General features: G+C 42.8%; 2 protein-coding genes across 2 annotated transcripts in view; both read right to left on the bottom strand.

The window, feature by feature from the left end:
• dhx36 (DEAH (Asp-Glu-Ala-His) box polypeptide 36) overlaps positions 1-308 on the bottom strand; it is a 132,091-nt gene extending 131,783 nt beyond the window's left edge. The window contains exon 1 of the mRNA XM_072256930.1: positions 63-308. Within this exon, the coding sequence (XP_072113031.1) occupies positions 63-266 (204 nt within the window). The 5' untranslated portion in view covers positions 267-308. The remainder of the gene's footprint in view (positions 1-62) is intronic.
• A 38,963-nt stretch (positions 309-39,271) lies between these two features.
• Positions 39,272-124,261, bottom strand: LOC140196998 (probable G-protein coupled receptor 149). Its single transcript, XM_072256929.1, has 4 exons — positions 123,338-124,261; positions 118,944-119,136; positions 66,797-67,197; positions 39,272-39,844 (listed from the first exon to the last, which is right to left on the bottom strand). Exons 1-4 carry the CDS (start codon positions 124,259-124,261, stop codon positions 39,272-39,274), a joined length of 2,091 nt encoding a protein of 696 aa, XP_072113030.1.
• Between the last annotated feature and the right edge of the window lie 19,918 nt (positions 124,262-144,179).

Genomic DNA, 144,179 nt, shown 5'->3' with positions numbered 1-144,179 from the left:
CCCTACCACACACCTCACCTCCGCCAATGATTCCCCTCCCCTATATCCCCGCTGCCCCTCACCTCCTTTCGCTCCATCTCCTTGCTCTTCTGGCCCTGCCGCTTCGCGTACCACAGCCCGATGTCTTTGCCCTTCAGATGGCCCGGGTGCCGGCCGCGACCACCACCACCACCACCTCCTCCGCCTCCCCTCGAGCTGTTGTCCCATCCTCCGGCGGCCGAAGAGCCGCCACCGGCCCGCCAGTCCCTGTGGACACCCGAACTCATGGCTCTACTATCCGGAACCGTTTGCTGACCAACACCGACCGGCGCCGCCCGATGGCGTCACAGGCTGCCGTCCACCGCTGATTACGTCACAGACAGTCCCGCCCCAGCCGCCTGACGTCACCAACACTGAGGAACTTCCCAGTTCAGACCAGCTGATGTGGAACTTAACAACGATTGCGGCACAGAGCAGTAGGGGATGTCGGACACAACAGTCCCATCACAAACCAGTAGCGGGTGTAAAAAATAACAATAAATCCTTCACGGACCAGCAGGTGCTGCTGGATATGACAGCCCCAACACAAACCTGCGCTGAGCATCAGGGGATGTGGGATATAACAGTCCCAATCCGGGCCATTAAGGATTGTAGAATATAACAACAATCCCAGCAGATACCATCAGGCTTCAGAATAGAAGGCAGACATCCCACCTCTCCTGGAAGTTCTCGGAGTCTCCTGCATATTAATAGTGGCTCCCTGATGCCCGCAAATTATATGCAATATCACGGAAATCAAATTTTTTGAGAACGAGCGAGAGAGAAAAAGCAAGAGAGAGCACGAGAGCGACCATGAAAGAGAGGGAGAAAGAGAGCACGCGCACCATGGCAGAGTGTTCCAAAAAAAAAGAAAATATAAAACGTATGTCACCCCAGACTACCCTAAAGTGTACCCCTGCCTAATAGGGGTCAAAATAATGACCTATGTAGTGTTGCTTGCTGTGCTGTTTGCAACAGTGACTTTTCTATTGCCCATGGTGGGTTAAGACTGTAAAAGACAACTTCTTCTTCTTCTATTTCCGGCTGTTTAGACACATCTAGATGTATTACAGCCCTCCGCAGGATGTACAATTAATTGTAGAACTTCAAGGAACTCAAATTCTCGAACACAACCTAGTCTCAGGTATAAACTGAATAATAGACTCTTCAATCAGATGTTGATTCTCTTGTTGGCCAAACAAAGATTTAATAGAAAACCAAAATAAATTTAAGCCAGATAGCCTCTTGACCAACATGCTTCTTTCAATTTTGTATCGATTACAGCTCAGCAAAACATGGACTGTTTCTGGACTACCACAGTCACATAATCCAGTGGGATGTTTTCCTATTATCTTTAAATAATAATTTAGCCCACAATGCCCCAACCTAGGTCTTGTAAATTTCACCATATCTCTACGACTTAAAAGGTAACAGTCTGAGACCTTTGTAACTAGTGGCTGACTAGAAGAATAATGGCTGCCCTTTAATTCATTTTTCCAATCCTCCTGCCACTTCTTCTCTATGCCTTTTTTAATCCTACTTCTCAATTCTGCTCTGCCTAGGGGAACTCTAATTTCTACTTGCCTGCTCTGTAAGGAAGACTTTGCAATGCCATCCACAATTTCATTTCCCTCCAACCCAGCATGCCCAGGTATCCATGACAATCTAACTGCACAACCCATCTTCCCTACTCTAAACAACACTAAGAGAATCTCAATAACTATGTCAGGACGAGCTTTTGATTTACTCCCTTTTATAGACTCTAAGGCAGCAGCAGAATCCGAACAGATGATAACCCTACGTGGTCGAGAGTCTTCTATCCACCATAAGGCCCAGAGGATCGCTAATAATTCTGTTGCAAAGACAGAAATGCCATCTGAAACCCGGTGACCAATCTTAACTCCAAGTTGAGACATATACATCCCAAATCCTGCCCTACTGCTCTCTGGGTCCACTGAGCCATCAGTAAAAATCTTCAGATAAGATCCCCATTTATTATTTAAATATTCATTTGTGATCAACGCTGATGAATAAAAAACATGTTGAGGTGAGTTTAACAGGTGTCATTCGTTCATTAGCATAGCTAAGGTTATTTAAACTAGCTGGCTAACTGCTAAGGAGCAACTCTATTACAGACATCCCACCTCTCCTGGAAGTTCCGGGAGTCTCCCGCAAATTGATGGTGCTACCTCCCTGAAATGAGCTTTTGCAGGGTGGGATGTCTGAGAAGGATATCCTTCTAAACAGAAATAAGGAGGAAGTCCTTTAGCTAAAAGGCGATAAATCTGGGAATTGATTGCCACAGAGGGCTATGGAGGCCAAGGCATTGAGTATTGTCAAAAGTTTTGGGCCCCATATCCCAGAAAGGATGTGTTATCAATGCAGAGAGTCCAGAGGAGACTGACGAGGATGATTCTGGGAATGAAGGGGATATGAGAAGCGTACGGCAGCTTTGGGCTTGTACTCACTGGAACTTAGAAGAATGCAGTGGGGGAGGTGGAAACCTATCGAATGTTGAACGGACTAGATAGGGTGGATGTGGAGAGGATGTTTCCTGTAGTGGGGATATCCAGAACTAGAGAGCACAGCTTCAAAATTGAGGGGGAGGGTTAGGTTTGGCTTTTTAGAATGGAGGTAAGGAGGAATTTTTTTTAGCCAGAGAGTACTGAATCTGTGGAATGCTCTGCCACAGACTACAGTGGAGGTCAAGTCCATATGTATATTTAAGGCAGAAGTCGTTAGCCTCCTGATCGGTCAGGGCATCAAAGGATATGGGATTGAGTGCGATCCAAGATCAGCCATGATAGGATGACGGAACAGACTCAATGGTCTTGATTCCAAAAACAAAGAAATACACAAATGGCAAAATAGTACAGCCGTGGCTGACAATAGACGTTAAAACTAATGTAAAATAAAAGAGAGGGTAGCAGACACCAACAGAATCAACAAACTCATTCGTAAGGCCAGTGATGTTGTGGGGATGGAACTGGACTCTCTGACGGTGGTGTCTGAAAAGAGGATGCTGTCCAAGTTGCATGCCATCTTGGACAATGTCTCCCATCCACTACATAATGTACTGGTTGGGCACAGGAGTACATTCAGCCAGAGACTCATTCCACCGAGATGCAGCACAGAGCGTCATAGGAAGTCATTCCTGCCTGTGGCCATCAAACTTTACAACTCCTCCCTTGGAGGGTCAGACACCCTGAGCCGATGGGCTGGTCCTGGACTTATTTCCTGGCAAATTACATATTATTATTTAATTATTTATGGTTCAATATTGCTATATTTATACTCTATTCTTGGTTGGGGCAACTGTAACAAAAATCAATTTCCCTCGGGATCAATAAAGTATGACTATGACTATACAACAAAGCAAAAATTAGCTGGAAGATTGAGGACTGAGAAGCTTTTAAAAACCTACAGAGAGTAACTAAAAGAATCAATAGGAGGGAAAAGATGAAATATGAAAGCAAGCTAGCAAACAATATCAAAGTGGATAGTAAAAGCTTTTTCAAGTATGTAAAACATAGAGATAAGGGTGGATATAGGACCACTAGAAAATGAGGCTGGAGAAGTAATAACTGGGGACAAGGAGATGGCAGATGAACTAAGTATTTTGCATCAGTTTTCACTATGGAAACACTAGCAGTGTGCCAGATGTTGAAAGGTGTGAGGAAAGAGGAGTGAGTGCAGTTATTACAAGGGAGAAGATGCTCCAAAAGCTGGAAGACCTAAGGGTACATAGTCACCCAGACCAGATCAACTACACCCTAGGGTTCTGAAAGAGGTAGTGGTAGAGACTGTGGAGGCATTAGTAATGAACTTTCACAAATCATTGGTCTCTGGCATGGTGTCAGAGGATTGGAAAATTGCTCATGTCACTCCACTCTTTAAGAAAGGAGGAAGGCAGCAGAAAGGAAATTGTAGACCAGTTAACCTGACCTCAGTGGTTGGGAAGATATTAGAGTCCATTGTTAAGGATGAGGTGATGGAGTAGTTGGTGACACAGAACAAGATAGGACAAAGTCAGCGTTATTTCCTTAAGGGAAAATCTTTCCTGTTGGAATTCCTTGAGGAGATTACACCTAGGATAGTTAAAGGAGCTGTAGTGGATGTTGTATACGTGGACTTTCAGAAGGCCTTTGACAAGGTGCCACACATGCAGCTGCTTACCAATTTAAGAGCCCATGGTATTACAGGAAAGTAAGTGGCATGGTTACATCATTGACTGATTGGTAGGAGGTAGCGAGTGGGAAAAAAAGGATTCTTGTCTGGTTGGCTGCCAGTGACTAATGGTGTTCCGCAGGGGCCAGTGTTGGGACCGCTTCTTTTTATGCTGTATATCAATGACTTAGATGATGGAGTAGATGGCTTTGTTGCCAAGTCTGCAGATGATACAAAGATTTGTGGTGGAGGGCAGGTAGGGTTGTGGAAACTGGTAGGATGCAGAATGACTTAGACTGATTAGGAGAATGAGCAAGAGACTGGCAATGAATTTCAATGTTGGAAAATGCATGGTCATGCACTTTGGCAGTAGAAATAAATGTGCAGACTATTCTCTAAAAGGGGAAAAAATACAAAAATCTGAGATGCAAAGGAACTTGGGAGTCTTTGTGCAGAACATCCTAAAGGTTAACTTGCAGGTAGAGTTGGTGATGAGGAGTGCAAATGCACGGTTAACATTCATTTCAATACAAGAGCAGGGATGTGATGCTGAGTCTTTAAAAGGCACTGGTGAGGCCTCTCCTTGAGTATTGTGAACAGTTTTGGGTTCCTCATCTCAGAAAAGATGTGCTGGCATTGGAGAGGGTTCAGAGGATTCCGGGAACCATACAAGGAACATTCGGTTGCTCTGGGTCTGTACTCGCTGGAAATTAGAAAGGTGAGGGAAGATCCCATTGAAACTTTTCGAATGCTGAAAGGGCTAGACAGTGGAGATGCTGAAAGGACATTTCCGATGGTGAGAGAGCCCAGAACAAGAGGGCACAGCATCAGGATAGAGGGGTATGCATTTGAAACAGAGATACAGAGAAACTTCTTTAGCCAAAGGGTGGTAATTTTGTGAAGGCAGGTTGTTGGGTGCATTTAAGGCAGAGATTGATTCGGTTTTTGATTAGACACGACATCAAAGGTTATGGGGAGAAAGCTGGGGAGAGCGGCTGAGGAGGAAAAAAAGGATCAGCCATGATTGAATGGGCCAAATGGCCTAATTCTGCTCCTATGTCTTATGGTCTATGGTCATATAGATTAGAGAACATGTCTAATGAGGAGAGATTGAGTGAGTTCGGGCTTTGCTCTTTTTCTCTTTGGAACAAAGGAGGTGGGAGGTGACTTGCTAGAGATGTATCAGATGATAAAAGGCACAGAAGGTTGTCCCTTTGAACAGAGATGAGGAGGAAGGTGGTGAATCTGTGGAATTCATTATCACAGACAGCAATGGTGGCCAAGTCATTGGGTGTATTTAAATCAGCGGTTAATAAGCATACGGGGAGAAGGCAGGAAAATGGAGTTGAGAGAGATAATAAATTAGCCATGATGGAATGCCAGAGCAGACTTGATGGGCCAAGATTTTCACATTCAAGTTTATTGCCAGGGTACAAATGCCATAAAAATTCTCTTTTCTAGGGAGTCCTTGAAGTCATCTGCCAATTACACAATGCTCAAAATGAAGGGAATATTATTCTACCAAAGAACTGCCTTGGTATTGTGTCACAGAACAACAATTTTTTAATCCTTTTTCATAGTTAACATGAAAACCTAGCAACAATAATACATCTGACAATTAAGTCCACATTCTTTTGGTCTGTAATGTGATTTGCTGTCAAAACACTCAACTAGAAAGAATTTCCTAAGAATTGCGTGCATGCCTTTTATTCAAGGCCATGTACAGACTCTCTCTAAATCTGTCTCTTGGCTCCTGTTGCATTTAAGTCTGCTGTGTTCTCATACACTTCATTAACTGGGCAAACGTGTATTAATGGATGTAGTGAGAGTCAGAGCTCGTCCACCTAAATCAAAAGCGGGGTTTGATTGATCTAAGTGCCAGGAAGATTTGGAAAGATCAGGTACGGGCCAGAACGTGGCCGCAGGGTCCAAGCTCTGAGCATATAGATGCGGCAGGACCCGGATCCTAGTGCGAGTGACGGCCCAATGTTTGGATGATTTAAACACCAGGCTGGGTGGACTGAAAAGGCAGTGTGTCGGGACCGGAGGCGAGGGTCAGGCCAGTTCTGCTCGCTGCTCCACCGCTTTTACCCGGCTCTCTGCGACGCTGAGTCTGAGGCTGTGAGCCTGCACTGGCTGCTCCGGGCTTCGTGTCCATCAACTCACTCTCATTCTGAATGCCATTGCTTGTTTTTATTGTTTGCATGATTTGTATTTTTTTCTCTCTCTTGCACATTGGGTGTTTGTGCGTCTTTCTTTAATAGATTCTTTCAAGTTTTTTTGTTTTGTGGCTGCCTGTAAGGTGACAAATCTCAAGATTGTATAATTTATATGTACTTTGATAATAAATGTGCTTAGATCTTTGGCACAAGTGACTGCAGATGTTGGAATATGGAGTAATAAAAAACTACTGGAGAAACTTAGCAGGTCCAGCAGCAAATGTGGAGGGAGATAGACAGTCAACGTTTTAGGCTAGGTGAGGAACACAGTCTCGACCTGAAGCGTCAACCATCCATTTCCCTCCACAGACGCTCTTGGTACATTGGCCTTCAATAAATCAGGAGTTGGAATGTTAAGTTCAAGACCCAGGTGAAGCCAGATTTGGAGTATTTTGTGCAGTTATGATCACCTACCCGCAAGACAGATATCGATAAGTTTGAAAGAGTGCAGAGCAATTTACAAGGATGTTTCCAGGGCATAAGGACCCCAAGGGCCCCAGTTATAGGGAAAGGTTGAATAGGTAGGACTTTATTCCCTGGACTGTAGGAGAACAAGGGGAGATTAGGTATATAAAGATATGACGGGAATAGATAGGGTGAATGCATGCAAGCTTTATCCCCTCAGGTTAGGTGAGATCAGAGCTAGTGGTCATAGGATTAGTGTGAAAGATGAAATACTTAAGAGGAATCTGAGGGAGAATGTCTTCACTCAGAGGATGGTGCAAGTGCGGAACTAGCTACAAGTCCTATATACATCTTCTGTTGTAACATTTAAGAGAAATTTAGTTAAGTACGTGGGTGGGAGGGCTATGGTTCAGGTGCAGATATGTGGAACTAGGCAGGCCAGGTCAGCACAGGATAGATGGGCTGAAGGACCTGTTTCTGTACAGTGGTGCTTTATGGCTCTATGATGCTGTCTGACCCTCCGAGTTCCTCCAGCACTTTGTTTAACGGGTACAGTGCTGTTCCTGATTGCATCTTCAGCAGGACTGGAAATGGAAAGCTGAAGAGTAGATTTAAAAGGTGGGAGGACGGGAGGGAGAAACATAAGGTGACAGGTGAAACCTGAAGGGGGAGGGATGAAGTAAAGAGCTGGGAAGTTGATTGGTGAAAGAGATACAGGGCTGGAGAAAGGGGAGTCAGATAGAAGAGGACCGAAGGCCATGGAGCACCAGAGAGAGGTGGTGGGCGGGCAAGGAGATAAGGTGAGAAATTGGGAAAGAGGCTGGGGAATGGTGAAGGAGAGGGGTGGGGCATGGCCGGAAGTTCGAGAAATCGGTGTTCAGGTTGGTGGCTAAGGTGCTGTTCCTCCATCCTAGGTGTGGCCTCATCCCGACAGTGGAGGAGGGCATGGATGGACATATTGGAATAGGAATGGGAAGTGCTTTGTGCTCGGTGAAGCGGTCTCCCAATCTATTGCCCTCAACCGCATCTCTTCCATTTCACGCACGTCTGCTGTCACTGCATTCTCCCACCACCCTATCAGGAATAGGGTTCCTTTTCTCATCACCTACCATCCCACCAGCCTTCATGTCCAGCACATACTTCCCTGCAACTTCCGCCATCTCCAATGAGATCCTACCACCAAGCACATCTTTCCCTACCCCCCAATTTCTGCTTTCCACAAGAATCACTCTCTATGCGACTCCTCATTCATTCGCCCTCCCCCACTGATCTCCCTCCTGGCACTTATTCTTGCAAGCAGAACAAGTGTTACACCTGCCCCTACACCTCCTCCCTCACTACCATCCAGGGCCCCAAACAGTCCTTCCAGATGAACTGACTCTTCACCTGTGAGTATTTTGGGGTCATATACTGTGTCTAGTGTGGCCTCTGTATATCAGTGAGACCATTGTAGATTGGGAGACCGCTTCGCCGAGCACCTACGCTCCATCCACCAAAAAAAGTGGGATCTCCCAGTGGCCGCCCATTTTTTATCCACTTCCCATTCCCATTCCAATATGTTCATCCCTGGCCTCCTCCACTGTCGTGATGAGGCCACACTCTGGTTGGAGGAACAACACTTTATATTCTATCTGTGTAGCTAACCTCCAAACTGATGGCATGAGTATCGATTTCTCAAATTTACGGTAATGCCCCTCACTTCACCATCCCCCATCCCCTTTTCCCTTTCTCACCTTATCCCCCTTCCTGACCATCACCTCCCTCTGGTGCTCCTGCCTTCTTTTCTTTCTTCCATGGCCTTCTGTCCTTTTCTGTCAGACTCCCCCTTCTCCAGCCCTGTATCTCTTTCACCAATCAACTTCTAAGCTCTTTACTTCATCCCTCCCCCTTCAGGTTTCACCTGTCACCTTGTGTTTCTCCCTCCCCTCCCCCTACCTTTCAAAACTACTCCTCAGCTTTTTTATCTCCAGCCCTGCCAAAGGGGCTCTGCCCAACTGTACTCTTCTCCATAGATGCTGCCTGACCTGAGCTCCTAGATGAACAAATTGTGTTACCATTGTGGCTGGGGCTCACATGCACCAGACCAATGCAGGATTAAAGGCAAAACTTGCAGAAAATGCAATGACGTATGACACCTACAAAGGGCATGTTGGGAAGACAAAAATGAATGGACTACACAGGGAAGAGAAAAAGATACAAAATCAAGTTTCAGTTTCAAAAAGATCACTAATCTGAATGCTATTGATGAAAAATCTGGTAAGGATGAGAATGGCACAAAGCTGTGTAGCCTAGGTACTTACAGTGTGAAAACTAACACAAGACAAGCAATATGGCTTATACCAGAAGTGAACCATAAATTAGTCAAAATAAAATTGGACGATGGCTCGGATGGTTCTGTCATTCCACTAAATGAGTTTGAACAGCATTTCAAAGATACTGGACTGAAATCTGCAGATATCCAACCAAGGACTTGTATCAGAAAAAATATAATCCCTGTTGTGATGCCTCACCGTATGTTATACGTACAGTCATGTCACATTATTAGTTGATTGAAGAAAATGGCCCGTAGACTTTGCATCATTTTCCCTTACTACTGCAGAGAAAAATTACACATAGATTAGCAAAGAGACCTTGAGTCTGGTTCGGGGTGTAAAACATTTCAGCCAGTATTTGTATGTTTACTCTCATTACTGACCATCATCCATGAGCTCCATTAAGAACCCACAAAGGGTGCCCCACTAACAGCAGCAGCATGCATGCAGAGATGGGCTCCGTTTCTTGGTGGCTACAATTAGACTGAATTCAAGAGGAATAATCAGGGAAACGCTGATGGATTGTCCCATTTACTGTTGGAAAAGGATCTACCTGAAACATTTACAAAAGAGGACATTTCTTTTGATGTATTCTAATGCAAATTGAAAGTCTCTCTATTACGGCAGAGATGATCGTTGACTGGAGCACTACGCAGATGCAACAGGAGCGTTCCCACTCAGGTCCGACAAAGATTTTCGATGGGAAACCCAGTCTCTATAAAAGAAAGGTACCACCTAGCAGAGCTGCCATTGTGGGAGCGGTCGTCGTCGGTGTAGCCTGAGGTAAAGTAGGAAGGCTTTGGCTCAAACGAGGCTTCAATGCGAACAGGAGGAGGCAAGGTAAGTTCATTCTTTATTTTTTATTCAACTCTAGAGAGAATAGGGGGTATGGCTCCTGATGGCCACATTGGCACCGGGTGCATCAAGATGCAGCTCCTTAGAGACTGTGTTAGGGAACTGGAGCTGCAGCTCGATGACCTTCGGCTTGTTAGGGGAAGTGAGACTGTGATAGACAGGAACTACAGGGAGATAGTCACCCCAAGGCTATAGGAGACAGATAAACTGTCAGGAGAGGAAAGGGGGAACATCAGATAGTGGAGAGAACCCTGTGGCTATTCTCCTCAACATTAAGTACTCATTTTGAGTACTGTTGGGGGAGCAGGGGGTGAGGGGATGACCTACCTGGGGAAAGCAATAGCAGCCGTTCCTCTGGCACTGAATCTGGCCCTGTGACTCAGATGGGTGGGGAACTGGAGAGGATGGCAGCAGTAATAGTCACGGAGCAGATAGGCGATTCTGTGGACATAAGAAGAAAAGGGAGGGGAGCATCAGAATTTGTGGTGCATATTGGTACCAATGGCATAGGAAGAAAGAGGGAGGAGGTCCTGAAAAAAAAGAATATGGGGAGTTAGGAAGGAAACTGAAAAGCAGGACCACAATGGTAGTAATCTTGGGATTACTGCCTGTGCCATGTGGCAGTGATGATAGGGATAGAATGAGGTGCCAGATAAATATGTGGCTGAAGAATTGGAACAGGGAGCGGGGATTCAGATTTCTGGATAATTGGGACTTCTTCTGGGGCAGGTGGGACCCGTACAAAAGGGTTGATTTGCACTTGAATCTGAGGCAAACCAATATTCTTGCAGTCAGATTTACTAGAGCTGTTGGACTGGTTTAAACTAATATGGCAGGGGGATGGGAACAAGTATGATAGAGCTGAGGATGAGCCAGCAGGTTTACAAACAGATGATGGATGTAACATGAATGTAAGGAAGGAAGAGCTAATGATTGGGTACAAATACAGACAGAACAAAGAGTTAAATTGTACCACAGAGGCAAAATTCAAAAGGGCGAAGAATGCAGGACTGAAGGTGTTGTATTTAAATGCATGTAGTATTCGGAAAAAGGTGGAATGACTTGTGGTGCAATTAGGGATTGATCGATATGGCATTGTGGGCATCACTGAGTCATGGGTGAAAGAATGCCATAGTTGGGAGCTTAAAATTAAAGGATATAGACAAAAGGGCATCTGGTGTGGCTCTGTTGGTTTAGAGATGGAATTACATCTTTAGAAAGAGGTGCCATAGGGCTAGATAATGTTGAATCTTTCTGGATGGAATTAAGAAACTGCAAGGATAAACAAAAATCATTATGGGAATCATATATTGTCCACCAAATAGTAGCCAAGATGTGGGGTTGAGATTGCAAAAGGAGCTGGAAAAGGCATGTAATAAGGGTAATGACACAATTGTAATGGGGGACTTCAATATGCAAGGGGATTGGGAAAATCAGGTTGGTGTCGGATTGCAAGACAGGGAATTTGTCGAATGCATACGAAAAGGCTTTTTAGAGCAGCTTGTGCTTGAGCCTACTCGGGGAAAGGCGATCTTAGATTGGGTGTTGTGTAATAACCCAGATCATGTTAGGGAGCTTAACGTAAAGGAACCTTTAGGAGGCAGTGATCATAATATGATTGAATTCATACTGCAATATGAGAGGGAGAAGCATAAGTCACATAGATCTGTATCACAATGAAATAAAAGGAATTACAGAACTTGTCCAGGTGGATTGGAAGAGGATACTGGTGGGGATGACGGCAGAGTAGAAATGGCTGAAGTTTCTGGGAATAGTTCACAAGGCGCAGGATAGCTATGTCCCACAGAAGAAGTTGTTCTCAAATGGCAGGGTTAGGCAACTGTGACTCACAAAGGAAGTTAAGGACTGCATAAAAGCCAAGGAAAGGGCATATAGGGCAGCAATAGTGAGTGGGGTTGGATGATTGGGAAGCTTTTAAAATCCAACAAAAGGCAACTAAAAAAAGCTATAAGAAGGGAAAAGGTGAAATATGAGGCCAGAATATCTAATAATATAAAGCAGGATACCATAAGTCTTTCAGATATATAAAGAGTAAAAGGCAGGCGAGAGTTGATACTGGACCACTGGAAAATTATGCTGGTGAGGTAGTAATGGGGGACAAGAAATAGCAAAAGAACCTAATGGGTACTTTACATCCGTCTTCACTGTGGAAGACACTAGCAGTGTGCCAGAGGTCCATGAGTGTCAGGGAGCAGGAGTGAGTGCCATTGCTATTACAAAGGAAAAGGCGCTAGGCAAACTGAAAGTCGTAAGGTGGACAAGTCACCTGGACCAGATGGACTACATCCCAGAGTCCTGCTAGAGGTTGCTGAAGAGATAGCTGATGCATTGGTCATGACCTTTCAAGAATCATTTGATTGCGGCATGCTCCCGGATGACTGGAAGATTGCAAATGTGACTCCACTCTTTAAGAAGGGAGGAAGGCAAAAGAAAGTTATAGACCAGTTAGCCTAACCTCAGTGGTTGGCAGTGGATGTCATTTACCTGGATCTTCAGAAGGCGTTTGATAAGGTGCTACACATGAGGCTGCTTAACAAGATAAAATCCTATGGCTTACAGAAAAGATACTGGCATGGATAGTGGAATGGCTGACAGGCAGGAGGCAGCAAGTGGGAATAAAAGAGGCCTTTTCTGGTTGGCTGACGGTGCCTAGTCGTGTTCCTTTGGGGTCAGTATTGGGACTGCTGCTTTTCACATTGTTTGTCATTGATTTGGATAATGGAATTGATGGCTTTGTGGTAAAGTTCGCTGATGATACAAAGATAGGTGGAGGGGTAAATAGCGCTGAGGAAACAGTGTGATTGCAGCAGGATTTGGACAAATTGGAAGAATGGGCAAAATGGTGGCAGATGGAATACAGTGTTGGGAAATATATGAAAAAAGCATTTTGAGAAACGAAACAATAGTGCGGACTATTATCTAAATGGGGAGAAGGTTCAAACATCAGAGATACAGAGGGACTTAGGAGTCCTCGTGCAAGACCCCAGAAGGTTGAGTCGGTGGTAAAGAAGCAAATGCAATGTTGGCATTTATCTCAAGGGGAGTACAATATAAAAGCAAGGAGATAATGTTGAAGCTTTATAAGAAACTAGTCAGGCCGCACTTGGAGTATTGTCAAAAGTTTTGGGCCCCATATCTCAGAAAGGATGTGAGTCATTGGAGGGAATCCAGAGGAGGTTCACGAGGATGATTCCAGGAATGAAAGGATTAATGTACAAGGAGCATTTGGCAGCTTTGAGCCTGTATTCACTGGAATTTAGAAGAATGTAGGGGGATCCCATTGAAACCTATCGAATGTTGAAAGGACTATTTAAGGTGGATGTGGAGAGGGTGTTTCCTCTGGAATGGGTATCCACAACTAGAGGGCACAGTCTCAAAGTTGAGTGCCGACCCTTTAGAACAGAGGTAAGGGGGAATTTTTTTAGCCAGAGATTACTAAATCTGTGGACTGCTCTGCCACAGACTGCGTTGGAGGCCAAGTTCGTATGTATATTTGAGGCGGAAGTTGATCATTTCCTGATTGGTCAGGGCATCAAAGGACACGGCGAGAAGTCATGTGTATGGGGTTGAGTGGAATCTGGGATCAGCCATGATGGAATGGTGGAGCTGACTTGATGGACTGAATGGCCTAATTCTGCTCCTATGTCTATTGGTCTTAAAGGGAGACCACACTGTCTCAGGTCAACATTGCAACCCAAAATGGCTGGAGGCTGGAATATGCAGCAGAAATTTCAGTTCCCCCATTTTTATCAGTGCCGGGATGAACTTGCCCTTGACAGGGGTTCTCTTATGTGGGGATTGAGAATTGTTGTACCATCCAAGCTGAGAGCTAAAGTGTTGAAGGGGCTACAGATCAAATGAAAGCATTGGCTCAAAGCTTTGTCTGGTGGCCACGAATAGATCAGCAGATCGAGGAGTTTGCCATGCGCTGTCCGGGATGACAACCCATCCAGAAATGCCTTACCATTAACCCTGTATGTTCTACCTTGGTTTGTCCTTCCAACGTGCAATACCTTACACTTGTCTGCATTAAACTTGATCTGCCATTTTTCAGCCCATTTTTCCAGCTGGTCCAAGTCCCTCTGTAGACTCTGAAAATCTTCCTCGCTGTCTACTACACCTCCAATCTTTGTATCATCAGCAAATTTGCTGATCCAATTAACCACATTATCATCCAGATCATTGATATAGATGACAAATAACAATGGACCCAGCACTGATCCCTGTGGCACACCACTAGTCACAGGCCTCCACTCGGAGAAGCAATTCTCTACTACCACTCTTTGGCTTCTTCCATTGAGCCAATGTCTGATCCAATTTACCACCTCTCCATATATACCTAGTGACTGAATTTTCCTAACTAACCTCCCATGCGGGACCTTGTCAAAGGCCTTACTGAAGGCCATGTAGACAATATCCACTGCCTTCCCTTCAATCACTCTCCTGGTAACCTCCTCGAAAAACTCCAATAGATTGGTCAAATATGACCTGCCACGCACAAAGCCATGTTGACTCTCCCTAATAAGTCCCTGTCTATCCAAATGCTTGTAAATTCTGTCTCTTAGTACTCCTTCCAATAATTTACCTACTACCGACGTTAAACTTACCGGCCTATAATTTCCCAGATTATTTTTCGATCCTTTTTTAAGCAACGGAACAACATGAGCCACTCTCCAATCCTCCGGCACCCTACCTGTAGACAGCGACATTTTAAATATTTCAGCCAGGGCCCCTGCAATTTCAACACTAGTCTCCTTCAAGGTCCGAGGGAACACCCTGTCAGGTCCCGGGGAATTATCCACTTTAATTTTCCTCAAGACAGCAAGGACCTCCTCCTTTTCGATCTGTACAGTTCCATGATCTCACTACTTGTTTCCCCTAATTCCATAGACTTCATGCCAGTTTCCTTAGTAAATACAGACGCAAAAAACCTATTTAAGATCTCCCCCATTTCCTTTGGTTCCGCACATAGGCGACCACTCTGATCTTCAAGAGGACCAATTTTATCCCTTACAATCCTTTTGCTCTTAACATACCTGTAAAAGCTCTTTGGATTATCCTTCACTTTGACTGCCAATGCAACCTCATGTCTTCTTTTAGCACTCCTGATTTCTTTCTTAAGTATTTTCTTGCACTTCTTATACTCCTCAAGCACCTTATTTACTCCCTGCTTCCTATACATGTCATACAACTCCCTCTTCTTCTTTATCAGAGTTGCAATATCCGTTGAGAACCAAGGTTCCTTATTCCTATTCACTTTGCCTTTAATCCTGACAGGAACATACAAATTCTGCACTCTCAAAATTTCTCCTTTGAAGGCTTCCCACCTACGGATCACATCCTTGCCAGAGAATAACCTGTCCCAATCCACGCTTTTTAGATCCTTTCTCATTTCTTCAAATTTGGCCTTCTTCCAGTTAAGAACCTCAACCCTAGGACCAGATCTATCCTTGTCCATGATCAAGTTGAAACTAATGGTGTTATGATCACTGGAACCAAAGTGCTCCCCTACACAGACTTCTGTCACTTGTCCTAACTCGTTTCCTAACAGGAGATCCAATATTGCATCCCCTCTAGTTGGTCCCTCTATATATTGATTTAGAAAACTTTCCTGAACACATTTTACAAACTCTAAACCATCTAGACCCCTAAGAGTATGGGAGTCCCAATCAATATATGGAAAATTAAAATCCCCTACCACCACAACTTTATGTTTCCTGCAGTTGCTTGCTATTTCCCTGCAGATTTGCTCTTCCAATTCTCGTTGACTATTGGGTGGTCTGTAATACAATCCCACTAATGTGGCCATACCTTTCCTGTTTCTCAGCTCCACCCATAAGGACTCAGTAGACAAGCCCTCTAATCTGTCCTGCCTGAGCACTGCTGTAATATTTTCCCTAACAAGCAATGCTACTCCCCCACCTTTCATTCCTCTGCCTTGATCACATCAGAAACATCGGAACCCTGGAATATTAAGCTGCCAGTCCTGCCCCTCCTGTAGCCAAGTTTCACTAATTGCTATAACATCATCATTCCACGTGTCAATCCACGCCCTCAACTCATCCGCCTTCGCCGCAATACTCCTAGCATTGAAATATTGAAATATATTTGAGTTTAGATGCATTCTATATTGAGTTGGAGTTTATAGTGGAGCTGGGGGGAGTGTTATGTATTTAATATTTCAGTAATATTTGAGTAATATTGTAAACATATTGTTGGATTAAGCATTCTTTGTTGTTTACATAATACATTGTGGGTTATATGTAAAAGTATTTGAATGGCATACATTATTACCTCACTACATCATATGTACGTATATCACTGAAATAAAACAAAGTGGACACGTTTTATCCTGGGCTCCCATGTTTTTTTTCTGATTACTTCTATGTACATTTGTTATCGGAGTATGTATACAATATACAATCCTGAGATTCAACTTCCCACAGACAGCCACAAAACAAAGAAACACCATATAACCCATTCAGAGAAAAACATCGAACACCCCACATAAAAAAATAAAGCAACAAATCATGCAAATGGCAAAAAACAAACAAATAACACACAGAATATTAAACACCAAACTGCAGAGTCATTGAAACAGTCTAGGAATGTTCAGTTCAATCCGTAGCTGCATCATTCATTGATTACAGGTTGCAGAGCCAGCCTGCCCTGATCAAAATCAAGGAAAATAGCAATAAAGAAGGAGTAACCAGAAAACAGAAACACATATAGCATGAACTGCAGAGTCCTCTAAAAATGAGTCCAATCCACAAACCATGCCATTCAAACCTTACCCAAGGCTGAAGACTCCTGTGCCTTCCTCTGGCTGCAGCAAGCAAGAGGAAGGGGGAGGGAGGGAACGTCGACTCAGACCATTGAGAGGCCTGCGTCGGGCATTTTCATGCCTTACAAGGCGCAGATTGGAAGTCTGTGTGGGGCGCCACTCCTCGCACAGACTAGAGCAATGTGTGATTAAGTGTCTTGCTCAAGGGCACAAACAAGCTGCCACAGCTGAGGTTCGAACTAGTAACCTTGAGATAACTAGACAAACGCCTTAACCACTTGGCCACGTGCCCAACACGAGAGGAAGAGAGAGACCGGTCAAACATAGGTAGACAGTGCTGAACACTCGCTCCCCTTCCGTTCTCATCCTCGTTGATTTCAACCCTGCTCGATGCTTTAATCGGCGAGTTGGTCGAGAATTTGTGCCGATCATGGGTTCGTGTTTTGCCATGAAGCCGCACACTCTGTTCTCAACCAGGCGGAGACAGGAAAAGCACCAGATCACTCTGTTTGCCTGGAGAACAGGTTATCAAAATGTAACTTTCAGGCTCCAATCACACACAGATTAGTAGTAAAAGTATATTTAAAAGAAAAGGAGAAGAAGTAGTTTTGTGAACTGTCTGATGGTCGCATTGCTCACTAGCACCACCTTGCCCATGTAGTTGCCCTTGGAGTTACAAAACTTAACCAAAGAGCAGCAGGATAAACCAAGCTTTCAGGTAAACGACACAACATGTTAAATACAGTCCTGTACAAAATGGTAGGTTAAAACCCAGCAAGAGCAATCTGTAACTCACGGCAGGACACCGAAATTCACTGAATGGTCAAGATTGAACACACAGCTCTAATTATGAAAAGAATACAATTAAAAAAAAAGCCCTTCCTTTCTAGTTTGGACGAAGGGTCTCATCCCAAAATGTTGACTGTTTATTGCTCTTCATAGATGCTGCCTGTTCTGCTGAGTTCCCCCAGCATTATGTGAGTGTTACTCAAGATTTCCATTATCTACAGAATCTCTTGTGTTTAAGTGTGGTGGTATGATTGCACACCAAATTGGCATCAAAATCTGAGACAAAGTTACTTATCAAATGTCAGTTTAGAGCAGGGATTCTCAACCAGGGATTCACGGACCCCTTAGTTAATGTTAGGGGTCCAGTGCATAGAAAAGCTTAGGAACCCCTGATTTAGATTTCTACAACAATATTTCATGGGTACAAGCCCTTCTGCCCAACCAGCTAGTCCCAATTTCCTGCTTCCAGTTTATATCCCACTAAGCCCTGCTTCTCCATGCACCTATCCAAGTGGTTTGTAAAAGACACTATTGTACCAGCCTCAACCACTTCATTTGGCAACTTGTTCCAAACACTCACCACCCTATGTGCAGAATAGTTACCCTCTACAGGTTTCTGTTATATCTTTCCCCTTTCACCCTAAACATACACGCCCAAGTTTTGTACTCCCCTCCCCTGGGGTTAACTAGTCCTCCTTGTCATCTTTCTGGAACTAGTCATCCTCCATGCCCTCTTCCCAATTACCAGCTGGACTTGCGTGGTTATTGATTAATGAGCAAAGTAAACTGTTACCGATTGTACTGCACTCAGAAAGTGCTCTGAAAAATTCCTAGTGTAGCCCCCTGGTAAGCCTCAGGCTGGCTCAGCTCGCTTTCGTCTTGGGGGAGCAGCCTTCGGCCCCGCCAAACTGGGTAATAAAGTTTGTGTGGATGCTGTGTGATGTACCCCACCACGCCCAAATAACAGACAGTACACCATATGCAATTTACAGAATACAATTTATAGATCTTACTGGAACTATGTACTGTAATTTAATGGAGATACAATACAAAAGGAAAAGTAAAAGGCGCCAAACTTATCAGAGTTCAACCACTTCGTGCACAACCATTGGAGCTCAATTAACGGGGTCTTCTTTCCACCTTGCGATCTCCTCCGACCTCCTTGACCCGCCGCCTGGGACCAACCACAGTGGTCGACCAGACGCTCCACATGACTCTGTCCTCGTCTCCCCTCCTTGCTGAAGACCTTGGGCCACAGATTCCAGCACGGCGTCCGTTCCGTCGCCCAGCTTACAGCATCGCGTTTCCTCTCCCTGTCCCCATCGCGCCTTCTGCTCCAAAGCCTGAGAAAACAATGGCTTACAGACACACAAGAAAGAGTAACATCTATCCCAATCGGTTAGCAAATGAATATAATTCTCGTTATCAGTAATTATAACCCAAAACAAGGTGCTAGAGACAGAACCACTGTCTCAGCAGTTAACATCACAGAGAAGCCATTTTATTTTAACATAACAAAGAAGCCATTTTGTTCACCTTAGTAGTAACATAAAAGAAGAAACCCCTTATGCTAATAAGTTTGGGCCCCTTACATAAGAAAAAATGTTCTGGCTTTGGAGAGGGTCCAAAAGTAGTTCAGAAGAATGATTGTGGGGACAGGGTTAACGTAAGAGGAGCATTTGATGGCTCTGGGCCTGTACTCAGTGGACTTCAGAATGATGAAGAGGGATCTCATTGAAATCTATTACATATTGAAAGGCCTTGATAGAGTGGAGGTGGAGAAGATGTTTTCTATAGTGGGGAGCCTAGAACCAGAGGTTATGTCCTCGAAATAGAGGACATCCTTTATAACAGGGATTAGAATCAGAATTAGAATCAGGTTTATGTCATGAAATTAGTTAACTTTGCAGCAGCAGCAGCGCTATGCAATACATGATAATTACAGAAAAAAACGAATAAACGATAGTAAGTATATATATGTATATTAAAGAGTTAAATTAAAATAAATAAATGAAATAAATAAATTAAAATAAATGGGGCAAAAACAGAAATAATTTTTAAAGTATATGTGTATTAAATTGTTATAAAATAAATGGTGCAAAAAAGCAAAAATAAATTTTAAGAAATAGTGAGGTAGTATTCATGGGTTCAATGTCCATTGAGGAATCAGAGAGCAGAGGGGATGAAGCTGTTTCTGAATTGCTGAGTGTGTACCCTCAGGCCTCTGTACCTCCTACCTGATGGTAACAATGAGAAGAGGGCAGGCATGTAATGGGTGACAGGATCCTTAAGAATAGATGCCTCCCTCCTGAGGCACCATTCCTTGAAGATGTCTTCGATACTATGAATGAGGAGAAATCATGGTGGAATTCTTTGACACAGGCAGCCAAGTCATTGGATATATGAAAAGTGGAGGTTGAAAGTTTCTTGATTAGTCAGGGTGTCAAAGGTTACATGGAGAAGGCAGGGGAATGGCTTTGAGAGAAATAAAACTGAGCCATGATGAAATGGCAGAGCAGACTCAATAGGACAAATGGCCTAATTCTGCTCTTATGTCTTGAGGCCCTCTCTATGCTAATCAGCTCACTGTTCCCCCTCCATTAATTTGCAGCAGCTTAGCTTTCTCTTACACCCACCTTTCTTGTTTTTGGGCACTAAATTCCTACAGTAAGCTCCCAAAACAAAACAAGATAAGATCCAGGTGACTGCAGGGAAGTCTGGGTTCCCACACCACCAGGACGAGGAACAACTACTGTCCTACAACCATCCATTCTTCAACCGACCTGCACAACTTAAACCTACCTCAGCAATGGGACACAACAGACCATCTCTTGCACGATTGACTTGTCTCTGATTGAGGTTTTTTTTCACTAATGTTCAGTTTGACACAGTCTTTTTTCTTCGCTACTCTGTATAATTGATGCCTTAGCATTGTCAATGATCCTTCCCATCCATCCAACAATCTCTTTGATCCCCTACCATCAGGCAGGAGGTACTGTAGCATTAGAACTAGAACCATTAGGAAGAGAAACAGCTTTCTCCCCCAGGTAGTGAGACTATTGAAATCTCTGCCACTAGCCAGGTCTCATTATGTATGGAGCGCTAGTAGATCATAGAGTCATAGAACACTACAGCACAGAAGCAGGCCCTTTGGCCCATCTAGTCTATACTGAACTATTAACCTGCCTAGTCCCCTTGACCTGCACCCAGACCATAGCCTCTGTACCCTTCCCATCCAAGTATCCAAATTTCTCTTAAGTGGTGAGATCAAACCCACATCCACCACTTCTTCTGGCAGCTGTTTCCACACTCTCACCACCCTGTGGGTGAAGAAGTTTCCCTTCATGCTCCCCTTAAATGTTTCAACTTTCACCCTTAAACTATGACCTCTAGTTCCAGTCTCATCCAACCTCACTGGAAAACACCTCCTTGAATTTAACCCATCTATACCTCTCATAATTTTGTATACCTCAATCAAATCTCCCCTCATTCTCCTATTCTCTGGGGAATAATGTCCTAATTTTTTTAATCTTTCCATATCACTCAGGTCTTCAAGTCCTGGCAACATCCTTGTAAATTTTCTCTGCACTCTTTCAATCTTATTGACATCTTTCCAGTAGGCAGGTGACCAAATCTGCACTCAATACTCCATATTAGGCCTCACCACATCTTATTGCATTTCAACCTAACATTCCAACTCCTGTACTCTAATTTGAATTATGAAGGTCGATGTGCCAAAAGCTTTCTTTATCTAACTGTGACACCACTTTCAAGGAATTGTGGATATTTATTCCCATATTCCTTAGTTCTACTACACTCCTCAGTGCCCTACTCCACAACATGTAGGTCCTATCCTGACTTGTCCTCCCAAGGTGCAATTCCTCACTGCATTGAATTCCATCTGCCATCTTTCATCCCATTTTTCCATCAGATACAGATCCCTCTGCAAGCTTTGATAGTCTTCCTTGTTCTCCACTATACCCATAATCTCAGTGTCATCCACAAAGTTACTGATCCAGCTTACTACATTAACAACCAGGTTGTTGATCTAGGTGGCAAATAACAACGGACCAGCGTCATTCCCTATGGCCTCCACAAGTCACAGGCCTCCAGTGAGAGAGGCAATCCTTTACTACCACTCTCTGGCTTCTCACACAAATCCAATGTCTAATCCAGTTTACTGCCTCATCTTGAATGCTGAGTCACTGCACTTTCTTGTCCAACCTCCCATGCAGGACCTTGTCAAAGGCCTTGTTATAGTACATCTAGACCATATCCTCTACCTTACCTTCATCAACTTTCCCGCTAACTTCCTCAAAAAACTCTACAAAATTGGTTAGACATAACCTACCACACGCAAAGCCATGCTAACTATTCTAAATCAGTCTCTGTCTATCCAAATACTTAAACATCCAGACCATTAGATTACCTTTCAATAATTTACCCATTGCTGATGTCAGGCTCACTGGCCTATAACCTCCATGTTTATTCTTGGAGCATTTCTTAAACAATGGAACAACATTAGCTATCTTCCAGTCCTCCAGCACCCCACCCATGGCTAAGCACATTTTAATTACCTTTGCTAGGGCCCATGCATTTTCTGCACTTGCCTCCCACGGGGTCCGAGAAATCAAATTGTCAGGTCATGGGGATTTATCCGTGCTAATTTGCCTCAAGACGGTAAGCAGCTCTTCTTCTGTAATCTGTACACGGTCCACGACATATCTACTGCTTTGCCTCACCTCTACAGATCCCGCGTCCATCTCCTGAGTAAATACTGACGCAAAATATCCCGCAGCATTATATGTTAAGTATAGCATTTGCTCTTTAACTGGTGTCATAAATGCACCTTATTATTTGTAAACATATTTGTGGAAAATTAGTTTATGTGCTAAGTATGTACTGTGTTGTGCATCTTGATCTGGAGGAACATTGTCTCGTTTGGCCATATATATAAATGTACACATAAAATAATCTGCAGATGCTGGGGTCAAAGCAACACCCACAACATGCTGGAGGAACTCAGCAGGTGTCCTGACAAAGGGTTCCGGCCTGAAACGTCAATTGATCTTTTCCACTGATGCTGCCCGACCTGCTGAGTTCCTCCAGCAGGTTGTGAGTGTTGCATATAAATGTACAATATTGAATGACAATAAAATTGAACTTGAACATATAGGACATAGAACATAGGACCTTTGGCCCACAATGTTGTGCTGACCTTTAACCTAGTCCAATTTCAATCAAACCTTCCCTCTTTCATTGCCCTCTATTTTTCTATCATCCATGTGCTTATCTAAGAGTCTCCTAAGTGATCCTTAATCCACCTACCTCTACCACCCCCCCCGTCAGTGTGTTCCACACCCCTACTACTCTCTGTGTAAAAAAACTTACCTCTGCCACACCTCCCCATACTTTCTTCCAATCACCGTAAAATGATGCCCCCTCATATCAATCATTTCCGCCCTGGGAAAATTCATGTGTGCTGTTTGTGTCCACGTGCCTGTGATGGTACAGCAAGTATTTAATTGCACCTGTATCTCACTGACTGCAGACTTGTCTTGCTCTTTACCTGTTCACATTTATTTTTTGTCTCAACTTGCTCCTAAATGGAAAGACTTGCAAGAACATTTCAGCAGATATTTCGGAGTCACATTAAAGCCTGTCTGTTTAAGGATGATAGACTTCCTTGTTGATGACAAAGATTTTACCACAGCATGACAGTACCCCAGCACCCTTATAGAATTCTGATTTTATTTAATTACTTGAATTTATATTCACCAGGAACCACGCAAAGATTCAAACAAGTCTCAAGATCAGTACTGTGTATCTAACCCAGCAACTTATTCCCTTTTGATGTTATATATCCGCTGGAAGATAACTAATGGGTTAACATATGGGAGTGTTTGGCAGCTTTGGGCCTGTACTCACTGGAATTTAGAAGAATGTGGAGGAATCTACCGAACATTGAAAGGACTAGATAGGGCGGATGTGGAGAAGATATTTCCTATGGTGGGGGTATCCAGAACTTTAGGGCACAGCCTCAAAATTGAGGGGCAACCCTTAAGGACAGAGGTAAGGAGGAACTTTTTTTAGCCTGAGAGTAGTAAATCTGTGGAATGCTCTGCCACAGACTGTGGTGGAGGCCAAGTCTGCGTGTAGATTTGAGTCAGAAGTTGATCATTGATAAGACTTTGGCACAGTACTCTATTTGTCAACGTGGTTCAGACAGCGTTTGTAAATCTGGCGGGAACAAAAGTTGTTGGGAACGGCGAGGGTGGAGTGCCGCAGGAGGGGTGTGGGACAGGTGGCAGAGGAGGAGTTCCAGGACCATGCGGTAGCACTGGTGCAGACACACCGAGCATGGAGACACCGGGCAAGGTTGATAGATTCCAAACAATTGGTTTATTGATCATTACAGGTGCTTCCCACTCTCTTCCCCTTCTCCCAACAATGATTCTGTTCTCCCTGACCCCCTCCCACTCTCTGTCCACAAAAGAGACTCATATCAGAATCGGGTTAATAATCACTCACAGGTGTTATGGAATTTGCTTTCTTTTGCAGCTGTGAAGATCCCTGCTGCACCTGATAACCCTGTGATCTCTGACTCAGAGGCCAATGTTAAGCTGTCTTTAAAGAGGATGAACCCTCGTAAGGCAGAAGGTCCCGATGGAGTACCTGGTAAGGCTCTGAAAACCTGTGCCAACCAACTGGCGGGAGTAATCAAGGACATTTTCAACCTCTCACTGCTATGGGCGGAAGTTCCCACTTGCTTCAAAAAGGCAACAATTATACCAGTGCCAAAGAAGAATAATGTGAGCTGCCTCAATGATTACTGCCTGGTAGCACTCACATCTACAGTGATGAAATGCTTTGAGAGGTTGGTCATGACTAGACTGAACTCCTGCCTCAGCAAGGACCTGGACCCATTGCAATTTGCCTATCACCACCACAATAGGTCAATGGCAGGTGCAACCTCAATGGCTCTTCACATGACTTTACACCACCTGGACAACACAAACACCTATGTCAGGATGCTGTTTGTCAACTATAGCTCAGCATTTAATACCATCATTCCCACAATCCTGATTGAGAAGTTGCAGAGCCTGGGCCTCTGTATCTCCCTCTGTAATTGGATCCTTGACTTTCTAACCAGAAGACCACAACCTGAGCAGATTGGTGATAACATCTTCTCATCACTGACGATCAACACCAATGCACCTCAGGGGTGTGTGCTTAGCCCACTGCTCTACTCTCTCTATACACATGACTGCGAGGCCAGGCATGGCTCAAATACCATCTATAAATTTGCTGATGATACAACCATCGTTGGTAGAATTTCAGATGGTGACGAGAGGGTGTACAGGAGCGAGCTATGCCAACTAGTGGAGTGGGGTCACAGCAACAACTTTGCACTCAGCATCAGTAAGATGAAAGAGCTGAGTCTGGACTTCAGGAAGGGTAAGACGAAGGAACACATACCAATCCCCATAGAAGGATCAGAAGTGGAGAGAGTGAGCAGTTTCAAGTTGCTGGGTGTCATGATCTCTGAGGATCTAACCTGGTCCCAACATATCAATGCAGTTATAAAGAAGGCAAGACAGCAACCATACTTCATTAGGAATTTGAAGAGATTTGGTATGACAACAAATACACTCAAAAACTTCTATCGATGTACCATGGAGAGCATTCTGAAAGGCTGCAACACTGTCTGGTATTGGTGGGGTGGGGGGCTACTGCACAGGACCGAAAGATGCTACAGAGAGTTGTAAATCTAGTCAGCTCCATCTTGGGTACTAGCCTAGAAAGTACCCAGGACATCTTCAAGGAGCGGTGTCTCAGAAAGGCAGCGTCCGTTATCAAGGACCCCCAGCACCCAGGGCATGCCCTTTTCTCACTGTTACCATCAGGTAGGAGGTACAGAAGCCTAAATGCAGACACTCAGTGATTTAGGAACAGCTTCTTCCACTCTGCTATCCGATTCCTAAATGGACATCGAACCTTCGAACATTACTTCACCTTTTTAATATATATTGTTTCAGTTTTTCACATGATTTTAAGTCTATTCAATATACATATACTCTAATTGATTTACTTATTTATTATTATTTTATTTTTTTTTCTATTTTATGTATTGCAATGAACTGCTGCTGCTAAGTTAACAAATTTCATGACACATCCCGGTGATAATAAACCTGATTCTGATTCTAAGCTTTAGTACAATGCAATATGTAAAAGTACTACAGTACTGTGCAAAAGTCTTAGACACCCTAGCTATATATACGTGCCTAAGAGTATTGAAGAGTACTATATGGGTTCGGACTAATAAACTGTGGTTATGTGATATTGGCCACGGACATATGGTGATACTTATGGGCTGTTACCTGCATATTTCAGACCGTGCTGGTCTTTAACGCAACAGTTCATTTCATCATTAGCTTCAATGTACATGTGACAAATAAATCTAATCTTTAATTTTTATCTTTATCTAATCTTTATATTGTTTTTACAGTAGGAATTGAGAACCACACCAGTGATGCTGTAGTGAATATTACTCACAGCTTGTAAGATCATTGAATGTTAGAACTACTCAGCAGCTGAGACAGCATCTGTGGAGAAGGAAACAAGGATTTGAGATCACTGACTTTTCATCAATCCTGCAGAGTATATTTCATCAATAGTGTCATAGACTCATAGAAATGTACAGCACAGAAACAGGCCCTTCGGCCTATATAGTCTGCGCTGAACCATTTAAACTGCCTACTCCCATCAACATGCACTGGGACCATAGCCCTCCATACCCTACCATTCATATGCCTATCCAAACTTCTCTTAAACATTGAAATTCAGTTTCTATGCACCACTTGCACTGGCAGCTCATTCCACAGTCATGACTTCTTAGTGAAGAAGTTTCTCCTCATGTTCCCCTTAAACTTTTCACCTTTCACCTTTAACTGATGGCCTCTAGTTGTAGTCCCACCCAACCTCAGTGGAAGATGACTACATTTACCCTCTCTATACCTGTTATAATTTTGTATACCTCTATCAAATCTCCTCTGCGTTCCAGGTAATAAAGTTATAACCTATTCAATCTTTCCATATAACTCAGGTCCTCCAGACCTGGAAACATCCTTGTAAATTTTCTCTGTATTCTCTCAAACTTATTTACATCTTTCCTTTAGATAGGTGACAAACTGCACACAGTACTCCAAATTAGGCCTCACTAATGTCTTCTACAACTTCAACATAGCAACCTACCTCCTGTACTCAATACATTGATTTATGAAGGCCAATTTGCCAAAAGCTTTCTTTATGAACCTATCAACCTGTGACACTACTTTCAGTGAATTATGGACCTATATTCCCAGATCCCTTTGTCCTACCACACCTTCCCTGGTTGGTCCTACCGAAGTGCAACACCTCACACTTGTCTGTATTAAATTTCATCTGCAATTTTTCAACCCACTTTTCCAGCTAGTCCAGATCCCACTGGAAGCCATGATAGTCATTCTCGCTGTCCACTACACACCCAGTATTGGCGTCATCCACAGATCTGCTGATTCAATTTTCCACATTATCACAAAAGTCATTGATATCGATGACAAGCAACAATGGACCCTGCATCATTCCTCGTGGCATACCACTAGTCTCAGGCCTCCAGTCAAAGAGGCAGTCATCTACAATAAATCTCTAGCTTCTTCCACGAATAAAACATTTAAAGAATATATATATATTTTTATATATTTGCACAGTTTGTCTTTTCAACATTGGTTATTTGACAGTCTTTGCTTCTTGTATTCTTTTGTTCTCCCCATAACCGCACGGGGTTCCTCTGGATGGTTCAGTTTCCTCCCACATTCCAAAGGCGTACAGGTTAGTAGGATAGTCTATAAGTCCTACTATATTTCTATATTTCCCTGTAAATGTCTGCCAGAAAATAAATCTCAGGGTAGAACGTGGTAGTATATCCTTAGGAGCCACTTTATTAGGTACCTACTGGACTTATAATTTGACCACTGGGAGTTGGAAGTCCTCGTGCAGGATACCCTTAAGGTTAACCTCCAGGCTGAGTCAGTGGTGAAGAAGGCGAATGCAATGTTGGCATTCATTTCCAGAGGAATAGAGTATAGGAGCAGGGATGGGATGTTGAGGCTCTATAAGGTGCTGATGAGACCTCACTTGGAGTACTGTGGGCAGTTTTGGTCTCCTTATTTAAGAAAGGATGTGCTGACGTTGGAGAGGGTTCAGAGAAGATTCACTGAAATGATTCCGGGAATGAGAGGGTTAACATATGAGGAACGTTTGTCCGCTCTTGGACTGTATTCCTTGGAGTTTAGAAGAATGAGGGGAGACCTCATAGAAACATTTCGAATGTTAAAAGGCATGGACAGAGTGGATGTGGCAAAGTTGTTTCCCATGATGGGGGAGTCTAGTACGACACGGCATGACTTAAGGATTGAAGGGCGCCCATTCAGAACAGAAATGCAAAGAAATTTTTTTAGTCAGAGGGTGGTGAATCTATGGAATTTGTTGCCACGGTCAGCAGTGGAGGTCAGGTCATTGGGTGTATTTAAGGCAGAGATGGATAGGTACCTGAGTAGCCAGGGCATCAAAGGTTATGGTGAGAAGGCGGGGGAGTGGGACTAAATGGGAGAACGGATCAGCTCATGATAAAATGGCGGAGCAGACTCGATGGGCCGAATGGCCGACTTCTGCTCCTTTGTCTTATGGTCTTATGGTCTTATGTTCTTGGTCTTCTGCTTCTGTAGCCCATCTCTTCAAGATCTGGCATCTGTGCATTCAGAGATGCTCCTTTGCGCTCCACTGTTGTAACATGTGGTTATTTGAGTTACTCTCACATTCCTGTCAGCTTGAACCAATCCGGCCATTCCCCTGCTATCTCTCCCATTAACAAAGCTTTTCACCACAGGACTGCCACTCGCTGAATGTATTTTTGCACCATTTCCCGTAAACTCAAGAGATTGTTTTGCGTGAAAATCCCAGGAGATCAGCAGTTTCTGACAAACTCAAAGAACCCGTTCGCCACCAACAATCATCCCATAATCAAGGTCACTTAGATCACATTTCTTCCCCAATCTGATGTTTGGTGTGCGCAACAATTGAACCTCTTGATCATCTCTCCGTGCTTTTATGCATGGAGTTGCTGCTACCTAACTGGCTGGTTAGATATTTGCATTAACAAGCAGGTGTACACGTGGACCTAATAAAAAGGCCACTGAAATACTCTTTGCAATGGATTTTGTAAGGATAAATGAATTAAGGATGTGGACAAAAACACAATAACATGATCCATTACTTTCTTCCATCAATAAAGTCACTGAGTACAGAAGTTAGAACATCATGATACAGCTGTACAGAATGTTGTTAAGGCCTCAGCTGAAGTGTTGTATACAGTTCTTGTCACCTTGCTACTGGAAGGGTATCAGTAAACTGGAAAAGGTGCAGAGAAGATTTACAAGGACTGAGGGGAACTTGAATTACAAGGAGAGCTAGGGAACCTTGATAACTTCACTCAGCTGAACACTGTACTGATTCCGCAACTTCAAGAACTCTCCAACTCACATACTCAGTATTATTCATTTACCTAGCCATTATTATTATTTTTCTTTCTATTTGCATGGTTTGCCTTCTTTTTGCACATTGTTAGCTTGCCTGTCTTTGTGTGTAGTTTTTCATTTATTTCATTGTATTTCTTTATTCTACAGTGCACACCCACAAAAATTAGTATCAGGGTGATTAACATGCTGATATGTACATATGTACTTTGGTAATTTACTTAGTACTTTGAACTTTGAATCCTGGAGAAAGGTGCACAATATTAGTCTCTGCAGACTGGTACGAGTTAAATGTCACAGTGTTTATTGTCATATGCACAAGCACATGTATGCACAGGTGCAATGAAAAACTTTCTTGCAGCAGCATCACAGGCTCATTGCATCAGCAGAACATAGAACAGTACAGCGCAGTACAGCTTCTTCCCCCAAATTTATTTTGAACCTTTGATCAGGTATCTGACTAAATGTATCTTAAAACTTACTTATTGTTGGCAAACATAAATAGGTCTTTTAACAAAAGCGCTTTATTTTTGCCAGTCCAAGATGAGACATCCTTACATCCCCATTAAGAAAACATCCACCTCAAACCCATGCAATGGCATCCCTGGGACCACTGACATCTTTAGTTTTGGATGCTTGGTTCAGGCACAGCTCAAATCAGCATAAAGCATACAGATTCACATTAACAATTAATATTATCCACTCAAATACTCAGCAAAAACTTAAACTCCACCTCTTCATGCCATAGTGTGCTGTGGTGCAACTCCCTTTTGTCTTTTCCACAGTTATGACAGTTTTTTAAAAACATGTTACATTATATATTGCTTAGTGGTTGACTTTATTTTCACCCATGCTCTCTCAATCCTTTGCGTTGGCCGAAAAGCAATGTATCTTAGAATAGACAAACATCAGAAATCTGAGAACAGAAATTGGTGGAAATACTCAGCAGGTCAGGCAGCATCCATGGAGAGAGAAACATAGTTAACGTTTCCAGTTGAAGTTCCTTCAATACAGCTCTGACACAAAACATCTTCTTCTCTTCATGAATCTGACCTGCATTCGCTAATGGGTCCAGTCTTTCCTCTGCAATCTTACGAAAAGCCAATGGACACCAAATGCTTCCCATATCACACAGATCATGAATTCGTCATGTGGAACAGAAAATAACTTGGCACTCTTGTTCTGGCTACAATGTTGCCGTCTTCTTCCTCCTCACCCCAAACAACTGCCTTTGGATGTAGGCTGTGCCAAGTTTTACAGGTAAAGATTCAGATGGATGAAAGGCTTGACAGCCAGTTGTCAACAATCTGGGAGACCTGGCCTCCTTAAGTCCAACATTGCAGTAATGTTTTAAGCCACGCAACTAGTATGTTTTCCATATTTGGTTGGGTATCACAGCACAAGAAACTCATAACTGTAAAATATTGAAGAACATGCATGGAAGTAGTAGGTTGCAAGAAATGCAATTGTGTGTGCTCATTTCATCTTTCGGTTTAAGGAAGCAACTTGATTGGACTAGGTTGCTCGCAATGAAATCAACCAGAAACAGACCTTCACAACCCAGAAAAGTGTGAGATGATATTCTTTGGAAGGTCGAATTTGAAAGGAAAAATACAGGGCGAAGGGCAGGATTATTGTCAGTGTGGAGGAACAGAGGGCTCTTGGGATGCATGTTCACTGGTCCATCAGTGCTGCCGCAGAAGTTGAAAGGGTTGTTTAGAAGGTGACTGGTGTGTTGACCTTCATTATTTGGGACACTGAGTTCAAGAACCATGAGGTAATGCTGCAGTTTCATAAAACCCACATTAGACCTCACATGGACTATCGTGTTCAGTTTTATTTTTATTATTATAGGAAGGATATCGAAAATTTAGAAGGGGCACAGAGGGGATTTAACAGGATGTTGCCTGGACTAGAGAGCATGTCTAGAAGATAGGTAAGTGAGCTATGGCTTTTCTCTTTGGAGCGAAGGATGATGAAAGTTAATTTGTTAGAAGGGTACAAGATGCTAAGAGGCATAGATTGAGAGGATGGGCAGAAATGGGTGATACAATGGGGCATAATTTTAAGGTGATTGGAGGAAAGTACAGGTAAACACTTGAAAGTAAATGAAGTATCTTCCAGCAGACAGACCATAGGCAGTTGATACATTGGAGCGTTACCAGCTGCAGGTTCCCCTCCAATACTCTCTCATCCCACCATTGTCTGCCTTTTACCACTGTTGGCTGTAAACACCAGAAAAGCTCTCCCCAACAACATCTGGGAGCACCTCCAACATTTGACTGTGACATTTCCAGAAGGGGGCTCAATGCCGAACTCTCAAGTTCAGTTAAGGATGAACAATTGATGCTGGGCTTGGCACCAATACCAAATCCTGAAAAAATAATAATCTTTAAAATCAGGTACACAGGTTGTTAAAATGGCATGGAGTGCAGAGGAGATGGTGGTATGGAAGAGTATGGTAGGGGTGTTGAGTGTAAGATAAAGGAGGTCTTAAATGTGACGGGTTACAAGAGAGACGGGTTACACTTGAACTACAGGGGGACCAATATCCTTTCAGGGAGGTTTGTTAGTGCTACTGGGGAGGCTTTAAACTAGATTTGCAGGGGGATGGGAACCAGAGTGCCAGAGCTGACAGTGTGGCTGGGGTGAAAATAAATGATGTTAAAAGTTCGAGCAAATCTGCTAATAGAAAGGTTGTGAGTGGTGGTAAAAATCTTCTGAGTTGTATATATTTCAATGCTAGGAGTATTGCGGGGAAGGCAGATGAGCTGAGAGCGTGGATTGACACGTGGAATTATGATGTTGTAGCAATTAGTGAAACTTGGCTACAGGAGGGGCAGGACTGGCAGCTTAATATTCCAGGGTTCCGATGTTTCAGATGTGATCGAGGCAGAGGAATAAAAGGTGGGGGAGTGGCATTGCTTGTTAGGGAAAATATTACAGCAGTGCTCAGGCAGGACAGATTAGAGGGCTTGTCTACTGAGTCCTTATGGGTGGAGCTGAGAAACAGGAAAGGTATGGCCACATTAGTGGGTTTGTATTACAGACCACCCAATAGTCAATGAGAATTGGAAGAGCAAATCTGCAGAGAGATAGCAAGCAACTGCAGGAAACATAAAGTCGTGGTGGTAGGGGATTTTAATTTTCCATATATTGATTGGGACTCCCATACTGTTAGGGGTCTAGATGGTTTAGAGTTTGTAAAATGTGTTCAGGAAAGTTTTCTAAATCAATATATAGAGGGACCAACTAGAGGGGATGCAATGTTGGATCTCCTGTTAGGAAACGAGTTAGGACAAGTGACAGAAGTCTGTGTAGGGGAGCACTTTGGTTCCAGTGATCATAACACCATTAGTTTCAACTTGATCATGGACAAGGATAGATCTGGTCCTAGGGTTGAGGTTCTTAACTGGAAGAAGGCCAAATTTGAAGAAATCAGAAAGGATCTGAAAAGCATGGATTGGGACAGGTTGTTCTCTGGCAAGGATGTGATTGGTAGGTGGGAAGCCTTCAAAGGAGAAATTTTGAGAGTGCAGAATTTGCATGTTCCTGTCAGAGTGGTCGGCTATGTGCGGAACCAAAGGAAATGGGGGAGATCTTAAATAGGTTTTTTGCGTCTGTATTTACTAAGGAAACTGGCATGAAGTCTATGGAATTAAGGGAAACAAGTAGTGAGATCATGGAAACTGTACAGATCGAAAAGGAGGAGGTCCTTGCTGTCTTGAGGAAAATTAAAGTGGATAAATCCCCGGGACCTGAAAGGGTGTTCCCTCGGACCTTGAAGGAGACTAGTGTTGAAATTGCAGGGGCCCTGGCTGAAATATTTAAAATGTCGCTGTCTACAGGTAAGGTGCCGGAGGATTGGAGAGTGACTCATGTTGTTCCGTTGCTTAAAAAAGGATCGAAAAATAATCCGGGAAATTATAGGCCAGTAAGTTTAACGTCGGTAGTAGATAAGTTATTGGAAGGAGTACTAAGAGACAGAACCTACAGGCATTTGGATAGACAGGGACTTATTAGGGAGAGTCAACATGGCTTTGTGCGTGGTAGGTCATGTTTGATCAATCTATTGGAGTTTTTCGAGAAGGTTACCAGGAAAGTGGATGAAGGGAAGGCAGTGGATATTGTCTACATGGACTTCAGTAAGGCCTTTGACAAGGTTTCACATGGGAGGTTAGTTAGGAAAATTCAGTCGCTAGGTATACATGGAGAGGTGGTAAATTGGATTAGACATTGGCTCAATGGAAGAAGCCAGAGAGTGGTGGTAGAGAATTGCTTCTCCGAGTGGAGGCCTGTGACTAGTGGTGTGCCACAGGGATCAGTGCTGGGTCCATTGTTATTTGTCATCTATATCAATGATCTGGATGATAATGTGGTAAATTGGATCAGCAAATTTGCTGATGATACAAAGATTGGAGGTGTAGTAGACAGTGAGGAAGGTTTTCAGAGCCTGCAGAGGGACTTGGACCAGCTGGAAAAATAGGCTGAAAAATGGCAGATGGAGTTTAATACAGACAAGTGTGAGGTATTGCACATTGGAAGGACAAACCAAGGTAGAATATACAGGGTTAATGGTAAGGCACTGAGGAGTGCAGTGGAACAGAGGGATCTGGGAATACAGATACAAAATTCCCTAAAAGTGGCGTCACAGGTAGATAGGGTCGTAAAGAGAGCTTTTGGTACATTGGCGTTTATTAATGAAAGTATTGAGTGTAAGAGCTGGAATGGTATGATGAGGTTGTATAAGGCATTGGTGAGGCCGAATCTGGAGTATTGTGTTCAGTTTTGGTCACCAAATTACAGGAAGGATATAAATAAGGTTGAAAGAGTGCAGAGAAGGTTTACAAGGATGTTGCTGGGACTTGAGAAACTCAGTTACAGAGAAAGGTTGAATGGGTTAGGACTTTATTCCCTGGAGCGTAGAAGAATGAGGGGAGATTTGATAGAGGTATATAAAATTATGATGGGTATAGATAGAGTGAATGCAAGCAGGCTTTTTCCACTGAGGCAAGGGGAGAAAAAAAACCAGAGGACATGGGTTAAGGGTGAGGGGGGAAAAGTTTAAAGGGAACATTAGGGGGGGCTTCTTCATACAGAGAGTGGTGGGAGTATGGAATGAGCTGCCAGACGAGGTGGTAAATGTGGGTTCTTTTTTAACATTTAAGAATAAATTGGACAGATACATGGATGGGAGGTGTATGGAGGGATATGGTCCGTGTGCAGGTCAGTGGGACTAGGCAGAAAATGGTTCGGCACAGCCAAGAAGGTCCAAAAGGCCTGTTTCTGTGCTGTAGTTTCTATGGTTTCTATGGTTCTATGAAATACCCTTAGAAAGTAAGACCATATATTTTGGGTATGTACCTCAAGAATGGTTGAAAAGAGATAAATATTTAATGAATATACTACTGTGGGCTGGTAAAAAGACCCTTACCAGGAAATGGTTATCACAGGAGAGCCCAACTTTAAATGTATGGATGGAAATTATAACTGACATTTACAAAATGGAGAAGATAACAGCATCTGTTAATCATAAGTTGGAACAATTTGATTCATACTGGGGAAAATGGTTTAACTACATAACACCTCATCGGCCTGATTTTATTCTCACAAGTCAATGGATATGTTGTTTAAAAAAAAATCACTCCCTACTTTATACATAGTTTTCTTCTTTCGATTGTTCTACCTTTCCTCTCTTTTCTATAAGTGTATACCTCAGATAAATATTATGTGGAGATTTGTGACGAATATGATTATATGATATATATGTACAGTATCTGAAATACATCTCATGGAAATGTTTGTCTGATGATGAACTTCAGTAAAAAATAAATTACAAAAAAAAGGAAGTCATGCTGCTGCTGTATAAAGCTTTAGTCATACGACACTTGGAGTATTTTATATAATTTTTTATTAATTTAGAGATACAGTGTGGAACAGGCCCTACCAGCCTAATGAGCTTCACCATTCAGCAACTTATCTGTTCAACACTACACCAATCACAAGACAATTTACAATGACCAATTAACCTACTGACCAGTTCATCTTTGGACAGTGGGAGAAAACCACATGGTTCATGGAGGGAACATACAAACTCCTTACAGAGGGCACCAGATTTGAACTCTGAACACTGAATGCCCTGAGTTGTAAGGGCATTGCGCTAACCATTACACTACCGTGGCATATTGCATGTAGTTCTGGTCACGCCACTAGAGGAAGGATATGGGGACTGGGAGAAGAGGTTTACCAGAATGCTGCCTGGATTAGAGAGAATAAGATACAAGGAAAGGTCAGACAAACGTATTGTTCTCCCAAGAACAGTGGTTCCCAACGTGGGATCCATGGACCCCTTGCTTAATGGTATTGGTCCATGGCATGAAAACTGTTGTGAACCATTGCCCTAGAGTGCTGGTGGCTGAGGAGTACATGACAGAGGCCTTTAAAATTATGAGGAGCAGATATAGAGTGGGCAGTCAGAATTGTCTCCCCATGGTAGAAATGTGAAACACCAGAGGGGGATGTTTTCAGGCAATGTGAGGAACAATTTTTTTTTACTGGTTCATATTTTTACTGTTATTCTGTATGTATTTCATTTACCATTTCTGTAAGAGCAGTCTGTTCTGTTTTCAGCCTTCTTGGGCTATTGTTGAAGATAAGGGATGAGGAGAAATGTGTGCCATCCAATTAGGATGGTCGAATTAAGGGCAGGTTTCTCTGGTGAGGGACACTAATGTTGGGCTTGGGGTTTTTTTTGAGATGAGCTGAAGAGGGATGGAGCAGGAGAGAAGAGGTCGTAGGATTCGACCTGAAGTAGGACAATGATTTGATGAAGCCAGGGGCGAGATTGATTGAAGGTCGGTGACTTGTGGAAGCTTGAATCTCCAACTTGCGTACATTTGATTGTTCTATTAAAACAGGCCCTTTCTTTGTTCTTTTCTTTACTAACCCTTTAGTCAAATTAAGATTCATAAATATAATCTTTTAATCGTATGCGTGTACTGTCCGTTATTTCGTGGCACTAATTTGTAACAGGGTAGCGAATTACAGAGCATCCACACAAACAGGGGTTCGGGGTGGGAGAGCGCCTCGATCTCATGAGTTTGGCAGGGCCTGAGGTTGTCTTTCCTAGACCTACACAGCCAAGGAAACCAGGGGTTTCATATATAAGCTCAGAGGATGGCAGATGCTTAGCGTAGGTTACCAGGGGTAGTGTTGGAAGCAGCCAGTTTGGTGTTAAAGAGTGTTTTAGTTACATGAATAAGAAGGGAATGAAGGGATATGGATGAAGTACAGAAAGAAGATATTTTCTGTTCATTGGCATCAAGATCAGCAAAACAGGTTCCTAGGAACTCAGTTGTAGGGAAAGGGTGAATAGATTAGGACACTATTCCTTGGAGAGTAGGAGAAAATGGGAGATTTGATAGAAGTGTACAAAATTAGAAGGAGTGTGGGTAGGGTAAATGCAAGCAGGCTTTTTCCATTGAGGTTTGGCGAGACTAGAACTAGAGGTCCCAGGTTAAAGGGTGAAATGTCAAATGCTTAAGGGAAACACGAGGGGGAATTTCGTGACTCAGAGGGTGGTGTGAATGTGATACAAGCTGCTAGTGGAGGTCCCGGATGCAGGTTCATTTTCAGCATTGAAGAGAAATTTGAATAGGTACATATATTGATGGGAGGGTTAGGAAGGGCTATGATCCAGGTTGACGTGACTATGCAGATAAATTGTTTAGCATGGACTAGATAGACCGAAGGGCCTGATTGTGTGCTGTAGTATTCTATGACTCCATGACTACAACATCATGGGCAGAGTGGCCTGTCCAGATTGGTACTACCCTAAGTTCTGTGGTCTGTAACCAAACGTCTGCAACACAAGGATCTACTTTACACCTTAAATAATGGATTTCAAGGGCCAGAAATTGCATCAAGCAAAGTGGAGCCCTCACTACACCTGGAACTCCAGGAGAAGCTTTGGGAATCCCAACTTACAAAGGATAGGTTGGTCTAGGAGGGTGGTGTAGCGATGATTTAGCAGACACCAGGTCTTTGTGAGTTAACTTGCACAGGACAGTTACACAACCAATATCACAATTCCCAGAATTTGGAGGATTAAATGGTGATATGAACAAATCCTTCAATGTGCTTAGGAGAATAGCTAAGAGCATTTAGCGAAAAAGTTTTCCATTGTTAGGCAGGAGCAGACGAAGGAGCCAAGCTTAACAGGATCGTTGTTTCAGGAGTGAGTCTGGGAAATGCTTCTCTGTGTAGAGGGTATCAGAAGGTACAAATAGCACTGGGTTAATTATTATTTTTGAATCTGAGATTGATAGAAAATGTGGCTGTCAGAAATATTCTTGAACCAACCTGCACAATGCTAATCACTACCTTGCTACAGCAACATTGTGACACACTGAACTACAATGGGTTTTGTTTTATCTTGTTCCGATTTTGCTCTTTCTTGTGATTGTGTATAATGTATGTTAATTTATAATTTTCTTGTGAATGTTCTTTTTCTGATGCTATATGGATGTAATAACTATGGCATGGATGGTCCCAAGCCTGGCTGTAAAAGCAGGAGGATTAGGCATGAGGCTAGCAACCCCATCCCATAAAAACCCAGTGCTACAGAAATGACAACAGAAGCTCCAAAGACCTCATCCCTGGGAGAGAAAGGATCTTTGAAAGACTGGCCCAGGACAGAGAACTCTGGGGAGCCTCTGTTGGTGACCTATACCCTTGCAGGGGTGATGGGTTTAAGAGAAAGAAGAGATATGCCTATGATGCTGTTGCAATTAAGTTGCATATATATTACCAAAGTCAAAGTGGAGTTTGTTGTCACATGTGCAGGAGTATGTGTATGCATGGGTGCAATGAAAATCTTGCAGCAACATCACAGACACGCATCAGATAAGCAGCATCTACAAGAAAAAAAGAGACTTAAATTCAGCACAATTTTCACAAGAAAGAACACAAAAGAAGGCCTATGGGATGCTGGGCTTCATTAACAGGGGGATTGAGTTCAAGAGTAGAGAGGTCATGTTGCAACTCTACAAATCTCTGGTGAGACCACACTTAAGAGTATTGTATTCAGTTCTGGTCACCTCATTATAGGAAGGATGTGGAAGCTATGGAGAGGGTGCAGAGGAGATTTACCAGGATGTTGCCTGGATTGGAAAACAAGTCTTATGAGGCAAGGTCAGCAGAGCTGAGACTCCTCTCTTTGGAGCGTAGAAGGATGAGAGGGGACTTGATTGAGGTCTACAAGATTATGAGAGGCATAGATAGGGTGGATAGCCAGTACCCGTTTCCCAGGGCACGAATAGCAAATACCAGAGGGCATATGTACAAAGTTAAGGGAGGGAAGTTTACGGGAGATATTGGGGTAAGTTTTTTACACAGAAGGTTGTGGGTGCTTGGAATAACTTGCCAGGGATGGTGGTGGAGGCTAAAACATTAGGGATATTTAAGAGCCTCTTGGACAGGCACATGGATGAAAGAAAAGCAGAGGGTTAAGGGGTAGTGTGGGTTTAGTACTTTTTTTTAAGGAATACATGGGTCGGCAAAACATCAAGGGCCGGAGGGCCTGTACTTTGCTGTTGTATTCTAGTGTCTGGTGTTTTAGTGTCTAATTAGAAGAAAAAAAGTCTATTTTGGTGGGCAGCATGGTAGTGTATCGGTTAGCTCATCGGTTTACAGAGCCAATGATCGAAGTTCAATTCCTCCAAGCTGCCTGTAAGGAGTTTGTGCGTTCTCCCCGTGACCGTGTGGGTTTCCTCTGGGTGCTCTGGTTTCCTCCCCCATCTCAAAGACATACAGTTAATTAGTCACATGGGTGTAATCGGCCAGTATGGGCTAATTGGGCCAGAAATGCCTGTTCTAGTGATGTATCTCTAAATGAATAATACACAGTGTTGCTAAACTGCTGTGATCAGAGTACTTCTACTCAGATATGCTTGTGCACATGAAATAAATTCAACTTTTGACTTATTCATGGATATGGGAAAGGGCATGTTGATGGAGCAAAGTCAACTCAGACGGTCGTCAGTGGCTGAACCTTCTCAGGGCTCTGAGGTGAACACGTGCCCACATCCTGTTGCAAATGGCATCCAGGCAACACTGGCCCTGCAAAAATCAGCAGGTCTTAGAGTCTTCCTCCCTCTTTCTGTAAGCCTCATTCAAGAGCTGTATCTCTTCCCGGTAGCCGGATGGCTCCTGGTGCTGCTTGTGGCTGTTCTGCCGGTGGGCCTCCACAGTGTCTGGGATGGAGATGTTGATATCACTGCCGGAGTGGTTGGTGGGGATGAGCAACGAGTACGAGGCCGACTCTGCCAGGTCAACGGAGATGAAGCGGTTCTCCCGGCGGGAGTAGCGCAGGGAGGGCGAGCGGGCGTGGGCAGAGGACTGGCTGATGTTGCTGATGATGGAGACAGTGTCCAGTGCTTCCTCATTCTCACAGATCTCCAGGACTTCCAGGTGGATCTTGACGTTGGTGTCAGCGAGGTTCCCCGGTGACTCCTCACTGCTGGGCTCATGGCCCACACTCTTTGAACGGTACACCTCCACCTTCTTGGCCACCGGCGTGATCTTCTGGCCCTCGCCACTGATTTCATACGTGGACAGCGAGAGGGTCTTGCCGGTGGATGGGGCGTGCAGCGACACCATTCCTTGGAAGGCACAGACGGGGATCGACAGAGCACCAGGCCGCTGGAGGCAAGAACAAAAACAGAATCACCTAAAACAGATGTCATCAAAAAGTTTTGACAAACTTCTATAGATGTACAGTGAACAGTATCCAAACTGGTTGCATCATGGTATGGTAGAGAAAAAACAATGCCTAATCCGTCACTAATTCATGCTGATGCAACTGTATTTCTGTTTTATTGATTATCCTGCTATACATAATATTTATTATGTATAACGGGATAGTTAATATTTATTGTGGGGGCACGTGGCCAAGTGGTTAAGGCATTCCACTAGCGATCTGAAGGTCGTGAGTTCGAGCCCCAGCCAAGGCAGTATGTTGTGTCCTTGAGCAAGGCACTTAACTACACAATGCTCTGCGATGACACTGGTGCCAAGCTGTATAAGCCCTTGCCCTTCCCTTGGACAACATCGGTGTCGTGGAGAAGGGAGACTTGCAGTATGGGCAACTGCCAGTCTTCCATACAACCTTGCTTAGGCCTGCGCCCTGGAGAGTGAAGACTTTCCAGGCGCAGATCCATGGTTTCGCAAGACTAACAGATTCCTTGAACATATTATAAATTACTATAAATTGCACATTTAGACGGAGACGTAACGTAAAGATTTTCACTCCTCATGTATATGAAGGATGTAAATAATAAAGTCAATTCAATTCAATTCACAGGCAATACACTCCCAACACTGAGCACATTTACGAGGAGTGCTGCCACGAGAAAGCAGCATCCATCATCAAGGACCCACACCATCCAGGCCATGCTGTCTTCTCGCTGCTGCCAATAGATCCCACACCACCAGCATCAGGAACAGATATTACCCTTCAGCCATCAGCCTCCTGAACCAGTGTGGTTAACTTCACTCACCTCTGCGCTGAACTGATTCCACAACCTATGGACTCACTTGCAGGAATTTAAAACTCATACTTATTTTCTTTTTCTGCTTATTTGTATGATTTATTTTCAAATTCCTGCATGTCACTATCTCAGGGCATCTGTCCTGGACCCATCATATAAATATAATTGCGAAGAAAGCATGACAGCACCTCTACTTCCTCAGGAGACTGAATAGAATCAGTAACTCATCAAAAACCATTGCAAACTTCTATAGATGTGTGGTGGAAGGTGTGCTGACTGGCTGCATTACGGCCTGCTATGAGAACACCAATGCCTTTGAGTGGAAAATTGTAGAAGGTAGTGGATTTGGCCCAGTACATCACTGTAAAGGCCTCCCAACTATTGAGCGCATTTTCATGAATCGTTGCTGTAGAAAAGCAGCTTCAGGTAGAAGGTACATGTGCCTCAGGACTCGCACCACCAGGTTCAAGAACAGTTACTGCCCCTCAACTATCAGTCTCTTGAACAAAAGGGGCTAATTACACTCATTTAAGGATTCTTGTATCTTTTTATTTCATACTCGTTATTGTCATGTGTGACACCAAGCAGAGCTACTGGATAGATGATGCTAATGAGAGAGATAACGGAAGACAATGGACAAACATTCAAAATGCTAATAAGAGAGAAGAGAGAGATTAACTAGAAGGAAACACAATTCAGATATTGACAAACCGTTTGCTTTGAACCTGAACTGTTTGAAGTTTGATGGACAGGTGATAGCCCAGCAGGGGGATAAAAAGAGCAGGTTTACTAAGGCACGGAGGTCACAAGACCCTGGAAAGAGCAGTGTGCCCCAACAAGTTGGTGGGAGTTTGTAGGACCGGTTCGTGGATATCGGTCAGAGGCTCCCAGGGTGTAAAGCTACGATCAGTGGGAACCTGGGGTGTGTGTTCGCCCTTGCCTGGGTGCCGGGTTCACCGTGGAAGAACGATCGCATCCGGAACGGAAGGGTCACAGTCGGTGACCACAGCAGGATCAGAAGACATCAAAAGGTCTGCCCAAAACCAACTGCATCTCTCGCACTCTCTCTCTCTCTCTCTCCATCGATACAACAACAGCGATTACTTGGAACTGCACTAAACTGAACTGAACTCTGCTTCACTTAAGACTGATCATTTTACCCCTAGACTGCAATAGAGCTTGGTTGATTCCTATTACTCTATTTCTGTGTATATGTGTGTATTATCATTGCTAACCTGTTACATTTATATCCTTGTGATTAGTGCACTGTATTACTTATTTCTTTAATAAAACTTTAGTAGTTCCTAGTAATCACAGATTCCAACGAGCGTTCCATTTTTGCTGGTTTGGCAACCCAGTAACAGGGTATGTAACATTGTTTACTACTATTTATTTGTATCTGCATTGCATAGTTTGTTGTCCATTGATCCTGTTCACAGTTACTGTTCTATAGATTTGTTAAGTATGTCCACAGAAAAAAAATCCCAGAGTTGTATGTGGTGACATGTATGTACTTCGAAAATAAATTTTACTTTGAGATTTTATTTGTCTTTGTTTGCACATTGGTTGTTAGTTAGTTTTTGTTTATGTACAGTTTAAATTCTATTGCATTTTTAAAATTTTCCTGGATGAGAAAATGAGTTACATTGTAGTATAGAGAGACATACAGTATACAGTATGTACTTTAACAAAAAGTTTTACTTTGATTTTTGACTTTAATTAACTTTATTCTCCCCTGCACATAAACATGGAGATTTCAAAGGCAGAAAATACTTTGAGAAACAGGCAACATTTGTGGATCTCCGTGTCACTGGCAATACTGGCACATGCTAGCATGTGCACTTAGTCAACTGCTCTACTCTCTCTACACCTTTGACAGTGTGGCCAGGCACAGCTCAAGTGCCGCCTCTAAATTTGTTGACAATACAACTATTGTTGGCTGAATTTCAGATGGTGACAGGAAGGCGCAGAGGAGCAACGTATACCAGCTAGTTGAGTGGTGCTGCAGCAACGACCTGGCACTCAACGTCAGTAAGACCAAGGAAGAGATTGTGGACTTCAGAAAGGGTAGGACAAGGCACCACACACCAGTCCTCATTGAGGGATTAGAAGTGGAAAGATCGAGCAATTTGAACAACTATGATCTATCCTGCATCCAACATATCGATACAGCTACAAAGAAGGCACAACAGTGGCTATATTTTATAGAAACATAGAAAAACACAGAAACATAGAAAACCTACAGCACAATACAGGCCCTTTGGCCCACAAAGCTGTGCCGAACATGCACTTACCTCAGAAATTACCTAGGTTTACCCATAGCCCTCTATTTTTCTGAGCTCCATGTACATGTCCAGGAGCCTCTTAAAAGACCGTATTATATCTGCCTCCACCTCCGTTGCTGGCAGCACATTCCACACACTCACCACTCTCTGCGCAAAAAACTTATCCCTGACATCTCCTCTGTACCTACTTCCAAGTATCTTAAAACTGTGCCCTCTCATGCTGGCCATCTCAGCCTTGGAAAACAGCCTCTCATTATCCACTTGATCAATATCTCTCATCATCTTATGCACCTCTATCAGGTCACCTCTCATCCTCCGTCACTCCAAGGAGAAAACACCGAGCTCACTCAACCTATTTTCATAAGGCATGCTCCCCAATCCAGGCAACATCTTTGTAAATCTCCTCTGCACCCTTTCTATAGTTTCCACATCCTTCCTGTAGTGAGGCGACCAGAACTGAGCACAGTACTCCAAGTGGGGTCTGACCAGGGTCCTATATAGCTGCAACATTACCTCTCGGCTCCTAAACTCAATCCCACGATTGATGAAGGCCAATACACTGTATGCCTTCTTAACCACAGAGTCAACCTGCGTAGCAGCTTTAAGTGTCCTACGGACTCAGATTCCAAGATCCCTCTGATCCTCCACACTGCCAGGAGTCTTACCATTAATACTATATTCTGTCATCATATTTGACTGACCAAAATGAACCACCTCACACTTATCTGGGTTTAGCTCCATCTGTCACTTCTCAGCCCAGTTTTGCATCCTATCAGTGTCCCACTGTAACCTCTTACAGCCCTCCAAACTATCCACAAAGCCTCCAACCATTGAGTCATCAGCAAACTTACTAACCCATCCCTCCACTTCCTCACCCAGGTCATTTATAAAAATCACAAAGAGTAGTGGTCCCAGAACAGATCCCTGAGGCACACCACTGGTGACCGACCGCCATGCAGAATATGACCTGCCTACAACCACTCTTTGCCTTCTGTAGGCAAGCCAGTTCTGGATCCACAAAGCAATGTCCCTTGGGATCCCATGCCTCCTTACTTTCTCAATAAGCCTTGCATGGGGTACCTTGTCAAATGCCTTGCTGAAATCCATATGCACTATATCTACTGCTCTACCTTCACCAATGTGTTTAGTCACAACCTCAAAATATTCAGTCAGGCTCATAAGGCACGACCTGCCTTTCACAAACCATGCTGACTATTCCTAATCATATTATGCCTCTCCAAATGTTCATAAATCCTGCCTCTTAGTATCTTCTCCATCAACTTACCAACCACTGAAGTAAGACTCACTGATCTATATTTTTCTGGCCTATCTCTACTCCCTTTCTTGAATAATGGAACAACATCCGCAACCCTCCAATCCTCCAGAACCTCTCCCATCCCCATTGATAATGCAAAGATCATCGCCAGAGGCTCAGCTATCTCCTCCCTCACTTCCCACAGTAGCCTGGGGTGCATCTCGTCCAGTCCCAGCGACTTATCCAACTTGATGCTTTCCATAATCTCCAGCACATCCTCTTTCTTAATATCTACATGCTCAAGCTTTTCAGTCTGCTGCAGCTCATCCCTACAATCACCAAGATCCTTTTCTGTGGTGAATACTGAAGCAAAGTACTCATTAAATACCTCTGCTGTCTCCTCCGGTTCCATACGCACTTTTCCACTGTCACACTTGGTTGGTCCTATTCTCTCATGTCTTATCCTCTTGCTCATTACATACTTGTAGAATGCCTTGGGGTTTTCCTTAATCCTGTCTGCCAAGGCCTTCTCATGGCTCCTTCTGGCTCTCCTATTTTCTTTCTTAAGCTCCTTTCTGCAACCCTTATAATCTTCTAGATCTGTACCATTACCTAGTTTTTTGAACCTTTTGTAAGCTCTTCTTTTCTTCTTGACTAGATTTACAGCAGCCTTTGTGCACCACGGTTCCTGTACCCTACCATCCTTTCCCTGTCTCACTTGAATGTACCTATGCAGAACTCCACGCAAATATCCCCTGAACATTTGTCACATTTCTTCCGTACATTTCCCTCAGAACATCTGTTCCCAATTTATGCTTCCAAGTTCCTGCCTGATAGCCTCACATTTCCTTTTATTCCAATTAAATGCTTTCCTAACTTGTCTGTTCCTATCCCTCTCCAATGCTATGGTAAAGGAGATAGAATTGTGATCACTATCCCCAAAATGCTCTCCCACTGAGAGATCTGACACCTGACTAGGTTCATTTCCCAATACCAGATCAAGGACAGCCTCTCCTCTTGTAGGCTTATCTACATACTGTGTCAAGAAAGCTTCTTGAACACACCTAACAAACTCTACCCTATCTAAACCCGTCGCTCCAGGGACATGCCAATTGCTATTTGGGAAATTAAAATCTCCCACCAAGACAACCCTGTTACTATTACACCTTTCCAGAATCTGTCTCTCCATCTGCTCCTCATTGTCCCTGGTACTATTGGGTGTCTATAAAAAACAGCCAGTAGAGTTATTGATCCCTTCCTGTTCCTAACTTCCACCCACAGAGACTCCGTAGACAATCCCTCCATGTTTTCCTCTTTTCTGCAGTCATGACACTATCTCTGATCAACAGTGCCATGCTCCGACCTCTTTTGCCTCCCTCCCTGTCTTTCTGAAACATCTAAAGCCTGGTACTCGAAGTAGCCATTCCTGCCCCTGAGCCATCCAAGTCTCTGTAATGGCCACAACATCATAGCTCGAAGTACTGATCCATGCTCTAAGCTCATCCACTTTGTAATACTCCTTGCATTAAAATAGACACATCTCAAACCATTGGTCTGAGCGTGTCCCTTCTCACCTGCCTATCCTCCCTCTCTTACTGTCTACAAGCTTTCTCTATTTGTGAGACAACTGCCTCTTCCTCTGTCTCTTCAGTTTGGTTCCCAACCCCCAGCAATCCTAGTTTAAACTCTCCCCAATAGCCTTAGCAAACCTTCCTGTCAGGATATTGGTCCCCCTGGAATTCAAGTGCAACCCATCCTTTTTGTACAGGTCACTCCTGCCCCAAAAGAGGTCCCAATGATCCAGAAATCTAAACCCCTGCCCCCTGCTCCAATCCCTCAGCCGCGCATTTATCCTCCACCTCATTCTATTCCTATGCTCACTGTCATGTGGCACAGGCAAAAATCCTGAGATGACAACCTTTCTGGTCCTGCTTCTCAACTTCCTTCCTAACTCCCTGTTGTCTGCTTTCAGGACCTCCTCCCTTGTGTCATTGATACCAATATGTACCATGACCACTGGCTGTTCTCCTTCCCACTTCAGGATATCGTGGATGCAGTCAGAAACATCCCGGACCCTGGCACCTGGAAGGCAAACCACCATCTGTGCTTCTTTCCTGCGTCCACAGAATCGCCTGTCTGACCCCCTAACTATAGAGTCCCCAATGACTACTGCCTTCCTCTTCCTTTCCCTACCCTTTTGAGCCACAGGGCCACACTCTGTTCCAGAGGCACGGCCGCTGTTGCTTCCCCCAGGTCGGCTGTTCCCCCCCCCCCCCCCCCCCAATAGTACTCAAACAGGAGTACGTATTGTTCAGGGGGACAGCCACAGGGCTACTCTCTAGTACCTGATTCTTCCCCTTCCCCCTCCTGACTGTGACCCACTCATCTGTCTCCTGTGGCCCTGGTACGACCATCTGCCTGTAACTCCTTTCTATCACCTCACCGGACAAAGGTCATCAAGCTGCATCTCCAGTTCCCTAACATGGTCCCTAAGGAGCTGCAGCTTGACGCACCTGGTGCAGATGTGGCCGTTCAGGAGGCTGGGAATCTCCAGGACTCCCCACATCTGACACCAAGCACAGAACACCAGCCTCACACACATTCTTCCTGTCTGTATTCTACACAGGCAACCTACCTGGCATCAACCCATTATCGCCGAAGCCCTGTTGAGCTAAGGCCTTCCTAGTTTGTCTCCTTCTACCCTGGCGCTCATTCCTCCGATGCCTGCTCTGTAAGGTGTCTCCTTTTAAACTCTTCTCACTGTTCTCACTGGCTGATGTCCACACGCTTGTGCAGTCATGCCCCGATCAAACTGCTGAAGAAATAGGAGTTTGAAGAGATTCGATATTGTTGCTCAGAAAGAATGCAGGAATGGAGGTAGCCATTTTGTGAGAGTGTCCTTGCAGCCACCATTTTGTGAACTGATTCTTGCTCTGGGATAACTTAGTCAGAACAATTGAATATGGACACAAAGAGTTTCTGCTGATGACCTACTAAACCTGAGACAATTCTCAGACAAGCGGCTATTTATTATGTAAAGTGGCAGGCTTGCAGGAGAAGCAATCTGTAATCTCGATAGACTCAGTGTCTGGGTCACTTGGTTTAACGGGTTTGAACTAGTCAGAGTTGAAAAGAAAGGGCACAAGGCTGAGGGCAGAGACCACAGAACAATCCTGGTTGTAGCCCTGAACCAGAGCCAATAAGAAGATAACCAAGGTAGGTCAGGTGACTTTGAGCCAACAAGATGGAAATACATCATTTAAACTGATGAGGACCACTATAGGAGTTAGGAGCTTCAAATGCAAAAGAGCGATAACTCTCCAGAGACCAAGCATCACAGACATGGAGGATCCCCATGCACACGTGGAAATCCTCCTCATCTGAGGAGCACCTGGGGGGCGTAGACTCCTTTCCGATGTAATACCTCTTCTCTTCATTGACTGCTCATGGAGTGTCATGGAATCTTAGCGGGTGTGCAAACGGGGAGGTAGTTTGTGAACCCACATGCTTTTTATTTGAGACAATAAAGGTTACTTATCAGTAAATACAGATCCTCTCTGTGCCTCTCTGATCATTATTACCAAGGGGTAGATCCATTTAACTGTAGGTCATGAAAGACACTCACAAATTTCTTCAGATGTGCCATAGAAAGCATTCTGACTGGCTGCATCACTGTCTGGTGTTGGGGAGGGGTGGTGTTACTGAACGGGATCAAAATAAGCTGCAGAGATTTGTAAACTTATTCAGCTCCATCAAGGGCACTAGCCTCAGTAGTATCCAGGGCATCTTCAAGGAGTGATGCCTCAAAGTGGCGGCATCCACCATTAAGGACCCCGTCACTCAGGACATGCCCTCTTCTCATTGATATCCTCAGGGAGGAGGTACGGGAGCCTGGAGACACACACTCAGTGATTCGGGAACAGCTTCTTCCCCTCTGCCATCAGATTTCTGAATGGACGTTGGAACCTATGAACACTAACTCACTTACATTTTTTTATTTTTGCACTAATTTAATTTAACTGATAATATATATATATATTTACTGTAATTCACTTTTTTCTCTGTTATTATGTATTGCATTGCACTGCTGTGGCAAAGACAGAAAATTTTACACACATTACGTTGGCAATATTAAACCTGATTCTGATTCTATGCCTCTAACAGAGGAAATGAATGTGAAGACCAGTGTGTTTCAGGGAATGCAACACACATCAAAGTTGCTGGTGAATGCAGCAGGACAGGCAGCAGTGGGAATTGAACCTGGTTGGCTCTAGTGTAAATTCACAAACACGAGGAAATTGACAGATGCTGGAATTTCGAGCAACACACATAAAAGTTGCTGGTGAACGCAGCAGGCCAAGCAGCATCTCTAGGAAGAGGTACAGTCGACGTTTCAGGCCAAGACCCTTTGTCAGGACATTAGGGTCTTGGCCTGAAACGTCGACTGTACCTCTTCCTAGAGATGCTGCCAGGCCTGCTGCGTTCACCAGCAACTTTGATGTGTGTTGCTTCAATTTCCAGCATCTGCAGAATTCCTCTTGTTTGTGTTTCAGGGAATGATTACTTTTGGGGCTGGCAGATGCAGAGAGTGTGGGAAGTAATAGAGATGCAAGAGAATGCAGGTGTTGGCATCTGGAGCAAAATCTCAAAGTTCTGGGAGAACTCAGTAGCTCAGGCAGCCTCTGCAGAGACAAAGAGATGGTTGATCTTTTGGGCTGGGCCCCTGCATCAGGACTGAGAGTGTAAAGGGGAGACAGCCGGTACATAGAAGTGGGAGTCAGGGACGAGACAGGGGCTGGGAGGTGATAGGTGGAATCTGATAAGGGAGGGGTGATGAGTCAATGGAACAAGTTGAGGGAGGGGACAGGAAAGGTGAACCAAGTGAGAAGAGCCCAGGTAGAGAGGTATGTCAGTGATGGGGAGACAAGCCAGGTGTGAGAGGGGTGATGTCCTGGTCATGGCTGGGCAGTGGGGAAGTAAGGATGGAAAAGTTCAACAAAGGGATAGAGACTTAGATGGAAATGGGAAAAGAACTGGCTGTCTTTCCCCATAGTTGCTGCTTGACCTGCTGAGTGTTTCCAGCATTTCTGATTTAATTTTTGATTTCCAACAACTTTTAAAGGTATGGTGGCATGTTATTGTTGTTGTTCGTCCATTGTCGTTGTCGATGAAGACCTCAATACCATGATGGTGTCGAGTCTAGCTCTTGATTTGGATTTAAGTGAGGGAGAGTTGTGCAGCGTCAACCTCACTCTCTCTTCCCAATTCCCATCTGGTGCAGTGGCAAGACAAGAGTCGAGATGACTAGAGATGGAACTAGGCGCAGTGGATGACCAGGATGTCTTTTGTGTCTTGTCATGCTCTACGTGTTCCCTGACGCTTGCAGAGACTGCCTTCTTGACTGTTGGACCTTCCATTGGTCTCGTCCGCTCAATCCGTCGGAGTCTGTCTCCACATGCTGGGACATGCGAGTGGGTGGAAGGGTAAACGAATTTCCTTGCAGACTTTTCACAATTTCACCCATAGTATCACGAAGTGGGGAGATTTCATTTGTGGTTTTAAATAGGTGGGACATTACAAAGATAGACCAAATTTCCCAACATTTTCTCCAGACATCACAGACCAGGAAATCTCAGAGCCCTGAATCACCATGGGTAAACTTACCAGCTATCCATGGCCCGCAGGTAGCACAGAGTTGAGTTACAGGAGTCAGTAGGCTTATTCCACTTGGCTGTTGCTCCCCCGACCAAATAAAATAGAAGCAAGCTCTCCAACCCTATCCCCTCCACTGGTGTCAAAGGTGAGCTGCCTTTAGACTATGGAGACTGGCAGCTTGAAGGTTTGCATTTTTGGAATTCCATTAATGGTATAATTTCTGGTTGTAAAATGCAACTCAATCCTCAATTGACAGAAACAGATTAACAGAAGCTGTTGAATCTGACTCCCGAAGGTTGTGAATTCTTCCTCAAGATCTTTCATTTTTTTTATCATTGAGGTTCACACACAAAATGCTGGAGGAACACAACAGGTCAGGAGAGACTCAGCCCAAACGTCAATTGCTTGATTCCCCTCTACAGGTGCTGCCTGATCTGCTGAGTTTCTCCAGCATTTTGAGTCCCTTGCTCAAGATTTCCAGCATTTGCAGAATCTCTTGTGTTTATCATTGAGGTTTCTTTTCCCTTTCCTTCCTGTCTCTTCCTTTTACCTTGCCTCTTTCTTTTGGTCCAACTGCCCTTTCCCTTTCTGTATTTCTTTCCCTGGGTTGGACTGGGATCCAAAGTTCAAAAGTTTGAAGTGAATTTATCGAAGTACCAATATGTCACCATATACAGTACTGTATAACCTGAGATTCATTATCTTTCAGGCATTCACATTAGAACAGAGAAATACAATAGAACCAGTGAAAACCTACACATAAAGACTGACAACCAGAGTGCAAAAGACAAACTGTACAAATACAAAAAAATGTATTATTTATTGAGAATGTGAGCTGTAGATTCCTTGAAAGTGAGTCCATAGATTGTGGAATCAGTTCAGTGGTGAGGTGAGTGAAGTTATCCATGCTGGTTCAGGAGCCTGATGATTGTGAAGTAATAACTGTTCCTGAACCTAGTGGTGTGGCACCTAAGGCTCCTGTGCGACCTACCCAATGGTAGTAATGAGGAGAGGGGAGCATGGTCTGGATGGTGGGGGTCATCAATGATGGATGCTGCTTTCCTGTGGCAGCTCTCCTTGTAGGTGTGCTCAGTGGTGGAGACAGCTTTGTCCATGATAGTCTGGCCTATATCCACCACTTTCTGTTGGCTTTTCCATTCTTGGGCTTTGGTGTTCCCATACCTAGCTGTGAAGGAACCAGACAAGATACAGTTTCCCTCTCCAACTTTTGTCTGATTTCTCTGTTCTGCTAATTTTAGGAGACTATTGGGTCTGATATTTGAATGACCGGTTATCACTCGTGCTGCATTCTTGCACTTCCAGTACAGAAAGAGACACTCACCCCATTGTCTACCAAACCATTGATAGAGCAGTATCTTGTTGCTATCAAATCACACAAATATCAAAACGTCACAGGAACCAACCACCCCTCCATGGACTCTGTCTACACTTCCCACCGATCAGTAAAACAGACAACAAAATCAAAGATCCCATCGACCCTGGACTTTCCCATCGTGTAGAGATACAAGCATGCACCATCAGGATCGAGGACAACTTTTATTGTTCTATTGTAACACTACTGAATGGACCTCTACTTAGAGATACAGCATGGTAAGAGGCCCTTCTGGTCCAACGGGCCTACGCTGTCAAAATATACCCATACGTGACCAACTAATGCACAAGTCTTTGTAGTGTGGGAGGAATCTAGAGCACCTGGAGAAAACCCTCATGATCATAGAGAGAACGTGCAGACTCCTTACAGACAGCGGCAGAATTGAATCCAGGTTGTTGGTACTGCAATAGCTTTACATGAACATGCCACCCCTCTGCTATGGCAAGAGGACTCTTGGCCACGTAATCTACCTTGTCCTGGTCTTGTACATTACTGCCTGTCTGCTGCGCACTTTCCCTAGCTGACAATTTAGTCTGTGTTCTATTATTGCTTTTCTTTGTACTGGTATAATGAAATGATCCCTAAGGGCGGGAGGAGAAGGTGGTGGTGCGACGCAGCACGTGTAGTCTCTCCGGTGAAATGATATCATATTGTTAAATAGGTGCCGTGCATAATTCTGATTTGACACAGACAGTCGTGAGAGCATGGAGGAACATCTGGGTAACTTCTGAAATGCCCAGTTCGCTGCCGCTGCTACTGTGCAATTGAGAATCTCCGAAGGAAAGGCCCCAAAATCCCTGGCTTTGCCTGCTGCTGGCAGCCGGGGCTGGGGTCGAAGCGTTTGGCAGAGATGGTGCTTGATGCTCGGTGTCAGAGGGCTGGTCGGAGCTTGAAGTTTTCGGACGACTCAGAGTCGGACTGTGTTCGGGTATGGCAGGGAGAGTTTTCTTCCTTCTCTCGTCTGCGTGAGATGTGAGACTTTCAAGAGACTTTGAACTTTTTACCGTGCCCATGGCTTGTTCTTCATCAAATTACGGTATTGCTTGCACTGTTGTAACTATATGTTATAATTATGCGGTTTTTGTCAGTTTTTCAGTCTTGGTCTGTCCTGTGTTTCTGTGATATCACACCGGAGGAATATTGTATCATTTCTTAATGCATGCATTACTAAATGACAATAAAAGAGGACTGCATGTCCTCATAATCTAATCTGTAATGGATGGAATGCAGAACAAAGATTTTAGTGTCAAAATAATAAACCAATTTACTAATTTATCATGTTCTTAGGGTGGTGAGGTAGAAATGTCTCTCTACCTAAGGAGTAGTAAGATACTCCTTCCTCTGTTGGCCTGCAGGTCACCCTTGGGCAAGGTGTGGCACTTGCTTAACCCCTGATCAGGGTCCCGTGAAGCCATTGGAGCAGGTGGCAGATGGTTGTATAAGCAGCTGGTGCATATCACAAGTTCTGGTTGTGCAACTATTGACAGCAGGCAGACAATCGCTGAAGAGTATTGGTTATGGCTGGGGTCACCCGTCTTGTAAAGGCACTGCCCAGAAGGTGGCAATGACAAACCACTTCTGTAGAAAAATTGCTAAGAACAATCATGGTCATGGACAGAGAAAAGAATAAAAACAGTGTGAAGGGGTTCTTTCCCATAGGTAACAGATTATAGACAGGTGGAAGACTATGACTGCCCAAGTCATACGACACGGTACATAGTGACAATGATAATGATAATCAGACCTAACTTCCTTCTTCTCCATTGCAAATCCTTTATGAAGATACTCTTCCAAGCAATAAATTCCAGATCTAAATTCCTCTCTGTGTGAACAATAAATTGCTGACATTCCCTGTGGTTCGTTGGTGGAAACACATCTCTCAATTGACTATCAAGTAGGCATCTTGTACACCTCCATCAAATCTCTTAATGTTCAGAATTACAACAGTGATCTCGGTTTTTCAAATGTAATTATTTTAGATGTGAAGAATTTGGAGGAACTTGGTCGTGATAAGCATGATACAAATCCAATCTTATAATCTTAAAAGCTTATTTCTTAAGATATAAATAATCTTGTCAGAATTTGATTTTTATTGCATTAAGACATTGACAGAGGAAATTTAATTTTAGCTAATGCTATTCATTTACATTTTCAGAATTGTTAAAAATTGGGCAGGTGCATGTGGAAAATGTATCAATGACAGAATTCCATTAAAGCCTTGTGTAATCCTGTAAGAATAGAAAAAGGCACTGTGTTTAATCAAATCACACTTACTTTCCCTAATTTGTTGTATTCATTTGGTAGAACTTTACATTTAGAAGAAGGGAAACAGAGCTACTAAATAAAACTTTAGATCTTTGCTTACAGTTGCTATTGCTGCAAAAGGGACTTGGGAGTCCAGTCCTCATCAGGATTGACTGAAGGTTAACTTACAGGCTGAGTCGGTGGTGAGGAAGGGAAGTGCAATGTTAGCATTTATTTTGAGAGGACCAGGATATAAAAGCAAAGATGTACTGCCGAGGCTTTATAAGATATTGCCCAGGCCACACCAGCAGTATCTGAGCAGTTTTGGGCCCTTTATCTAAGAAAGGATGTGCTGGCATTGGGGAGGATCCAGAGGAGATTTACAGAAATGATTCTGCTAATGAAAGAGTTAATATATGAGGAATTTTTGATGGCTCTGGGCCAGTACTCACAGGGGTTCAGAAGAACGAGGGCAGATGTCAGTGAAACCTGTCAAAAATTGAAAGGCTGAGATATTGTGGATGTGAAGAGAGTATTTCCTGTAGTGGGAGAGTCTTGGACCAGAGGGCACAGCCTCAGAGTAGCAGGATGTCCCTTTGGAACAGAGATGAAGAGGAATTTCTATTGCCAGTGGGTGATGAATCTGTGGAATTCATGGCCACAGACAGCTGTGGAGACCAAGTCACTGAGCATATTTAAAATGAAGGTTATTGTTTCGTAAGGGTAAGAAAATTTAAGGGGAGAAGGCAGGAGAATGGGGTTGAGATAGATAATAAATCAGCCATGATGGAATGGCGGAAGAGACTTGATAGGCCAAATGGCCTAATTCTGCTCCTATGTCATGTGGGCTAATGGTCTCATGACCACATACATTCTGAAAATTTCACCTTCATCTGTGTGTGGTAGATGATACTGACCTATTATCTTTTACTGCTAAAAATAAATTTAATCTAAGTACAAATGTGAAATACTGTATCCATTTTCATTTTCAACTGAGAATGTTATCCTCATTTCTGTTCTTGAGGTATGTCGTTGTATTCTGAGACTGTGCCCTCTGGTCCTGGACTCTCTCATTATTGGAAACACCCTCTCCACATCCACTCTATCTAGGCCTTTGGACAGCAAACCTTTGACTTGCTCTACCAGCCACAGTAATTCTATGGCTGGTCTGGTTGAGACTTTGATCAGAGGTGACCCCTCAGGAAGCAGATAGCAGAAAACTTAGCATGGAAATTACACTCAGATGCCACTTCTGTACACCTGTTCATTAATACAAATACCTTATCAGCCAATCATGTGGGAGGACTCATTGCATAAAAGCATGCAGACACGGTCATGAAGTTCAGTTGTTGTTCAGACCAAAATGTCAGAATGGGGAAGAAACGTGATCTAAGTGACTTTGACTGTGGAATGATTGTTCATGCCGGAAGGGACGGCCTGACTATCTCAGAAACTGCTGACCTCCTGGGATTTTCACGCACAACCGTCTCCAGAGTTTACACAGATTGGAGCCTAAAACGGAAACATCCAGCGAGCAGCAGTTCAGGGGTGAAATCACTTTGTTAATGAGAGAGGTCAGACTGGTTCAAGCTGACAGCAACTCAAATGACCCATGCGTTACTACAGTGGTGTACAAGAGAGCATCTCTGAATGTGCAGCACATCAGAGTCACTTCTGGCATGTGTCACGAAATCTGTTAACTTAGCAGCAGCAGTACAATGCAACACATGATAATATAGAAAAAATAAATAAGCAAATCAATTTCAGTAAGTATGTATGTATATTAAATATATTAAAAATAGTGCAAAAACTGTAATAATATACATTAAAAGTGAAATAGAGTTCAAGGGTTTAATGTCCATTTAGGAATCGGATGGCAGAGGGGAAGAAGCCGTTCCTGAATCGCTGAGTGTGTGCCTTCAGACTTCTGTACCTCCTTGAAGTCAAACCTTGAAGTGGACAGGCCACAGTAGCAGAAGACCAGGAACATACACTCAGTGACCACTTGATAGGTGTAGGAGATACCTCATAAAAGTGACCACTAAGTGTAGATCTCAAGTTGACCAATTAGATTTTTCTTGTTGTTGGCATTTCCTGAGTCAGTGTAATCCAATTTGTTATCTGCCATCTCACTGGCTGAATGTTATCTCAGTCTTGGATGAAATGCAATCATATCTAAACACCCTCACCTCTGACCTGATGGAAGAAAATCAATGATGACGAATTAAAGTTAAGGGATGAAGCAAACCTTCATTTATCTTTAGACCGGTGACTTGGGGCTGCCACAGTAGCATAGCAGATAGTACGGCACTATTATAGCTAAAGGCATTCGGAGCTTGGAGTTCCATTCTAGCTCCATCTCCAAGGAGCTTGGATGTTCTTCCGATGAGTGTGTGGGTTTCCTCTGGATGTTCCTGATTCCTCCCATAGTCCAAAGTCATACAGGTTATTAGGTTAATTTGTCATTGTAAATTGTCCTTGATTAGGCTAGGGTTAAATAGGTGAGTTGCTGGTCGGTGTGGCTCGATAGGCCAGAACAGCTTGCTCTGCACCGTGTCTCTAAATAAATGAAAATATATAAACTCCAACCATTACAATACATACTGACACGTCTGGGCGGAGTACGGGAAGGAAATAGAGCTTAGAGACGTGGTGTCATGAATACAACTTTTGTTAGCAAAACAAAAGAGCTGGTCATTGACTTCAGGAAGTGGGGTGGTGCACTTTCTCCTGTTGACATTAGTGGTGCTGAGATGGAGATGGTTGACAGCTTCAAGTTCCTTGATGTAAACATCACCAATAACGTGTTCTGGTTGAGACCATGTAGATGCCATGGCCAAGAAAGCACACCACTGTTGTTACTTCCTTAGAAGGTAAGGAAGTTTGGCATTTGACCCTCACTAATTTTTATAGATGCACCATTGAAAAGATCCTATCTAGAAGTATCATGGCTAGGTATGGGAGTCCAAGATCGCAAGAGATTGCAGAGAGTTGTGAACACAGCTCAGCACATCAGGGAACCCAGCTTCCCCTCCATGGACTTTGTCTAAACTACTTGCCACCTTGGGAAAGCAGCCAGATTAATCAAAGATCCCCACGCACCTCAGACATTGTCTCTTTCCTCCACCCCTACACCAGTCCCATCAAACAGCAAGTGCTAAAGCCTGAATTCCGATACCACCAACAAGAAATATCAAAAGTTGTAAAAATGATCCCCAGCAGTATGCTGTTGTTCCTGGTCATTAACTAGTATTGTCCATTCACAAGCTGTGTGAAGTAGTAACCCCATTTACCTTTTGCCTTGTTATAACTTCGGCTTTGGACACATTTACATAGGATTGTAGCTCAGTGCGGTCTTTTCAGAAGTGGAGATTTCTATTGCATACATTCTGTCTGGTTGCTCTGTCATCCCTCCCCACTCCCCCTCCCACCACTAGATTCTCTATCTCGCATACACAATCTCACCCTGCACTGCTCATTTTTCACCTTTTATTGCTGCTGCTTCACATATTTACGCAACAGCTTATTTCATTATAATGGTGTCAGCAACATTTTTCTGTCTTACATAAACTTGTACCTCACACTTCCTGTCAGTCCATCAGTCTGCAGGTGATTCCACCCAGGATCCCGCACTAATATTATTTTGTGACTGTGTGCTGTGTGTGACTACAATATGTGCTGTGCTTTGCACCTTTGCTCCCGAGGAACGACCTTTCATTTGGCTGTACACAGATGTATGGTTGAATGACAATAAACCTGAGCTTGAAAACAGGGGAAGAGAACAGATCACTCCTCTGGTAGTCTAAAGTGCCCTTTATTCACACTCAGTTAGATTCCAATCATTAAGACCTGACAAGATTTTTTTTCTCAAAAGTTGATAAAATGCTTGAAAAAATTTGCCAGGTTAGTAATTTTCTTTTTAGCAGTTTTCTTCCCTGTTATTAATTTTATAGTCTCCACACCTGACTTTAAATTAAAACTGTCTGAAGTTACTTACCTGCAGCATTAATTTCATTAACATTCAACTTTGGAATAATATACTGCAGGTCAATTTGTTGAATATTTGATTAATAGTAATTACAAATTTCATGATGAGTATTTGGCTTTAGCTGTGCATTCTCCATTAATTCAGCTGTTGTTACTGCTATGCCAAAATTATTAATAATTTACATACAATTAGCATACATTATGTGTAATTAATAGTGGGGAAGCCTTGCACCAGAGGGCACAGCCTCAGAATGCAAGGACATCCCTACAGAACAGAGAGGAGGAATTTCTTTAGCCTGATGGTGGTGAATCCATGGAATTCATTGCCACAGATGGCTGTGGAGGGATGCCATTGGGTATATTTAAAGCCGAGGTTGATAGGTTCTTGTTTAGTAAGGAAATCATAGGTTATGGAGAGAATGCAGGAGAATGGGGTTAAGAGAAAAAAAAATAGAGCGAGCAGGATCTCCCAGCAGCCACCCTTCAATTCTACTTCCCATTCCCATTTCAACATGTCAGTTCATGGCCTCTTCTACTGCCATGATGAGGCCACACTCAGATTGGAGGAACAACACTTTATATTCCGTCTGGGTAGCCTCCAACCTGATGGCATGAACATTGATTTCTCGAACTTTGGGTAACTGCCACCCTTCCCTTAACCATTCCCCATTCCCATTCCCATTCCCCTCTCACCTCATCTCCATATCTCCCTCTGGTGCTCCTTCTTCCCTTTTCTCCATGCTTTTTTATCCTCATCTATCCGATTCCCTCTCCTCCTGCCCTTTAACTCTTTCACCAATCAACTTCCCAGCTCTTTACTTCTCACCTTCCCCTCTCCCAATTTCACCCATCACCTACCACCTTGCATTTCTTCCTCCCCTTCTTACTCTGACTTCTCATCTTTTCCCCCTTGTCCTGATGAAGGGTCTCAGCCAGAAACTCCGACTGTTTACTCTTTTTCATAGATGCTGCCTGGCCTGCCGAGTTTCTCCAGCAATTTGCGTGTGTTAATTCTGTTCCTATGTTAGAGTCTTATAGCACAAGAACATCTTCTATTCCACTATCATAAGCCTATTAAAAAGAACTCTTGCACAATAAGACTGACTCAATCCATCTTGTCATGGCCCTGAACCTTGTTGTCTTTCTACACTGCAATTTCCCTGAAACTAACACTTTTTCTTGCATTCTGCCATTGTTTTCCCTTGTAATGACTCTATTCACTGATTGAATAAATTGATCTGTATGGATGGCTTGCCAAACAAAGTTCTTCACATTCCCCAGTCCATGACAATACAAAACCAAAGACCAGATAGTGAAGTGCAACATATAACCCAGCTCAGATTTCAAGTTCTCTTCAACTCATGTTCTCAATATCTATTTATTGCTTTTAATTATTTTGTTCTTTTTTTAATCTTCTTTTGTACTTGCACAGTCTTTTCTACCTCTTGCACACTGGTTGTTTGTCCACCTTTGCTGTGTGCTGTTAGTCATTGATTGTATCGATTCTTTGCATTTACTCTGAATGCCTGCAAGAAAATGAACCCCAGGAAAGTTTATGGGGACGTGCGTGTACTTTGATAACAAATTTACTTTGAATTTGGGAATTTGAACTGCAGGGTTCACTTGTAAAACCGGGGGAAATGCAACAAAGTCTGTTCTCCAGCTAGTTCACCCAATGTTGCCACATAGGGGAGCAAAGTGTGGAGACACCAACCCATGGGAAACACAGTCAGAGGGTTGTACATCTCAGAAACAGGCCTATTGACTCATAACATCCAAACTGAGAACTGCCAGACTCACCGAATTCCTGCAGCTTTTTCAGTAACACACTCAGTGGTCACTTTATTAGGTACCACTTGTACCTAAAAAGAGACCACTGAGAGGGAGTTCATGGTCTTCTGCTGGGGTTTGATGTGCCGTGCATTCAGAGGTGCTCTTCTGCACACCACTATTGTAGTGAGTGGTTACTTGAGTTACTGTCCCGTTCCTGTCAGCTTACACCAGTCTGGCTACTCTCTTCTGACCTCTCTCATTATCAAGTGGTCTTTACCCACAAGACTGCCACTCACTGGATGTTTCTGTTTTTTTTGCAGTGTTCTTTGTAAACTCTGGAGACTGCTGTGCATGAAAATCCCAGGAGATCAGCACCTTCTGAGACCGCGTCTGGCACCAACAATCATTCCATGGCCAGGTTCACTTAGGTAACGTTTTTTCCCCATTCTGTTGTTTGGGCTGAACAACTGAACCTCTTGACCATGTCTGCATGCTTTTATGCACCGCGTTGCTGCCACACGATTGGCCAATTAGATATTTGTTTTAAGGAGCAGGTGTACAGGGGTAGAGAATAAAGTGGTTACTGAGTGTATAATGGTTCCACTTAGCTGCATCAGATCGACAGCCTCCAACATGTTCGCAGTTCACAAACTTGCTGACACATCTCAAATGCTTAGACATTTGACACCTCACACCAACCCCTGACCCCCCACCCCAGTTCTCTTCCAAACCCCCAGTGCAGACTGAATAACATGACTTCTGTTAATTGGCAACTGAGGTTTACAAACTGGGAAACCCGAGATTTAGTCCCTCTCTTGACAGAGAGTTCACTAATGCCAAAATTGCCATTAGACCTCAAATCCCAGGATTAAACAATTGGAAGCCAGCCAGGATTTTCATTCCTATTCATTTACACTTTCAAAACACAATAAAAATGTCTGGTACTCAAATCTCATGGTGGTGCTTTTATTCAATAAAGCTCCTTGAAACCATTGCAGCACTTTAGAAGTTCAGTCATATTTGTAATACGGGAAATACAAACTTAGATCTATTAACATAGTCTGATAGATCTGATAGCAGGTATTTGACTTGAAGTATCACCCCTGCTTCTCTCTCTCCCAGGGCTGGATAGATGGAAGGACAGACAGGTGGATATAGTGCCGAACAAGCCCTTCTGACCCAATGAGTGGCATAGCCCAGCAAGCCACCAATCCAACCCGAGCCTAATCACAGGACAATTTACTACGAGCGATTAACTTACTAACCAGTACATCTTTGGATGGTGGGAGGAAAGCTGAGTGCCCGGAGGTAATCCGTGCATTCACACGAAGAATGCAGGAACTTTCTCACAGAGGCAGTCAGATTTGAACTCTGGACTCTGATGCCAAGGCCGTAATGGCGCGGTGCCAACAGGCACGCTACCACGGTGCCTCCTTGATTCTGATGTCCAAAACAGGCAGTTTTTGGTTCAGCTTTGAAATGCAGACAACAGTATGTTGGTGGTCGGAGTTCAAAGCCAGGATTAATTTCAGATTGTTTTGGTAAAAATCTCGCAGTCCATCACACAAAGCAGCCTTACTTCCATTAATTCCCTCCAGGCTTCCTGCTGCCTTTGGAATTCCTAGCCTGCTCAGACTCTCTCCATAACTCAGTCCCTGAGACCTAGTAACCTCCGAAAATATTTTCTTCACTCTTTACAACTTAATAGCAGGGTGACCAAAGCTGAACACAGTATTCAAGATATGGCCCCACAAACACATTCAGATGTTTGTAATCATTACTGAGGGCCGCCAGGGAGCTGGCTGAAGAGGTAGAAAAGGGCAGCTTTTGGCAGTGGTTGAGGAAGAAGGGCAGAAATTGTGGGGACTGTCTAACCCCGCAGGAAGCTGCTGGGAGTAGCAGGGAGATGTCTCTGCCAGTGCTCCACTGCCAGGAGGTGTACCCGGGCTAAGGGAGCGAACATCAGTGAATGGTGGTCCCTAGCTGAGGACCCTGCAGCTGACCTAAGTGTTGGAGGTGTGGCAGGCAGCAATGCCAAGCAGGAAACATCTTCCTGTAAATCTCGTTCAAAATACAGCCAAAGAATCTGTCACCTTTACCATTTATCCTCCTGAAGTCATCCCAGGGTTCCCAACCTGGGGTCCACAAACCCTTTGGTAAATAGCAAGGCTCCGTGACATAAAAAAGGTTGGGAACCCCTGTTTTAGTAGAGCTACTAGGACTTGATTTATTCATTCATTATGTGCCATGTCATATGACAAAGGTGATCATGCTCTTTGACCATCTGAGTTCTTGGCAAATTTTTCTATAAAAGTGGTTTGCCATTGTTTTCTTCTGGGCAGTGTCTTTACAAGACAGGTGACCCCAGCCATTATCAATTCTCTTCAGAGGTTTTCTGCCTGGCGTCAGTGGTCGCATAACCAGGACTTGTGATTTGCACCGGCTGCTCATACAACCATCCACCATCCGCTCCCACGGTTTCATGTGACCCTGATAGTGGGGTTAAGCAGGTGACCTGTAGGCTAGCAGAGGGAAGGAGCACCTTACTCCTCCTTTGGTAGAGAAGTATCTCCACCCCAACACCCATTAGACATTACAGTCTGACCCTATAGAGGTGTATAAAATCAGATTCATAGACAAGGATGATGGTCATCATTTTTCTCTAGGCTATTTGTTTAAGGTGAGACGGGAAGGATTTAAATGGGATATGATGGGAAAGTTTTTCTCAGAGGGAGGTGGGTACAAGGGAAATGGCTCGATTGGCAATCCAACTTGTGTCACTAAGTTGAAAGTCCAGCACTCTACCACTGAGGATTGCGAGTGAACCCAATTGCTGAAACCATAATTCAGACAGGAGTCGATGTGCAGACTCAAAAGCAGGCTTTATTTTCTCTTAGCCAAGACCAGACAACCAGTCCAGCTCAAAAATGCAGTAATCCAAATACAAATTTAGTAATCCAAGATAATGCAGTGTCCATTATTAAGGACGTCCAGCAACCAGGGCATGTCCTTTTCTCACTGTTACCATCAGGTACAGAGGCCTGAGGGCGCACACTCAGTGATTCAGGAACAGCTTCTTCCCCTCTGCCAGCTGATTCCTAAATGGACATTGAACCCTTGGACACTACCTCACTTACTTTTAATATACAGTATTTCTGATTTTTGCATGATTTTTAATCTATTCAATATACGTATACTGTAATTGATTTACTTATTATTATTATTTTTATTCTACTTATTTATTTTTTCTCTTCTATATTATGTATTGCATTGAACTGCTGCTGCTAAGTTAACAAATTTCACATCACATGTCGGTGATAATAAACCCGATTCTGACTCTGATTCTGATTGATGCACAAATACAATTCGGAAATGGCAGACAGTAAGTAGATTATAATTAAAAAAACACACGTCAAAGACTCAAAAAAAAAGAAAACCCAGGCTCTTACTACTTTAAGATGAGCAAAGTAAGGTTCAAATACATAGGCATTATTTGAGAACGTGCAATTGATGATCAATAACAAGAGAGTCCTATCATAATCATCATCATCAGGTGCCGTGCCCAGTTTGAGCTTTGACTGCCATGGCCCACACACTCCTGCTTCGGGTCAAGTGGATCAATTCATTGGTTTTCATTTCCAGTTCTCTGGCTGCTGTCTCCATTGTCATTTGTCTTTGTCTTCCTCTTGCTTTCTTCCCTTCAATCTTTCCCATAATTACCGTGCATTCTAACTCCTCTTTCCTAATCACATCTCCAATGAAGTTACGTTGCCTTTTCATGATCTCATACATTATCTCTCTTTTTGTGTTTGCTCTGCTCATGACATCCTCGTTAGATATTCGTTTCGTCCATGATATTCTTTGCATCCTCAAAAATCACATCTCTGCTGCTTCAATTCGGTTCCTCATGTTACTCGATATTGTCCAACATTCTGAGCCATATAACATAACTGGATAAATGTAACATTTCAGTACTCTGAGGTGGGTTGTCATGCCTAGTTTAGTATTGGTCAGTATACTCTTCATTCTCGTAAATGTGTCTTTTGCCATCCCTATTCTTCTTTTGATGTCCATGTCGCACCTGCCATCTGATGTCACCCAGCTTCCTAAGTAGCAAAAGTTCTGTACTTGTTTTATGTCTTTCCTGTTTATTATCAGCCTGCAGATAGGATTCTCCTTCTTTTTGGATATCACCATACATTCTGTCTTTTTGAAATTGATATATAGACCCATTTTTGCACTTTCTTCAGCAATTATATCAATTAAGTTTTGTAGTTCTTCCTTCGTACTTGCAATTAACACAGTGTCATCTGCATATCTGAAATTATTGATGTTTTCTCTACCAACTTTGATTCCCAAGATGGCTCTTATTTTTTGTAATATTGTTTCACTGTACACATTAAATAAATCAGGGGAGAAAACACACCCTTGTCTAATGCCTCTCTTGATTTTCATAAACGGACTCACTTCTCCATTTATTCTTCCAGCGGCAGTGTGTTCCCAGTACAGATTTCTGATTAGGCGGACGTCTTTCGAATCTAGATGTAGAGTTTTCCGTAATATTTCAAGTAACTTACTGTGCTTCACTTTATCAAATGCTTTTGTGTAGTCAATAAAACAAACAAACAAATCTTTTTGCACTTGAATAGCTCATTCTGATAGTATCATTAACATCAATATTGTGTTTCCTGTGCCTTTGTCTTTCACAAAGACACATTGTCCTTTATCTATTTCACCTTGTATCTTACTTTTAGCTCTTGTCATCAAAATTCTTAGAAGTATCTTGCTGATATGACTCATTAAATTTATGGTCCTATGTAATTTACATTCTATTGCTCCAGGTTTCTTAGGAAGAGTGATAAATACTGATTTTTTCATCTCCTCTGGTATTATTCCAGTCTCATAAATGTCATTGATGAAATCAGTAAGTTTCTATTAAAAAAAAGACCTTTAGGGAATGATGTCTGCCCTGGCTGGCCAACCCCGGAATAGACCAGAGTCCTAATAGGTGGGTATCTGGAAGCCTCCACTAGAGCAAGAAGTAGGGTGGGTATAACTACAAATTTTAACAGATATTTGGCCAGGTATGTACATACGAAAGGTTTAGAGGTATATGAACCAAATGCAAGGAAATAGGACCACCTCAGATAGGCATCTTTGTATTTGGGCTGAAGTGCTGTACAGCTGTGACACCATGACATTCCTGGTACAGAGCTTTTTGCAGTGGTTTATGGGAAATCCCAGAGTATCTTAGTAAACACCTTCAGCCTCTTGAATGAAATGGCGAACCATGACCCTTAAAATTGTCAGTAAACTTGGGGTGATAAGGGATCCATTCGTTCAGGGAATGAACAGGAGGTTCTGTGGGCGAGAACGAGATTTCCAGGTGGTATGTCACCTCCTGGATGCCTGGGTCTGGGACATCTCAAATCGAGTCCTCAGCATTCTTAAGTGGGAGGGTGAATAGCCAGAGGTGGTGGTCCATGCAGGTACCAATATCATGGGCAGGACAGGTGATCAGTTTCTGCATGGGGAGCTCAGGGAGTTAGGTACGAAGTTAAAGGGCAGGACCTCCAGGGTTTTGATTTCAGGATTGCAACCCATGCCATGTGCTAGTGAGGCCAGAACTAATAAGACCATACAGTTTAACATGTGGCTAAGGAGTTGGTGTAGGAGGGAGGACATAAGACTTTGAATCATTGGGCTCTCTTCCAGGGAAGAGGGAAGCTGTACAGAAGGGATGGTTTGCACCTGAAGTGGGGGAGACTAATATCCTTGTGGGAAAGTCTGTTAATGCTTCACAGTAGGGTTTAAACTAGAGATGCAGGGGGATGGGAACCAGAGTCTTGCATGGGGTACCTTATCAAATGCCTTGCTGAAATCCATATACACTACAGATAGTAAATTGGATTAGACATTGTCTTTGTGGGAGAAGCCAGAGAGTGGTGTAGAGAATTGCCTCTCTTAATGGAGGCCTGTGATTAGTGGTGTGCTGCAGGGAGTGGCGCTGGCTCCTTAGTTGTTTGTCATTTCTATCGATGATCTGGATGATAATGTGGTTAAATGGATTGGTATATTTGCGGATGACACTGTGATTGGGGGTGTAGTGGACAGTGAGGAAGGCTATCAGGGTTTGCAGAGGGATCTGCATCAGCTGGAAAAGTGGGCTGAAAGATGGCAGATCGAACTTAATGCAGAGAAGTGTGAGGTTTGGCCCTTTTGTAGGACCAACCAGGGTAAATTTTACACAGTGGACGGTAGGGCACGGAGGAGAGTGGTAGAACAAAGGGATCTGGGAATACAGGTCCATAATTTGTTGAAAGTGGTATCACAGGTCAATAGGGTCGTAAAGAAAGCTTTTGGCACATTGGCCTCCATAAATCAATGTATTGAATACAGAAGATGGGATGTTATGTTGAAGTTGTCTAAGACATTGATGAGGCCTAATTTGGAGTATTGTGTGCAGTTTTGGTCACCTACCTACAGGAAAGATGTAAATAATGTTGAAAGAACGCAGAGAAAAATTACAAAGGATAGCCAGGTCTGGAGGACCTGAGTTATAAGGAAAGATTGATTAGGTTAGGGCTGTCATCTTTAGAATGTACAGAACTAAGAGAAGATTTGATTGAGGTATAAAACATTATGAAGGGTATAGATAGGGTAAATGCAAGCAGGCTTTTTCCACTGAGGTTGGGTGAGACGACAACCAGAAGTCATGGGTTAAAGGTTTAAGGCGAGAAGCTTAAAGAGAAACGTCTTCACTCAGAGGGTTGTGAGAGTGTGACATGAGCTGCCAGCAAAAGTGGTGCATGCAAGATCAATTTCAAAGTTTAAGAAGTTTTGATAGGTACATGGATGATAGGGGTATGGAGGGCTATGGTCCCGGTGCAGGTCAACGGCAGTAGGCAGTTTGCATGTTTTCAGCATGGACTAGATGGGCAGAGGGACCTGTTTCTGTGTTGTAATTCTTCATGAGTCTTTGTCTCTAACTGATCCGATGTTAAGCTAAGATGCCATGTATCTAAAGAATTTCTAAAATCATTAAACGCCATTTTAGACAAATCTTGGCGATAGTGAGTAATACACGCAAGTGATTACCAGCGTTTGCAATACCTCTTGTGTTTATGATTGACTGTAGAGAATATATGTGACCTCTTTGACCCCCTACCATCAGATAGGAGGTAGGACAAGGACTGTCTGGAAGTGAAACAGCTTCTTCCCCCAGGCTGTGATACTACTGAACTCCCTGCGGTCACCAAGGTCTCACCACATATGAAGCAGCAGTATTGTTATACCATTTATTTTTCAACTTGAGTGGTAAATGCACATTATTATTTGTTAAATTATTTGTGGAACTAATACTTTATTTGTTGTGTGTGAGTTATACTGTTGTGCACTTTGGTCCGAAGGAGCATTGTTTCGTTTGGCAGCGTACGTTTATATGGTTGAATGACAACAAAATTGAACTTTGTATATGGTTTGCATTTATCTTTTCCTTCCCAGTACACTCACCTGACGGGGAGTCCTTTCCGACTTACTTCGGCACCATTCCCAATCCACAAGTTCTGGTTTGCGTCCTTCCTCCTGCACCAGTTTGCTCTCTGCACCATTTGGAGTGCTAGCAAGTGACTTTCCTGTGCCCTTGTCGCTGAATTTCTGTGGATCGGCCTGGTCAAGTGGAGACCACGGGGAGCAGTCTAACGGAGCGGTGGTGCTGATCTCAATGGGTATGTCGCTCTGAATTCCCTCCTTTCCCACAGGGAGGAATTTGCAGCCATCAGGTTGATGAGCAGTAAGGTTCTGATGAGACAGAGACTTGCTTCCCTGGCCAGTGCAGTTACTTGCTTGTGATATCTTATAAATTCCACAGCCTTGTTGCAATGACAGGTTGAATTCAAAACCTTTGCGCTTTCCTAGATATTAAAAAAATTAGAGTCATAGTTATTGAATACTACAGCACAGAAACATACCTTTCACCCCAACTGGTCCATGCTGCCTTATTTTCTGCCTGTGACATTGGCCTGCACCCAGCACATACCCCTTCATACCCCTCCCATCCATGTACCTATCCAAACTTCCGTACATCCTTCCTGATGGTAACAATGAGTAGAGGGCATGTCCTGGGTCATGGATGTCCTTAATGATGGACTCCTCTTTTTAGAGGCACTTTTCCTTGAAGGTAGCATGCACGATGGAGCTGACTAATTTTATTACTTTCTGCAGCTGACTTCAATCCTGTGCAGTAGCCCCCCACCCCCTTACCAGATGGTTAGAATGCTCTGCACAGTACATCTGTAGAAATTTGTGAGTGGTTTTGGTGACATACAACATCTCCTCAAACTCCTATTGAAATACAGCCAGTGTCTCGCCTTCCCTGTAGCTGCATCAATATGTTGGGTCCAGGTTAGATCCTCAGAGATATTGACACCCGGGAACTTCAAATTGCTCACTCTCTCCATTTCTCATCCCTCTATGAGGACTGGTGCGTGTTCCTTCCTCTTGCCCTCTCTGAAGTCCATAATCAGTTCTTTGGTCTTACTGACACCATCCCACCAGTCACTGCCATCAGATTTCTGAATGAACCCATGTACACCACCTCCTGTCTCTTTTTGCTCTACTTACTAATTTAAAAAAGATAATCCTTATTGTAATTTATAGTTTTAAAAAAAATATATATTGCTGTGTTCTATAGTGGCAGAACAACATATTTCATGACATATGCTAGTGATATTAAACCTGATTCTGACTGGTATTAGAGACTGAACCAGATTATAAATATAATAACAAACATCTAGGAATGATTGCGATGCAGATCATTCCATGAGAATAAAAAGTGATGGTTATAAAACTGAGCTCTGTTCAATGAGAAATTGAATCTTCTTGTGGGAAATTATTGATTGGGAATTGCTGCTGCTTTTTTAAAAAAATAGTTGAGGTATTTTTACAAATCCTGTAGGATCCAGAGCAGAAAGATTATTGATATCAATGTTTTCAGTGCAAGGTTCAATAAACATGTATGATACATATTCTTTGTCAAATGGATGCTATATTCAAATTATTCTGTCTTGTATAAAATTTTCTCTGAAAATTTAAAAAGAATAATATCCCATGTGAAACTAACACAAATAACTGATGCATTCTCTGCTGTTAATGCAAGACTACATAAAGGCAGTATTTGTAATCATAGGAAAGCTTTCAGAACATTACTAGTTGCTCTTTAACCTATGAATCACTTCTGAAATCTAATCACTAAATTATGAATGATTGATGATTTTAAGCTTATCTAATGAGAGCTAGAAGTTCCTGTGTAATAAAACATTGGCTGTACACTCAGTGCCATTGCTTATCAGTTCGTGATCTGCTGTTGTCGCCCATCCACTTCAAGGTTAGACATATTGTGCATTCAGAGATCCTCCTCTGCACACCACTGGTGTAATGTGTAGTTATCTTAGTTACTGTCACCCTCCTGTCAGCTTCAGCCATTCTGGTCATGTTTTCTCTCATTAACAAGGTATTTTCTCCCACAAAACTGCCAGTCGCTAGATTTTTTAAATTCTTTTTTTTTTGTATTATTCTCTGTAAATTCTACAGACTGTTGTATGTGAACATCCCAGGAGATCAGCAGTTTCTGAGATACTCAAACCACCCCATCTGGCACCAACTACCATTTCATGATCAAAGTCACTTAGGTCATATTTCTTCCCCATTCGAATGTTTGGTGCCAGTTTGACTAATGGTGTTCCGCAGGGGTTGGTGTTGGGACAATTTCATTTTCTGCTGTATATAAATGATTTAGATGATGGAATAGATGTTGCCAAGTTTGCAGATGATACGAAGATTTGTGGAGCAGCAGGTAGTGCTGAGGAAATAGGTAGGATGCAGAAGGACTTACAGATTAGGAGAATGGACAAGAAGGTGGCAAATGAAATAGAATGCTGGAAAATGCATGCTCATGCATTTTGGTAGTAGAAATAAATGTGCAGACTATTTTCTAAACAGGGAGAAAAATCCAAAAATCTGAGATGCAAAGGGACTTGGGAGTCCTTGTGCAGAACACCCTAAAAGTTACCTTGCAGGTTGAGTCGGTGGTTAGGAAGACAAATGCCATGTTAGCATTCATTTCAAGAGGTCCAGAATACCAGAGCAAGGATGTGTCGCTGAGACTTTATAAGGCACTGGTGAGGCCTCACCTTGAGTATTGTGAACAGTTTTGGGCCCCTCATCTTAGAGGAGATGTGCTGGCATTGGGGAGGGTCCAGAAGAGGTTCACAAGGATGATTCCAGGAATGAAAGGGTTATCATACGAGAATGTTTCATGGCTCTGGGTCTGTAGTTGCTGGAATTCAGAAGGATGGGGGGGGGGATCTCATGGAAACCTTTTGAATGTTGAAAGGCCTAGACAGAGTAGATGTGGAAAGGATGATTCCCATGGTGGGAGAGTCTAGGACAAGAGGGTACAGCCTCAGGATAGAGGGGAGCCCTTTCAAAGCAGAGATGCGGAGAAATTTCTTTAGACAAATTTGTGGTGAATTTGTTGCCACATGCAGCTGTGGAGGCCAGGTCATTGAGTGTACTTAAGACAGAGATTGAGAGGTTCTTGATTGGACATGGCATCAAAGGTTACAAGGAGAAGGCTGGGAACTGGGGTTGAGAAGCAGGAAAAAAAAAGGGATCGGCCATGATTGAATGGTGAAGCAGACTCGATTGGCCAGATGGCCTAATTCTGCTCCTATGTCTTATGGTCTTCTGGTCTGAACAACAACTGAACCTCTTGAGAATGTCTGCATGCTTTTATGCATTGAGTTGCTACCACGTGAGAGAGGGAATGAAATGGAACTTCATTTTGGAAACCAAATTCTTGGACAGCATTTTTGACTAGATTTTGAATACATATTCAATTGGTGAGAGACTTTGTTTGCAATTCTTGATAGTAACCAATAGTTTCCTATAGCATAGAATGAGACCATAGATACCATGGCCAAGAAAGTGCCTCTGCCTCCTGAGGAGACTAAAGAAATTTGCCACGACCCCTTTCACTCTTACCAGTTTTTATACTTTACTATACTTTATTGTTGTCAAACAATTGATACTAGAATGTACTATCATTACAGCAATATTTGATTCTGCGCTTCCCGCTCCCTGGATTACAAATCGATAGTAAATATTAAAAATTTAAATTATAAATCATAAATAGAAAATAGAAAAGGGAAAGTAAGGTAGTGCAAAAACACCAAGAGGCAGGTCTGGATATTTGGAGGGTACGGCACAGATCCAGGTCAGGATCCGTTCAGCAGTCTTATCACAGTTGGAAAGAAGCTGTTCCCAAATCTGGTCGCATGAGTCTTCAAGCTCCTGAGCCTTCTCCCGGAGGGAAGATGGACGAAAGGTGTGTTGGCTGGGTGGATCGTGTTCTTGATTATCCTGGCAGCACTGCTCTGACAGCTTCTGGTTTAAGTTCTGGTTTCTGGTATCAATACAACTTCTGGTTTAAGATGGCAGTGGTGAAACACAACAACTACTTGCTGGTAGCAAACAAAATAAACAGACTGTATTAATCACACTCTTTCTTGGATATGATCTGTGCAGTCAATAGCCTGTAACTTTCCTTTCTGAGTTGAGCTTTGCCTATATGACCTGGCATTTTGTGGTCTGAACTGAAGTCTCATAGGCGTATGACGATTGCTGCATGGTGCGTGCTGGCTGAATTGAGCAATGATGCCTGGGCACAACAGCGGGGAACAGTCTCCTAATCTGCGTCAGGTCTCACTGATGTAGGGGAGGCCACTGCAGGAACACCGAGTACAGTAGACAACCCCAAATGACTTCCAGGCAAGGTGTCGCCTTACCTGGAAGGACTGTTTGAGTCCCTGAATGGCAGTGAGGGAGGAGGTGTAACACTCTTCACAGTTGCCAGGAGGGAATTAATGGCATCAGGATGAAAGCTCTTGGCCCGGAATGTTGACCATTCATTTCCCTCTATATACGCTGCCTGACTCCCTGAGTTTCTTCAGCCGTTTGTGTGTTACTCAAGATTTCCAGACCTCTTGTGACAATATTCTGCATTCTGTTATTGCTTTTAACTTGGTATTACTTCATTGTAATATTGTAATGAGAATTTTACAAAGATTACCCCTTAGTAATAATGATCAGTTAGAGATAGAGAGAATCCCTATTTACTGACAAGTACATTTATTGTCCCAGCTAACGAGCACATGAATTTACACAACTGACTAATTGTGTGCTCTTATAATTCGCCTGCCTGCCCTCCATGAACAGTCAAAGGATAGAAAAGGTAATACTCAGGCCCTACACTCACCTAGGCATCTGGGCAATTCACAGTAGCCAATTAATGTATTAAACAGCACATTTTTGAATTGTGTGAGGAAGCTTTGTGCAGGTGATAGGGGCTATAGAGTGGACAGCCAGAGACTTTTTCCTAGAACAGAAATAGATAATACAAGGGGGCATAATTTTAAGGTGTTTGGAAGAAAGTATGGGGGGACGTCAGAGGTTTTTCACACAAAGAGCGCTGGGTGTAGAGGTGCTGGTAGAGGCAGACACATTAGGATCATTTAAGAGATTCTTAAATAGGCGCACAGATGAAAGAGAAATGGACAGCCTGTCAGAAATTAGATGGACTGACAGTGGCAAATTCACTAAGAATAGTTCTCTGATAATATATTCTGGAGGTCAACAGCATATGTATGGAGCTGGAATTATTTTATACAAACAAGTATCAAAATGTCTTATGGGATATTGGGTGATATCCGATCAGCTGCTTTTAGTTAAATTAAGGGGTAACCTTTTTAACATTAGCATAATCCAAGCCTATGCACCAAAAAATGATGCAGATGAAGAGGATATCAACAAGTTTAATGAAGATCTCAACAGTGCTTATGAGCAATGTAAATCTCAGGATATAAAACTAGTCATGGGAGATTTTAACGCCAAAGTTGGGCAGGAAAGGTTGATAACATTATAGGACCGTTTGGATTAGGGGAGAAAAATGAAAATGGAGAAGGTTTACTGATTGGTGTGTCAGAAACAACCAAGTGATCACCAATACTTGGTATAAAAACCATCCACGTAGATTGTGTACTTGGATTAGCCCTGGAGATAGAACAAGGAATCAAATAGATTTCATTACCATCAATGAACGCTTTAGAAATAATATCACAAATTCTAAAGCCTACCCAAGAGCAGACTGTGGTTCAGATCACCATCCAGTAATAACTACCATTAAAACAAAATTAAAGAAACTGAAACGTGGAAAAAAGAGAAAGAAGTATATGTTGGGAGAACTTAAAAAAGATAGCATACTTAAGCAACAATTCAAGACAGCTGTGAAAGAACACCTCAACAAAAACGTAACAACACCTATTTGGGACAGATTTAAATATGCTATACAGCAATCAGCGGAAGAGATAATCCCAGTGCAAGAAATCCAACACACCAACAAGGGGTGGATAACCTAAGAAATTCTAGATCTGATGGAACAAAGAAGGTTAGTGAAGAATAATGAAGTACAATACAGAGAGCTGGACAGACGGACCAGACAATTGTGCGATATTGCAAAGCAAGAATGGCTGAATCAAAAATGCAATGAAGTGGAAGGCAATATTAACAACAGCAAAGAAATGTACAAGAAAATTAAGGAAATTACTGGAATTAAGAAAACCTCCTCTACAGGATGCATAAGATCAGCAGACGGATCCATACTAACAAATCCAGATAAAGTATGTGAGAGGTGGATTCAGTATATAGAGCAGCTGTTTGAGGATAATAGAAGGGAATCCCCAGATATTAAACACCCTAATTCTAGCCCACCTATTACCAAAGAAGAAATAACTAAAGCAATGAAAAGCATGAAACATAGTAAAGCCACTGGACCTGATGAAATTTCTGTGGAAATGATACAAGCCCTAGAAGATCTGGGCATAGATATTCTTTTTGATCTGTTTAATGGCATATATGAGTCTGGTGTATCACCTGACGATCTCTTGAAATCAGTATTAATGACTCTGCCAAAAATTCCTGGAATTATTGACTGCGAAAATTATAGAACAATCAGTCTTATGAGTCACATAATAAAGATTTGTTGAGAATTGTACTGAGTTGAATTAAAAACAAGTTAAGACCAGAAACTTCTAAACTGCTATGTGGGTTTATTGAGGATAGAGGAACTAGGAACACAATTTTCATACTACCAATGCTTTCAGAAATGGCAATTGAATATCAAAATGATGTCTTTTTATGTTTTATTGATTTCGCTAAAGCATTCGACAAAGTGCAACATGAAAAATTATTTCAAATTCTCGCTAAGCTAAACATTGACGGAAGGGAGCAACAACTGCTTCAAAATTTATATTGGAAACAAATGGCGACGGTAAAAATTGATGATAATTTAAGCAGTTGGACTAAAGTTCAAAGAGGAGTTAGACAGGGACCTGTTGCCTCACCGGAATTATTTAATATCTATAGTGAAGTGATTCTCAGAGAAATAGAAGACCTAGATGGAATAAAAATTGGAGGTGTTAACATCAACAATATAAGATATGCAGACGATACCACCCTTATAGCAAGTGCTACAGATAAACCTACAAATCCTCCTAGACAAAGTAATACAAAGAAGTGCAGATTTTGGTCTAACCATTGACTGTAAAAAAAAACAAATGTATGGTGAAAACAGCAGGATACTCCCAACTGCCAATTGTACATTGGTAACCAAGAGATTGAACAAAAGACCAGCTTTAATGACCTTGGTAGCTTTATATCACAAGATGCTAGAAGTAAAGTAGAAATAAAAAGAAGAATTTCCATTGCCAAAGCCAACTTCCAAAAAATGAAACCCATTTTTACCAACAGACACATTTCTATAACAACAAGGCTTAGGCTACTAAAATGTTACATCTGGTCAATCTTGCTGTATGCTTCCGAAACATGGACTATAACATCAGAACTCCAAAGAAACTTAGAAGCAACAGAAATGTGGTTTCTTAGAAGAAAGCTGAAAATATCATATAGAGATAGGGTAACTAATGAGACAGTACTCCAATGTGCCTGTACAAGAAAATCTTTAATGAGAACATTAAATGAGAGAAAGCTTAAATTCCTGGGCCATGTCATCAGAAAGGGAGAAATAGAATGCCTTACATTACAAGGCCGTATGCCTGGGAAACACAGAAGAGGAAGGCAAAGAAGAAAATATATGGACTCTGAAAGAACGAACAGATCTAAGTGTGCGAGATATAATTGACGCTGCATGGGATGGTTCAATGTGGAAAGCCATGGTCGCCCCAGCGTGTAACGCACAAGGCGCACGAAGAAGAAGAAGAAGATGTTTATTTATTTAGAGATCCAGCGTGGAATAGGCTCTTCCTGGCCCCACAAGCTGCAATGCAGTGTAATCCCCCCCTAGCCTAATCACACCGGTGACGAAGGCTACGGGAGTAAGCTAAGATAGTGAATCTGGAGTGGAGCCCCTAAGACGGCTGGATGTTATTGAACATCCCTCTGGCAGCTCCTGCAGCCAAGCTGGTGCCAAACATATTGCTTCATAAGCTTTCATTTGGACTACACTGGAAGGGCTGAGAGGGGGATCTTGACAACTGGGCATCTCAGAATCTCCTTACTTTCCGTTCAGGCTTACGATGATAATCGTCACCCATTGTCCTTCGAGGCAGACGAATGCCAATACACAACACAATCACAGGACAATGTACAGTGACCCATTAACCTTCTAACCAGGGCAACACACACACAAAAAATGCTGGAGGGGCACTCTTCCATAGATGCTGCCTGGCCTGCTGAGTTCCTCCAGCATTCTGTGTGTGTTGCTTGGATTTCCAGCATCTGTAGATTTTCTCTTGCCTGTAACCTTCTAACCGGTAAATCTATGGAGGAAAACAGGGGATCCAGATGAAACCCACACATCCACGTGGGGGCTACGTGGCAGGGAAGGATTAGAATGATCTTGCAGTAGGTTAAAAATTTGGCATATCGTGGGCTGAAGAGCCTGTACTGTACTCGACTGTTCTTTGTCTATGAAACAAGAGCAACCAGTGGAAACCCATGCATTACTGGCAGAACATGCAAACTCTACATAGGCAGTACTGGAAGTTAGGATTGAACCAGGATCCCTGAGCCCATGAGGCAGTATCTCTACTAGCTGTGTCACCATGCCAAACAATCTTTAAAGAATTTAATAAAGATGATGTTGCTCATGATGGTTAGGTATTGCAAAGAAATGATCATGATGCTATAAATGTGGAATTTACAAATCAAGTCATCCATTCATTGTACGATTTCACTAGAACCAGCTGGCCCCTTCATATCATGCAAATAATCATTAGTAATATACACCCAATGGCCTCTATTAGATACACCTATACACCTGCTTGTTAATGTAAATATCTAATCAGCCAATCATGTGGCAGCAACTCAATACAGACGTGGACAAAATGTTCAGTTGTTGTTTTTTCTGTAATTTATTTTTTATTGAAGTTCATCATCAAACAAACATTTCCATAAGATGTATTTCAGATACTGTACATATATATCATATAATCATATTTGCCACAAATCTCCACATAATAGTTATCTGAGGTATCCACCTATAGAAAAGAGAGGAAAGAAAGAACAAGCAAAAGGAGAAAACTATGTACAAGTAGGGAGTGATCTTTTTTTTAACAACATATTCATTGATTTGTGAGAATAGTATCAGGCCTATGAGGTTTTATGTAGTTGAACCATTTTTCCCGGTATGCATCAAATTGTTCCAATTTAGGATTAATAGACGCTGTTATCTTCTCCATTTTGTAAATATCCGTTGTAATTTCCATCCATGCATTTAAAGTTGGGGTCTCCTGTGATAACCATTTCCTGGTAAGAGTCTTTTTACCAGCCACCAGCAGAATATTCATTAAATATTTATCTCTTTTCAACCATTCTTGAGGTACATACACAAAATATATGGTCTTACTTTCGAAGGGTATTTCACATTTAAGAATGTCTTGTAGGTCATTGTGCATCCCACTCCAATAGTCTTTGATAATGGGGCAATCCCAGAAAATATGAGAATAGTTTGCATTTTCATTTCCATGATTTCTCCAGCAAACATGGAGGTTACTATCATAATGGGATTTCTGATAGGGTGTAATAAAATATCTTATCAAGTTTTTGCATCCAAACTCCCTCCATTTCTGTGAACTAGTATGCTTCCATTGATACCTCCATATTATTGTCCATTCTTCCTCAGATATAATTATCCCTCTTTCCTTCTCCCATTTTGTTTTAATGTTTGCAGTCGAATGTGTTTTAAGATTTGACAAATCCTTATACATGCTTGAAATGATTCTACTACCGTTATCTGAATTATATGCTTTTCTAAATAGCCCTATCAAACATGTACTTGCTTTGGTTACATTTTTAACCCTCCCATTAACATACTGTCGCATCTGTAGATACCGATAGAAGTCTTGTTTTTCTAATAAGTGTTTCTCTTTAAGCATTTCAGAACTGAACAATGTTCCTTCTTTCATTATATTGCAAAGAACTGTTATTCCTTTAGCTGTCCAGTCCTTAAATCTAACATTCAGTTTATTTGGCATAAAATCCGAGTCATATGCACATCATTTAAGAACTGCAATATCTCCCTCTAGTTTATAGTCTTTTATAATTGTTTTCCATATTTTAAGAGTCCATTTCACCCATGGATTATCAATGGTATTTATGTATCTTTGTAGGTTGTTATCAGCCAAAATTGCCTGTGTGGGGATGGGAAGTATCCCCTCCTCAATGTTTTTCCATTGAGCGTCATATGATGCGTTGCAACAACATATCACAGCTCTCAACTGTGCTGCAAAATAATCATCTCTAAGAGAAGGTAGGCCCCATCCCCCTTTTCCTTGGCTAATTGTAAAGTTTTGAGACGAACTCTAGACCTTTTGCCCCGCCATACATATCTTGATAACATTTTGTTCCATTCAATGAATTGATTCTGATTAACCTCTATTGGTAGGGTCTGAAAGAGATATAATAGTCTGGGCAATATATTCATTTTAATAGATCCAATCCTTGAGCTGAGACTGAAAAAAGGAATTAGGTTCTATCTTGTTGTATCTTCTTTAATTTTTTATATATACTGTATAGGCTGATAATTGCATTCTGATAATTTTGACAAATCTTTTGGCATAATGATGCCCAAATATTTGAAAGACTCTGTTTGCCATGCCCAGGGATATCTACTTTCAATTTCTCTTGGTGGTATATAGTTATATGAAAGTAATTGGGTTTTATCTATGTTGATCTTGTATCCTGATAATTGACCATATTGTTCGAAGGATTGCATCAATTTAGGTAAAGACTGTGTTGGTTGCCCTAGATAGATCAAAATGTCATCCACGTAACAGGCCAATTTATGCTCTGACCCTTTAATAGTAATTCCCTGATATCCCCTGATATCTTCATTTTATCTGATATATCAAGACCTGATTCTCGGTTCTTTTGCACTACATTACTTTCCATTTTTCTATTTATGATTTATAATTTAACTGTTTAATATTTACTAATTTTTAATATTTTTAATCCACAGAGCGGAAAGCACAGAATCAAATATCGCTGTGCTGATTGTACATTCTAGTATCAATTGTTTGGCGACAATAAAGTATAAAGTATAAAGTAAAGTATGAAGTATAAAGTATCGAGCTAATGGTTCCAGATATAATGCGAAGATTAGCGGTGGCAATGCATAACCCTGTCTCGTGCCCCTTTCTAGGGTAAAACTATTTGATAAATATCCATTGATTTTAATCCTAGCAGTAGGGTTGTCATATAGTGCCTGTATAGTTTTAATAATTGTGTCATGGAAACCAAATCTACGTAAAACTCTGTAAAGAAAATTCCAATTAACCGAATCAAATGCCTTTTCAGCATCCACGCTTATCACTATTGCTTCGATTTTATTTTTTTGTATATGATCCATAATGTGAAGTGTCCTTCGTATATTGTCTTGTGTTTGGTGTTGTTGTATAAAACCTGCCTGATCCTTATGTATCAGTATGGGTAGAAACTCTTCTAATCATTTGGCCATGATGGAGGTAAATAATCTATAATCTACATTAAGAACGGATATTGGTCTAAATGACCCACATTCCATTTTATCCTTGCCTTCTTTCAGTATAGCTGAGATTATCACTTCTTTCCAGCTGGGTGGCATTTGTGCCTCTTTTAGAGCCCAGTTCAGTGTGGGGAGTAAGACAGGAATTAACTCATTTTTAAATTCTTTGTACCACTCTGCCGTATATCCATCTGAACCCGGTGACTTGCTTAATTTAAGCCTACTAATTGCAGTTTTTACTTCAACTTCAGTTATGTCAGCAGTCATCGTTCTATTTTGTTCTTCGCTTAAAGTGGGTAACTCTAGAGAATTCAGGGAAGTGTCAGTTTGGGTTATGCTTCCCCCTGGAACTTCGGAATATAGAGTTTTGTAAAACACTTCACAAGCTTCTTGAATTTCACTTAGCTTAATTTTTTTTATCATTTTTGTTCTTGGATCCCTCATTCTATGAATCGTATTTTTTGCCATCTTTTTCTTCAGTTTCCATGCCAGAATTTTCATAGACTTAGATCCACTTTCATAATGTCTCTGTTTCAGAAACATTAAATTTTTCCTGACTTCTTGCATAGCCAAACTATTAATTTCATTCCTAATTTTTAAAATTTCCTCTAATGTATCCTGTGCCAAATTCAATTTGTGTTTTTTTCTAGTTCCTTCAGCATATTTTGTAATTCCTCTAATGTTCTATTCCTTATTTTTTTCTTATATGAAGATATCGCTATAATTTTCCCTCTTAAAACAGCCTTCAGAGTATCCCATAGAATGGGAGGTGAAACCTTTCCATTATCATTGAATTCTAAATAAAGACCAATTTCTTTTTTAATTTGTTCCTTAAAGTAGGGATCATTGAGTAGACCTGTATTTAGTTTCCAAATACTATTCTTTGGTTGTAGGTCAAAATCAACAGATACATATATAAGTGCATGGTCACTTACGTCTATTGTCCCAATTCCACAGGTGTTTATTTTGTCTTTGTCTTCTCCAAATGTTATGAAATAGTCTATTCTTGTATATACAGAATGGAGGGGGGGGGGCAGAATAATGAGTGTAATCCCTTCTGTTGGGGAAGAGGTCCCTCCGGATATCAATTAAACCAACATCCTCAAAAAGTGTATTAACTCCCTTATGTAAGGATTTTGTTGCATAGGTTTTTCTATTGGAGGAGTCTATTTTTGGTTGTAATTGTAAATTTAAGTCTCCCCCACATATCAGGAGACCCTTTGTTTCCGTTACCATAATATTAGTAATTTTCTGAAAGAAACTAATATCACTTCCTGGAGATGCGTATATATTCAATAGAGTAACTGAATTTCCATCTGTATTCCCCCTTACCAGAATATATCTGTCCTCCTTATCTCCCATTTCGAATACTTTTTCAAAATTTAGCTTGCTTGAGATAAGAATAGCAACTCCTCTTCTATGTCCTGATTTATATGAGGAGAAAAACAAATTAGTGAAGCCCATTCTCTTTAGTTTTCCATGCTCATTATCACTTAAGTGAGTTTCCTGTAAATATACTACATGGACTTGTTCTTTTTTCATTTTGGATAGAATTTTACTGCGTTTGATTGGATTTAACAGCCTATTGACATTAAAATAAATGTATTTTACTTTGTCCTTAGCCATGTGTATTTATCTTTCAATATATCATTGAAATTAGCAGAATAAATCTTAATCGGTCTACTTCCTGAACAAATAAGAACCAAGAAACGCGAATAATAAAAAAACGGCGATGAAGGTGTGATTGCAAGGCTGAGGTCTCCAGTAGATGACCCTGGGTTGAGCTAGAGGAAACGTCTAGCCGTGGGGGATAGCCCCTCCTCCCTGTGAGTTGGGGCCCCCCATTACAGTATCCATAAAAGTAAGTAAACAAGTCTATGTCCACTACACAGAAAAGATTTCCCTGTGTATTCCTCCCATATATTTATTCTCACTTAGGTGGGGAAAAAGAAGTGAATGAATGAATAAAAATAATTGAGTAATATAAAATCCACATTATATTTCTTGAAAGAGGTATAGCACCGTTTATCTTATCAACACTCTTAAAGTTAGCCAAACATTATGGCTCTTCTGGAGGGGGTGATGGCTGTTTTCAGAAAACTCACGGTCTCTTCCTGATATTCTCTCGACCTCCTCCCGTCCCCTGGTTTCTCGGTTCTCTTACTATTTCCCAAGCAGATTGGGATAACTGCTCAGCCAGGCTTTCCTTCGGTTTGATCACGCTGACGGACAGCCCTCTGTTCCTCATGTCTGTAGTCACCTCTTCTACTGTCTGATATAGTTGCATACCATCTTCATAAAACACCCGCAGTTTAGCAGGGTACGGAGTTTGGAGTCTAATCTTTCCTTGCTTTAATATTCGTTTTACTGCAGAGTATTCTTTATGTTTCTGCAGGATCTCTGGGGGGTAATCTTGATTGAAATATATTAATTTCCCGTCCAATGATCACAGTGAATGGCGGTGCTGGCTCGAAGGGCCGAATGGCCTACTCCTGCACCTATTGTCTATTGTCTATTGTCTATAAAAACACCCTCATCTTACCCTAGGCCCTACGTAGAATCTCTGCCTTGGTATTGTATCGAAGGAATCTAATTACTATTGAGCGTGGCTTATCTTCTCTGTCTCCAGTAGGCCTCGGGACGAGCGCACAATGCAGACTCTTAATTTCAAGCCCCATAGCGGAGGGAATCTCTAGCGCGTCCCACAGCAACTTTCCTACAAACTCCATCGTAGACAAACCCTCCGCTCCTCCAGGAACATTGCATATCCTGATATTTTTCTATCGTGATCTTCCCTCCTGGTCAAGCAGTTTACTTTCTTGTTGATTTAATATTTTTATCATCTTACTTAGTATCTGTTCCACATTTTGCACGCGATCTTCCACCTTCTCAATTCGAGTCTCTGCCACTGCTATTTTCTGATTGATGTTGGAGAGCTCTGACTTGATATCACTCAGTTGCTGCTTTCTATCTTTTTGGAATCCCCGTATCTCTTCCAAAATTTTTATCATATTTGCTGCTTCGCCTAAATGAGGTCCATCATCAGCCTCGCTAGCACGCGTTCGGGTAGGAGAGCCGCGTCGCACCTCTCCTGTCCATAGGCTCCGCAGTGATGTTTTTATCTCCATTCTTTTTCCCCATCTTTGCCCCCATTATCAGTTCAGATATTTTTGAAAGATCTTATATTTGATGGATTAGCAGGGCAATATATGTGTTTTTCAGGAGGAGCTATTGATTTAAGCTGCCGTTCTGGACGATGACGTCACCGGAACCTCAGTTGTTGTTCAGACCAAACATCAGAATGGGGAAGACATGCGACCTAAGTGACTTTGACCATGGGATGATTGTATGTGCCAGACAGAGTGGTTTGAGTATCTCAGAAACTGTCGATCTCCTGGGATTTTCATGCACAAGACTGTCTGCAGTTTACAACGAATGATGCGAAAAACAAAAATTCCAGTGGGTGGCAGTTCTGTGGGTGAAAATGCCTTGTAATGAGAAAGGAGAGGAGAATTGACAGATTGGTTCAAGCTGACAGGAAGGTGATAGTAACTCAAATAACCATAGTGTGCAGAAAAGCATCTCTGAGCATATAACACATCAAACCTTGAAGTGGATGGGCTACAGTAGCCGAAGAGCATGAACATACAGCTCAGTGGCCACTTTATTAGATAACGTAGGTACCTAATAAAGTGGGTACTGAGTGTATGATTAGTAAATATAATGAGTTTCAGGTTAATCAGCATTCAAACACTTTGGGGGCAAAACCCTAATAAAGAAGCAGATAAGAATGCATTTATGTCTCAACATCCATTCCCTGCTGCTGACAGAAATGACCATCTCAAACTTTCCGTACTCATAGGTTCTCTTTAACTCTGCCACGGACAGTCCCAAACTCAGCTGCAAAAGGACCTGATGCTAGCAATCCCTTCCTGTAAAAACCCAGAAACGCCTATAGAAGTTCGGAAGACCTTATTCCTGGAAGAGGAAGAAGTTGTGTGGTGAAAGCTGCAGGAACGTGGAAGCCGAAGGGTCTGATCAACTTTCGGTCATCCAGGAAGAGAGGACAGCCAAAGAGCATCTGGACAAGTGACCTTGAAGAAGATGGGCTACATATGGGAACAACTCTAAAGACTGGCCTCGGACAGAGGACGAAGATGAGCTGCTGTTGGCGGCCTATGCCTCAGTAGTGTAATGGGTTGAAGTAGTCAAGAAGAAGAATGTTCTAAGTTAAAAAATACTAATGTGTCATATAGAACAAATCTGATGTTCCTGTGTACATAACTAGTGAATATACGCATGTAAGTAAGGCATCTGATTCTGTTTGCACTTAGACTGTTTGGAGGAGACTAATGGATGGTAATCTCACATGTGTAATTGAGTACTGCTCGATGATGTTTTTGAATCATGTGTTATAAATTGCTAATATTATCAGATTTAACATCAATGCACATTACAAGAGTGTAACATGGTCCCTGTCTTGAAATATTAATTACCTTTTTTTTTTAGCAAAGGAATGTGTCGCATTCATTCTTTGATGTTTCTTAACTAGGGCATGTTGCTCAGCACTGGGATGACCCAGATACTGCAAGTGTGAGAGAACTGGTGGTGAGTGCCATCAAGTTTTCTTTTCTTGAGCTGGAAAGGTAAGCTACTGAAGACATGTCAAGGGCAAAGGACCACCAGGGGATTTGGCAAAGATCTACACCACTAACCAGAGGAGCTCTTGACAAATGAAGAGGTTCAGATTCATTTATTTATCACACGTACATTGAAGCATACAGTGAAATGCATCATTTGCATTAAGAAGCAACACACCCTCAGGGTGTGCTGAGGGCAGCCCACAAGCGTTGCCCCACAGTCCGGAGCCAACATAGCTCGTCCAAAATACTCAGCAGAACAACACAGAACACAAGCAACAAAACGACAACATCGAAACAAATCCCTGTTCCAGCTGATCGGAAGGCAACAGTAACTTAAATAACCTCAACAGTGGTGTGCGGAAGAGCATCTCTGAATGCACAACACATCAAACATTGAAGTGAATGGGCTACAGCAGCAGAAGACCTTGAACATACACTCAATAGCCATTTTATCATTTTCCTCATAAAGAATCCACTGGGTATATTGCCCTTGAGAAGAAGATAGTGAGTCACCCCTTTTAACTGCTGCCATCCAAGTAGTAAAAGTCCTTTGTTAATAATGGCTGCTACAAGTCTGGAGCTTGCTGGATCATCTTAGTATCCAGGGAATCACAAGGCACTGTGTCTGAATTCTCAGTCCAGCAGATTTCCACAATCAAATTAGGGAGTCTAATAGCTTAATGATCACCATTACATCAGAATTCTGAACTGTCCATGCACACCACCTTGTTTTCACTCTTTTGCACTGTTAAATCATTTTATCTTTTTAAAGCAGCTTATAACAATTCTTATGTCTTGCTGCTGTGGCCACAAAACAACTTATTTTGCAACATATGCCGATGATAATAAACTTGATTCTGAAACTGACTCTGAATCCTTGTGGGTAGAGTTACAAAACTACAAGTGTAAAATGACCTTATTGGGAGTTCTATATAGGTTTCCGAACAGTAGTTAAGATGTGGGCTATAAATTACAATGGGAGATAGAAATGCATCTCGAAAGGGCAATGCTACAATAGTCACAGGAGATTTCAGCATGCCAGTGATAATTAACTTGATTCCAATATTGATTCTGACTCTGTTAGACTTTGCAATTCCAGTTCTTACAAGTTTAACTTTCTCAGCTGAGGTGTGAGAATTTGTGCATCCCTTAACATCCCAAATCCTCTCCACTGTCTACAAGAGTGTAAAGGAAGATTTTCCACCGGTGTGGCTGAGTGCAACACAACAGAAGATCATCCAGGACAAAGTCAAATGCATGATTGGCTCCACATTAAAGATCCTGCCCTGTTATCCATTCCATCAGTGGTGCAGTGTGCACCATACAAAATATACGGAATGCATTGCCTAGATTGCGCAGATTGGTTAATTGCCTAGAATAACTCCCAAACCTCACTTAGACAATTGGGTGCAGTTCTAGTCTCCTAGCTAAATGACTAATATCATTAATTTTTAATTTTCCTTATTTAATTTATTTTGTGACACAGAGCAGTAACAGGCCCCTCTGGCCTGGCAGACCCACAGCCCCTAATTGCACCCATGTGAACAACTAACATGCAAGTCTTTGGATTGGTGCAGGAAACTGGAGCCCATCTAGTCCATGCCAAACTATTATCCAGCCTAGTCCCATCAACCCATAGCCGGATCATAGCCTTCCACAACCCTCCCATCCATATACTTATCCGAACTTCTCTTAAACGTTAAAATTGAGCTAGCATGTGTCACTTGCACTGGCAGCTCTCACAACCTTCTGCGTGAAGAAGTTTCCCGTCATGTTCCTCTTAAATTTTTCAAGTTTCACTGTGAACCCATGACCTCTCGTTCTAGTCTCACCCAACCTCAGTGGAAAAAGCCTCCTTGCATTTGCCCTATCTATACCCCTCATATTTTTGTGTACCTCTATTAAATCCTCCTCTCATTCTCCCAGGCTCTAGAGAATGAAGTCCTAACCTACTCAACCTTTCCCTGTAACTCAGGTACTAAAGTTCTGGTGACATCCTTGTAAATTTTCTCTGCACTCTTTCAATCTTATTTACATCTTTCCTGTACGTAGGTGACCAAAACTGCACACATTACTCCTAATTAGGCCTCACTAGTGTCTTACACAACTCTTGTACTCAATACTTCGGTTTATGAAATCTATAGCCTTTATCTATACCCCTCATAATTTTGTATACCTCTATCAAATCTCCCCTTGTTCATCCTAATAATAATAATAATAAATTGAATCTAATCTAATTTAATTTGATTATACACTGTCATGACCTGGAAACATATTGCTCATTCCAAAGCTTAGGGATCACACTCCAGGGTAGTCAGCTCATCTACAGAAAGCATACTGCTATTCAAGATGATGGTGACTACCACCTTCTCAGTGGCTATCACATACATATAATAAATGCTGGATTTGTCAATCACCCTCATATCTTATAAATTAATACGTCAAAAAAGTCCTTTGTCCAGGAAACACAGGAGATGCTCAAATCTGCAGCAAAAGATGAACTGCTGGAGGAATGCAGTGGGTCAGGCGGTATCTGTGGATCCAGACCAAAATTCAGTGTTTCAGGTTGAGGCCCTTCATCAGTCATTAAATTCCACCAGCAGTTGTCAATAGTAAAAGAAGCTTCTGGATAACCTTAAGTGTAATATTTGCACATTGGTTGTTTGTCAGTCTTAACTTATGTACGCATAGATTTTCATAAATTCTATTCATCAGCATCATCATGTGCAATGTTGTATGATGTGAGCGATCATCGTCTTATCCATGACCATGATTATTCCTGGCAAATTTTTCTACACAAGTAGTTTGCCACTGCCTTCTTCTGGGTAGTGTCTTCACAAGACAAGTGACCCCAGCCGTTATCAATACTCTTCAGAGATTGTCTGCCTGGCGTCAGGACTTGTGATATGCACCAGATGCTCATACGACCACCCACCACCTGCTCCCTTGGCTTCACAACACTGGTCGGGGGATGAAGCAGGTGCTACACCTGAACCAAAGGAGACCTGCAGGATAGCGAAGGAAAGGAGCACCCCACCCCACCACCCAAGTAAATTCTGTTCTATTTCTTTAACTTTCTATAAAAGCTTGCAAGAAAATGGGTAACCCAAGGTAATTTCTAAGGTAAGGACATGTTCCACACAACTTTGTGGGCCGAAGGGCCTGTATTGTGCTGTAGGTGTTCTATGTATCTACGTATAAAATGAATTTCAAGGTAGTAACTGGTGACCTATATGTACTTAAATAATACATTTATTTTGACTTTGAATAATAGTGGCCACTTTGCACCTGTACAACTACTTGTTAATGCATATACTGTATCTAATCAGCCAATAATGTGGCAACAACTCAAAACATAAAAGCATGCAGACATGGTCAAGAGGTTCAGTTGTTGTTCAGGCCAAACATGAGGATGGGGACAAAGTAGGATAAAGGTGACTTTGATTGTGGATTGATTGTTGGTACAAGACTGTATGGTTTGTGTATCTCAGAAACTGCTGATCTCCTGGGATTTTCATGCACAAGTGTCTCTAGAACTAACAGAATGGTACAAAAAAACAAAAACAATCTAGTGAGCAGCAGTTCTGTGGGCACAAACACAATGATGAAAGAAGAGCATTAGATGGTTTTCAGCAAGGCATTTGATAAGGTACCCCTTGCAAGGCTTATTGAGACATTGTATTTCTTTGTATTTCAAATGTGACAAAATACCAAGTTATCAGAAGACTGAGGCCGATAAGAAAGACAATGGGGGAACATTCAGAAATGTTAATGGGAGATGAGAGAGATTAACAAAAGGAGACACAGTTCTGAGTATTGTCACACCAGTTGCTTTGAACCCGAACTGTTTGAAGTTTGATGGACAGGCGATACCCCAGCAGGGGGATAAAAGGAACAGGTTCACTAAGGCAAGACACACCACGACACCACGAGATAACGAGACCCTGGAAAAGCGGTGTGCCCCCACAAGTTGGTGAGAGTTTTGGAGGTCTGTTCACGGGACCAACCATAGATGCCCAGGGTGAGAAGGTACGATCGGCGGGAACCTGATGTGTGTGTCCACCCTTGCCTGGGTGCCGGGTTCATCGCAGAAGAACGATCGTATCCAGAACGGAGGGGTCACAGTCGGTGACCTCAGAAGACATTACAAAGGGCTTGCCCGAAAGCTAACTGCGAGGAATATCGAAGTTCTGTCTGAATCCGAATTTGCATATTCATTCTCTCTCTCCCCAACGGCACAACAGCGATTACTGCGAACTGAACTAAACTGAACTGAACTCTGTGTCACTTGAGACTGATCATTTTACCCCTAGACTGCGATAGAGCTTGATTGATCCTATTATCCTAGTTCTGTGTACATGTGTGTTTTATCATTGCTAACCTGTTGCATTTATATCCTTATGATGAGAGTACTGTGTTGCTTATTTCTTTAATAAAACTTCCTTAGTTCCAGTAATCCAGACTCCAACTAAGTGGTCCATTTCTGCTGGTTTGGCAACCCAGTTACGGGGTACGTAACATAAAGCTTATTGAGACAAGGAGGCGTGGGATCCAAGGGGACATTGCTTTGTGGATCCAGAACTGGCTTGCCCACAGAAGGCAAAGAGTGGTTGTAGATGGGTCATATTCTGAATGGAGGCCGGTGACCAGTGGTGTGCCTCAGGGACCTGTTCTGGGACCCTTACTCTTTGTGATTTTCATAAATGACCTGGATGAGGAAGTGGAGGGATGGGTTAGTAAGTTTTCTGATGACACAAAGGTTGGGGGTGTTGTGGATAGTGTGGAGGGCTGTCAGAGGTTGCAGTGGGACATTGATGGGATGCAAAACTGGGCTGAGAAGTGGCAGATGGAGTTCAACCCAGATAAGTGTGAAATGGTTCGTTTTGGTAGGTAACATATGATGGCAGAATATAGTATTAATGGTAAGACTCTTGGCAGTGTGCAGGATCAGAGAGATCTTGGGGTCCGAGTCCATAGGACGCTCAAAGCAGCTGCGCGAGTTGACTCTGTGGTTAAGAAGGCATACAGTGTATTGGCCTTCATCAATCGTGGAATTGAATTTAGGAGCCGAGAGGTAATGTTGCAGCTATATAGGACTCTGGTCAGACCCCACTTGGAGTACTGTGCTCAGTTCTGGTTGCCTCACTACAGGAAGGATGTGGAAACCATAGAAAAGGTGCAGAGGAGATTTACAATGATGTTGGCCTGGATTGGGGAGCATGCCTTATGAGAATAGGTTGAGTGAACTTGGCCTTTTCTCCTTGGAGCAACGGAGGATGAGAGGTGACCTGATAGAGGTGTATAAGATGATGAGAGGCATTGATTGTGTGGATAGTCAGAGGCTTTTTCCCAGGGCTGAAAAGGCTAGCACAAGAGGGCACAGGTTTAAGGTGCTTGAGAGTAGGTACAGAGGAGATGTCAGGGGTACGTTTTTTTTGCAGAGAGTGGTGAATGCGTGGAATGGGTTGCTGGCAACGGTGGTGGAGGCGGATACGATAGGGTCTTTTAAGAGACTTTTGGATAGGTACATGGACCTTAGAAAAATAGAGGGCTATGGGTAAACCTAGCAATTTCTAAGGTAGGGACACGTTTGGCACAACAGTGTGGGCCGAAGGGCCTGTATTGTGCTGTAGGTTTTTCTGTTTCTATGTAACAAAAACACCTTGTTAATGAGAGAGGTCAGAGGAGAATGGCCAGACTGGTTTAAGCTGACAGGAAGGTGACGGTAACTCAAGTAACCTTATGTTACAATAGTGCTGTGCGGGAGAGCATCTCTGAATGCACAACATGTCAAACCCTGAAATGGATAGGCTACAGGAGCAGCAAACCACAAACACACACTCAGTGGCCACAGGAGGTAACTAATCTCGTGGCCACAGAGTGTACAGCGTATCCACAGCCCTCTACTCAAGAGTTATCTCTGCTAAATGTTTTCATTAAGTCCTTATTGTAAACCTTAATGGAAATGATGTTCTACATTTCCTGAAACTTTCTGCCTCGTGGTCACAGATATCCTATACCATGCTGATTCTACTCAAGCTCTCCAACCTCCAGTTTGTCTTTAAGTATTTGTTCGCTCTAATGCCCTTCACCAGAGCATCATGAAACAAAGCAAAAATAAGGGGATATTAAGACAAGCAACTACCAGAGTTTGAAGTTCAAAATAAATTTATTATCTATCTATCTATCTATCTATCTATATACAGTGTGTATGTATATATATGTATGTGTATATGTTACTCATATATGAATATATATGTATATATACACACATATACGGTATATTTTTATATTTATATATACATAAATATAAATGTGTGTGTGTGTGTATATATATATATATATATATATATATATACACACACACACCTACAGTGTATATATAATATATATGTCACCATATAATACCCTGAGATAGATTTTCTGGTAGGCATTCATAGTAGAACAAAGAAATACAATAGAATCAGTGAAAAACTACACAGTAAGACTGACAACAAACAATGTGCAAAAACTAAATTGTCAGGGGGATGGGAACCAGAGTGATAGGGCTGAGGGTGGGGAAATTCAGATGTAACTAGATATAGTATGTAATGAGTGTCAGGGAGGACAGGCAGATGATAGGTCAAAATTGAAGTCAATGGGATGAGTTGAGGTGTAACATGGGGACAGATTTGAAATGGGTGATGAATACAGGACTGAAGATGGTATATTTGAATGCAGGCAGTATATGGATTAAGATAGATGATCGTTTAGCACAGTTACAGATTAATAGGTATGACGTTGAGAGCATCACTGAGTCCTGGCTGAAAGAAGATCATAATTGGGAGATTAATATCCAAGGATACACGTTGTATTGAAAAGCTACGTAGGTAGGTGAGGGGGTGGGGTGGCTCCGTTGGTTAAAAAAAATGAAATCAAGTCCTTAGAAAGAGGTGACATAGACTCAGAAGACGTAGAATTGTTGAGGGTAGAGTTAAAAAACTACAAGTGTAAAAAGACCCTGAAAGGAGTTCTATACAGGTTTCTGAACAGTAATTAAGATGTGGCTACAAATTATAACAGGATATAGAAATGCATTTCAAAAGGACAATGTTAGAATAGTCACAGTAGATTTCAGTATGCAGGTAGATTGGAAAAGCAGGTTGGTGCTGAATCCCAAGAGAGAAAATTTGTAGAATGCCTATGAGGTGTTTTATTTTTAAATCACAGTTTGTGGTTGAGCCCACTAGGAAAAAGGTTATTCTAGATTGGGTTTTGTTCAATGAGCCAGATTTGATTAGTGAGCTTAAGGTAAAGAAATCCTTCTTTGTTAGGATTCACCCTGCAGTTTCAGAGGCTCAAGTCAGATGTATCAATAGTTCAGTGGGGTAAAGGGAACTATAGATACATCAGAGAGAAGCTGTCTGAAGTTGATTGAAAGGGGACACTAACAGGGATGATGGCAGAACAGCAATGGCTGGAGTTTCTGGGAGCAATTTGGAAGGCACAGAATGGATATATCCCAAAAATGAAGAGGTATTCTAAAGGGAGGATGAGGCAACCATAGATGACAAGGGAAGTCAAAGCATAAAAGCGAAAGGGAGGACATACAATAGAGCAAAAGTCAATGGGAAGTTAGAGAATTGGGAAGCTTTTAAAAAACAGCAGAAGGCAACTAAGGAAAGCCATTTGGAGAGAAAAGATGAAATATGAAGGTAAGCTCACCAATAATATCAAAGAAGATACCAAAAGTTTATTCAGATATACAGAGTACAAGAGAGGCAACAGTTGATATCGGATCATTGGAAAATGATGCTGGGGGATAGTAATGGGGACAAGAAATGGCAGATGACCAAAATAAGTATATTCCATCTGTCTTCACTGTGGAGGTCACTCGCAGTATGCTGAAATTTCAAGTCTCAGGGGGTAGAAGTGAGTACTGTAGCTATTACTAGGGAGAAGGTGCTTGGGAAGCTGAATGATCTGAAGGTGGATAAGTCACCTGGACCAGACGGACTATAACCCAGGATTCTGAAAGAGGTACCTGAAGAGATTGCGGAGGCATTAGCAATGATCCTTCAAGAATCAATAGATTCTGGCATGGTTCTAGGGTACTGGAAATTTGCAAATGTTACTCCACACTTCAAGAAGGGAGAGAGGCAGAAGAAAGAACATTATAGGCCAGTTAGCCTGACCTCAGTGGTTGGGAAGATGCTGGAGTCAATTATTAGGGATGGGGTCTCGGGGTGCCTGAAGGCACATGATAAAAATAGTTAGTCAACTTGGTTTCCTCAAGGGAAAATATTACCTGACAAATCTTTTAGAATTTTTGAGGAAAATGATAAAGATCTACAAGATTATGAGAGGCATAGATAGGGTGGATAGCCAGTACCTGTTTCCCAGGGCACTAATAGCAAACACCAGAGGGCATATATACAAAGTTAAGGGAGGGAAATTTAGGGGAGACATCAGGGGTAAGTTTTTTACACTTAGGTTTGTAGGTGCCTGGAATGACTTGCCAGGGATGGTGGTGGAGGATAAAACATTAGGGGTATTTAAGAGCCTTTTGGACAGGCACATGGATGAAAGAAAAATGGAGGGTTATGGGGTAGTGTGGGTTTAGTACATTTTTTTAAGGAGTATATGGGTCAGCATAACATCGAGGGCCGAAGGGCCTGTGCTGTGCTGTAGTATTCTAGTGTCTAGTGAAAAAACAAGCAGGATAGAGAAAGGGGAATTGGTGTATGTTGTGGCTTGGATTTTTAGAAGGCCTTTGACAAAGTGCCACATTTTAGGCTGCTTAGCAAGGTCATGCTACTTAAGGAAAGATACGAGCATGGATACAGCATTGGCTGATTGGCAGGAGGCAAAAATGAAGGAAGTCTTTTCTGGTTGACAGCCAGTGATAGTGGTGTTCCACAGGGAATGGTGCAGGGACTGCTTCCTTTTAGATTGTATGTCAAGGATTGATGGTCTTGTGGCCGAGTTTGCTCACGATGCAAAAATAGATGGAGGGGCAGGTAGTGTTGAGGAAACAGGGAGGCTACAGAAGGACTTCGACAGATTTGGAGAATGGGCAAAGTGGCAGACAGGGTACAGTGTCAGGAACTGTATGGGCATGCACTTTGGTAAAAGAAACAAAAGTATAGTCTATTTTCTAAATGAGCAGAAAGTTCAAAAATCCAAGGTGCAAAGGGAGTTGGGAGTCCTCATGTAGGATTCCTTAAAGGTTAACTTGCTGGTGTATTTATTTTGAGAGGACAAGGATATAAAAGAAAGGATGTAATGCTGAGGCTTTATAAAGCATTGATGAGATCTCACTTGGAGTATTAAGAGAAGTTCTGAGCCCCTTATCTTAGAAGAGATGTGCTGACGTTGAGAGGGTTCAGAAGTGATTCATGAGAATGATTATGAGAATGAAAGGGTTATCATGTGAGGTGCATTTGATGGCTCTGGGCATGTACTCGCTGGAATTTAGAATATGGGAGAATCTCATTAAAACCTATTGAATGTTGAGAGGCCTAGATAGAGTGGATGTGGAGAGGATGTATTCTATAGTGGGAGAGTGTAGGACCAGAGGGCACAGCCTCAGAATGTTGGAATGTCCATTTAGAATGGAGATGAGGAGGAATTTCTTTAGCTCGAGTGTAGTGAATCTGTGGAATTCAATGCCACAGGAAGCTGTGGAGGCCAAGTCATTGGGCATATTTAAGATGGAGGCTGATAAATTCTATGTCAGTGGGGGAGTGAAAGGTTATGGGGAGAAGGAAGGAGAATGGTTTTAAATAGAAAAATAGATCAGCCATGATGAAATGACTGGTATGAGTGACCTAATTCTGCTTCTATGTTTTAGGGTGTTTATGTGCAAGTTGTGCAAATGTAAAAAACACAGATGGTCATAATAATAAATAAGTAATATCTAGATCATGAATCGCTGAGTTCTTGAAAATGTGTCCATATGTTGTGGAATCAGTTCAGAGTTGAGGCGAGTGAAGTTATCCGTGCTTGTTCAGAAGCCTGATAGTTGTAGGGTAATAACTGTTCTTGAACCTGGTGTTATGGGACCTCCTGATGGCAGCAGCAAGAAGAGAACATGGCCTGGATGGTGGGATCCTTGTTGACGGATACTGCTTCCCTGTGGCACTGCTGCTTGTAGATGTACCCAGTGGTGGGGAGGGTTTTGCCTGTGACGGACTTGGCTGTAGCCACTACTTTTTGTAGGATTTTTGTTCTTGGGCATTGGCATTTCTGTATCAGGCCATGATGCAGTCAGGATACTCTTCACTGTGCATCTATAGTTTCTCAAAGTATTAGATGACATGCTGAATTTGTGCAAACCTCTAAGTCGAGCACTTAGCTAAACAGCGAGACATTAAGCAGGATTTTAAAGAAGGGAAAATACGTGGCAGAAAGTTTTGCTGGATGCATGAAGCAAATCCTGCAGCATTTCAAATAATTCTGAGGATTACTGGAGATTGCAGAGACCAGGAGGGAAAGTGGGTGGAGAAATTTTAATATGGAGATAACAATCTTAACATCAAGGCTTTGTTTTACTGGGATCTAATTATGGTGTATGGTTCCTGGTCTGATAAATAACAGAAGTTGAGGGATTTACAGTATTGATGTCTGTCTTTCTAGGTACCATATCCGATGCGGACTTTGGTGACCATGGTTTTCCATGTAGATCTATCCTTCATTTTTTGGATGACTTCCATTTCCTCGATGTGTAGCCACCTGGCTAGGCTTTTGATGTACATTAGCCGAAGCCTTCCTCTAGGTTTGCTCCCCTCAATCTTTCCAGTTTTTCTGGTTCATCTTTCCGCATGATGTGTCCTAGGAATCTGAGTAGTCTTTCTCTTATTTTTGGTATGAGTGATCGAACTGCTTGGGCTCTTCTGAGAACTTCTTCATTTGATGTGTGTACAGTATTGATAACCCTGGTAATACTAAAATATTTTAATGGAGCACTATATAATTGGTCTTCAGCAACAAACTGCTGCACAAACTTAACAGGTCGAGCCACACCTGGGGGAAATATCAGTTTTATGGATAGAGACTTTACATCAGGACATTTTGTAATGGGTCAGTTATGGAGCCCAAAAATTACAATTTGAGGCCCCCAAGACACCAAGTATGTTTGGCATTCAAAGTCAACCCATTTCAGTGAATCTGAAAGGCCAGAAGGTCAATGCAAGCAATCAATATTCTTGCAGGCATTTAACATTAGCAATCAAGGCAGTATTATTCCCCAAGAAGCATTTGAATCAGGTCAGGGTTAATATGAGGTTGCTGCGCAGATAATCTTTCTGATTTTCTTTTGATGATTTTGCCATGGATGGTGGTTGGAGGAGTTTTGTTTAACTCTGTATTATTTCACACATCTTGCAATTATATATCTTATAATTATTATCATGTTATATATCATGGGACCAGAGTACATCACAGAATCACTTTTATTTCTTAATCCTGCAGGAGCTCTCAGATCTTCTTCTGCCGTTCTCTTAAATTTAAACGATCTCCCTCAAAAGATAATTGGCGGGTCAGCTTTTTTGAACTATGCCCCTAAACTGTGGAATTTAGTACCTAAAGCTACAAGGGATGCAGACTTAGTTGAGTCTTTTAAATGGCAGCTCAAAACCTATTTATTAATCTTATTTTTTTATTAACATCTTTTTGTCTTTAATTTTTATGTATGCACTTTATCCTATTGTAAAGCACGTTGAGCTGCATCATTTCTATGAAAAGTGCTCTAGAAATAAATAATTATTATTATTATTACAATGGGTATCAATTTTACAACTGGTTTCACTTGCTAATCCAGAAAAAACAACCCAAGTTCGTTGAACCTCTCGTTATAGCACTCACCAACACATGAGAGGCAATTTACAGTCACCAATTGAACTACCAACCCAAACAACTTAGGGAGTTGAGAGGAAAGCAGAGTAACCATGGAAACTCACAGAGTCACAAGGAAAATGTGCCAACTCCAGAAGTGATACCAAAGGCCAGGAATGATGGCAGTCAAGGTGGCGTCTGCGTACAATACTCTTCCGGTTGACAACTTCTGGATAGATCATGAAACCATCTTTTTCACTTCTTTTATGTATTTTATGTTTGGTGCTCGCCTTGAATGTGATTCTGGAACTGTTGGAGCCTGTGCTTTACTTCCTTGAGTATTTCAACTACAATGAAATGCTTTGAGAGGTTGGTCATGACCAGACTGACCTCCTGCCTCAGCAAGGAACTTGACCCATTGCAATTTGCCTATCGCCACAATAGGTGAACAGCAGATGCAATCTCAATGGTTCTTCACATGGCCTTAGACCACCCAGACAATACAAACACCTATGTCAGGACCAGAGCTCAACATTTAATACCATCATTCCCACAATCTTGATTGATAAGTTACAGAACCCGGGCCTCTGTACCTCCCTCTGCAATTGGATCCTCGACTTCCTAACTGGAACACCATAATCTGTGCGGATTGGTGATAATATCTCCTCCTTGCTGACGATCAACACTGGTGCACCTCAGGGGTGTGTTCTACTCTCTCTATACCAGTGACTCTGTGGCTAGGCATAGCTCAAATACTATCTATAAATTTGCTGATGATACAACCCTTGTTGGTAGAATCTCAGGTGGTGACGAGAGGACATACAGGAGTGAGATATGCCATCTAGTGGAGTGGTGCCGCAGCAACAACCTGGCACTCAACGTCAGTAAGACGCAAGAGCTGATTGTGGACTTCAGGAAGGGTAAGATGATGGACACATACCAATCCTCATAGAGGGATCAGAAGTGGAGAAAGTGAGCAGTTTCAAGTTCCTGGGTGTCAAGATCTCTGAAGACCTGACCCAGTCCCAACATATCGATGCAGTTATACGAGGGGTGATTGATAAGTTTGTGGCCTAAGGTAGAAGGAGTCAATTTTAGAAAACCTAGCACATTTATTTTTCAACATAGTCCCCTCCTACATTTACACAATTAGTCCAGCGGTCGTGGAGCATACGGATCTTGGACCTCCAGAAAGTGTCCACAGCAGGGGTGATTGATAAGTTCGTGGCCTAAAGTAGAAGGAGATGAGTTATACAGCTCTCATTACATCCACGTGCAGCTCAGCTCTTTGAGTGATTATTCAGAAAGTTTGAAGTTAATAACTCATCAGTTAATAACTCATCAGGGGTGATTGATAAGTTGATGGCCTAGGGTAGAAGATGAGTTATTAACCAGCATCTACATTAGGCCTCAAACTTATCAATCACCCCTGCTGTGGACACTTTCTGGAGGTCCAAGATCCGTATGCTCCACGACCGCTGGACTAAGTGTGTAAATGTAGGAGGGGACTATGTTGAAAAATAAATGTGCTAGGTTTTCTACAATTGACTCCTTCTGCTTTAGGCCACAAACTTATCAATCACCCCTCGCAAAGAAGGCAAGACAGTGACTATACTTTATTAGAAGTTTGAAGAGATTTGGCATGTCAACAAATACACTCAAAAACTTCTGTAGTTGTACCGTGAAGAGCATTCTGTCAGGCTGCATCACTGTCTGATATGGAGGGGATACTGCACAGGACTGAAAGAAGCTGCGGAGGTTTGTAAATCTAGTCAGCTCCGTCTTGGGTACAAGCCTACAATGTACCCAGGATACTTTCAGGGAACGGTGTCTCAGAAAGGCAGCGTCCATTATCAAGGACCCTCAGCACCCCGGGCATGCCCTTTTCTCACTGTTACCATCAGGTACGAGGTACAGAAGGCTGAAGACGCACAGTCAGCGATTCCCCTCTGCCATCTGATTCCCAATTGGACGTTGAACCTGTGAACACCACCTTACTTTTTAAAATATATATTGTTTCTGTTTTTTGGCACGATTTTTAATCTATTCAATATACTTTTACTGTAATTGATTTACTTATTTTTATTATTATTATATTTTTCCTCTTCTATATTATACATTGCATTGAACTGCCGCTACTAAGTAAACAAATGTCACGACATGCCGGTGGTAGTATCCAGATTCTGATTCTGACAGTTTGGGTACATCAGCCCCTGCAGACTCTGAGAGGTTTCCGGGACGCAGAGGCAGGGTGAGCGAACCTTGTGGTGTGAGTGCTGATGGTGCATGAGCCGATATCTTACCCCGTTTCGCCAATTATAGCTTCCATTGTTCTCCGATTAAAGTGACAAGGGAGATTGAATCTTCAAGGCGTGTCTGGAAGTTTGCAGATCATTTGGGTGTTCCAGCGCTCTGCAGTCTCCGAGAGGATTCCAGGAGGCAGAGGCAGTGTATGCGAGCCTCATAGTGGACAGTCTGCATGACAGGGTGCTAGCTCCATTTTACTGATTAAAGCTTCCATTGTTCGTCGATTAAAGCGACGAGGGAGTTTGAAGCATCAAAGTGTGTGCAGAGGATGAGTGCCAGCTCCATGCCTTTTGATCGGATGCTCTGTATTGGATAGGGGAGAGCCTGCACCTGGGCCCAGAGAGTGTTTCCCAGGTTCTTTTTTCTGCATTTTGTATGTGGACTTGGTCTATAGAATTTCTTCCAGTCTTATAGTTTTTATATTCTCTGTTTTTTCACCCGATCTTCTTGTTTTTTTTTTTGTCCAGGGAGGGGGATTTAGGGGTCAAAGTGCCAGATCTGTTTTGTTCTTTTTTTTCGGGTGGGAAGATGGATTTGGGTGTCAAGGTGCCTGATCCATTTTGTTTGTTTTTTGAGGGGAGGTGGGATTTGGGGGTTGATGATCGGCTGTTCTGTGTTTTGAGGGGAGGTGGGATTTGGGGGTTGATGATCGGCTGTTCTGTGTTTTGAGGGGAGGTGGGATTTGGGGGTTGATGTGCCTGTTCTGTGTTTCGAGGGGAGGTGGGATTTGGGGGTTGATGCGCCTGTTCTGTGTTTTGAGGGGAGGTGGGATTTGGGGGTTGATGTGCCTGTTCTGTGTTTTGAGGGGAGGTGGGATTTGGGGGTTGATGATCGGCTGTTCTGTGTTTTGAGGGGAGGTGGGATTTGGGGGTTGATGCGCCTGTTCTGTGTTTTGAGGGGAGGTGGGATTTGGGGGTTGATGATCGCCTGTTCTGTTTTTTGAGGGGAGGTGGGATTTGGGGGTTGATGATCGGCTGTTCTGTGTTTTGAGGGGAGGTGGGATTTGGGGGTTGATGATCGGCTGTTCTGTGTTTTGAGGGGAGGTGGGATTTGGGGGTTGATGATCGGCTGTTCTGTGTTTTGAGGGGAGGTGGGATTTGGGGGTTGATGTGCCTGTTCTGTGTTTTGAGGGGAGGTGGGATTTGGGGGTTGATGCGTCTGTTCTGTGTTTTGAGGGGAGGTGGAATTTGGGGGTTGATGTGCCTGTTCTGTGTTTTGAGGGGAGGTGGGATTTGGGGGTTGATGATCGGCTGTTCTGTGTTTTGAGGGGAGGTGGGATTTGGGGGTTGATGTGCCTGTTCTGTGTTTTGAGGGGAGGTGGGATTTGGGGGTTGATGATCGGCTGTTCTGTGTTTTGAGGGGAGGTGGGATTTGGGGGTTGATGTGCCTGTTCTGTGTTTTGAGGGGAGGTGGGATTTGGGGGTTGATGATCGGCTGTTCTGTGTTTTGAGGGGAGGTGGGATTTGGGGGTTGATGATCGGCTGTTCTGTGTTTTGAGGGGAGGTGGGATTTGGGGGTTGATGCGCCTGTTCTGTGTTTTGAGGGGAGGTGGGATTTGGGGGTTGATGTGCCTGTTCTGTGTTTTGAGGGGAGGTGGGATTTGGGACTTGATGATCGGCTGTTCTGTGTTTTGAGGGGAGGTGGGATTTGGGGGTTGATGATCGGCTGTTCTGTGTTTTGAGGGGAGGTGGGATTTGGGGATTGATGTTCGGCTGCCTTTCTTTTCTTACTTGGTTTCATGGCTACCTGGAGAATTGAAGAATTTCACAGGTGTATACTTTGATAAAAAATATGAATCTTTACCCTTTTGAATGAACTGTGTGACATGATAGAGGTGTAGAAGCTGATAAGAGGCATAGATCGGGTGAACAGTCAGAGACTTTTTTTCCAAAGAATGGAAATGGCTAATATGAGAGGAAAATATAGAGGGGATGTCACTGGTACAGTACTGTGCAAAAGTCTTAGGCTCATATATATAGCTAGCTAGGGTGTTTAAGACTTTTTAAGCCGTATTACATTGTACGGCTGCCACAAAACAAAAACAAATGTCATGACATATGTGAGTGATGATAAACCTGATTCTGACCTGGGTCTCTATTGTGGAGTGAGAGTGGGAAGGGTGCAGGGAGAGAGGAATCATGGTTGAGAAAAGGGGAAGGGAGAGGGGAAGGACCAGACAGACATTCTGTAATGATCAGTAAACCTATTATTTGGAATCAAATGACCTTGCCTGGTGTCTAAGGGCTGGCTGTGTCTGCACCCACACCATCTCCTGCCCCTGGCACCTTTTCTGCCACCTGTCCCACAACCGTCCCGTGGCACTCCATCCTCACCATTCCTAACTTCCTTCATTCCTGAGAGATTTACAAACTTGCTCTCCAATCCACATTGACAAATACATTTCTGTGCAAAAGTACTTAGGCTCACTAGCTTCATACTTAGATATGCCAGAGACATTTGCACAGTACTGTAGCTTTTTTTTACGCAGAGTATTGGGTGTATGGGATGTGCTGTCAAGAATGGTGGTACAGGCTGATATATTAGAGACTTTGTAAGATTAGTCAGTGTCATCATGGGTACTAGCCTCTGTAGTGTCCAAGATATCTTCAAGAAGTGCTGCCTTATGAAGGCAGCATCCATCATTAAGGCCCCCACCTCCCAGGACATGCCCTTTTCTCACTGTTACCATTGGGAAGGAGGTACAGAAGCCTGAAGGCACACACTCAGCAATTCAGGAAAAGCTTCCTCTCCTCTACCATCCAATTTCTAAATGGACATTGAACCCATGAGCAATACCTCTCTACTTTTTTACTTGCCTTTTTTTGCATTACTTATTTTAATTTAACTATTTAGATTAGATTAGATTAGATTATGAGGGCACACAGTCCTCTTTTATTGTCATTTAGTAATGCATGCATTAAGACATGATACAATGTTCCTCCAGAAAGATATCACAGAAACACAAGACAAACCAAGACTAAAAAAACTGACAAAAGCCACATAATTATAACATATAGTTACAAAGGTGCAAAGCAATACTGTAATTTGATGAAGAACAGACCATGGGCACGGTAAAAAAAAGTCGCAATGTCTCTCAAAAGTCCTATCATCTCACGCAGTCGGTAGAAGAGAGAAACTCTCCCTGCCATGAGCTTCCAGCACCACAAACTTGCCGATGCGGCATCCCGGAAGCACCCGACCACAGCCGACTCTTGAGTCCATCCGAAAACTCCGAGCCTTTGACCAGCTGTCTGACACCGAGCACTGAGCACCATCTCTTCCGAGCGCTTCAACCCCGGCCCCGGCAACAGGCGATCGGCAAAGCCGAAGATTTTGGGCCTTCCCCTCCGGAGATTCTTGATCACACAGTAGCAGTGGCAGCAAAGCAGGCATTTCAGAAGTTTCTCCAGATGTTCCTCTGTGCTTCTCACGTCTATCTCCATCAAATCAGGATTGTGCACGGCCGCTACTTAACAAATATGATATCATTTCAGAGCGGCCGCGCACGCTGCGTCACGCCGCCATCTTCTCCTCCCTAATACAGAAATTCCTTGGTGATGTCTGTCTATTCTTCTCACTGCCTTGGTAAAGCAGCCAGCATAATCAAAGAACCCACACCAGGCAGGATACAAAATCCTGAAAGCACGTACCACCAGGCTCAAGGACAACTCGTATCTCACCGTTATCAGACTTTTGGAAGGACAGCTTATACGATAAGGTGGACTCTTGGCCTCTGCGTCTACCTCGTTGCACTGCACTGTTTTGGTAGCTTTTTACACTTTATGCTGTATTATCATTTTATTTTTAATTTATTTAGAGACACAGCACAGTATCAGGCCCACGCCACTCAATTACTTCCAGGTGATCAAATGACATACTAACCCCGTATGTCTTTGGAGTGTGGGAGGAAACTGGAGCATCCATAAGGCCATAAAACTATAAGACTTAGGAGCAGAGTTAGGCCAAAAGAGAGAGAGAGAGAGACGAAGACTGCTCACGGGTTGTTTATACTTTCCACAAGGACATCGCCTGCTGGTATTTCATACAGAGAGAGAGGAAGGAGGAGTTATTTGAATGACAGCTGGTAAAGGGCCAGAGCCACCAAATGTGCTCTGCTCTGCCACTCCATCATGGCTGATTTATTATCCCTCTCAACACCATTCTCCTGCCTTCTCCCCATAAACTTTGACACACTGCCTTATCAAGAACCTGCCAACCTCTGATTTATATATACTCAATGATCTGGCCTCCGCAGCCATCTGTAGCAATTAATCCCACAGATACACCACCTTCTGGATAAAGAAGTTGCTTCTTGTCTGTTCTAAAGGGGTGTCCTTCTGTTCTGAGGCTGTACCCTCCAGTTTTAGACTCTTTCACTATAGGAGACATCCTCTCCACATCCACTCTATCCAGGCCTTTTAATAAGACCATGAGAGATAGGAGCAGAATTAGGCCAGCTGGCGCATCAACTCTGTTCCACCATTCCATTAATGCTGATTTATTATCCCTCTCAACACCATTCTCTTGCCCTTTTTCCCATAACCTCTGAGGCCCTGACTAACACAGAAACTATCAACCTCTGCTTTAAATAAACCCAATAATTTGGCCTCAGCAGCTGTCTGTGGCAATTTTCACAATTCACTACCTTCTACCTAAAGAAATTGTTTCCCATCTCTGTTCTAAATGGACATCCCTCTATTCTGAGGATGTACCCTCTGGTCCTAGGCTCACCCACTATAGGAAACATCCTCTCCGCATCCACCCTGTCTAGGCATTTCAATATTCAATAGGCTTCAATGAGAACCCATTTCATTCATTTAAACTCCAGCAACTAAAGGCCTAGAGCCATCAAATGTGCTTCATATTTTAACCTTTTCTTTCCCAGAGTCACTTGAGTGAACCTCCTCTGGATTGTCTCCAATGCTAGCACAACTTTTCTTAGAAAAGGGGCCCAAAATTGCCCACAATACTCCAACTGTGGTCTGACTAATGCCTTATAAAGCCTTAGCATCATATCCTTGTTTTTATTTTCTAGACCTCTCAAAATAAATGAAAACATTGCATTTGCCTTTCTTACCACTGACTCAACTGCAAGTTAACCTTTAAGGAATCCTGCACAGGGACTCCCAAGTCTCTTTTCCTCTGCTTTTTGTATTTTTTCTCTGTTTAGAAAATAGTCTATGACTTTATTCCTTCTACCAAAGTGCATGACCATACACTTCCCTACACTATTTTCCACTGGCCGCATCTTTGCCCATTCTGCTAATCAGATCAAGTCTTTCTGTAGGCTTCCTGCTTCCACAACGCTACCTGACTATCTTTATATTGTTGGTGAACTTCACCATAAAACCATCAGCTCTGTCGTCCAAATCATTGACATGTAACTTCTAAAACCCTCACTTTATATATTGGTGAGACCCGACGCAGACTGGGAGACCGCTTTGCTGAACACCTACGCTCTGTCCGCCAAGAAAGCAGGATCTCCCAGTGGCCACACATTTTAATTCCACATCCCATTCCCATTCTGACATGTCTATCCACGGCCTCCTCTACTGTAAAGATGAAACCACACTCAGGTTGGAGGAACAACACCTTATATTCCGTCTGGGTAGCCTCCAACCTGATGGCATGAACCTCAACTTCTCTAACTTCCGCTAATGCCCCACCTCCCCCTCGTACCCCATCTGTTACTTATTTTTATACACACATTCTTTCTCTCACTCTCCTTTTTCTCCCTCTGTCCCTCTGAATATACCTCTTGCCCATCCTCTGGGTCCACCCCACCCCCGCCTTTCTTCCCGGACCTCCTGTCCCATGCTCCTCTCGTATCCCTTTTGCCAATCACCTGTCCAGCTCTTGGCTCCATCCCTCCCCCTCCTGTCTTCTCCTATAATTTTGGATCTCCCCCTTCCCCTCCAACTTTCAAATCTCTTACTCACTCTTCCTTCAGTTAGTCCTGACGAAGGGTCTCGGCCTGAAACGTCGACTGCACCTCTTCCTAGAGATGCTGCCTGGCCTGCTGCGTTCACCAGCAACTTTGATGTGTGTCACCTCACACTTCTCTGGGTCGAACTCCATCTGCCACTTCTCAGCCCACTTCTGCATCCTATCAATGTCTCTCTGCAATCTTCAACAATCCTGTACACTATCTACAACACCACCAAACTTTGTGTCATCTGCAAACTTGCCAACCCACCTTTCTATCCCCACACCCAGGTCATTTAGCTCTGAACTAGGATCTTCTTTTAGCCATGACCCAGTGATGCCCACAAATTCATACCTGAAAATCTCCAACTCCACTTCAAAATCATCTACATTATTCTGTATACTGTGTGCATTCAAATGTAACATCTTCAGTCCTGTATTCATCACCCTTTTCAATTTTCCCCCATGTTACACTCCAGCTCATTCCACTGACTGCAATTTTCCCCCATGATCTGCCTGTCCTTCTCCCTACAGTCTCACTACACACTACATCTATCAGAATCAGGATTATTATCACCGGCATGCGACATGAAATTTGTTAACTTAGCAGCAGCAGTTCAATGCAATACATAATCTAGCAAACAAATAATAATAAATAAATAAATCAATTACAGTATACATATATTGAATAGATTACAAAATGTGCAATAAAACAGAAATACTGTATGTTTAAAAAAGTGAGGTAGTGTCCAAGGATTCAATGTCCATTTAGGAATCGGATGACAGAGGGGAAGAAGCTGTTCCTGAATTGCTGAGTGTGTGCCTTCAGGCTTCTGTACCTCCTACCTGATGGTAACAGTGAGGAAAGGGCATGCCCTGGATGCTGGAGGTCCTTAATAATGGACGCTGCCTTTCTGAGACACCGCTCCTTGAAGATGCCCTGGGTACTTTGTAGGCTGGTTTCCCAAGATGGAGCTGACTAGATTTACAACCTTCTGCAGCTTCTTTTGGTCCTGTGCAGTAGCCCCTCCATACCAGACAGTGATGCAGCCTGTCAGAATGCTCGCTACAGTACATCTATAGAAGTTTTTGAGTGTATTTGTTGACATGCCAGATCTCTTCAAACTCCTATTGAAGTATAGCCATTGTCTTGCCTTCTTTATAACTGCATCGGTATGTTGGGACCAGTTTAGATCCTCAGAGGTCTTGACACCTAGGAACTTGAAACTGTTCACTCTCTCCACTTCTGATCCCTCTGTGAGGATTGGTATGTGCTCCTTTGTTTGTTTGTGTGTGCCCTACTCTGCCAGAGCCTCGGCGACCACTTTTCAAGTGGTTGTCTTGGAGAAAAGATTCTGTGAGTGGTCCCCCACGTCCTTCTCACAGCGCAGTTTTTTTTTACGAGGCCAAGTAGCGAGCTCGACACTCAACCTGGCACGGATGGAAAGCGTGCCCGGGAGCGGCCCGACTGGGTTCAAACTCAGGAACCTTCGCTCTGGAGTCTGGTGCCGATGTCACTGCGCCACCAGCCGGTCTTACCCTTCCTAAAGTTCCAATCAGCTCTTTCGTATTACTGATGTTGAATGCCAGGTTGTTGCTGCAGCACCACTTGACTACTTGGCATATCTCACGTCTGTACGCCCTCTCGTCACCACCTGAGATACCAACTGCCCATCCTCAGCCCTATCACTCCAGTTCCCATCCCCCTGACAATTTAGTTTAATCTCTCCCCCAACAAATCGAACAATTCTGCTGACAAGGATATTGGTCCTGCTCAGGTTCTTGTTGTACAAGAACCGTTTTTGTACGGGTCATGTCTTCCCCAGAAGAGATCCCAGTGATATTTATATCTGAAACCCTGCCCCCTGCACCACTTTCTCAGCCACTCATTCACCTACACTATCATCCTTAACTAACACATGGCTCTGGGAGTAAAAAGCCATCTCATCAGCATTCAACAAATTCCTTCTCTTGCAATCTGACACCAACCTAATTTTCCCAACCCACTTGCATATTGAAGTCCACCATTACAACTGTGACACTTCCCTTATTACACGTCCTATCCAGCTCTCCTTGCAATCTCAACCCCACACCTTGGCTGCTATTCGGAGGCTATTATATGATTCCCATAATGGTTTTTTTACCCTTGCATTTTCTTAACTCCACCCACAACGTTTCAACATTCTCTGACCCGATGTCACCTCTTTCTGAAGATGTAATTCTGTCTCTTACCGATAGAACCACACCACCGCCTATGCCTTCCCACCTTTCCTTTCAATTCAAAATATATCCTTTGATGTTACACTCCCAACTATGACCCTCTTTCAGCCATGACTCCGTAATGCCCACAATGTCATACCGACCAATCTCTAATTCCTTGGACTGTGTTGGTCATTGACATAAAATGACAGCTTTCACTGTGTGTTTCAATGTTTGAATATACATGTGAAAAATAAAAAGCTAATCTTTAATCTTCCTAATGTTGGATTGATTCTATTTCAAGCACTTAATTTACTCAGGTAGATGTCTGGAAGATTCCTGAAGGAATCTCTACTTTTTCAAAAATATAAAAACTTTTATGTATTTTCATTTCAATTCAGAATAATTTACAAGGACAGTAAATGGAAAAGAAAATTTGCTCTTACAAGACAGATATTTCATTTCCCAGTGATGAGCTTAATGTTTGTTTGTTACTGAGTCAGCCTTACTGCTGATAATACAGTATTTCTTGTGAAAGTCATTCTCTTTTGATAATGCGTTCACTTCAAAGCAAATTGTACACAACTCTATTGGGCTTTTAGGTAAATGGATTTACATGTGATGGCCTTTACATCTGAGATATAACATTATTATCTGTGTAATCTATTCTGACGCAGTATAATTATCGGAATCTGTTGACTTACCATATAAGGGTGGACTCTCCAGTACATTTGCATCCAGTTCTTCATTTCAGAAACTGATTAAAAATCATTAATCAGCTTTAATGATTTGAGGCAGCAAATTATTTCCTAACTTGTCTTAGCCATGGAGTAAAATAATTACTATAGCCCATCTTGGTTTGGATTACTAGTAAGTGAATCCACGATCATATTGCAAGTAAATACAAGTTCATATTGTTGGCTGAACACATCGCTCACATGTACTTTGATTTAGACTTTTGACTTTGCGTTTGACTTCCCGAAGATTGGGTCTTCTGAATAGTGATGATAACCTTTGATCTTCATAGGGTGTGGAAGGGTATCCTAACTGGTTACATCACAGTCTGGTATGGAAACAACAACGCCCAAGAATGAAAAAGTTTACAAAAAGTGGTGGAGACTGCCCAGTCATCACAGACAAGGAACATTTCAACAGGAAAGCAACATCCATCATCAACGACCCTGACCATCCAAACCATGCTCTTTTCTCACTGCTGCCTTCAGGAAGGAGGTATAGGAGCCTCGGGTCCCACACCACCAGGCTCAGGAACAGTCACTACCCTCCAACTATCAGGCTCCTGAACAATTGCGGATAATTTCACTCACCTCAACTCCGAACGGATTCCACAACCTGTGGATTCACTTTCAAGAGCACTACAACTCATGTTATCAGTATTATTAATTTACTTAGATTTATATAGTTATAAGACCATAAGACAAAGGAGTAGAATTTGGCCATTCGGCCCATCGAGTCTGCTCTGCCATTTTATCATGAGCTGATCCATTCTCCCATTTAGTCCCACTCCCCCACCTTCTCACTATAACCTTTGATGCCCTGGCTACTCAGATACCTATCAATCTCTGCCTTAAATACACCCAATGACTAGGCCTCCACTGCCGCCCGTGGCAACAAATTCCATAGATTCACCACCATCTGACTAAAACAATTTCTTCGCATCTCTGTTCTGAATGGGCGCCCTTCAATCCTTAAGTCATGCCCTCTCGTACTAGACTCCCCCATCATGGGAAACAACTTTGCCACGTCCACTCTGTCCATGCCTTTCAACATTCGAAATGTTTCTATGAGGTCTCCCCTCATTCTTCTAAACTCCAAGGAATACAGACCAAGAGCGGACAAACGTCCCTCATATGTTAACCCTCTCATTCCTGGAATCATTCTAGTGAATCTTCTCTGTACCCTCTCCAACGTCAGCACATCCTTTCTTAAATAAGGAGACTAAAACTGCCCACAGTACTCCTGTAGTGTTATAGAACACTACAACATAGAAAAAGGCCCTTCAGCCCTTCTAGTTCATGAAGAACTATTATTCTGCCTAGTTCCATCAACTTGCACGCAAGCTGTAGTCCTCCATACCCCTCCCTCCCAAGTACTTATCTAAATTTCTCTTAAATACTGCAATCAAACTTGCATCCACCGCTTCCAAGGTTGGCAGCTTGTTCCACATTCACGCCACCCTCTTGAGTGAATAAGTTCTTCCTCATGTTCCCCTCAAACATTTCACCTTTCACCCTTAACCTAGTTCTGGCCTCAGCCAACCCCACCTGCTTGCATTATTTATTGATTTTTTAATTTTCTTGCACAGTTTACCTTCTTTTGCACATTGGCTATTTGTCAGTCTTCATGGGTAGTTTTTCATTGATTCTCTTGCATTTCTTTGTTCTATTGTGAATGCTGGCAAGTAAATCTCAGGCTGATATATGATGACAATAAATATATTTTGAACTTTGAAGTCTAGGGAGGGGTAACTGAGCAGCTGATGTTCACTGTGCTGTTTTTAAGTGGAAAGATGAGTGTGTATCATTGTCTAAAGAGAAACAAGCAGAATAGCTTTGCAAAGACAAAACCGGTACAGTAAAGCAACAACTTTACGGGAGGGCTGATGCATGAAAACTGCAGAAATCAAGGCACTGCTTTTGGATCTGAATAACTTCACTGTTAGATTAATGGAAATGCTCTCTTCACGTTACTGTCATCAGGAGAAGATATGGAATCCAAAGACCCACACTCAGCATTTTAAGAACAGATTTCCCTCTGTCATCAGATTTCTGCATGGTGTATGAAACCATAAACACTGCCTCAATATTATGCACTCATTAAAACATAAAATAGTACTGCCCAGTACAGACCCATGACCATTACCTCGTTATTCATCTTTTATACTATTAATTTATTTTGTAGCTTATAGTAATTTTATGCTTTGCACTGCACAACTGCCTCAAAACAACATTATTTACAATTTACACTCAGTGGCCGCTTTATTACATACCCCCTGTACCTAATAAAGTGGCCACTGAGTGTACGTTCATGGTCACCTGCTGCTGTAACCCATCAGCTTCAAGGTTAGATGTGTCCTACATTCAGAGATATTCTTCTGCACGCTACTGTTGCAATGCATGGTTATTTGAGTTACTGTTGCCTTCCTGTCAGCTTGAACAGGTCTGGCCATTCTCCTCTGACCTCTCTCATTAACAAGGCATTTTCACCCACAGAACTGCTGCTCACTGGATGCTTTTTGTTTCTCGCACCATTCTCTGTAAAGTTGCCAGTGAAGATCCCAAGAGATCAGCAGTTTCTGAGATACTCAAACCACCCCATCTGGCACCAGCAACCATTCCACACTCAAAGTCACTTGGATCACATTCCTCCCCTATTCTGACATTTGGTCTGAACAACGACTGAAGCTCTTGACCATGCCCGCATGCTTTTATGGATTGAGTTGCTGTTACCTTATTGGCTGATTACATGTTTGTATTAATGAGCAGGTGTGCAGGTGTACCTAATAAAGTGTATGTCAGTGATAATAAACCTAAATCTGGATGGCATCTGTCTCTCTGAGTCCCAATTTCAGACCATTTAATAGTAGAATTATTTGCCTTTCCCTGTCGCTATGCCACAGACAGAGGAGAAGAGCATGAATTGCACATTGGGAAGAAGACACAAAGGCTTGAAAGCACACACCACCAGGCTCAAGTACGTCTTCTATTCCACTGTTATTAGAATATTGAATGTTACTGTCAGTACTGTGTACACTTAACCTCACAAGACCATAGGACACAGGAGCATCGAATCTGCTCTGCCATTCCATCATGGCTAATTTATTAATCGCATTCCCCTGCTTTCTCCCTAACTAACTGAATAAGTATTTTGCATCAACCTTCACTGCAGAAGACACTCTCAGTATGCCAGAAATTTAAGAGTGTCGTACAGCGGGAGTGAGTGTAGTTGTTGTTATGAAGAAGTAGCTGCTTGAGAACCTGAAAGGTCTGACGTCACCTGGACCAGATGGACTACACCCCAGGGTTCTGAAAGAGATTATGGAGGCATTAGTAATGATCTTTCAAGAATCACTAGTTTCTGGAAGATTGCAATGTCACTCCAAACTTTAAAAAGAGAGTGAGACAGAAGAAAGGCAATTTAGGCTAGTTAGCCTGATTTCAGTGGTTGGGAAGATGTTGGAGTCCATTATTAAGGTGGTCTCTTTCTTTCAGGCATCAAATTGTAGAAATTTTAAAAAAACATCAAATTTATTTTTTAATTTAGCACCTGAGTTCTGCTTCTCTAAATCCCAGCTCATTTTTCATGGTTTCTTTCTCCTATCGTACTTGACTTGCCATTAAAAATAAAAATTAGTTTTATTTGTCAGATGTACTTCAAAACTAGGGAGAAAGAGAGAGCCTGTGGTATGTCGAACGCCGAGTGAACAATGTAATCTTTGGAGCACTGCAAGTCTGTGTCTTTGCTGTCACCTTGCTCACACTTGAGCGCTCGGTGGCGGGTGCCGATGCTTTTTCTGCCGGTGGGGGGGAGGGGGATTGTTGCTTGCTGCCGCTTACGTGCAGGAGGGAGGGGAGCTGGTGGGGAACTTTGTGGTTTCAATATTTAACTGTCGTCTATTCTTTGGGGCACTCCTCTGTTTTCGTGGATGGCTGCGAAGAAAGAGCATTTCAGGATGTATATTGTATACATTTCTCTGACATTAAATGTACCTTTGAAAGTTTTGAAATATACCATGAAATGCCTCATTTCCATCAAATAAAATCAGTGAGGGTTCTGGGGGCAGCCCACAAATGTCACCAAATTTCAGGCACCTATGTAGCAAGCCTACAGCTCAGTAACTCTAACCGGTACGTCTTTGGAATGTGGGAGGACAGTGGAGAACACGGAGGAAACCCACGTGGTCACAGAGAGAACGTACAAACTCCTTACAGCAGCGGCAGAACTGACATCAGATCAGTGATCGCTGTCGCTGTAAAGCATTGCTCTGACCAATATGCTGCCATGCTGTCTGGGTACATCAGAACACTGATGTATACCAGCTCCTTACAGACAGAGGTGGGTATTGACCCCAATCTTACAACTAGCGGTGTAAAGCATCACACTACCAGGCTGTTGAATTCACCATGCTACATATTTTCTTTCTTTCCCAGTCCTTAGGTCCAGAAGTTTGATCATTGACCCATTGTTCATTTAGGTCCCAAACACCTCAGTGTCTCATCAACATTTGCACATCTAATAGTATCCAGAAGGTAAGGGAAAGAAAACTCTTCTGCCACGTCACACAGCAAGACACAGGAATCCAGCAAACTTAATTATAAAGCATGTTCCCTGCTTGTAAGTTTCTCCATAGCCTCTCTATTCGAATCAGAATCGGGTTTATTATCACTGGTTTATGTCGTGAATTCTGTTTTATATGGCAGTACAGTGCAATACATTAAACACTACTATAAATTACATTTAGAAATATATATCATGAAATTTGTTCTGTAGAAGCAGTGCTGTGTAATACATAAAATACTATAAATTAAAATACGACGTTAATATATTGTACTGTGGACATATATATAGCTAGGGTGTCCAAGACATTTACACAATACTGTAGCGGTTTTATGTGCTGCAATGTACTGTCCTGCAAAAAACAAAACAAATAGGTCTCTATTGGGACAGGGACTGGGAGAGGGGAATGGTTGGGAAGACAGGAGGGAGTGAGAAGCACCAGAAAGAAGTTCTGTGATGATCAATATACCAAGAGTTTGAGATCAAATGACCTTGCCTGGTGTCTCGGGGCCGTGTGTGTCTGCACCAGCGCCACACCCCACCCCTGGCATTCTTTTTCTACCACCTATCCCACACCCCTCCCGTGGCACCTCAAAGGTTACAGGAAGAAGGCCAGGGAGTGGGACAGAAGAGAGAGGAAAAAAAGTATCAGCCATGATTGAATGGTGGAGCACACTTGACGGGTCAAATGGCCAAATTCTGCTCCTATGTTTTATGGTCTTATACCAGCATATCCTTCCTCAACACCCCTTGTTTCGTCTGCAAACCTGTCCACAAACACATCAATTCCTTCGTACAAGTCATTGACATATAATGTACAAAGAAGCAATCCCAACGCAGACCCCTGTGGAACACCACTAATCACTGGCAGACAACAAAAAAAGGCCCCCTTACCTACTCTTGGCCTCCTGTCATTCAGCCACTGCCTTATTCATGCTAGTATCTTTCCTGCAATACCATAGGATCTTACTTGTTAAGAAGCCTCATGTGTGGCACCTTGTCAAAGGTCTGCTGCAGTGAGGCATCCCCCACAGCAAGATGCAGCCACCACCATGCTTCACAGTAGGTATGGTGTGTTTTTGATGATGTGCGGTATATTTGACTTATGCCAAAAATAGCGTTTAGTCAGCTGGTTTAAAAGCTCAATTTTGGTTTAATTAGATCATAGAACCTTCTTCCGCCTGACTTCAGAGTCTCCCACATTTCTTATCGCAAACTCTAGCCAAAATTTCATGTGAGTTTTTTCACCAGTGGCTTTCTCTTCCCCACTCTCCCACAAAGCTGCAACTGGTGAAGCACCCGGGCAACAGTTGGTCTTTTGCCTTCATGGTGTAGTTTTTGCCAGGATACCGACTCACCAGCAGTTGGACCTTCCAGATACAGGAGTATTTTTACTACAATCAATCAAAGCACCTTGACTGCACACAGGTCTCCAAAAACAGATCCCCATTTAACTAATTATGTGACTTCTAAAACCAATTGGCTGAACCAGTGATGATTTGGTGTGCCATATTACTGGGGCGGGGGGGGGCGGTGAATACTTTTGCAACCAATTATGTTGTGTTTTCTATTTGTAATTAAGTTAGATCACTTTGTAGAGTTCTGTTTTCACTTTGGCATGAAAGTCTTTTTCTGTTGATCAGTGCAAAAAATATATGGCTGTTGACATGCCTCCTTAGTAATTGCATCAATATATCACAATCCATTGTACTACGAATATTCTTTCTTAAACTCTTTAACCTCATCACAAGTCTGTCCTTTTTCCCGAGAAAGAAATACATGAAATCCCAATATTAAGTTACATTGCAGCAGAATGTGACAGAGTTAACAGGCTCTGTCTGAGACGGGATAGAAGACCAGAATCAGGTTTGTTATCACTGAAGTGTGGCATGAAGATTGTTGCTTCATGGCCGAAGTATATTGCAAGACATAAAAAAACACTTTAAGTTACAATAAGAAATACAAATTAAATAAGTTATGCAAAACGGAGGGAGAAAAGTGAGTAACACGAAATGCTAGTGGAACTCAGCGGGTCAGGCAGCATTAGTGAAAGGAACAAACAGTTGGTGTTTCATGCCAGGACCCTTCTTCAGGTCTGGGTAGCTGCTCCTGATTTGCGTAATCTCCTATTTATGATCAATAAGTGAATTAGTGCTGACGTGGTCATGGGTCGTTGAGAAATCTGATAGCAGAGGGGAAGAAGCTGTTCCTAAAATATTGGGTGTGTATCTTCAAGCTCCTGTACCTCCTCCCCGAAGGTAGTAATGAGAAGAGGTCATGTCCTAAACAGTGAGGGTCCTTAAGGACAGATGCTGCCTTCTTGAGGCACCGCCTTTCGAAGATGCCCTCAATGGTGGGGAGGGTTGTGCCTGTGATGGAGCTGGTTGAGTCTACAATCGTCTGCAGCATTTTCCAGTCCTGTGCACTACCACCTCCATACCAGACAGTGATGGAACCAGACAGCATGCTCTCTCCATAGTACAAGGACAAGGAGCACTGTGAATAGGGAGCCGGGGAGTGGAAGGTTGAGTGAGAACAAGGTACGAACATATTTTCAAAAGACAACAACAGCTATATAGAAGCTCTTAAGGTTGCTGCCCACGCAAGAGGTTAGGCTGGCAGCTCAAGTCATGTGATATACAAGGAGAAAATAAATTGAAGAGATGGAATATGCATGCACAATGGAATGAAGTGATTTCTTTGATTGTCGACTCAGATTTGTTGTCGTGTGCACAAGTGCAGTGAGGTTGCAGATACATACAATGAAAAACTTGTTTGCAAGCAGAACCACAGGCACTTTGATTCAGCCACTACACAGGGCATAAATTATACATAAACTACACTGGACAGTGAAGCAAATAAAGACTGAAAAGTAAAACAGTCAGAGACAAGTCCAAATCAGTGCAAGAGTGCTGCACTCTTTGTGTGTTGTAGCTGAAGATGGACAAGGTTGTGCAGGGTGGCACATTAGTGTAATGGTTAGCAGAACACGTTACCATGCCAGCGACCCAGGTTCAATTACCACCGCTGTCTATAAGGAGTTTTTATGTTCTCCCCCATGAACATGTGGGTTTCCTCCAGGTGCTCTGGTTTCCTCCCACAGTCCAAAGGCATACAGAGTTAGAGTTAGTAAGTTGTTGGCATGCTATGTTGGCACCAGAAGCGTGGCAATACTTGTGACACATCTTCAGACTGTGTTGTCCCTAGACACAAACAATACACTTCACCGTATGTTTTGATGTCTCACTGTCCATGTGTCAAAAAAGGATCACCTAATCTTTAAGAAGCTCAAATATGATGTCAGAATATAGTATTAATGGTAAGATTCTTGGCAGTGTGAAGGATCAGAGGGATCTTGGGGTCCGAGTTCATAGGACACTCAAAGCAGCTGCGTAGGTTGACTCTGTGGTTAAGAAGGCATACGGTATATTGGCCCTCATCAATCATGGAATTGAATTTAGGAGCCGAGAGGTAATGTTGCAGCTATATAGGACCCTGGTCAGACCCCACTTGGAGTACTGTGCTCAATTCTGGTCGCCTCACTACGGGAAGGATCTGGAAACCATAGAAAGGGTGCAGAGGAGAATTACAAGGATGTTGCCTGGATTGGGGAGCATGTCTTATGAAAACAGGATGGGTGAACTTGGCCTTTTCTCCTTGGAGTGACAGAGGATGAGAGGTGACCTGATAGAGGTGTATAAGATGATGAGAGGCATTGATCATGTGGATAGTCAGAGGCTTTTTCCCAGGGCTGAAATGACTGCCACTAGAGGGCACAGGTTTAAGATGCTTGGAAGTAAGTACAGAGGAGATATCAGGGGTAAGTTTTTTATGCAGAGACCGCTGAGTGCGTGGAATGGGCTGCCAGCAACGGTGGTGGAGGTGGATACAATGGGGTGTTTTAAGAGACTTTTAGATAGGTACGTGGAGCTTAGAAAACTAGAGGGCTATGGGTAACCCTAGTAATTTCTAAGGTATGGACATGTTCGGCACAACTTTGTGGGCCGAAGGGCCAATATTGTGTTGTGGGTTTTTTATGTTGCTGTGTTTCTATGTTCAGCTGATGGCTGTGGGGAAGTGGCTGCTCCTGAACCTGGAGGTGTGAGACTTTGGGCGAATGCACCAAGTACAAATCCTACACTCAGCTCATATGCTTTATCATCACTTGTAGAATCTTTGAGCATTACAGCATGGATACAAGCCAATTGGCCCATCGAATCCATGATGACCTTTGTCCATCCAGATAGACCCTATTTCCTGTTTTAGCCCAGATCCTTCCAGTCCCCATGTACCAATCCAAGTGCTTCTTAAATGATACTATTATTTCTGCTTCAGCCACCTCCTCTGGCAGCTCACTCCACATACTCATCATCTTCTATGTGAAAATGTTACCTCTTGGTCCTTTTTAAATCTTTCCCCTCTCACACCATACCTGTGACCCCTGGTTTAGGACTCACTGGGGGATGCATCTATGCATCTCAAAATATTTCTATGTGATCACACTTCATTCAAAGTTCAAACTAAATTTATTATCAAAGTGCATATATATCTTGGTGGTGGAGTGGAGATACATCTCTTTCCTTTTCTCTACTAGCCTGCATGCTACCCTTGGGCAAGGTGTAGCACCCGCTTAGCCCTTCAATCAGGATCACATGAAGCCATGAGAGCAGGTGGTGGATGGTTGTATGAGCAGCCAGTGCACATCACAGACCTGGATCTGTGACCACTGATGCCAGGCAGACAACCTCTGGAAAGAATTGATAATGACTGGGGCCACCCTTCCTTTAAAGACACTGCCCAGAAGAAGGCAAAGGCAAGCTACTTCTGTAGAGAAGTTTGCCAAGAACAATCGTGGTCATGGACAGGCCATCAAACAACATGGCACATAACAAACAAATGAACATATCTATCATATACCACGCTGAGATTCAATTTCTTGTAAGCATTCCCAGTAAACACAAAGAAATACAATGAAAAACTGCATACGAACAGAAACAGACAAACAACCAATGTGCAAAGGACAACAGATTGTGCAAATATAAAGAAAAAAAGCAAATAGTAATAGTAAATAAATAAACAATAAATGGTGAGAACGTGAGTTGTAGAGTCCTTGAAAGTCAGTCCATAAGTTGTGGCATCAGTTCAGTGTTGTAGTGAGTGAAGTTATCCACTCTGGTTCAGGAGCCTGATGGTTGAATGGGAACACCCATCTCCCCACTATTGAGACCCGTTAGTCCTGGCACTATCCCTGTAATTTTTCTTTTTGCACTTTCTCCTGTTTAACCACATCTTTCCTATAACAGTGTGACAAAATCTGAAAATGTTACTCCAAAATCATCCTCACCAGCAACTTATACAAACAAAACATAATATCCCAACTCCTATACTCAGTGATTGGTCTGGAAACTGATTAGCTCTGTATTCAGAGATCTACATATAAACTTCAATTATCTATAAATATTGAGCAATATAAATGGTTCAACTTGATGTGAAACTGTAGGAAGCTAATTAGATAGAATTTTAGACAATGTACACCACAGAACTGCGCCACTTGTCAAACAATCATGGTGTTTGAATCACACATAAGACTCATAGCAACATTCATTATCTCATCTGATAATCCATTGTTCTTTTATCCCTTTCTCCTCTCCCTCCTCTGTCCATTGAGCTCCTCTGAAATTATCCTAAACTCAGTGGCTATTTTATTAGGTACACCTGTACACCTGCTTGTTAATGCAAATCAGCCAATCATGAGGCAGCAACTCAATGCATGAAAGCACACAGACATGGTCAAGAGGCTCAGTTGCTCAGTTTGTGGCCATCAAACTCTACAACTCCTCTCTTGGAGGGTCAGACACCCTGAGCTAATAGGCTGGTCCTGGACTTATTTCATAATTTACTGGCATAATTTACATATTACTATTTAACTGTTTATGGTTTTATTACTATTTATTATTTATGGTGCAACTGTAACGAAAACCAATTTCCCCCGGGATCAATAACGTATGACTATGACTATGCTGTTCAGACTGAACAGCAGAGTGGGAAATAAATGTGATCTAAGTGATTTTGACTGTTTAATGATTGTTGGTACCAGACGAAGTGGTTTGAGTATCTCAGAAACTGCTGATCTCCTGGGATTTTCATGCACAACAGTCCCTAAAGTTTACAGAGAATGTTGCGAATAATAACAAAAAAAAATCCAATGAGCAGCAGTTCTGGGGCAAAAGTGCCTTGTTAATGAGAGAGGTCCAATGAGAATGGCTAGACTGGTTCAAGTTGACAGGAAGGTAGTGACATAAGCAACCACACTTTACAACAGTGGTGTACAGAAGAGCATCTCTGAATGCACAACACATTGAACTTTGGAAAAGGTGGGCTACAGCAGCAGAAGACCATGAACATACATTCAGTGACCATTTTATTAGGAACGGGAGGTATCTAATAAAGTGGTTGCTTCATGTATACTGTTCCTCTCAAGCTGATTCCACAGGCAGCGATTTCCTTATTTGAATTAATCTCCAGTTAAAGAAGTTTCACCCACATTCAAATTGCATTTATTCATTGACATTACCCTGAGTGGGGGAATAGATCATAAATTGTCAATGAATTTATTACTATTAAATGTCAGGTACCAATTTCACATGTTGAATTTGCTTCAATCTAATAAATAACTATTATTGATCTGATAATTCTCCAGTTCCTGAGTCGAAGAGCCTGTATTAAATTAAAAGGATAAAGCCTGTCTTCACGGCTCACTTACTGCAGAGAGTTGTGGATAAAGTTCAGCGCATCATGGAAACTAGCCTCCTCTCCAGGGATCCTGTCTTGGTCCAGCAGCCAGCGTAATCAAAGACCCCTCTCTCCTGGCACGTTCCCTCTACGCCCCCCACCCCTCCCCTCATCAGTCAGAAAATATAAAAACATGAACACACATGCCACCAGGCTCAAAGGCAGCTTCTATCCTGCTGTTATAAGACTACTGAACAGTTTACTACTATGATAAAACAGACTCCTGACCTCATTAGTGGCCCTGACTATCATCAGGGAGCCCCACAATCTCAGTCATCCTCTCCTCTCGCTGTTGCTATCGGGTAGGAAGTATAGGATCCATAGGTCCCACACCACCATGTTCAGGAACAGCCATTACCCTTCAACTATCAGGATCCTAACTGGCGTGGATAACTTTACGCACCGCAACACTGAACTGATTCCACAAACTTTGGACTCACTTTCAAGGACTCTACAACTCATGCTCTCAATATTATTTATTACTTACGTAACATTATGATTTGTTTTTTTCCTGTATTTGCACATTTTGCCTTCTTTTGCACATTGGTTGTTTGTCAGTCTCGGTGTGTAGTTTTTCATTGATTCTATTTTGTTTTTTTTTGCATCTACTGTGATTGCGCACAAGAAAATGAATCTCAGAGAAGTTTATGGTGACGTATACAATATGTACTTTGATAATAAATCTACTTCATACTGCATTGTCTGCACAGTATATTTTCTGTAATTTCAACACTTTGTGCTACATTCTGCTATTGTTTTACAACAATGCATTGTCGGAACGAAATGGTCTGTATGGACGGTAGGCAAACAAACTTTGTACCTCAGTACATAGAACACAGTTCAGCACAGCGCAGGAATAAGCCCGTCATCCCACAATGTTGTGCCGAACCCGTGCATATGATAATCGTAAACCAATTTAATATTCTTCTGGGTGGCAGGGTGAAGGTATGTCTCTGTAGAAGGCACTTCTTTCCTCTACTGGTCTGCAAGTCACCCTTGGGCAAGGTGTAGCACCCAGTTAGCCCCCCCCCCCCCCGATCAAGATCAGACGAAGTCATGGAAGCACGTGGTGGACGAGCAAATCACAAGTCCTAGTTATGTGATCACTGACACCAGGCAGGCAACCTCTGAAGAGTATTGATAATAGCTAGGGTCGCCTATCTTGTAAAGCCAGTGCCCAGATGTAGGCAGTGGCAAACTACTTGTGTAGAAAAAATTGCCAAGAATAATCATAGGACCATGATTATTCATCTCATACGACACAGCACATAATGATGAATTTACTTCCTCAGCTGTACCTTCAAATGCAGCTTCCTCTTTTATAAACATCTCCTTTGTTAAATGTGTTTTGTAAATGGAAATTATCTGTTGTATCAGGAATCAGTTGCAATTACATTGGATTAATTAACTGAAGATTAATGAGAATTTTTTGTAACTTGTATGGGAGGTTCATAGTTATGTCTAATGCAATGCCTCATTATTATAATTGCAGACCCCAGAGCAAGCATTTGTCCCTTGACACATCTTGGCTGGAAGCATATCACTCATTTAATCTAATGCTCCGTACCTTTAGCTGGCTCTGAGGCAAATGTATACGCAGCGTTTCTGCAGTTGATAATGCATCCACATGGCAGATGAATCCATCGTTCAGACAGAACAAACAGTGGCGTTATAGCAGCCGCTAGCAAGGTCAGGACGAAGCCCAGGGACTCAAAGGACACCTTCTCGGCTTTGGTGATATGATTGACGAGCAATTGTATCTGTAGAACACAGGGGGACAGTCAAGCACGTGCTGAGCCACAGGGAGCATTAATCCTTGAAATTAGAGCACACGTCAAAGCTAATGAGGATGAAAACATCACTTACTTTTCAAAACCCAGTAAAATTTTCACTATAGTTTGTGCTCTTTTTTCAGGGGAGGAGAATAATTTTTCTAATTATAAAGAGAGTTGCTATGAAACAAATATGTAATGCTCAAGCATTGGTCAACCCTCACTTGGAGTATTGTGAGCAGTTTTAGGCCCCTTATCTAAAAAAGGATGTGCTGCTATTGAAGAACTTCCAGAGGAGGTTTACAAGAATTATCCCAGGAATGAATGTATGAGGAGGATTTAATGGCTCTGTGCTGGTACTTGCTGGAGTTTAGAAGAATGAGGGGAACCTTATTGAATCCCATCAAACAGTGAAAGGCCTATCTGTAGATAGAGAGGATAGGGAGAGGATGTTTCCTTACAGTAGGGGAGTTAGGGACCAGATGGCACAGCCTTTAGTACAGAAGGACATACCATTAGAACAGAGATGAGGAGGAATTTCCTTAGTCAGCAGGTAGTAGATCTGTGGAATTCATTTTCTCAGAAGGCTGTGGAGATCAAGTCATTGAGTATATTTAAAGTGGAGGTTGAGAGGTTCTGTCGATTGGTCTCGGTCTGAAATGTCGACTGTACTTTTTTCCATAGATGCTGCCTGGCCTGCTGAGTTCCTACAGCATTTTGTGTGTGTTGCGTTGATAGGTTCTTTATTAGTAAGGGTGTCAAAGGTTATGGGGAGAAGGCACAAGAATGAGATTGAGAGGGATAAGAAATCAGCCATGATGGAATGGCCTAATTCTGCTCGTATATGTTATGGTCTTCTGAAAGAAAAGGTAAGCAGATAAAAATATTTTGGATATGAAGGGTTGTTGATGCTGGAATCTGGAGCAACACACAAGATGCAGGAAGAACTCAACAGATCAGGCAGCATCTATGGAGGGAAATGGACAGTTGACATCACAGCCAGATGAAGGATCCCAACCTGAACATTGACTATCCATTTCCCTACACTGTTGCTGCTGACCCACTGAGTTCCTCTGGGTGACTTATGAACACACCGGTTCATTTTTACAAGGGATGCAGTGACAGAGAGACCTGGACTCTCACCCAGACAAATGAATTGCTGAGGTTTCTAAAGAAAGCCAATGGAGCCTGAGGCTTTAAGTAGAAAGAAAGGCAAGTTATGCCAAAACTCGATAAATTGACAGGTAGATCAATGATAGGGTAGAGTGCAGATGTGAGGGAGGATGTCAAAGCTGGAAGGTTTGAGCTATAAGGAAAGGTTGGATAGGCTGGGGCTTTTATCTCCCCACCCCCCAGATATTTATAAAATTATGAGGGGCACTGAGGCACTGATAAGGTCTATGGTCAGTCTTTGTCCCAATGTAGGGCAGTCTAACATAAGAAGGCTGAATGTGAGAGCATTGTAATTTAAAGGGAGGCCTGAGAGATAAGTTTTCCACCCGGAGGATGGTGAATATTAATAATTATTATTAAAAGAAACAGGATGGTAACAAACCTTCTGCCCTTAACAAGCCTCTGCCCATCTGACCAATTAACCTACTAAGCTATGTCTTTGGAATATGTGAGGAATCTGATGTGGTGATGGGAAGAATACACATATGCCTTACAGACACCACTGGGAATTGAACCCATGTCACTGGCGGTGTAATAGTATTACGTCTACAGAGCCACCACAGTGTATCAGTTGATCCCAGCATTGATCATCCCCCAAAGCTGCAAACTCTTGTTACTGGATCAATGTTCCAGCCCTCTGCTTCCTATCCAAGTGTGTTAACCACTACACAAACGTACTGTGGGAAGAAGCGGTAGAGCTGGGTACAATGACAATGGTTGGAAGACATTTGTATAGGTACACACAAACTACAGGAAGGAGGTCGAGCCTTTGGAGAGGGTGCAGAAAAAGTTCACCAGGATGCTGCCTGGATTAGATGGTATGAGCAACAAGCAGAGGTTGGACAAAATTGGATTGCTTTCACTGGAGTGTTGCAGAATATATTAGAAGTCTATAGAGTTATAAGAGGCATAGATTATTTTTTTGGAGATACAGCATAGTAATAATCCTTCTGGCCTAATGAACTCACACCACCCAATTACACCCATGTGACCAATTAAGCTGCTAACTCACACAATATGTTCTGGAATGTGTGAAGAAACTGGAGCACCCGGATGAAACCCATGCAGTCAAGGGGGGACCATACAAACTCCTTATAGGCTTTGGTGGGAAGGGAACTCGGGTTGCCGGTGCTGTAATAGCATTACACTAACACCTACACTACCATGTTGCCCACCCAGGATAGATGGTCTCAATCTTTTCCCCAGGATAGAGGTGCCAAGTACTAGAGGATGAACAATTATGCAATGGGAGGAACCTTAAAGATATCTGGGGCTGGGTTTACTTAGAGTACACAGAGAGCAGTAGATGCATAGAACGGGCTGTCAGGGGAGATGGTGTAACTGGATAGTGACTTTTAAAGTCATACAGTATAGAAAGAAGCCCTTTGACCCATTTGCCAATTAACTGCCTCCTATCCATATATCTACCCAAGAGCCTTTTGAATGGCTGGTGGACACTTGAACACGGAGGAAGTGGAGAGATATAGGCCACTCACGGGCAGATGAGCTGTATCTTAAACTGGCAAAATGTTGGCAACGTGGGAAGAAGAGCCTGGTCTTGCGTTGTACTGCTCCCTGTTCCACGTCGTAGGTGTTCTCAGCAGGCAAGTGCTGTTGAGGGGGTGGTGGATGTAGACACTAACCTACACAAGTGCATTAGGTACAGTATGTGCATAAAAAGGAGGGGAAAAAAGTGATGTGAGGAGGCACAGGAGATTCCGCAGTGGCTGGACATCCAAACCAACACACAGAAAGTGCTGGAGGAAACCGATAGGTCAGACAGCATTAATGGAAATTAATAAACAGTTGACGTTTAGGACCGAGACCCTACATCAGGACTGGAAAGGAAGGGCGAAGATGCAAGCCTGAGAAGGTGGGGAGAGGGAAAGGAGTACAAGATAGAGGCGACTGGTGGGGTCAGGTGGGTGTGGGGGGAAAGACGAAGAGGAGGCGCCGAGGCAATGAAACTCAACCACTAGACTTAGCAAAGAGCCTGCACAGACGCAATGGTACCAATGGCGATGTTCTGAGCTGTGTGTCGTAACGTTTTGCTCATAACCTTTTTTTTGGCAAACTGAGCGATTTTCTCCCCCTTTGGTCTCTAAGTGTGTTTGTTTTTTACACGCACGACTGCGGAAATGCCGCCCACTCACAGAGCAGAGCCGGAGTGAAAGATATCAATAAGATCGAAAGAGTGCAGAGAAAATTTGAAGTATGTTAGCGGGACTTGAGGACCTGAATTACAGGGAAAAATTGAATAGGTCAGGACTTTATTTCCCTGGAGTGTGAGAGGATGAGGGGAGATTTGATAGCGGTATACAACATTATGAGGTGAATAGATAGTGTAAAAGCAAGTAGGCTTTTTCACTGATGTTGGGGGAGACTAGAACTAGAGGTCATTGGTGAAAGGCAAAATGCTAAAGGGAAGCATGAGGGGGAGCGTCTTCACTCAGAGGATGGTGAGAGTGTGGAACGAGCTCCAGTGGAAGTGGTTCCATTTCAACATTTAAGAGAGCTGTGGATGGGAGTGGTATGGAGGGCTATGCAGGTCGATGGGACTAGCTAGATTAGTAGTTCGACTTGGCTAGATGGGCCGAATGGTCTGTCTCTGTGATGTCATGTCCTAAGACTTCTACACGATACTATTGCATTGCACTGAAATTGCAGTTTTTAAACATTGGATGAGAAAGGGTTCTCAGCTTACTCCGAGTGCACGTTTCCCATACACTTTAGGCAAGAAGTGTCCGGTCTGTGAGTGCATGGCTTGCACAGGGAATACACAGCGCGACTGTCTGAACGGCCGGCTTGGTGTATTCAGTCATCAGCAATGCAGTAGCAACGAGGTTTTCCCGTAGGATATCTTGATCCTTATTAGTGGGGAAATCAGGTTACGGTGCAATCGCTTTTCTGGTTTGTAAGCAAATTGTTCAGTTAAGTCTATCGCATATATGCACGTCCAAAATCATGGCGGGAAGCAAAGGGTTAAGTAGATAGATAGTAGAGGTGTCGTACGTACCATCAGAGGAAGCCATAGTACAATCCTTGTCATGGCTAAAATCAAGGCAAAACGCTTTTGAGCGAAGGCGACCGCCCGGTTAGTCGACCCGAAGTCCCCGGTCGGGCATTGCGGTGAATGAGAGGTCTCGGAGCGACTCTGGAAGTCGTTGCTCCAGTTTACATCAGTCCTCAAAGTTCTGTCCCCCGGATCCTCCAAGACAGGGACTTTGCTGGCCGGAGTCGCGCCGTCTGCCACTTGGTGATAATTGGGAGAGAAGGGTCCGCGATGTTGCCAATCGGAACAAAGCAGTTTGTAGGTGAGCGGGACGGAGAAGCCAATGAGAACAACGAGGCAGACGGAGTACAAACCAAAGAGGAATGGAACGTAAGAGCTTCTGTGGTCGGCGAGGCACCCCCATGGCGTTGGAACGTAGGAACCCCATCCCAAAACTGGAAGCAGACACACGAACAGGCTACAGCCCCAGCAAATCGCCAGGATCCATGTCATGGACATACAAGTCCGTCTCCCTTTGCAAAGACTGGAACCGCTGGTGGTGTAGTAATTATAGGTGACAATCAGTGAAGACTTTAGAGCACTGGAGACCCCGTGCAGTAAGTAGAGCACGGCCGCTGCGGGGCAGGCGAAGGTGAGTACCGCCTTACTCGCCCACTGAAGGGGCATAAATATGGTCATCGCCACCACATACAGGAGGTCATCCGCGGAAAGCGAGGCCACGATCATCACGAGGGAATTCCTGTTCTTCGTCCTGTGCAGGCAAACGAGCGAGTAGACGCTGCCCGGGAGGATGAGGAGGCTGGAGAGGAGAGTGAGGGAAAAGACAAAGAGATTCGCCGGTCTCTCCGCGGGTGGAGTAGCCGTTCTGGGATCATCACTGACCGAGTAGATTGTGTTCATGGGCCATGTAACGGGGCTATCAGACATGGTTCCCCTGGGAATGGAACAATTATCTCTCAAATTAAAGCAGTCCCGCACACCTCGCCCCCGTTCTCATGCCTTAACTCGTCCGCAGCAATGTTCTGTGTAAAGCCGGGCAGGCGCTTACTCTTCAGGTCGCTGTCCCGATATCGTGGTGCTGAAAAGCTGCTCGCTCTCACTTGCTTTGTCCTGGTGGTTGAGTTTGGAGTAAATTAATTGATCCACGGTGAACAGTTCTCTGTACTACTTACCATCTCACTACTGATGAATGAGGTACAGACTATCCTACCAATTCTTTGTTCAAAAAAAAGCTTAACTGTCGTCGAGAGAGAAATTGTTATAAAGGCTACATTTCGTGCACGTTTGCATTGACTGAGAATAGGTCTGGCGGTGATCTGACGCGCCCAAGTTGCGTCACTGCCTTATCTACATACAATCCATAACCAGGAAATCAGAATTCTTCGGTGACTACTGCACGTGTTTGCACAAACTTACTACCAATCTGCATCTTATGCATGCTGAAGTGCCCTCGCAAATGCTTTGCAGCGGAGCGGGGCTGCTATAGTTACCTTCCCGTTAGACTTGGTTTTCAAAGAAGTCTGGTGATCAAAGGGAACGCTTCGGGACCCAGGTGCAAATTGCCCATTCATTTATGCAATACGTACTACCTTATGTTAATAGCTTCTGGGGCGATGCATGCTCGTTTTATCAAATGACCTCAAGGGTAGATGCAATCATTATTGCAAGAGAAAAATACTGCGCCTTTCCACAATGAACTACACAATAATACAGCGCAGAAGCAGGTTATTCGGCCCATCAAGTCCATGCCCAGCAAAACATACACTTACGCGAATTTGAGGCATTATAAGACAGATCACACCTGGGGTATCGTGAGCAGTTTTGGACCCCTTATCTAAGAAATGAAGTGCTGGCGTAGGAGATGGTCGAAAGGAGCTTTACGGGAATGAAAGGATTAACGCGTGAGGAGAATTTGATGGATTTGGGTCTACACTGGCTGGAGTTTAGAAAAACGAGGGGGAGATTTCATTGAAAGCAATTGAATATTGAAAGGCGTAGATACAGGGGTAATGTGTACTATAGTGGGGGAATCTAGCATCAGAGGGCACACCCGCAGACTATAAGAAAATCCCTTTAGAACAGAGATGAGGTGGTGAATCTGCAGAGTTCGTTGCCACAGTTGTCTGTGGAAGTCAAGTGTTTGCGTATATTTAAAGAGGAGGTTGATAGGTTGTTGTTTAGGAAAGGTAGCAGAGGTTCCGGAGAGAAGGCAGAAGAATGGGGTAAAGAGTGATAATAAATCAGCCATGATGAAATAGCGGAGCAGACTCGATTGGCCGAATGGTCTAATTCTGGTCCAATGTCTTATGAATTAATCTTACTCTGATCTCCTTTAACCCTCCTCACGTTTCAACCAACTCCTTCCGGATTCAGTACTCAACTGCGTGCCAGACGCAGTTTAGAACGGCTAAGTAACCCACCAATCGAAGGTTTTAAGGGTGTAGGAGGAAACTGCAGAAAGAAGAAACCTGCACAATCACAGTGAGAACATTGCAAACTCCACACCAACAGCTCTAGAGCTCAAAATTGAACCTGGGTCACCGCACTGTGAAGCAGCAGCTCTACTCGCTGCAGTGCCCCCTAAACACAGAGTGTTTTAGAGAGTTTTGTAGCCAGTTAGATACAATTCTGTTATGATCCAATGGATTGGATACTCTCAATGGGCTGAATGGCCGACTTAATCTCACAGAAAAGCCCATTACTGTTTAAGTGCAGGAGATGAAACCATTCATTTGTGGACACCAAGCCCACATAAAGCCAAATAACAATGATCAGGTGGCTCTGCTTTAATGGAGTTGGTTGGGAATGATTATTGGCCATAAGAACATAAGAAATTGGAGCAGGAGTAGTCCTGCTGTCCTCAAGAGAAACAGGCCTCTTGAGACTGCACCTCCACTCAATAGGATGGAGCTCAGAAAAATAGAAGGCTGTATGGGTAACCTTGGGTAATTTCTAAGGTAAGGACATAATCAGCACAGATTTGTGGGCCAAAGGGCCTGTATTGTGCTGTAGATTTTCTGTGTTTCTATGTTAGATCATGACTATTCTGGCCACGAAGTCAGCTCCACCTACCTGCATTTTCCCCATAACCCTTATATCCCCTGTTATGCAAAAATACATCTAACTGCAAACTAAATACACCCAGTAGCCACTTTATTAGGTACCTCCTGTACCTAATAAAGTGGTTACAGGAGTGGAATTTGACATGGTTTTCTGCTGCTGTGAGCCATCCATTTCAAGTTTTGATGAGTTCTAGTCTCAACTAGATCTGTCCTTCTGACAGATCCTCTACCACCGCACCCACAGTCTCATCCCCATTCTATCACAGAGATTCTGTTTGTTCTCTCCAACTTCCTTTATAAAGCTGACACTTTATAAGGCGTTGATGATTCTGCACTTGGAATATTTTGAAAAATTTGGCCCATTATCTAGGAAATGGTGAGCTGGCAGGGGAGTGTGTCCAGGAGGCTCAAGAGAATAATCCCAGGAATTAAAGGGTTAATGTACAAGGAGAATTTGGTGACTCTGGGCCTGAACTCACTGGAGTGTAGCAGAATGGAGGGGAAATTCCATTGAAATTTATCAATTATTGAATGACCTAAATAGAGTGAATGTAGAGAATATTTCCTATAGTGGGGGAGTCAAGGACCAGAGGGCACAGCCTCAGAATACAAGAATGCCCCTTTAGAAAAAAGATTACAAGAAATTTATTTTAGCTGGTGGGTGGTGAATCTGGGAGTTAATTGCAACAGACGGCTGTGGAGGCCAAGTCACTGGGTATATCTAAAGCAGAGGTTGATAAGTTCTTGATTAGTGAGGGCATCAAAGGTTATGGGGAGAAGGCAGGAGACTGGGTTTGAGGGGGGATAATAAATCGGTCATAAATGGTGGAGCAGACTTGATGGTCCAAATAGCCTAATTCTGCACCTATGTCTTATTGCCTCCCCTACTCTGTGATTGTCAATACACTTGCCTTCTAACTTCTCATTCCTGATGACAGAGACTGAAAACATTGTACTCTGTTTGTTACAACATGGATGCTGCCTGGAATGCTGACCATTTTGTTTTCATCATAGACTTGCAGCATCAGCAGGTTTTGTTCAATTTTTAATCTCCATTCAAATCCAGTCCATCACAGGTAAAGCCCTCCCCACCCATGGAACACATCTAAAGGAGGACTGTCACAGGAAAGCAGCATCCATTATCAAGGACCCTCACCATGCAGGCCATGCTCTCCGCTTGCTGCTGTCACTGGGAAGGAAATACAGGAGCCTTAGGTTTCAGAAATAGTTATTACCCTGCAACCATCAGCCTTCTGAACCAGTGTGGAGAACTTCATTCACCTCAACACGAAATTGATTGTTCAAACTACAGACTCACAGTCAAGGACTATAAAACTCATATTGTCAATCTTTTAATATTTATTTATTTATTACTGTTAGTTTGTTTTCATCTTTTTTGTATTTGCACAATTAGTTGTCTTTTGCACATTTGTTGCCCGTCTTTAGAAACCTAGAAAACCTAGAGCACAATACAGGCCTTTCGGCCCACAATGTTATGCTGAACATGTACTTACTTTAGAAATTACCTCAGGTTACCTATCGCCCTCTATTTTCTAAGCTCCATGTACCTATCCAGGAGTCTCTTAAAAGACCCTATTGTATCTGCCTCCACCACCGCCACCGGCAGCCCATTCCACGCACTCACCACTCTCTGCGTAAAAAACTTACCCCCTGACATCTCCTCTGTACCTATGTCCAAGCACCTTAAAACTGTGCCCTCTCATCTTAGCCATTTCAGCCCTGGGAAAAAGCCTCTGACTATCCACACGATCAATGCCTCTCATCATCTTATACACCTATGTCTTTATGTGCAGTTTTTCATTAATTGGTGCGTTATTTGTATTTACTGTAAATGCCTACAAAAAATGAACCACAGGTGACATATAGGTACTTTGATAATAAAATTTACTTTGAACTTTGACCTAATCTCCATTCAAGTCCAATTGAGCTTTTAGTAGATTAATTGCACTTTAAACATTATGTTAGCTGGAGAGAAGTGTTTTTTCTGCACTCAGTAATAATTTATAGAATTTGCTGCCTGAAAGGATGTTGGAAGCAGATGTAACTGTAAATTTCATCGGGCTACTGGATTAATAGTTTGCAAGGAGAAAAATGGGAAATTTTATAAACACTGTTTCATTACAATATGTTCCAATCCAATTTTAAGAAAATCATTTTATTAAACACTTGGTAGCTCAAAAAGAAACATTTTATATTATTCAAGTGAACAGTTGTCAATCACATTCTGTCATTCTGGACAACAGCATATATTCAACAGTCCTTGGCACCACATGGATTTGAGGCCCAATCTCCTCAGTCAACACGGGAAACAAACCATTTTTAAGAGAAAAGTAAACAATGGTCTCACATTCCGTCTGCTATTCTCGACCCCTACACAACGTCAAATATTGTTCATTTATTGGTTTACCACAGCACAGGACCTTCCTGTGCAATCTTTCCCCTTACTGGTTTTTCACCTGGCACCTACCAGCCTTCTCCTTCCCACTCTCACCCCACCTTCTTTATAGGGCCTCTGCCCCCTCCCTCTTCAGTCCTGATGAAGCGTCTTGGCCTGAAACATTGACTGTTCATTTCCACGGATGCTGCCCGACCTGCTGAGTTGCCAGCAACACAACTCTTTGACACTCATCCCAACACAGGACAATTCATGATAACCAATTGACCTACTGACTGGAACATCTTTGGACTGTGGGATCAAACTGGAGCTCCCAGAAGAAACCCACGTGTTTACAGGGAGCACATACAAACTCCTTATGATGGCACTGGAATTAAACTCTAATACCCCAAGCTGTAATAGCATCGCGCTAAAGTCATATCTTTCTACTTTCAGGCTTTAACACTACTTCCAAATCTAATCAAAGGATGCTTATTTCCACCAACAACAAAATCATCTTCTTTGATGCTCATGAGCAAATAACATCAATCACATGATAATGCACAAAATGCTGGAGGAACTTAGCAGGTCAGGCAGCATCTGTGGAAAGGAATATTCAGTCAATGCCTTGGGCCCAGAGACCTTATCAGGACTAGAAAGGAAGGGGGAAGAAGGTGGAATAAGAAGGTGGGTGTAGAGGATGGAGTACAAACTGGAAGATGATACGTGAAGCCATATAGACAAATGAAGGAGAAGGTAGGCTGGTGGATGAAGGGGTTGCTGTGAGAACCTGGGAGGTGAAAGGTGGAAAAGCAAAAAAATTGAAGAAGAAAGAATCCGTGTCTTCATGGTGGAGGACATGTTTAACTAGCAAAAGAGAGATGTTATGGATGCAGTGGGAGGTGAGGTCCTCGGTACAATAGCTATCACTGAAGAGATAGTGCTGAGCAAACATGTGCACCTGAAGATAGATGTTCCCTGCTCCTGATGTAATACATCCCAGGGTACTGAAAAAAATGGGAGAAGTTATAGTAGAGGCTTTGGTGATAACTTACCAAAATTCTTTAGACTCGGGACAGGTCCTGGCAGATTGGAAGACAGTGAATGTGACTGTTCAAAAAAGGATGTAGGAAAAAGGTAGGTAACAATAGGCCATGTAGTTTAAGATCTGTAGTTTGAAAAATGCTTGAAGCTATCATTAAAGAAGAAATAGTGAGGCATCTGGAAAGAAATGGATCCATCAGGCAGAAGCAGCATGGATTCAACAAAGGCAGGTGGATAGAGGGGAACAGATAAATGTTATTTACTTGGATTTCCAGAAGGCATAAGATAAGGTGCCGCATAAAAGACATCCATAAGATAAGGATGCATAGAGTTGAGAGAGATTTATTAGCATGGATAGAGGATTGGTTAACTAATAGAAAGCAGAGAGATGGGATACATGGATGTTACTTTGGTTGGTAATCAGTGGTGAGTGGTATGCCACAAGAGTCGGTGCCGGGCCCGCAACTGTTCACAGTATACATTGACGACCTGGAAGAGGGGACTGAAAGTACTGTATCTAAGTTTGCTGATAATACTAAATTGAGTGGGAAAAGCAAATTGTGCAGAAGATACAGAGAGTCTGCAGAGAGATATAGATAGATTGAATGAGTGGGCAATGATCTGGCAGATGGAGTACAATGTTGGTAGATGCAAGGTCATCCATTTTGGAAGAAAAAATATGATCGGATTATTATTTAAATGATAAAAAATTGCTTCATGCTGCTGTGCAGAGGGACTTGGGAGAGCTTGTGCATGAATCACAAAAGGTTGGTTTGCAGGTGCAGCAGGCTATCAAGAAGGCAAATGGAATGTTGGTCTTCATTGCTAGAGGGATTGAATTTAAGAGCAGGGAGGTTATGTGGCAACTGTACAGGGTACTGGTGATGCTGCACCTGGAGTACTGTGTGCCGTCCTGGTCTCCTTACTTGAGGAAGTGTATACTGGCTTTGGAGGCAGTGCAGAGGAGGTTCACCAGGTTGATTCCAGAGATGAGGGGGTTAGACTCTGAGGAGAGATTGAGTCGCCTGGGACTGTACTCACTGGGATTCAGAAGAATGAGAGGAGATCTTATAGAAACATATAAAAGTATGAAAGGGATAGATAAGATAGAGGAAGGAAAGTTGTTTCCACTAATAGGTGAGACTAGAACTAAGGAACATAGCCTCAAGATTCGAGGGAGTAGATTTAGGATGGAGATGAGGAGGAACTGCTTTTCGCAGAAAGTGTTGAATCTGTGGAATTCTCTGCCCAATGAAGCAGTGGAGGCTACCTCAGTAAATATATTTAAGACAGGGTTGGATAGACTTTTGCATAGTAGGGGAATTAAATGTTATGGGGAAAAGGCAGGTAGGTGAAGATGTGTCCATGGCCAGATCAGCCATGATCTTATTGAATGGTGGAGCAGGCTTAACAGGCCAGATGGCTGACTCCTGCTTCTATTTCTTATCTTCTTATGTAGAGGAGGATGGACTATGGGAGAAGGAAAAGTATGAGGGGCACCAGAGGGAGATGAGGGGCAGGTGAGGAGAGAGGAGATGAGCCAGAATGGCTCATGGAAGAAGAGAGGAGGAGGATCGCATGATTTGTTTCAAGTCATGTGTCTAATCACTGAAGAAAACAATCATCAATTAAGCTATTTAATACATTAACTACTACGAACCAGTGTTTTCTCAAACAGTGTGAGTTGCACATAAACTAATTAGAATTTGTAATATCACTTTTCTAAACTGATTACAAAGTTCTCGCTGTCTTCCAATCATACCAGGGAGGGCTAACGGACCGGCTGTGTCTGTCTTCTTGGATTTGGTGGCATCATGTGGCCAATCTTGTGGCAGCAACCCAATGCATAAAAGCATGCAGACATGTTCCGTCCAAACATCAAAATGGTCAGAAATTTGATTGAAGTGACTTTAACCATGGAATAATTGCTGATGCCAGATGTGATAGTTTATCTCAGAAACTAATCTCCTGGGATTGTCACACACAATAGTCTATAATGTCGTGGAATGGAACAAAGCCATTCATTCCTGTTTCCTCACTTTAATGTGACTCCTAATATGTTAAATATTCCTCAGTGCTTCTCCAGTTCAAAGGCAAATAGGGATGTCTAGGTTCTGGGTATGTTTGCATAAGTGCAAACCAAAATACAAGAGCTGGTGGAATGGGTTGAAATTTTTCTCCCTACGTTTCTGTATTCTGTAATTGTTATACATAGAATGCAGGACACAGAAAAGTACAGCACTGGAGCATGTTGGTTAGTTCGTGATGTGTCGAACTAGTTAATCTAGCAACCTGATGCCTAATTAAGATAATCACTTCTTCCTACATGATGTCTGTATTTCTCCGTTCTCTGCACATTCATGTGCCTCTCAAATGCCTCTCACATATTTGCTTCCAGTGACTCACAGACACTGGGCCTTCAACTTCCAAACTCCTGACCCAGAGCTCTCATCTATCAGCCTCAACTTCCAGACTCACTGTCTTTAGTCTTTGATGTTTGACCTTCGACCTTCAATCTTTGCACAACTTCTAACTCCAGGCTTCTACCATTGGACTCATATGGTCTTCTGACTCAGAACTCACTGAACGGAGGTGGTCCTAGAGTTGTAGGCTCACAGACATCGCAGCTCAGACTTCTGCTCAAGCTGACATCATGCCTCCATTTCTGATCTCGCTGACTTTGGTTTTCGTCTACACAGACCTCTGATCCCAGGACTCAGCGGACTAGGGGATGGTCACCGTCACCCGGTCCATGGATCCCACAGAACCAACATCCACCCATGGGAATCACCAACCTTCTACTGTGGTGTGCACCAACGCAGGCTCCTGACTCTTCATGTATTGCCCCAAACCTCTAACTCCCCCTCACCCCTGTCCCTAGACCTCAGCCCGTCCACGAACTCCTTGCGCTGGCCCCAAAACCATTCCTCAGAACCTAAAAAACAACAAAGTCTCAGTCATGACTGTGACGCAGACCGCAGCTTGGCACCATGTTGACCAGAATCAGCTTCAGCCGAGGCAACGTGTTGTGTCCTTGAGCAAGGCACTTAACCACACATTGCTCCTGCACTTTTATAGCCCAGTGGTGGCGGTTGGTGCAGTATGGCAGTATGGACAAGACAAGAATCTAGTCTAAATGTGGCCATGCACAGAGTCATTCTAAAGGCAGTGGCTATATATTTATTTCGTTTCACTGCGTGGGATTGGAAAAACACTTCATTACAAAAGTCACACCATGTGAGCATTAAGCATCTCTGACAGAACTGCAAATTCCCTTTCCATTGGATTGTGTGGAAACATTTCTGCAGTTCTGATTGTTCTCTGACTATATCTTCATGTTGACAGCAACCTTGGTATCTCTAAATAATGGAGTGAACTTTCAATATAAAGGTGCTTGCGTCAACTCCACTACATGTATTCACAATCAGATACATGCTCATCATAACAGGAGAGGAACAGTTGCTTTGAGTCTGTTCAATCCTGTCACATTTGCAGCTGTGCATTCAAAGCATGTAAAATGAGCTAAATTAGCAATTTCAGACAATATCCACACAACCAAAGTTCCCTCTAATTTTTTCTTACAGCTGCATGGACCAACCATTGTTTGGAACAGGAATTTTTTTACACGGACTGAAAACTGCACTGGACTTTAAATGTTTTTTTTTGTAATATACGTACTGTGAATATTTAGAATGGAAACTGAAAAATCACACACTTTTGACTTTATATATTAATTGTAGAGTATAACGAAATAAATATGATCAACTATGGTATAAGTTGCTGGTGCATATCACAGGTCCTGGTAATGCAAACACTGGCGCCAGTCAGACAACCTCTGAAGAGTATTGATAATGGCTGTGGTCACCCATCTTGTAAAGACACCGCCAAGAAGAAAGCAATAGCAAACTACTTCTAAGAAAAAATTGTCAAAGACCATGATCGCTCATGTCATATGACACGGCTCATAATGATGATGATGAAAGAAGTAGAGTACAATAGAGAAAATATTTCACCTTTTGTAACATTTTTCTAGCTGCTTCCAATTCCACCTGCGTGGCAACGAAGGCTACGTGTGCAGGAGCAGTTGGGTTACTGCATGCCCACGCAGCTGCGCAACTAGTGTCAGTGACCTGTTTTTACTTTCATGTATTTTTCATTAACTTGTTGTAACTTTGAACATATTGTAGAACCAAAGAGAATTGCTGTGCCCAGTAACAAAGCCACAATTAAGGAGCAGCTAGATAAACACGTGAAATGAATAAATAAAGTGTGTAATAGTGAGGGTTTATAAGGCACTGCTCAAACTGCACTTTTAGTATTGTGAGCAGTTTTGGGCCCCTTATCAAAGAAAAGATGTACTGGCATTGGGGGTGGATCCAGAGGAAGTTCACGAGCATGATCCAGGGAATGAAAGGGTTAATGTATGAGGTGTATTTGATGGCTCTGGGCCTGTACTTGCTGGAGTTTAGAAGAATGGGGAGGGGCAGGATCTCATTGAAACCAATTGATTATTGGAAGGCCTGACAGAGTGGATGTGGAGAGGATGTTTCCTAAAATTGGGGAGCTTAGGACCAGAGGGCTTATACTCAGAATACAAGTAGGCTCCATTAGAACAGAGATAAGGAGGAATTTCTTTAACCAGAGGATGGTGAATCTGTGGAACTATTTGCCACTGATAATAGGGTTACATGTGGAAGGAAGGAGAATAGGGTTGAGAGGGACAATGAATCAGCAATGATCGCAAGGCAGAGAAAACGTGTTGGGCCAAATGTCCTAATTTTTTTTCCTATATCTTATTGCTTTATGATCTTACAACAAGTTATATTTATGTGTGAATGGATTTTGCAGGTGGGTAGGGCAGCAGCAATGGCTTGCTGCATCACATCTAAATGGTTGTTTATTTACCATTTATTTGCAAATAATGTCTTAAGCTTAAGGGTTATTAATTCATGCATAGAATCATAGAATACTCTAGATTCATGCTGGAATTTATCTATTTATGCATATTTTATTCCACATCCATACTATAACCTCCAACTTATTTTGGTGTGACTCTTTGTCCTTTATAATGTTTGAGTGTTGTTACGTGTTGTGCCAACACACCACAGTAAATTCCTAATATAGGTGAACGTATATGGCAAATAAAGTTGATCCTTGATCATAGAGTCCAAGTCAAAGTCAAGTTTATTTTCCCATCCAATAAATGGATCAGCCATGATGAAATGACAGAGCAGAGTTGATGGGCCAAAAGGCCTAATGTTGCTCCTGTGTCCTCTGGTCTTATGTACAAGTACGTGTACAGTACTCATTGGTGCAGTGAGAAACTTACCTGCAGCAGCTTCTCAGGCATATCGCACCTCCTGATACACAACATTCACAAGGAGAAAATATGAAGTTAGCATAAATTATAGATGATTTTTTTCAGAATACACACTATGAGTACAAAACTGAACAAAATCCATTGTAATGCAAAGTGGTCGTGGTGTTGCTATACTGAGGTAGGTATTAGGGTTGTGCTGGTCAGTTCAAGAACTGAATGATTGAAGGGAAGTAGCTGTTCTTGAACCTGGTATTGTGGCACTTCGGGCTTCTGTACCTCCTGTCTGATGGTAGCAGTGAGAAGATGCTACTTCCTGTAGATAGGAGGGGTGATTGATAAGTTCGTGGCCCAAGGTAGAAAGAGACAATTTTAGAAAACCTAGCACATTTATTTTTCCTACATTTACATACTTAGTCCAGTGGTCGTGGAGCAAACGGATCCCTTCTTTGTAGAAGTCGGCGTCTAGGACCTCCAGAAGTGGTCCACAGCAGGGGTAATTGATAAGTTTGTGGCCTAAGGTAGAAGGAGATGAGTTATTAACTTCAAACTTTCTGCATTTTCACTCAAAGAGTTGAACTGCACGTGCATGTAACGAGAGTGGTATAATTTATCTTCTACCTTAGGACACAAACTTATCAATCACCCCTGCTGTGGACCATCTGGAGGTCCAAGACGCTCTCGTTACATGCACGTGCAGTTCAACTCTTTGAGTGATAATGCAGAAAGTTTGAAGTTAATAACTCATCTCCTTCTGCCTTAGGCCACAAACTTATCAATCACCCCTCGTACTACCAATGGTAGGGAGGGATGTGGCCGTGATGTATTGGGCAGAATCCACTGTTCGCTGCATTTCCTTATATTCTTGTGCATTCAGATTGCTGTACCAGGCCATGACACACCCAGTCCGATTACTTTCTACAACAGTACGTCTGTATAATGTTGCTGGAGTTTATTGTCATCACATACACAAGTTCATGTGTGCACAGGTGAAATGAAAACTTTACTAACAGCAGCATCACAGGTACAGAGCACCAGGTAAGCCAGATTCATGAGAAAAGCATCAATTAAACATAATTGTTACAGGAAAGACGCAATAAGGACCAAAGCAAAGAATGTCCATTTTAGTGCAAAGTGGTCACAGTGCTGCTGAACTGTAGGGATTACGGTTATGCAGATTGATTAAGAACCAAATGGTTGAAGGAAGTAGCTGTTGTTGAACCTGGTAGTGTGGGACTTCGGGCTTCTATACCCCCTGCCCAACGGTAGCTGTGAGAGGATGGCACGGTGGGGACAGTGGATGTTGCCTTTTTGAGGCATCGCCTCATGTAGGCACTACTGATGCTGGGGAAGGATGTCACCATGATGCAAAGGGTCATACAGCAGTGAACCAGACCCTTCGGCCCAACTCATTCATGCTGACCAATATGCCATCTAAGCTTGTTCCATTTGCCCATGGTTGGCTCACATCCCTTCAAATCTTCCCTGCCCACCTACATAGAATGCTACTACTGCTGGAAAATAGAACAATCTTTATTGCTCGGCATCATATTTGATTTAATGATTCTCTTAACTTCTTTTCCAGTCTAGAGTTAATTAGGGAATTCCAGTTGTCAGTGAGCTGTTGTGTGTGAAAAGGGAAACAAGTTAAAATTGGCCACTTGGTCTTTCATTCCAGTTTTGACTTTGGAAACAGCAACACAGTGCTTGAGAGAAAACATGATCTCACACATTTCTAAGCATAAGAGATTCTGCAGATGCTGGAAACCTGGAGCAGCACAAGCACAAAATGCTGGAGGAACTCGGCAAGTCAGGGAGCAACTATGGAGGGGAAGAAACAGTCAATGTTTCAGGCCGAGACCCTTCAATCGGACTCGAAAGGAAGGAAGGAAGAAGACAGAATAAGAAGGTGGGGGATAAGAGAAGGAGTACAAGCTGGCAGGTGACAGTTGGGACCAGGTGAGGGGTGAGGTGGGTGGGTGGGGAGAGAAGCTGTGAAGTGAGAGGTGGAAAAGTTAAAGGGCTGAAGAAGGAGGAATCTTACAGAAGAGGACAGTGGAGCATGGAAGAAGGGAAGGAGGAGGGGCATCAGAAAGAGATGATAGGCAGGTGAGGAAAAGAGGAGGGATAAGAGTAAGCTAGAATGGTGAATGGGAAAAGAGAGAAGGAGGGAGGTGGAAGAATTATCCAAAGCTATCTCTAATGATGTTCATGCCGTCAGGTTGCAGGCTACCTAGATGAATCTTGTTGCTTTTCTGTTGCCTACCTGTTGAAGTGTTTTACAAGCAGTGTTGAGTAACTAGCCAATCAATCCATGCATTACCGGAAGTTTGAGATTAATGTCCTGTCAGAACCTTTCATCAGAGACACCCAGCCAGAACCTTACCTCCCACCTTGACTCCTTGCCAAGGCTCGGTGTGAGGCTTTTTACTTAGTTGATGACTATGAGCTAGCAACAGCTATTTTAAGATCAGAGAACCAGCTGACGCCAATCAGTTCAGATTACACTACCAGCCTGCCATTAGGATCTGCAGAAGTCACAGAGAAAATGAATGATTCTTTTCCTGCCAGTTATCAGAAAGTCTGTCAACAAGATCATGAGTTAGGAACTTTGTTTCTGATTAACTTTGTAGTCATAATTTAGCATGCTGTAGTAGGGTAGTATGATGGCTTTAGGTCTACGTTTCCAGGGAGACAAATTGAATATATACCCTACAAAGACTCCCGAGGGATTTCAAACCAGAAAGTAAAATAAATGAATCTGCAGTTAACAAAGATGATGTAACAGGAGTCACAGAGTCATGGAACACTACAGCACAGAACAGGCCCTTGGACCCATCTAGTCACGTCCAACTATTAATCTACCATATCCCATTGACATAGCACACCATATCCCTCCCATCCATGTACCTATCCAAATTTCTCTGAAATGTTGAAATCAAACCCGCATCCACCACTTCTGCTGGCAGTTCATTCCACACTGTCACCATTCTCTGAGTTCCCCTTAAACATCTCACCTTTCATCCTTAACCCATGACCTCTAATCTTGGTCTAACCCAAACTCAGTGAAAAAGCCTGCTTACATTTACTCTATCATAACTTTGTATACCTCTATCAGATCCCCCCTCAGTCTCCTGCTCTCTAAGGTATAAATTCCTAATCTATTCAACCTATCCTTATAACTCATGTCCTCAAGTCCTGGCAACATCCTTGTACATTTTCTCTGTATCCTTTCAAGCTTGTTGATATCTTTCCTGTAGCTAGGTGACCAGAACTGCACACAATACTCCAAATAAATCTTCACTAATGTCTTATACAACTTCAACATTATATCCCAACTCCAGTACTCAATATTTTGTTCTATATATTTTGCAAAAGTGCCAAAAACTCTCTTTACAACTCTGCCTACCCGCGATGCAATTTTCAAGGAATTACAGATCCCTCTAACAAGCTGCTATAGATGTGCTGTTGAAAGTGTCCTCACTGATTGCATCATGGTCTGCCACAGAGTGCGGGTACGTAAGAAGTTGCAGGGAGTGGTGGAACTATTTAGGGTTGCGATGAGAGAGATGAGATAAGTTTCGAAGAGAATTTGGGTCAGCATGGACCAGTTGGGCTGAATGGCCTGTTCTGTGCTATGAGACTATAACTCTAAAAGCCTTCACTCAGAAGATGATGAACCTGTGAAACATGTAACTATACAAAATTGTGAGGGGTACAGATAGGGTAAGCTTTTTTTTTTACTGAGGTTGGGGGAGACAAAAACTAGAGGTCATGGATTAAGGGTGAAAGGTGAAATATTTAAGGGGAACATGAGAGGGAACTTCTTCACTCAGAGGATGATGAGAGTACGGAACAAGCTGCCAGAGCAAGTAGTGGATGTGGGTTTGATTTCAACAATTAAGAGAAATTGGGATATGTACAGTATACAGATGGGAGAGATATGGAGGGCTATGGTCTAAGTTCAGGGCAATGGGACGAAGCAGATTAATATCTTAGCATGGACTACATGGGCTGAAGGGACTGCTTCTGTGCTGTGGTGTCGTATAACTCTATGACTCTATGAGATGGCAGTAGAAACTAAGTTACTGAATGTACACTCAGCAGCCACTTTATTAGGTACACTTGTACACCTCATCAATGCAAATATCCAATCAGCCAATCATGTGGCAGCAACTCAGTGCATGAAAGCATGCAGACATGGTCAAGAGGTTCAGTTGTGTTCAGGCCAAACATCAGAATGGGGAAGAAATATGATTAAGTGATTTGGACTGTGGATGGTTTGAGTATCTCAAAAATGGCCGATTTCCTGGGATTTTCACGCACAACATTCTCTAGAGTTTACAAAGAATAGTGAGAAAAAAAAACATCCAATGAGCAGCAGTTCTGTGGGTGAAAACTCCTTGTTAATCAGAGAAGTCAGTCAGAGGAGAATGGACAGACTGGTTCACACTGACAGGAAGGTGACAGTAACTCAAATTAACCATGTGTTACAACAGAGGTGTGCAGAAGTGCGTCTATGAATGTGTTGTCAGACCTTGAAATGAATGGGCTTTAGCTGCAGAATACCGTGAGCATACACTTCCTGTCTACTGTATTAGTTACAGGAGGTACCTGGTTAAGTGGCCGCTGAGTGCATGTCAGAAAACACGAGAAGATAGAGAGTAATACATATCCCTCTGGTAGTGTCTACAGAAGACCCTGTCTTAAGAGGTACCATCTATCTTCAAAGATACCCACCATCAGGGCCATGTCATCTTCTCAAGGTTATGAGAAGTTGGCATGGCTAGGACGGCGGAGATCTTTGATGATGAACTTTGCCTTCTTGAGATTATGCCTCCTGTAAGTACTACCAACAATGGGGACCGACGTATCTGTGACGTATTGGGTGGAGTCCTCTACTCCCTACAGCTTCTTACCTTCTTGTGCTTTCGAGTTGCTGGACCAGATCATGATGCAATCTGTCAGAATACTTTCAACAGCACATCTGTATAAAGTTGTTAACACTGTTCGCTGACAAGCTGAACTTCCCTAACTTCTGAAGAAGGCTAAGATGTTAAGAATTTTAAGTATATTATCATTAAGATATTCCCAGTATCTTTACATCTAAGTTCTGCTTAGGATTCGGATTGTGGAAGCCAGTTCAAGGTCCTGCTGGTTGAAAGTACAGATTATCTGGGCTTTGAAGGAAATTGGAACATACAGATGGGTGACATCACAATATCTCCAAAAGAAATTGTGTAGGTCGTGAAAGTGCTCCTTTATCTTCTATTTGAACATGTAATTGTAATTGGTTTATTATTGGCATATTTACTGAGATACAGTGAAAAGCTTGTCTTACATAACATTCATATACAGTAGATCAGGTTATTACATCGAGAAAGAACAAGGCAAAATTATAACAATGCACAGTTCAACGTGACTCCAGATCTGAATTGTTTAGTGATTTCAAATTCACTTTGTATCATGCAGAAAAGTCTTTCAAATGCATAAGATTATTCTTGCTGCTAGCTCCATTTGTTTTTACTTTGAACATCATGAATATCGCACAGACATGAAAGTGCCTGTGTTTAACTTGTTAGTCTTGGCAAAGAATCTTGGAATGGTTTAGTTGTTAAATGTTGTCCCTGGGAGAGTGTTAAAGACAGCTTGCAGATTCTAGTGGCGTAAAAATATCTCCAATGGAAGTCTCTGGGAGTGTGTTAATGTTTGTGTATGTTACCGGGAGTGTGTTAATCTTGGCACAAGAAAACAGGGTTAGTGTCGAAGTTTGTGTGCAATCTCTGGATGTGTGTTAATGTCAGCACTTGGACATTGGGAGTATATTAATATAGAGATCAAGATTTGCTCACTTGTCAAATGCACATCAAAACATACAGTGAAATGCATCGTTTGCATCAAATCAAATCAGTGAGGTTTGCGCTGGGCAGCCCGCCAGTGTCACCACGTTTCTGGAGCTAACAGAGCATGTCTAGAACTCACTAACCCTAACAGTAGGTCTTTGGAAAGTTGGTCAAAAATGGAGCACCTGGAGGAAACACATACGGAGACGGGGAGGACGTACAAACTACTTACATACAGTGGCGGGAATTGAAATCTGATCGAAGATCACTGATGCTGTAAAGCTACCAGCTATGCTAAAAGTCCTGTACCATTTCTAATGTGTTCAGATTTCAGTGAGATTGCGAGTATGCTCTCATATAGTCCCTATTGAGTCAAAATAATTGCAGGTAGCTCTGTTGAAGGATTGTTTAAATGGGATGGGGAGTATTTTTTTCCATTTCAAGTGTGCTTTAAAATCAAACATTGTGCTCATAATAATACTCTTTGGTTGTGTACTTGACATGATCCCACTGTCCACTTGGAAGTCACTTGGAATATTTTCAAAAGGTGATTTGGAGTGTGATCCTAGAGTATATTATTGTTCCAGAGGGATTGTTATAGAGAAGCATCTGAACATTGATCTTCAGGTCATACAATTCACAGCAAATGTGAAGCGTTTCAACATGGTGTGAAGGTTTACATAGATATGAAATCATTGGGGATGGAAGATGAAACAACCAGTGTACAAACTGCAGAATCAGACAACCATTGTCATTCTGCTAGTCCTTTTAAGCCTGCTAATGTCATGATCCAACCATGGAGATGCTATGTCCCAATAGTGCACTAGAGCTTCTACTTCATCAGGAGGCAAAAGAAGTTTGGCATGTTCTCTTTGGTCCTCACTCATTTTTAACAATGCTCCTGGATGGTCTGCCCAAGAGTGCAAGAAACTACAGAAAGTTTTAGGGCATCACACACTTTTTCTGGCAGCTCATTCCATATACTGACACCCTCCTGAGTGAAAATGGCTCCTTCAGGTTCCTATTAAACCCTTCCCCTCTCACCTTAAACCTATGCACCTATAGTTTGGAATTCCCCAGTCCTGGGAAATAGACAGTGTACATTCACCCTATCTGTGCCCCACATGATTTTATACACCTCTGTGAGATCACCCCTCACTCTCCTATGGTCAGTGAAAGAAATCCCAACCTGCTTAACCTAATTCAGTCCTTCAAAGCCTGGCAACTTCCTTGTCAATATCCTCTGCACTCTTTCCATCTTAATGCTGAAATTACCAGAGGAACTCAGCAGGGCTTACCTCATCTATGGATAGAAATGGGCAGCAGATATTTTGGGTTGAGATCCATCATCTGGGCCCATACTCAATGAATCGTTATCTAGCAGCATCTGTGGAGTGGAGTAAGAGTCAATGTTTCAGGCAGAGATCCTTCATCAGGATACAGCACAGGGTCTCGGCCCAAAACATTGACTGTTTACCCCCCTCCATAGATGCTGCCTGACCTGCTGAGTTCCTCCAGGACTTTGAGCATGTTGCTCAATATTTTCACCCTTCTGTAGAACCGCTTAATCTTTATGTACTTTTATCTGCCTCAATTAACCATTTGGCCATGGTAATCAGAGATATTCCCTTTGTTCCACGCAAACACTTTGTTCTTACTTTTTTTTTCTTAGACACAAGAAAGTCTGCAGATGCTGGAAATCTAAAGCAACACACACAAAATGCTGGAGGAGCTCAACAGGTCAGCTAGCATCTATGGAAATGAATAAGCAGTTGACACTTCGAGTAGAGATTCCTCTTCAGGATTGAAAAGGACAGGGGAAGATGCCAGAATAAAAAAGGTGGGGGGGGGTGGGGAAGGAAGATAGCTGGAAGTGATAGGTGAAACCAAGTGGGTGGGAAAGATAACGAGCTGGAGAAGAAGGAATCTGATAGGAGAGGATAGTGGACTGTAGCAGAAAGGGGAGGAGGAGGGGACCCAAGCAGAAGTGATAGGTAGGTGAGAAGAGGTAAAAGGCCAAAGTGTGGAATGGAAGAAGAGGGAAAAATGTTTTACCGGATGGAGAAATCAATATTCTCACCATCAGGTTGGAGGGTACCTGGATGGAATATAAGGTCGCAAACACGAGGAAATCTACAGATGCTGGAATTTCAAGCAACACACATAAAAGTTGCTGGTGAACACAGCAGGCCAGGCAGCATCTCTAGGAAGAGGCACAGTCGACGTTTCGGAGTAGAGAGATTAAGATTAATCTCTTACTAGCTCTTCTTTCAGTTAGTCCTGACAAAAGGTCTCGGCCCGAAACGTCGACAGTACCTCTTCCTAGAGATGCTGCCTGGCCTGCTGCGTTCACCAGCAACTTTTATGTGTGTTGGTTGGAATATAAGGTGTTGCTCCTCCACTCTGAGGGTGGCCTCATTTTGGTACAAGAGGAAGCCACGGACAAACACATTGGAACAGGAATGAGAATTAGAATTAAAATGTTTGGCCACCAGGAAGTTTTGCTTCTAGTGGACGGAGTGGAGGTGCTTGACAAAGTGCTCCACCAAATTACGACAGGTCTCACCAATGCAGAGGAGGCTGCATTGGAAGAACAATAGATGACCCCAGCAGATTCACAGGTGAAATATTGCCTCACCTGGAAGGAATGTTTGGGGCTCTGAATGGAGATGAGGGAGGGGGTGTATAGGCAGGTTGCAGGGATAAGTGCCAGGAGGGTGATTAATGGGGAGGGATGAATTCACAAGGGAATCACAGGGGGAGCGATCCCTGCAGAAAGTAGAGAGGTAAAGATATATTTAGTGGTAGCATCGCTTTGGAGACAGCAGAAGTTGCGAAGGATGATGTGTTGGATGCAGAGACTCATGGGGTAGTAGGGAAGGAGAAGAGACGGGGTAGCGGAAAGATGGGGTGAACGTCTATGTTTGGGAAATAGAGGAGCTGCAGGAGAGGGCAGCATCAATAGTGGAGGAAGGGAACCCCCTTTTTAGTAGAAGGAAGACATCTCTGTTGTCCAAAAAAGGAAAGCTGCATCCTGAGAACAGATGTGGTGGAAACGAAGGTATCCAGAAAAGGGAGTAGCATTTGTCCTGTACCTGTTCCCACTCCATCCTAAAAAAAAAACTACACACAAAGAAAGACAGACAAACAATGTGCAAAAGAAAGCAAACTGTACAAAAACAAA

This window comes from Mobula birostris, chromosome 4, assembly GCF_030028105.1.
Source record: "Mobula birostris isolate sMobBir1 chromosome 4, sMobBir1.hap1, whole genome shotgun sequence".
Taxonomy (NCBI): Eukaryota; Metazoa; Chordata; class Chondrichthyes; order Myliobatiformes; family Myliobatidae; genus Mobula; species Mobula birostris.
This window is presented reverse-complemented; position numbering and strand designations above follow the sequence as displayed.

Bases quoted from the DNA above. Each gene is read 5' to 3' on its own strand.
- LOC140196998 (XM_072256929.1), bottom strand. From the start codon at position 124,261: ATGTCTGATAGCCCCGTTACATGGCCCATGAACACAATCTACTCGGTC. The intron at 119,137-123,337 runs GTACGTACGACA...TGTGTTCTACAG, and splicing joins TACTATGGCTTCCTCTGATG to ATACAATTGCTCGTCAATCA. The intron at 67,198-118,943 runs GTACGGAGCATT...TTTAATATCTAG, and splicing joins TGCCTCAGAGCCAGCTAAAG to GAAAGCGCAAAGGTTTTGAA.